Source organism: Pinus tabuliformis, chromosome J (genome assembly GCF_031772625.1).
Source record: "Pinus tabuliformis cultivar Carrire ecotype Pingquan chromosome J, CPIR1, whole genome shotgun sequence".
NCBI lineage: Eukaryota > Viridiplantae > Streptophyta > Pinopsida > Pinales > Pinaceae > Pinus > Pinus tabuliformis.
Window position 1 is genome coordinate 910612897 of NC_142295.1, and position 140953 is coordinate 910753849.

The 140953-nt window shown below is 37.6% G+C and overlaps 1 pseudogene; it reads right to left on the reverse strand.

Moving 5' to 3' along the window:
* Positions 1-11420: 11420 nt before the first annotated feature.
* Positions 11421-53439, reverse strand: LOC149229698 (SUPPRESSOR OF ABI3-5-like; annotated as a pseudogene).
* Between the last annotated feature and the right edge of the window lie 87514 nt (positions 53440-140953).

Here is a 140953-nt window from a genome sequence, read left to right on the forward strand (position 1 = left end):
TCTCGGTGCTCTATTTTTCCACCCTTCTTAACACCTTTGGGGTGAGACTTCTTGGGTGGCGTCAAACGATGTCATCCTACTACAATGCTCGCAGCACTTTCTCTTGTGCCACTTTTAGAAATCGTTGGGTGGGTCTCTCTATGACATGTCATCTCACTAACTTCTATCCTGGCAGTTTCCTATTGTGCTTACCCCTTTTCTTTTGGGCCACTTGGCTAGTGGGTCACCCTTCTGGCCAATGGGGGTTACTGCCTAGCTCACATCAACCTGCCCTTGTCATTCCGTTGCACTAACCTAACTCTCCTTCACCTACATCCTTGCAAATGTTTTGGGGTGAGCCTAAATGAGCCAACCTGTCAAGAGCATCCACCTCTAGCCAATCGCTAGACTTCCAGGCTGGCGTGTCAGCCAACTCATCCTGGATGACATCATCCCAGTTGGTTCCCTTGCTTCCCATAACAACCTTTGAGGGCGAGAATTTCGCCCCATGTCAACCTTCCTCTTTCAAGCATGCTAAGTAGAAATATGGTTGTACCAATGGGGAGCCTCCACATCTAGGGTTACCTTCCAAGGGTAGGATGAGGTTTAGTCGGACTATGCTATAAGTCTATGGTGCTGCTCTTTGCATTGCATTGAACTAGCACTCGACCTTTGCGATGGCTCAACTAAGAAATTTTGACCCTACCTTATGCAATGCATCAGACATGGATCATTAAAATTGTCATAAGAGCAAGTCTCAACCTTGCCATGATTTCCCTGAACTGGTTATTTCAACGATGGCTCTGTCTCAGAGGTCTTGTACACCTATGGATCAACACTAGTACTTAGTGTCGACGTTGATGGTTTATTAAGACACCTTATTGAGTTACCCCTCCTGAGATTTAGAAAATCCAACTTCATGGAGTTCCGAGACCATTTGCATTCCCTATCAGTGGACAAGGAATTCCAAGCATATTGGCGTAGGCGCTCCTGTAGCCCTTACCTACCACGAGCTTGGTGTGAACTCCTAAAAAGTCTCCACCTCACCTACCACATGCCAAGAGTGTCATAATCTATGCAAAGGGTGTAAACAAGTATATGGCGCTTAGAAGAAGAGTCGAGGGTCGAGCAAGCTACACCCTAATGCTAGTGGAAGACATACAGGCTGCTGATAATGAATGGTTGGTGAATCTTTCCTGGAGGGGTTTCAACGATCCCTACACTTGAAGGAAGAATAACCCTTCCAACATTGACACAACACCTTTTCCATAGGTTCAAGGGTTTACAACCCAATGAAGGAACATCCATGTATATGCACAGACCATGCTAAGTGAGCAGTCCCTTATGTAATTATTTCATGTTAATAAAAAGGGTCTATATGCCCAAGGATTCCAAGTATTATTCCAGATCCTCATGGATCATTTCATTGCCTTTGGCATTCATGGTGTCATTAAGTTATTCACATATATGTTATTAGCAACATTGTTATATATTTCATACATAACGAAATTATTGTGTAGAAAAGTGGAAAAATCTTTGTTATTAAGTTCATTCATTTACACTTTGTTGCATATTCTAGGTTATGACGACATTAGAAAGTGCTTCACACAACACCTCTTTACAGTCCAGAGGCATGCACTTGAGAAACTCATTTAACTGCAAAAATACTTTTATAAATGCAACACATACATATATCTATGCATATTTATCATAACCATAAAAGCCATCTCAACACAAAAGAGTAACCATATACTTATTGCATCAACAACACTATTACAATCCAAATTTCCAACACCATTTCAACTAGAAATGCATCATAAATTAATCAATGTGTGAAAAAACACGGATAGTTGCAGTGACACTTACTTGTAGCTATCACCCTCGAGCCATATTCCAAATTCTTAGGGGGTGCTTTCTTAAGGGAATCGATCACCAGTCGCCAACCAAAGATAGGGAATCCCAGAGGACCTCTTCCTCAATCCCACATTTGACTGTTACCATCTTCTTCAGCACAAGGATTCCAAAGGTTCTCTACCTCACCCCAAGTGTGCACACAATGATTCACTCCCTTCTAGGAAGTCCAAAATCCACTGTAATAGTAAGGCAATAACCATAGGTCTTCAATCAAGTATTCCTTTGATGTTGCTTCAGGATTAGCCTCTTCCCAAGATGTCTAAGGCTCCAAAGCCTGTTATCTCAACCCATAGCCTCCAGGGGACCCAATCTATTACAATTATTCAGAGATTACATCCCAACCCATAGCCTCCAGGGACCCAAGTTGTTATAGGTGTAATAGCCCCTGGTTGATTTTCTATGTAACTAAATTATAACCAAGGTCCTAGGACACATATTCCAAGCTAAATGTTTGGAAATACATAGTTATGGGTATCATTGGTGATTAATTTATGGCTATGGAAATTGGCAAAGGCATTGGAAAAGGAAAAGTGGCAATAATTGGCATTTTATTTATGAAATAAAGGAAAATATGAGAAAAGGAAGGTGAAAAGGCACATATTTGCATGAGAGGAAAATTGAAGGAAAATGAAGAAAATAGAGGCCTCAATGATGAAAAGGCTTCTTAGGATCCACTCAGAGCTTTGGTCAATTTAGTTTTGGAGCTCTCTTATATTCTCTCATTCTCTAGTACTCTTGCATACTTAGAACATTCTTGGAGCATGCTTGGAGCACTTTAGCATTCACTTGGATTTGGATAGAGAAGGCAAAGGAAAGTAGGAAACCGCAAAGGAACAGGTTGATCAACAGCTACAGCTAGATTTATTTACAAGTAACAAGTTGCATGTGTGATTTCGTTTGTTGATTTATGTATGCATGGCATATGCATGTGATTATCTAGTTATGTGTTGTCATTGGCATGAAGCTTTTCCTAGATTTATAGTGGTTTTAGCCTTGCCTTTCCATTTCATGGATAGCCATGGTTTTGTGGGTTTTTTCACTTGATTGTTTTATGATTGGTGCTCATAATTCCTTATGGTTGTGGGTTGGAAAAAACACTCTAGGAGCCCTGGAACAGCTTGGGTTGAGTTACTAGTCTTGGAGCCTAAGTTGGGATAAACACTCTGGAGCCCTTGGTGGGTTGAGTTACTAGTCCCTGAAGTCGGGTTGGAAAAATGCTCTAGGGCCCTAGAAGGTTGTGGGTTGACTTACTAGTTCCTAAAGCCCTCGACAGCTTGGGTAGAAACCGATATGGTTGGTGCTAGTGATGTCCAATCATGGAGGTGGAATCACTATGGTTGAGGGTTGAGGTGGTTTGGCCTCTGGAAGCCCCAGTTTGGTTTTGTCATGTTTTATTCCATGATATCTCGAATTCATGCTTAGAATATGACGTGGGGGTGATGGCTAAAAGAGAGATTTGGTTCAGCTCAATCTATGGTCGAGTGATATGTGGAAGTCCCTGACTTGGTTTGTATTTTCCTATGTTAATAAATTTCCTTATTGTGATCTATGAGCATTTGTAGTATATATTGGTGATATTATGATTGGGTTTCCATGGTTTCTATGTTGATTATTTTCTGGCTATATGATGGTTATATGATGTGTACCATCTATGGCTCTTGTCATGAATCATTTATTTATTGATTGATTTATCAATGCATGGACTAAAAAGTGTTGTTGCAACTATGTGGAGAGGGAATAGAACCTTCTTGGTGATTCTTAGATGAATCTCATACTTGTATGAGCATATATGGATTCATGACCTGTAGCTTCAATGTTTTCCATGTGTTTAACGAAATGTCTAGTGTGTTCTAGGCAGTTTAGGTCAAGTTGTTGATTCAAGTTTGAATGTTTAGCTTTGTCCTCATGTCAATAATGTTTCTGGACATTCTAAGATAGTTCTAGGTAGTGTTCTGGAGGTTGGCCTAAAATTGTGGCTCGGATCTTGGGACGACACCTTATGAACTGGAGATTTTGGGCTATAATCACATGGAAGCAATGTCATGCATGCAGTTGGAGCCCTATAACCACACCCTTGCCTTGTTGTGCATTTGGTTGGGACTTAAGATGTGAGAAAAGTAGCTCTAGCTCAGGTTTTGGTCACCTGGGGTGGTCTTTTGGTCAATGAGTGTCCTGTAGCCCTGAGTGATGTTTGTGAGAAGTTAGTTGTTGGCCCCACTTTCATAATTGAAGCTTAGAGTTGGGTCATGTCATATTAACTCTTTATCTCATGTTTACCCTGACAGGATTGAAATTTGGTACATATGGGAGGGGGCGGTTACAACAAGGCTCCAAAGACCTTGTCACAACCCACAACCTCCAGGGATCCAATCTGTTACAAGGCTTTGGGGATCCTATCTCAACCCAAAACCTCCGGGGACGCCAAGTTGTTACAGGGATACAGATACTAGCAGCTCAACCCACAACCTCCAGGTAACCTGAGAGCCAATCCCCTTCTCTTCTCTTCTCTTCTGCACTACCTGTTGATCAAACCAGAGTTCTTTGTTTATCTAATGCTTGAATTGCTGTTTATTCTCCTATTTCCTCTTCTAATTGTTTCTCGCTTCCTCCCTCTTTTGAATACCTTTGTTTCCTTCTTTTACTTGTTCAGCAGGGTTTCTTCATCCTCGTCATTTCTAACTTCTTGATCTCATATTTACTGCCCCATCCTCCCTTTCTTTCCCTGCGCAATTTCCTTCTTAATTTCCTGTCCTCTTTTCTTCTTACCATTTTTCAAGAAACATGAGATTTGTACCTTCTCTTGCAACCCATCTACATTAAGAACTAGTTCGTTAATTCATGCACCAACCAAATTTTAATGGTTGTCCAAGTAATTCAAGTTTTTTTTTTTTTTGCACAAGAAAACCTCAATCATCCCAAGAAAACAATCCTCCTCCCGAGCTCTGGAATCAATGTGTCTTTGACTCAGTCCCCTTATTTTAAATTTAAAATATTTGTAAAATATTTACAATGCCTTTTATGAGAGAACCACAGGTGTGGTTGTCACAGGCCCCTTCCCCTTGAGGGAACACCGCCCTCGATGTTTTCTACCCATATGAAATACTAGAAGTAAAACACAATCACATATTTTTTTTGGAGTTTTATATACACAACTCTATATAGTAATTACAATCATATACACACTTTCTCTAACCAGTAAACAAGAAGGGGTAATTTTCTTTTATGGCATCAATCATTTCCTACGTGGCCTTCTCTGGCCCAAATCGCTTCCACTGCACCTTGACTTGCTCTATGGCTCAATTCTGGAGCAAGAGACTCCTTCGGTCTAGAATGCACATTGGTTATGGTTGGAACTCTCCCTCTGCTTCCACCTGTGGCATAGAACAATCAATCAAATGATTAGAGTCATGCACATATCTTTTAAGCAAAGAAACATGGAAAACATCATGAACTCTAATTGATGGAGGTAAATCTAGCATATAAGTCACTGGTCCAATCCTCTCAAGGATTTCAAAAGGCCCACAATAACATGGTGCCAACTTGGCACATGTCCCAATCCTTAGGTAACTCTTCTTGGGTCTAATTCTCGGATAGACGTGCTTCCCAACTTAGAACTCTTTGTGTACCCTATATTGATTTGTAGAGCTTTCCTTCCTATCATGTGCCACCTTCAAATTCTATTTTATGATCCAAACTTGTTGCTCCATATCCTTCAGCATATCGGGTCCTGCATGGACCTTGTTAACTTGATCACTCCAACTAATGGGATTGTTACAACTTCTGCCATACAATGCCTCAAATGGGCTCATCCATATGGATCCTTGTTATCCATTGTTGTATGAAAATTCCACATGTAGAAGATATTTTCCCCACTTCTTAGGTTGTTGCATCACATACATCCTTAGCATGTCCTCAAGGATTCTATTAATCCTCTCTATTTTCCCATTTTTTTGTGGACGATTAGTTGTACTAAATGCCAATTATGTTCCTAATCCTGCAAATTGTTCCTTCCAAAACCTATAAGTGAACCTAGCATCTCTATATGACATAATCTTCTTGGGAATGCCATGTAACCTCACAATCTCCTTTATGAATATTTGTGCTATGTCATTAGAGGAGTTGGTAGACATGACTGTTACAAAACGAGCTGCCTCGCTCAGCTTATCCACCACCACCATGATTACATCAAGTTGCTTGGTAAATCCATAGAAATTACCTCCCACTTCCATTCTGAAATGGGCATAGGCTGCAACAATCATGTCATATGCTTGCACTCGGCCTTTACTTGCTGGAATTCTATGCATTTTGCAATGAAATATGCCACTTTCTTCTTCAAATTACGCCAGTAATAGTACTTTTTAATGGCCATAAAGGTCCTTTGATACCAAGGATGGCCTGAATAAGGTTTAACATGGAATTATTTCATTAGCAGTCTTTTTATTTCATCAATATTTGGCACATAGATTCTATTTTTAAGCCTTATTATCCTGAATGAGGTGATATTCTTCATCCTCGCCACTTTGCAACAATTTTTATTTCACTTGTTGATATTTCTCATCTTGCTGCCTAGCACTTTTGACTCTTTATATCAGGTTTGTTGCATAAGAACTTACAACTTCCAAGTGATTTACTTGAATTCTTCTGCTCAAAGCATCAACAACCTTGTTTTCTTTACCTTTTATGTACTTGATTTCAAATTCAAATTCGTTGAGCATGGCCAACCATATTTCTTGCCTAGCATTCAACTTGGGTTGTCCAAACAAATACTTGAGCCCACTATGGTCTATCATGAGTGTAAATTTCCTGCCAAGGAGGTAATGCCTCCACATTTTTAAGGCATGAATGATGGAAACCAATTCTAAATCATGGGTTACATAATTCACCTCATGCTCATTTAAATTTCTAGACTCATAGCATACTACTTTCCCTTCCTGCATTAAGACTCTATCGATCCCTTCCTTGCAGGCATCTGTGCACACCACAAAATCCTTATCAGGATCTGCAATTCTCAGCACTAGTGCATTGGTGAGCAATTGCTTTAACAACTCAAAGCTTTTCTGCACATTGTTTATTCCACTCAAATATTTTTCCTTTTCTCTGCAAGGTTGTAATGGGATGACCTATGTTGGAGAAATTCTGAATAAATCTCCTATAATATCCTGCCAATCCCATGAATGATATAATCTCATCCACAGTCTTTGGAGTTGGCCACTTCATTATGTTTTTGACATTTTCAGGTTCAATTGAGATTCCTTCCTTGGAGACTTTATTCCCCAAGTAATGTATCGGTGATTGGAATAAATCACACTTGCTAAGCTTTGCATAGGGCTTGTGCTCCCTCAACAATTGTAACACTGTAGCCAAATGTTTTTTATGCTCTTCTTTTGTCTTTGTATACACCCATATGTCATAAATAAATGCAATGACAAACTTTTCAAAATAAGGACACAACACACTGTTCATAAGGCACATGAACGTGGTGATGAGGCTCATCAATAGGTACATTATAAGGGTCATAATGCCATCCTCCAGCTTTAGAACTATCTCTTTCTCACATTTATTTACAATTTTTTTTATATTATGCTTAGTGAGAGGGGTAAAAGATGTTTTTCTATGTCATGTGGCCTAATATAGTTTAATTGCGGGAAATAAGACACTTTGATAATCTGGCATTTTAGAAGCACACGAAATGTCAGCCTTTGACTTAAGATGTTGAGCATGTGCCTTGACACTTATGTATTATTTTCCACAAAGCGAGCAACAATACAACATTTGGTTGCTTTCCAACCTCTTATGTTTCTCTTGCAGTGTTTCTTGAAACAATAGTTGGAGGCAATGTGGTCCCTTTCGGAAAAATTCAATAGATGGATAATATATAATCCTAAGATAGATAATTATTATTATCCAATTTTAAGGTCACGGCTAATCCATACACCAAATTGGTGTATGAGACCCCCTTTTTTGTGGGACAATAGACTCACCTTCGCACAATGATTTCACTGCTAAGTCTACGAAGGCATACATACTCTACCCCCCTCTAGTTTTGATCTTGTGACCTCTTAGGAGGAAACACATGATCTTAACCATTAGGCCCACTCAAGTTGTATAATCTTGGATAATGCATAAGACGATATTGATGCAGAGCTTCTAGTCTAAAAATAATATCACACCAACATCAATACCAAATATATGCAATCAACTACAAACTTTCTAAAAAAATAGACCATCAAGCCATGGGTTCAATACAGACACCTCTTGCGACATTGTTACATTTTGGCCTGCTAAAAATGTCACATTCCCATTATATTTTCTTATGGTTGTTGCTCCAACAAATGGATTAAAGCGAGCATTTCCATTTCTAGATCTGAGAAATAGAGTGTAACAGCTTGTTGAAGGATCGCGTAAAATTTTTTCAGGATCACAAATGTGATGTACGAAAAGGACAAGACAAAAAATTCACTTTCACCTTAAGGTAGTAATGAAAATCACAAAATTTAGTCATATATTATTTTACAAAAGTTGCATAGGAATAGCAACACAAAGGGTAGTTAAAGAAAAAGCCTAGTTTTCAGTCACCTATTAATTTACAAAAGGTGCATTATAAAAGAAATTGAAAGGTGCAGTATATGTAGAAATGTGTAGAATAAATTTTCAGGACCTAAACCAATTCGATGCAAAAATTATTCGAGCTATATGCTTTTAAACAAAGCAAAGTTTTGTGCAAGAAAGAATGCATTCTCTTTAAAGATTTTTGTTAATAGAATGATTGTTTCATTTATTAGGTTATTTAAGGTAGGGAAAATAAACTTTGCTATGTCCAGTGGGATCAATGCATTGACTACAATCCTATAACATACTAAACCTAACCAATGACTCACTCTTGATGCTACTTAACCAAAGAGATTGGATACCACCACTAAAAGTTTCAAAAGTTATAGGCCTATCAAGGAAGGAAAGTGCAAGCCAGAGAAATGACAGAATAACTTTGTAGAAAGAATTTATGATTACTAATAATATGCATCCTTACTTCTATTATTTGATTATTAGCAGTTATATGTACATGTAGTTTTTTTTTTCATTGACCTGTTTTAAACATTTATTGGAAGCTTTCTCCTTAAAAATTGAGACTTCTAACAATGTGCTTTTATATCAATGCCATATCCATATGCCAGAAACAAGGAAATGTGAGAAATACCACAGGGCCTAGTTGTTGAGAAGCATCAAATGGGCTAGATAAGGCAAGTTCATAAGAATGGTATTGGCAATCCATAATCTGAGGCATTAATGTAACACTTTCAATACTTGGATCAGTTTCAGCAAGTGAATAATTAGGGTCCAACTATACTACTAGATCTTGCTTGGATGGATCAGGTTGAGAAACCCCATTTGTTGTGATTGAATTTGTAATGTCAATACTAGAAGACAAGTTATGATCTTCACTGGGAGATGTTTGTTCATGGTGTTCACTTGGAGACTCTGGACTTGGGTCTGACGTCCTGCAAAAATTCCCCATTATTAACATTTTTAGTTTATTTCAATAAAGATGAAATAAAATGCCTCAATTTAACTTACTCAACATTTTCATAAAAAAAGGTATTAACCTTGAATAAAATTCTTCATTTGAATCCTCTATTTTTTGGATGTCTCAGAAAGTGGAGTGGAACTCTTGTCACTACCACCCTTGCCAAACTTTGTGCTTAAAGTATTTCCAAAGAATGCTCCAAAGCTTCCAAAATTGAGCCCTATAAAAGCAACTTCAGGAACTTGAAGATGATTCAGAATGATTAGATGTTGATCATTTCGAACATTTAGTTGTTCCAGTTCTTCCTGCAACTTGGTAGCTCCATCATCCACATTTACAGCATTGGGTGGTGATAGAGATGATGCACTTATTTCAGCAACACTTGCACTACTTGTGCTACTGTTAATTACGCCAGGGTTCTACTGTTAATTACGTTAAGATTCATAGATGTAGTAATCTGGTTAGGGGGATTTCACTTCCACTCCATGTTAGGCCCAATTGCTAAATAGGAAAGACAAAAATTGTCACCAAAAAATGGTATACCCAAGCAATGCACTTGTTATGATTTAAAACTCCCTTTGTAAGTACTAAATCAATTAATGTACATCACCTTGCACCCTAATTCAAAATATCAACAATTTTTATATCTAAGTTACACTAGCAGGAAAAATTAATGTCTCCTCTAACAAGTCATGAGTGCTCACTATAGGACACAATACAAAGGATTGAAGCAGAATGTGTAGTAGATTTTTCTTGCAAAAATCATTGAATTGAAATTATGTGTGTGTTAGTTGTAGTACATTATGCATAGATAGATGATACATACTATCAATCTAATAAACATAAAGAATTCTTGTATAACTCAGGTTGAAGAATTCAGAGTGAGATTGCTCCAATGCCTTTGTTTTAAGGTATATGGAAAAAGTTTAGATCAAGACCAAATGATAAATCCATAGCACCCAAATGCAATAGAAACATGAAAGAGGTATATATATTTTCCATTTAGAAATTAAAGTAGGGATTTTATGAAAGATTTGAGAGGTTGAATGGATTATCATACCATGAGGCAAAAGTATATGGGAAGATCAAGAAAAAACATGCAAATGATGCATGTTTCATGCTATGATTTTAAGATTTCAAGTTCTTGCGGAGAAACTTCAATGATCATTGTGGAACAAAAGAGAATATACAATATTGATTAGTTAGATTGCCACAATTCATTGATTGGAATGTGGATTATCGTACTCAATCCAAATAAGATGAGATATTCATATTGATAAAGAAGAGGTTTTTTCTGCATCCTTTGATAACAATAAGTAATTTAATTACACAAAAGATCCCTGATTCATCATACTAATGTGTCTCAAATAGAGAATGGAAATGAGAGTTCCCAGGCATCTAGCCAATCTTGTAAATTCTAACTTAATCCCCAAAATGCATAAAATAGAGCCTTGAATGAATTCATTTGACCTGCCCATCCAACACCATAGCATAACCATGTGACCAAACAATGTAGATTTTATAGTTATATATTATTGTGGCATGCCCTACTTACAATTAAACCATGTGACCAAAGTCACCAAACAAGCATGAGATGAAACAACAAGGGAATTAAAAATGAATAAATGGCAATCAGTAGACCCAATTGCATAGTCCATAAATAAAAGTATCACCTAGATACTTGTTAGCATCAAGGCTTTCACTCACATCAAAAAGGGAGAATGTAGGCCCCTGTAGTCACACCATGCATATAACTCCTCCAAAATTGTCAAGACAAAACAATTAGAAAAACTACCATCTTTCTCAGATTGAGACCTATAAGCAACCTAAATAGACCTGGCCAAAGCTTAGTCACTTTATTTATCCCTACTTTATTTATCCCTTGGTTTGAATTGGAATTAGAATTGGGTGGAAACTTCCTCTTAAGGATAAGAAAAATTGGCAGGTAACAGTATGAGTTTCCACAAGCAAAGAAAATATGAGATAGTCATTGGCGAGTATACAACTAGACCATTTCATGAAATCTAGCGAGATGTTTCTTTTGTAAACAACTCCATAATTGTCTCTAGAATGAGTCTCAAACTGAGGATCAACCTTTCGTTGTGTCTGACTACCAAGACCAAATCTATGTTTTGTAACTTGTGCTTGTACAGGCTCTACAATCTCGGTACCATCCTTGCCAAGTCCCTGAACCAATCCATATAATTACAGGATCAAGATTTAGGAGACAACCAACCAGGGTTAAAAAAGAAATTAATGCATGTTGTGCACTCAAAAATCAGTCTCACATACCGAGGCTTCTTTCCAACCCATGTTTCTCAACATGTGATTCCCCACATTACTTCCATCAATAATTTTATCAGAGGTGATGACTTCATAAATTTGAGCTTCACCTCCTGGCAGCACTAAGCCAAATGTCACTCTACCAACACCTGGGGAAAAGGGCATGTCAAAGCATTTTCCTCTACTTTTGAGACCTGAAAATAATGAAATTTCTCGATATGGAAAATTGCAAAAGCCATATCTTACAGTCACATTTCTATGCAACAACCAAAACTCTCACAAGGAATGATATAATGATAAAAGTGTAAATTTCATTTCTGGTGAGTTAAAAGTGAGACTATGGTAATATGACATTTTAGTAAATATACAATCACATTTCTATGTGCTAAAGCGAAAGTAACTCTCAATGGATGATACAATGAAGGAACTGTGGATTACATTTCTGGTGAGATAGACGTGCAAATACGGTAATATAACATGAAAAAAAGTCTTCTATAACTTGTATTATAATAAACCTAAGACAAAACTTAATTTCTAAAATACATACTAACGCTAAGAAACATTGATAAAATATCAAATACAAGCAATTAAATCTTATTTTTCTCTGCATGCTCTAAGTCTAATAGACTGTCTGCAACAGATGATGATCCATAAAGACTATGCGTTTATGTTTCTCTATCTCTATAACCGTATTGAGGAGTTTCAGAAAACATGTGTTTTGTTGGAGTCATTGGTCCATAAGAGCCTAATGCAGATGCATTTGTCTTGAATGGAGTTGATATTGTACTAGCCTCAGGGACCACACTTGGTCCAACCATTGATGCTCTAGATACTATTGCTCCAGTAGATCCTAACAAGTTTACATTTGTTCTCACCACTCCTCTTGTTGATTCTTTAATCACATCCCTTATTATACGACCAACACTATTACTAAAAAAAACAGAGGCTTTGGCTTTACTGCACTATCAGATGGAGCATAATTACCACCAAATGGATTTCCTGCTCCACGTCCTAGATATGACAATCCCTTATTAGCTTCCTTTGCATTTACCGTGTTAGACTTAAATTTTGGAGCACTTACACCTTTACCAAATAGATTTTCATTATTAGTATTATTATGCTTCTCATCTGAAAAGGTAGGTAATGTTGCTAGAGAGGAATCATCATCTAGGGCATATTTGCATTATTAGTACTATTATGCTTCTCATCTAAAGAGGTAGATAATTTTGCTAGAGAGGAATCATCATCTAGGACAATCCGAGAAGTCTTCTCTTCATGAATACATTGCTTCCACATTGTCAAGATAGTGTTCATTTTCTTCTTACTAACCAATATATTTCCTTTAGAGGCCAACTTAATTTGTTTTAATTTTTCCTTCTCTTTCTTTGTATTTGTCTGTGCAACAGCTGTAGCAGCCTGGACAACATCTAGTAAAGAGGATTTTTTATCTAAAACTTCATTATTAACAGTGATTTTTGCAACTAGAGCTTAAATGACCTTTATTCAATGATTAGTTTCCCCCTCTCTAGACTTGCTTGATGTCTTATTTGTGTCACTAGCTTGATCCACATAAGGCATATATTGTTGTGTCTCTTGGTCATAGGAATACCAGGTACCATTATTAGCATCATAATAGAGCCCTACATGATTAGCTAAACAATTAAGGTAAGGAACAAAGGACTAGTGTTTGGTGTTGCAACTTGCAAGTCTCATCTACAATAATCATGTGCCAAACCTCACAACTAGTGCTTAATGATAATATCTAACATATGAAGGGCATGAACTCATGAAAAAATCCTAGCAAAAGAAGGGTAATATGAGACAAAATAAATGGATACCAATATGACCATAAGATTTAAACCCATATGCTTCATCCCAGACAAACCAGATTGAGGAATCATGCCTCCTTTAGAAGGTTAAACATTTGCACCTGTCATTTTGTCTTCAATGTGTTTTTTATCATCAAGGTTGTACTCCTTAGGTGCCCATCCAACAAAGTCATATTGCAAAAAGAAATAAATGAACAATGTAAAAATAATGATACTTTAGATTATGGAGGTATAATTTGGTACAATTTCCTAGCAACCAGTTTCTTATTTAGTAATGTATTGCGTCAAACAGTAGCACCTATCAACTTATGCACATTACAAAGAGAATAAATTTGTTGTCTTGAAATCCAGTGCAATAAAATTCTACAGCAAAGAAAAAAAATCATGAAAGCTTAAATGATGTTCAAAAAACAAGAATATAATAGAAAACGTGATGTGAAAAGGTTGCAGCTTCAATTGCAGCACTGCAAGGCTTCTGGACTGAGAAGTACCAGTAGAGGAGTTTGGTACCATGAATACTATTTTCATATGCAACCCTCAAGACTTGACCATTCCTTTCCAAATTTTTTCCATTAGTTGCCTCCAATGCCTTTGTTGCTTCTTTCACCTAGAAGGATACTCATCCATATAAAAACAAACTATGCATATGAAAAAGGAAAATTAGTAGCAAAGAATGGGAATTAGCTTTGGAGATTTTATAAATAAATGTATGAAAGTCCATACCAAATGAAAAGGTACAAATGAAAATCCCCTTGAAACATGAGTAAATTTTTCATAAACAAGTTGAAGGTCTGTTGTAGCGGCTACAACCACCCTCCAAAATTTTGCCTTAGCTTCGTTTTGGAGCCTCCCTACCAACCTTTCACAGCAGCATGTCTTGTATTGTCAAGTGCACAAGCTTCAGTGATTTTCTTGCAGAATGACAGCTTGTTCATCAAAGCTTGTTGCATCCCCCTCACAGGCTCTTTCACCAGACTTGGTCTAGCTGTAGGCTGAGCAGCTCCCTCAAGAAATTGCGTAATTCTGGAGGGAAACCATTCTTCCCTCCATAAATTGCGCAATTCTGTCTGGCAGCCTGTTGGGCTCCAGAATTGCGCAATTATACTTGTCATTGTTCATTGATAAAATTGCGCAATTCCTCCCAACAGGGCTGCTCAGCGCAAAAAATTGTGCAATCCCTCTAGGCAACCATCCCAGCTCCCTCCCAGAAATGTGCATTTTTTCCTCCTAGCTGAGCAGATTGTTGCATGTGTAGTTGAGTTCATCGGTTCCCTCCAGGACCGAGCAAAATTGATTTGCATGCATGGGCTACTCCTCCAAAGGCAGCATTCAAAGGCATCCTTTTATTCAAGGATCTATTTTTAGCAGCTGGAGGTTACATGCAAGGATCATCTCAGAAACCTCCCTCCAAGTGTTGATTTTCCTAGATTTGTGGCATGTGCGTCACAACCTCGATATTATCAAAACTCATCAGCTAGACGTGGTAGAGCTCATTCCTCACATCGACCTTGCACCGTTGGCATCCCACATTACATCTAGGATTCATCGAGACATTCAACTCAGTTGTCTTGGGGTAAGCCTGTTGCTAATGACTTGCATTGCGTTTCTAGCACTTTTTGTGTTTCGCTTCATATGAATGTTGTCTGCTTGATTTCAGTGAATGCTTGTTGTCATTTGCATGCATACTAGCTTGTACTAGCACCATTTCAGTTTTCCTTTGCATCTCACTATTGTCGCATGCATAACATTTTTTTGCACGGAGGGTCGTCGTTGCGGCAACTCGATTCACACGCATGCATGCTTTCCAGTTTTCTGAATCCTACTCTTGTTGTTTGCATGAACGATCATTCGCTCTTGTTTGCACTCGTCTCATCATGCATTCACACTTCTCATGTTTTCAGTCGCCCGTCAGCCGGACTAGGCTGCCTTGGCCCGAACCGTGCCTTGCCCAACTAGCAATGTGCATTTCTGGAAGCAAAGGCTCTGCTTTCCCTCCAGAAATTAAGCAAGTCTAGCTAGGCATTGACCTCCAAGCTTGCATTGTGCAATTCTTGGAGGCAGTGTTCTCTTGGCCCCAGAAACTGCGCAATGCAGTTTGTTGGTTGCATGTCACTGCTGACTGAAATTGCGTAGTTTTAGTCCTTAGTAGGCTAGATTGGACTGTGTATTACATAATTCCAACAGTCAATCAGCCTCTTGATAGCCTGGACTGTACCTTGCGTAGTTTTGGCAGTCAGTCTCCCGAAATCCCGGTGGAAATTGAGCAACCTTCATGATCAGTCACGCAGATATGTTGCAAGTCAGTTCTCAAGTTCGTTTTGGTTTTCAACTGACATATTGCTTGCCATGAGTGTTGCCATGTCTCTAGGTATCTCAAGTGTTCATCTGCCTCTCATTCACACAGGTACAATGGTTTTAGGAGAGCAGAGTCAAAGACATTATTCAGAGCATGCTTGGGGATGCATTTAATCAAGTGTCTATGAACTTGCCTACCCACGAAGACATCAAGTTGTTTGTAGACAAGGACCTCAAGATATGACAGTAGTAGCATTACAACAAGCAACACATCAAAAGCAACTAAAGGCAGCATATCGGATGCAACGAACGCAAGAGGAAGGTTGTTGACAACACAGAGGCAGAACAAAATTGCAAGCTCAAGCAAATCCACTTGTGATCAAAGCAACTTTGGAGACTCAAGCTATGAGGTGACAACGTGACATGAAGATCGCGCGAAGGCAGAGAACAGAACAAAGAAGGAGTTGCATGTGCTAAAGCATCAAATCAAGGGAGAACTGGAGTTGCATAGACGAGAGAATGAGTTGTAGCAGGAATAGGTACAACAGGGAGCACAACCTGCACTCACGGATGAAACTGCACCCGTACAAGCTATAGATCCATCCTAGTAGCTGACACAGAGCAGACAAGGTGATCAGTGTTGTTGATGGCATGCAAGGGAATTTAGCATCATGCATGTCATTGTGCGCACGCATGCGATCCCACCCATTTGGCACACTCACCGAAGTGAAGACAAGAAGGAAGTCCAAATGGAGCTGAACATGTATTTTGACAAGTCAATGCGCACGGCCACGAGCACATGCTTGGAGATTAGTGCAGACTCTATGTATCAACATGTTGTTGGTCGAGTCGCACCTAGGATGACCATGTGCATGCTACCAGACAAGTGGGACGGAGGATCCATATCAGTGTACCTGGATGCAACGGACGCAAGAGTTTGCTTCAACAAGATGTCACCATTGAGCACACAGACACCATCACGGATGACCAAGCTTGGCATCAATTCGCCACCATCGACCATCACAAGGATGTCAAAGAGTTTGGTCTCACCACAATGGTCTGAGTGTTAGTGATATCTTGCATGGCTTCCTCAAGCCATTTTGTCTCACATGAGTACATGTGCATTGTAACGTAACGTCTTGCCAAGTGTAAGTTCAAGTGTCGATAGTTGGATGTAACAGTCATAGAGTATATGAAGATTCATGAGGGTAAATGAACCATCACAAAGGGGAATGTCAAGGGTCACCCCACCCTTTGCTATAAATAGTCCCTCATAACTCATTGTAAGGGATTTTGGTCAGCCAAGCTTCCGATAGGACTATCTTAGAGAGAGCTTGGATAGTATTGTAACGAGCCTTGGCTTCTCCACTGCGCAGAGCTAGTACATCTCTTTGGAGGAGCAGGAAATTGTGGCTATAACGTTCCGCTGTCGGAACTAGTGGTTGGACATGGATGTATTGTATGATTGGAACTTACACTTCTTAATATAACAAGAGCCAACACATTTCATGCATATGTTGTATTGTATTTCAGCTATCTGTTTACTCTAAATGATATATGTATCTGTTTGCTTATGCATGCATGTATAGCTATTTTTGTGTATGTATGTATGAATCTTTCTTAAATGTGTTGTTGGTTTAACCATCACTTTGGATTGCTAGCTAACTTGCCTTCCATGTTGTGATGCATCCTTGCTCGTGTGTTCCCTTCTTAACTCTATGCTATCACAAGTTTCCAAGGGGCGCACTCATCTCAACCCCCGCATGTTAGAACCTCTCATGCACCCTCCTCGGCTCACTGCATGTGTCACACCCTTGCTACCAACAGAGTTATATTACTTGCCTCTGTGCAAAATCACGGTCAAGGCATTACTGTACGACCCAGTGCTTGGACTCCTACACCAAATGGTCTGAGGTCTAATTGGGACTTCTTACCAGGGAGATCCCCTTACATGTTGGCAGGTCCAGTACTGTCAACATTTTTGGTGCTGGAAGGAGGGCCAGATGACAAGATGAGTCCACACATATGTTTTGAATCTCTACATATCTGTCATGACTAACTATAGAGTTTCTCTTCCAAAGTGTATGTCTTATAGAAACGAATTCATAATCTCGGAAGAGCTCTCGGATAACTTGTCACATAAAACATACGATGGTGGAGGCTACATATCCTTGGTTAGGCATGTGGTCGGCGTTGTAGGCTCATGCGAAAGACATGGAATCTTTGAAGAATACATCACCTACGCGTTTTTGATCTACATGCTTTGAGGGCATCCAATGCACTGGTGTGCCGCGCTGCCCAAAAAATCTATTCATTCTCTTTCTCATCTGGTCACAGAGATAGACAGTGCTTTCAATCACTTTAACCATAAAGCACTCAATCAAGAAATTCTGAAATTACAAAAAGCACCTGATGAATTCGTTGATTAGTTTTACACACGCTTTTGTAATCTTGCATACCGATTTCCCAAAGATGAAATTGATTGGGAATTTCTTTATGGGAGATTTGAGTATCTTCTTCGCATATGTGAACCCCGCTCAGCACACTTCGGTGATGGAGCTGCGCAATCACAGGAAGGCACAGTTGTTGTCACAAGTGATTGTCCGCCTTCACCTCATCAAACAACTCCACCACCGCGTAGTGATGTGGGAGACCATGCACACACATCTGTTGAACTGTCACAACTTCCCACCCCACCTGCTCTTGAGATCTACACAAATTTGGCTTGTAAGCCTGTTGGTTGTCACGTGGATTCATTCCCTCAACTTCCATCCTCGCATCTTGTTGATCCTCTAGATTGTACTGTCTCGTGTTCTTCCATTCTGAACTCCTCACCTGCTGTGAACGAGGATCAAGTTGTCGACAGAGTTGGTGTTAGCCAACCTTCGCCATCATTCATGATGAGTGTGTGCGGGAATCTAAAGAAGAACCCGCTGTGAAGGATGACTCCCTTTCAACCGCACCTCATCTGCTTTATCCTGACATCACTTGTAATTCTACCACTATTGTTTTCCCCTGTGAAAACTCATTTCCAGATGTTTCTACGTCCAACTGTTCACAAGACACTTCGGATGTCAGTCTGTCATTACAATGTGGAGAGGACACATATTCCTCTGGAAATCCATCCAATCTGTCATTTGTAATTTCTAAAAACACAGAGGGTGAAAATATTTGCTTCCCATCTACCCCTCTTCTTGATTCATCAAATCATGAGGATGCCGACAAACATCCTGAATTTTTTGATCTTGGTTGTCGTGACCTCTTTACTTCTTCATTTGATGACGATGTTGATTCAATCATTGTTAATATGTCTAATACACTGGTCTATGATGATCTATCTATCAAAAAAGTCAAAACCCCATAGACTGTGGAGGCACTTCAGCCTGAGCTGATGGTTATGTCAGACCCTTGTTGTCTTGAGGTTGGTTTCACTTTCAGTCAAGAAATTGTTGAAACACTCAAGGCTCCCCATCACTCTCTGAATTGCATTGAAGATCAACCAAACACCGAGATTACGCTTCCTCCACTCGAACTACACGATCCCATCGCTCATGCATTGGAGGAATCTTACACAACAAGCACACATGCACAACGCAAGTGTCTATCTTTCTCACATTTGCTTGCATGTCTCAGTCAAGAGAATGCATATACTCGACATCTGCACATAATGTAGCATAGCACAATGGCAGCTCCATAGAGTGCATGTCATGCGCTTTCACTCATCGTTGTTTTGTGGTCACTTGTAAGATCGGAGTGTGTTTGTCTTCATCGTTATATCTTTCATGATTTGTTTGTTTGCGCAACTGCAATGTTCGCAAATCGTGCCTTCACCAACATGGGTCAACCAATGCACCGGTAGCTGCATTGGAAGTATCACTTCACGTGAGATGACCCATGCACTGTTAGCTTAGGAGTAGGAGTAGTGTTTTCTTTTGGGTTGTTTGATTGCATGCATGTTTGCTTCTTTCTTTGTGTGTTTGTTTTCTTGCTTGCTTGTTTTCTTACTTGATTTTCTTCCGTATTTGCTTCTACTTCTTGCTTTGATTTTTGGTTTGTTTGCTTGTTATTATCCGTAGGTTAGTTTCGCATGGACCGTGTGCTACTCTTGAAATAAGTTGGGTAAAGTACGAGAGGACTTGTACAACTATCAGCATTTGGTTATATGTTGTTCACTCTCTTATGTAAGAACTTGTTGCCTTCAGTCCATGATACATCAATGGAAAATATGTATTGTTCGAAGTGAACCTTGGTGAAAACACAACGCTTGCGCGCTAACTAGTATCCCCTGCTCTAGACGGTTGTTTATGGGTTAATCCTTGTCAGCTTAGTCAAGTAGAGTAAGGTGAGGAGGGAACCTTAACAAGCACATCAGAGGCATACATAAACTACTTCTCTGAAGGAACAACCTCTTCTAATCTCAATAAGTTGGGATCCCTCTTCCTCCTTCGAAATGAATAAGTTCTATTCACAGTTATGAAGATGAAAAATGAAAAAAAATGAAAAAGTGAAAAAGTTTAAAAATCAAAATAAAAATGAAAATGAATAAGGACAAAGAAGAGAAATGGTTCCTGCACAGAGAGGTGATGCAAGTAACTTCGTCGGGGTACTAACTAAGCTCACTAGCAGGGAAGCGATGCTTGTGTTCCTGCGTAACTCCGCCTAGGTACTGTCCAGGCCTACTGGTAGTGAAGCAACACCAGAGATGAAACTAAGGCTCTGACGACCATACTGCTTGTGCACTAATATACCCCTCAACCCCAATCGAAAAAATTGTGTTGACTTGGCTTGGAATGCATGTCAATTGACCAAGAGCTTGGCAGATGCTACATCTTACAATCAAGCAAGTGTGGAAACCAAGACGAACTGAGAACTAAACAATACTTCTGGAGGTGTTAGACTTGCTTTTCACAAACAAGGTCCATTTAAAGCGCTGGAGTTCTACTAGTGTGTCTCCAATTGTTGTAACGGCTACAACCACCCTCTAAAATTATTCCTTAGCTTCATTTTGGAGCCTCCCTACCAACCTTTCATAGCAGCATGTCTTGTCTTGTCAAGTACACAAGCTTCAATGATTTTCATGTAGAATGACAGCCTGTCCATCAAAGCTTGTTGCATCCCCCTCACAGGTTATTTCATCGGACTTGGTCCAACTGCAGGCTTAGCAGCTCCCTCAAGAAATTGCGCAATTCTGGATGGAAACCAGCCTTCCCTCCAGAAATTGCGTAATTCTGTTTGGAAGCCTGCTAGGCTCTAGAATTGCGCAATTCTAACTGTCACTATTCATTGAGAAAATTGCGCAATTCCTCCCAGCAGGGCTGCTAAGCCCAGAAATTGTGCAATTCTAGGTAGCAGTCCGTTGTTCTACCTAGAAATTACGCAATCCCTCTGGGAAGCCAGCCCAGCTCCCTCCCAGAAATGTGCATTTTTTCCTCCTAGTTGAGCGGTTGAGTTGATCGGTTCCCTCTAGGATCGAGCAAAATTGATTTGCATGCATGGGTTGCTCCTCCCAAGGCAGCATGCAAAGGCATCCCTTGATTTAGGGATCTATTTTTAGCAGCTGGAGGTTACATGCAAGGATCATCTCATAAACCTCTCGCCAAGTGTCGCTTTTCCTATATTTGTGGCATGCACGTCACAACCTCGATCTTATCAAAACTCATCAACTGAACGTTGCAGAGCTCATTCCTCACATTGACCTTGCAGCTCTAGCATCCCACATTGCATCTAGGATTCGTCGACACATTCAACTCAGTTTTCTTGGGGTAAGCCTGTTGCTCATGACTTGCATTGTGTTTCTGGCGCTTTTTGTGTTTTTCTTCGTATGAATGTTGTATGGTTGATTTCATTGAGTGCTTGTTGTCGTTGGCATGTATACTAGCTTGTACTAGCATCGTTTCAGTTTTTGTTTGCATCTCACTGTTGTCGCATGCATGACACTGTTTTGCACGGAGGGTCTCTATTGTGGCGACTCACTTCACACACGTGCATGCTTCCTATTTTCCGAATCCTACACTTGTTGTTTGCATGAATGATCATTCACTCTTGTTTGCACTCATCTCATCATGCATTCACACTTATCGTGTTTTCAATCACTCGTCAGCCGAACTAGGCTGCCTTGGCCTGGACCGTGCCTTACCCGACTAGAAATGCGCGTTTCCAGAAGCAAAGGCTCTGTTTTCCCTCCAGAAATTGTGCAAGTCTAGCCAGGAATTGACCTCCAGGCTTGCATTGCACAATTCTTGGAGATAGTATCATGTTGGCCACAAAAACTACGTAATGCAGTTTATTGGTTGCATGTCACTGCTGACTGAAATTACACATTGCAAAATTTCAATCCTCAGCAAGCCAGGCTGGACTGTGCATTACATAGTTCCAGCAGTCAGTCAGACTCTTGACAGGCTGGGTTGTGCCTTGCACAGTTTTGGCAGTCAGTCTCCCAACCTCCAGGTGGAAATTGCGCAACCTTCATGATCAGTCACACATGTATGCTGCAAGTTAGTTCTCATGTTCGTTTTGGTTTTCGACTGAAAAATTGCTTGCCATGAGTGTTTCCATGTCTCTAGGTATCGCAGGTGTTCATCTACCTCTCAGCAGCACAGGTATAATGGTTTCATGAGAGTAGAGTCAAAGACACTATTTAGAGCACGCTTGGGGATGCAGTCGATCAAATGTCTATGAACTTGCCTACCCATGAAGACATTAAGTTGTTCGTAGACAAGGACATCAAGATATGATGGCAGAACCATCAATAGCAGCTGAAGGCAGCATATTGGATGCAACGAATGCAAGAGGAAGGTTGTTGACAACACAGAGGTAAAAAAAAGTTGTAAGCTCAAGCAGATCCATTTGTGATGAAAGCAACTTTGGAGACATGAGCTATGAGGTGATGACGCGACATGAAGATCGCGCAAAGGTAGAGAACGGAACAATGAAGGAGTTGCATGTGCTGAAGCAACAACTCAAGGGAGAAAATGAGTTGCATAGACGAGAGAATGAGTTGCAGCAGGAACAGGTACAACAAGGGGCACAACATGCACTCACAAATGAAACTACACTCGTACAAGTTATAGATCCATCGCAGCAGCTGGAATAGAGCGGACAAGGTAAGCAGTGTTGTTAATCGCATGCAAGGGAATTTAGCAGCATGCATGTCATTATTCCCATGCATGCGATCCCACCCATTTGGCACACTCGCCGAAGTGAAGACAAGAAGTAAGTTCAACTGGAGTTGAACATGTATTTTGACAATTCGAAGCGCACGGACACCAGCACATGCTTGGAGATTAGTGCAAACTCTATGTATCAACATGTTGTTGGTCGAGTCGCACCTAGGATGACCATGTGCATGCTATCAGACAAGTGGGACGGAGGAGCCATATCAGTGTACCCAGATGCAACAGAGGCAAGAGTTTTCTTCAACAAGATGTCACCATTGAGTGCACGGACACCATCATGGACGACCAAGCTTGGCATCAAGTCGCCACCATTGACCATCACAAGGATGTCAAAGAGTTTGGTCTCAGCACAATGGTCAGAGTGTTAGTGATGCCTTGCATGGATTGCTCAAGCCATTTTGTCTCACATGGGTACATGTGCATTGTAATGTAACGTCTTATCAAGTGTAAGTTCAAGTGTTGATAGTTGGATGTAACAGTCATAGAGTAGATGAAGAGTCATGAGGGTAGATGAACTGTCACAAAGGGGAATGTCAAGGGTCACCCCACCCTTTGCTATAAATAGTCCCTCATAACTCATTGTAAGGGCTTTTGGTTAGCCAAGCTTCCGATAGGACTATCTTAGAGAGAGCTTGGACAGTATTGTAATGAGCCTTGGCTTCTACACTGTGCAGAGCTAGTATTGTAATGAGCCTTGGCTGTAATGTTCCGCTGTTGGAACTAGTTGTTGGACATGGATGTATTGTATGACTGGAACTTACACTTCTTAATATAACAAGAGCCAGCATGTTTCATGCATATGTTGTATTGTATTTCAGCTATCTGTTTACTCTAAATGATATATGTATTTGTTTGCTTACGCATGCATGTATAGCTATTTATGTGTATGTATGTATGAATCTTTCTGAAATGTATTGTTGGCTTAACCATCACTTTGGATTACTAGCTAAATTTCCTTCCATGTTGTGATGCATCATTGCTCGTGTGTTCCCTTCTTAACTATGTGCTATCACAGGTTTCCAAGGGACACACTCATCTCAACCCCAGTGTGTTAGAAACTCTCATGCACCTTCCTACCAACAGCGTTATCTTACTTGCCTCTATGCGAAATCGCGGTCATGGCATTACCGTATGACCCACTACTGGGACTCCTACACCAAACGGTCTGAGGTATAATTGGGACTTCTTACCAGGGAGATCCCCTTACATGTTGGTGGGTCCAGCACCGTCAACAAGGTCCTACAAAAAAGTTAGTTTGTGACATAGACACTTATCATTTGGAAAGAGTAACTTATTAGTCGATCACATGAAGCAGAGTAATCAAATCTATCATGGTTACCTTTATAGGAGAAGGCTTGGAAAATTCATATTGTAACATCTCTTCATCAACATTCTCATATAACCCACAAACAACTAGAACATGTGTTGGTCCTGAAAGACAAAAATCTTGTAAGATCTATCAAATAGTTCACAAACACAGTGCTTCAACTTCATACTAGATGCCTCTGAATAAAAAAAATGTGTCTCACTATCTTCTAATGCTTTGTTTCCAGTTGGCGTTGGATTAGAAGAAGCTACATCATCTGCAGGAGAATCTTTAGTTTTCCTTGTTGAAAAGTAACTAGGTTTAGTCTTCATAATGACATGTGTAATTGTGATTTTATGTAACTGATGAAAAGAAGAAACATAAAACTATTATTGTAATGTTTGTCTCATGGGTTTCATGAGCAAGGAATTTTATTTTTAGTGATGTCTCTCATTGTGATCCTTTAGGATTTGTCATCTAGTCATAAAAGTCAATTTCAGTCTATGTCATGTATGAAGGACCCTTATTGGGCATATTACATTTGTGTATGAATCAATGAAACTGTCAAATATCCCTCCATGACCAAGACAAAGTCACCTCCTTCAATTTAGCTTCAAAATAATAATATAATCTCTCAAATGGACACATCGGCTTATCCTCCTATCAAGTCGGATAATTAAGCATGGGAAACAACTATAAATAGGCTAGTTCAGATTTCAATTAGAGACAAAATTTTAGAGAATTTTTGGATGGTCATCAAGTCTGCAATTCGGTCAAGGTTTAAGGCAGAAGAAGAAGTGGAAAAGGGGTCAAGGAAGGCAACCTTATTAAGCAAGTAAAGGGAGAAGAAGATCGAATTATTTCAAGACTACTTTGGGCTCTTTTTTGTCACACATGCATGGTAAAGAAGCAACATCTATTGCAGAGGTAACCGAGAGTATTGCTAGAGGATCCAAAGTTGGCAAAGTCATTTATAGAAGCTAAAGTCATCAAGCCAAAATATGTGAGAGAGTCATCCCTATAAGCAAAGAAGTAACAAGGTGTAGAATTTAGTTATTATACTTCTCACATATTGTAATTAGGGCCAAAATACAGTGTTGATCTGAAGCAGAAAGAAGTCGAGATTGAAGGGTAGCCGAAAAGAAGGAAGAAATAGAAGTTTGACTAGTATTGACTTACGCACGAAGATCAGTGGAAGGGAACTTATGTCTTGGTCTTGGAGAGGCAAATAGGTCAAGGGACTTGGTCTTGGTATTCGTCAATTGGAATATCTATAAGAAGAAGAATTTGTGTAACAAACCTGGTTAAAAACTCATGTAAAAATATATAAGGCCATGATTGATGGGACACGTATTCCAAGCTGAATGTTGGGTAGGACATGCTGGTGTGGGTGTTCATTTGGTTGTTTATGGCTAAGAAAATTGGAAAAGGCAATGGCTAAGGATTTGGAAAGGAAAAATGGCATTTTTGGCACATTTGTTTATGAAAATAATGGAAAATAGGAGAAAAGGAAGGTGAAAGGTCACATATTGCATGTGAGGAGGAAACTGAAGGGAAATAATGGAAAATGAAGAAAATAAAGGCCTCGTTGATAAAAAGGCTTTTGAGGATCAGTTGGCAAGCTCTTAGTTAGTGTAATCTCTTGGCTCAATAGTTATTATGGTTATGCATGGGATCAAGAAAGGAAAAAGAAGACAAGATGAAGCAAAGATCAAGTAGGGAAAGGTAGGATCAAGTAGCTACAGCAGGATTCGCTGCAGGTATCTATTTACTTGTGTATTTTCCTTGCTATATTTGGCATGCATGGTATTGCATGTGGTTCTTTTTTTGTTGTGTCATGGTAATGGTATTTTCAGCCCAACGTTTCCATTTCCAGATAGCCATGGTGTGATGGGGTTCTCATGTTTTGGTTGAGTTGGATTGCCAGATGGATTCGAAGCTGAGTGGGGTGGATCTTCAAATGATAGAGCACATGTCATAGTGGTCCTTGAAATGGATTGTGGATCGTGGTAAAGAAACTGGCTAAGTGACCCCTGAGCCATACTGTGGGTTGCGGTAAAGCTAGGATTATGTTGCATTGGTGGGCTTAGGAATCCTTGTTAGTGAATGGCAGGATATACGGTAAAGCCAAGAGGTGGTTTTCTATCCATTGGGCCTAGTAATCTTGGGTGTGGGATATGCGGTAAATCCTGGAGAGTGGATCTTGGTTTAGGGCCTAGTGATTCGGGTTTGGATTGTGGTAAATCCTTAGAGACTAGGAGGTAGGAAAATTTCTCACGGTGTAGGTGGAGAAATCTGGTGGCATCCATGCTTGTTTGGCCTAGTGATCGGGTGGAGATCATGGTAAAGCTTGTTATGATATGTTTATTATGTTGGCTTAGTGATCCGGGATGGATTACGTAAAGCCTGGATTTTATTGGTGAGGGTGAGGTGGTTTAGCCTCGGTATGCCCTAATTGGTTCTTTTGGTTTGAGTCCCACATTCATGCTTGGAATATGGCATGAGGGTGAATGGATGAAGGGAGATTTGGCTTAGCCATTCTATGGTCGGGTAGAACGTGGAAGTCCCATCTCAGGTTTGGTCTTTGCATCATTAATGAAAGCTTATTTCTCCTTGTATTTCTATGAGCATTGTGATGGATTATATGTGGTCTATATGACTTTACTTTCATGAGTATTTCTATTTTTATTATGTTGGTTATATGTTTGTTTTATGGCAGCAACTATGTATGGTTCCCAGCATGTTTTACTTGTAAATGAATGGACAATGTATCTATGTTCTAATAGATGGTAATGTAGAAAATGACATGAGGGAATAATTGTTCTTAGTGATTCTCATATAAGTATAAGATCCCTATGTTTAATTATGTTGGTTACACCTATAGATTACATGCTTGCAACATGTTTGACGAAATGCATGACATGGCTAGTAGGGGTCTGATTAAGGTCTTGTTAAACTTATTACTTTTGAATCATTATTTCCATGTCCTTTTATTGCTCCTAAGTTATCATTCCATTATGGGAAGTGAACTGAGCTCTGGGCCTAAAAAAGTGGCTCAAATCCTAGGGACGTTCGCACAGAACTAGCAAAATGAGTCTTTGAACGCTGCTAGGCAAGCCTGTGGGAGAGACTATGGGTTTTTGGACACTATCATTCCTATAGCATGAGAGCGACTAAGTCTTAAGTTGGTCAAAACATCAGTAGGACCCAAGGGCAAGTTGTCTGATGTGTTGGATTGTTTCCTTAGGGTCCTCAAGCTGATGTTGAATGTTTTTGTGTTATGTTTCTATTGATTCCACTTCCTTAAGGTCACATAGGAGGTTGAATCCAATCATAGTAGCCTCTCCTCGCATATTTACCATGGTTGGCATGGTTACTTGGTTAGATGTGGGAGGGGGTGTTACAATTTGTTTGGTTTTTCCTCTCAAGGAGTGAGAGGTTTTGGCCATGGCTGATAGCATATATTCTGTGTTTCTTGTCTCTTTATGGTTTATGCATTGGTATTTGTTTGATGAAGAAGAACACTAATAAAATAAGTAAAAGAATATCTTAATCTAAAGAAGTAAAAATCACTCACAAGAAGTTACTAATAGAAGAGAAATCACTTAATATCTATGCCTTATATTTCTCAACATAGTATCAAAGCTAAAGTGACAAAGTCAAGGAAGGGCATCTAATCAAGGGACACTCAAGGATCAAATTTCAAGGAAGGCATCAAAGTGAAGATCATTTTGAAGCCAAAAGAAGCATCATAACCCTAGATCAACGAAGTCTACAAAGAAATATTGGGATCATCGTCAAGATGGAGAAGGCCAAAACCCTACATCTCCCCAAGTTAAAGTGTTTTGAAGACTAATCATCCAAAGGAAGCTAGATCAAAAGGTGGTGTCATCTCACTCTCAGTGGGATCAAGGATCATTCTTGAAGAAATATACCTTCATTAGGAGAAGTTTTCTATCCTCTATATCATCATCAAGGAAGCAGCAAGAAGAAGGAGCATCCTATCAAGTAAACATTTGAATCTATCAAAATTTATTTTTGCAAGGAAAGCAACAAATTGGTTGGGGCTTCAAACTATCTTGCATGGAAGAAAAGGAAATATATGAATCTCATTGAAAATGAGGTTATGGAACATGTCAAAGGTTTTATCACTAAATCAAGAAAGGAAGATGCTCAAGCTCTTGCCAAGTATATGAAAGAGGAGGTTAGGGCTCAAAGGATTCTCATAGAATCCATCAAGGATCCCCTCATCACATATGTATCTAAACTCAAAACCTCAAAAGAAATCTATGGCAAACTAGTAGAGTTGTATTCTATAAGCACTACTAGAGAAGTCATATCATTAAGGCAAGAACTCTACAAGTTGAAGATGTCAAGGGAAGATGGAATAGCCTCATACTTTATGAGGATATCTCAGATCTGGGATCTACTGCAAGATCCGGGAGAAGTGATGTATGATAGAGAAATGACTACATTTGTATTGAATGCACTACCAGAGAAGTGGGGTAACTTTAATTCAAGTATTTATTGGAAGAAAGAAGCTACTCCATTCCAGGACCTATGGTCATTGTGCAAGATTGAATAATCTAGACTAAAGCCCAAATATGATGTGGGAGTAGGTGAGAAAAATCAAGATTATGTTGCCATAACAAAAAGAAATGGACAATTTCGAAAGTTTGGTCCTCAGAAAAAGAAGAAGAACATGGCTAAAATACAATGCTATGGGTGTCAAGAATATGGGCACTATAGGAGAGATTTTCCTAAGCTCAAGAATGACTATAACAAAAGAGGAAGAGAAGAAGCCCACATCACCAAAGAAGTGGAGGAAGTTGAAAAGAAGTAATCCAAGAAGGAGGAAGTAATAGATCTCCATTATTGAGAAAGTCTTCCTCACATAAGTTCTTTTCAAGTTCCTAATTCTTCTAGGATATGGATGTCATGATTCACTAAGTAAAATAATGGGATGCATCAAGGAATCATAGAAGCATTGAAAGCAAGAGCTCGGGACAACATCATTGAGAAGCATGAAAGATGGTTAGAATCTATAGAGGCCAAGGATGTATCTCTTGGGAATCTCATTGAAAACATGAGTGGCAAAGTCATCTAGTATAAGTTTCACCATATATTTGTCAAAAGGAAACATTTGTTGATGGGGATACTTTAGATCCTCAAGATTCTGTGGTGGAGTCTTCATTGAAAGGTTCATCGATCATGAGGGGGAGCAAGTGTTTCATTAAGAATTCCAAACTTGTAGAATTCATGGGATGATGGTATGATGACATAAAAGAGACGCAGATCAATGGATTGAAGCTCTTTCAATCAAGGAAGCTACTGCATGAAGTCTGGATGACCCAAAGGAAAAATTAGGTATGTGTGCTTACATTTGATATTGTGGAAGTCATGTCATATGGTTGCAGGTAACATGGATCAATGCTCTATCTTTAGAGCATAATAAAAAATAAGGATCTCCTCCCTCGAAGGAATGCAAGACTGCATGGGTCACACATTCACTAGATGAAATCAACATAATATGTCCTCATATGAAGTATGAGGAGGTTGACAAAAATTGAGGAAATCTAATCGGAAGCTCCTAGGAATGAAATGTGTGAAGAAAGGAAGGAAGAGATCATGGAATATGCAACCATGGTAAATGAAATCAACATCTGAAAGACCAAGAAGATTTGACTAGGATATCTCCATGAAAGATATGAAGACTCTCATGGAGTCTGAAAAAGAAAGAGGCCCTTGACAATATATATATTTGGGAGATGTGTCGATATGTATGCAGGATGTTGATAAAAACTAGGATATTTCATGATGAAAAGACATCACAAAGGTAATTTTGATTATAATGTTCATCCCTTTATTTTTGAACAAATATATGCATGGGTTTATGTAGGGTTGTCGAGGGAAGATCTATGGATATCTTCCACCACCGATGCACATGTAACAAGATGAAATATCCTTAAGTAAGCATGGCATGAATAAATAAACATGGCATGAAGGAAGGCCAGATATGGACTGATGGATCACTTTCCGATGATGACATGGCTGACTCATGGATAAAAGTGATGGATTGTCAATTCCATATATAGAATTCCCAAACATGAATACTCCTAGATAAAGAAAAGAAGTTCATGGCATCGTGAAGAGGAGTTCTTAAAGCAACTGGTTGTCCCATAATCTCCACCTGAGGAGTTATTGTAGGTCACTAACTAAGAGGGATCCTGGAACAAGTTTCTTACTTGGAAGAAACTTGGGAATTCATGAATCATGAGCCAAGAGGGAGCTTAGGTACATTCCTTTATTGTAATAGATATGTCCTCCCTAATTAAGAGGCAGCGATAGACACATCATTCTTGTCTTCACTTGGGAGGAAAAAATGGAGGATTGGGTAAACATCTGGTATCCATTCTCTTTAAGGATGTATTAGGGCATCCAAGATAAGAGTAGTCATTGGAGAATGATATTCTTTGAGTATTAGGAATCCAAAACAAGAATAGTCCTGGTGGAACACACCCTGAGAACCCAGGTGGGGTATATTCCAGGAGAGACAATGATGAGGGTGTTTATACATCATTTGTCTCACCAGCATTGTGCTCAGATCTTGTGGAGAGATAGAATTGTTAGTCAAGGCCTTACTATGTGACAATGTTGGTTGATATGATGCTAAACAGATGGGTTACCAATCTGACTCTTCTTATGAGAATTTCTTTAGATTGAGAATGACCAAGTACCATTATGAATACCTCCCTATTTAAGAGGGAGTGTTGAAAATTAACTAGGTTCGGTCTTCGTGATGACATGTGTAATTATGATTTTATGTAATTGATGAAAAGAAGAAAAACAAAATTATTATTGTAATGCTTGTCTCATGGATTCCATGAGCAAGGAATTTTATTTTTAGTGACGGCTCCCATTATGAGCCTTTAGGATTTGTCATCTAGTCATAAAAGTCAATTTGAGTCTATGTCATGTATGAAGGACCCTTATTGGGCATATTACATTTGTGTATGAATCAATTAAAGTGTCAAATAGCCCTCCAAGACCAAGACAAAGTCACCTCCTTCAAGTCAGCTTCAAAAGAATAATATAATCTCTCAAATGGACACGTCATCTCATCCTCTTGTCAAGTTGGCTAACTAAGCATGGGCAACAACTATAAATAGGCCAGTTTGGATTTCAGTTAGAGACAAAATTTCAGAGGAGATTTCGGTGGTCATCAATTTTGCAATTCAGTCAAGGATTAAGGCATAAGAAGAAGTGTGAAAGGGGTCAAGGAAGGCAACCTATAATCAACGAGTAAAGAGAGAAGAATATTGAATTATTTTAGGATTTTTTTGGGCTCTTTTTTGTAGCACATGTGCAGTAAGGAAGCAACATCTATTGCAGAGGTAACCGAGAGTATTGTTGGAGGATTCAAAGTTGGCAGTCATTTATAGGATGAAGTCATCAAGCTGATAAATGTGAGAGAGTCTCCCCTCTAAGTGAAGAAGTAACAAGGTGTAGAAGTTAGTTATTATACTCATGTGCTACAATTAGGGCCAAAATACAGTGTAGATCTGAACCAGAAGGAAGACGAGATTGAAGGGTGGCCGAAAAGAAGGAAGAAATAGAAGTTTGACTAGTATTGACTTGGACACGAAGAGAAGTGGAAGGGAACTTGTGTCTTAGTCTTGGAGAGGAAAATAGGTCAAGGGTCTTGGTCTTGGTATTCGTCAATTGGAATCTATATAAGAAGAAGAATTTTTTTCGGGTTTTCCTGTCAAAGAGTGAGAGGTTTTGGCCCTGGTTATTAAACTATATTATGTGTCTCTTTTATCTTTATGGTTTATGCATTGGTAGTTGTTTGATGAAGAATAACGTCAATAAACTTGATCCAGGTGGATGTTGGTGGCCACCCACCTATCCCATTTGGACCCTCACAACTATCTCTTTCAGCCTTTTCAGTTTCCTAAATTGTAGCACAATTTACTATTTTTAGCAGTTTTTCGGGTCCTGAACTTCCGGAGCCGTTTTGAGGCCCTAAACGACGTTTTTTGGGAAATATGGGGCAACATGGGTCCATGGACCGATGTTGCCTCCCAAATTGGTAGTACTCGGATAGATCTTTCTAACGAGCTATCGTACGCGTCAAACGGAGATCGTATGCCAAAGTTACGACCCCAGGAAATTGATGTACCAATTTACCCAAACGGGGCCCACAATTTGGCGTTTCATCTTCTAGGGTTAGGTTTTGGGATGTGAAGGGTTTTCCATTGTTTCTCAACAATAAATAGGCCTTCAAGCCTCATTGTAACACAGTTCAGAGGCATGTAGCCGCCACATCTCTTCTCAGAGATAAGCTACCATCGCCCTAGCTGATTTATTTCTATTTCTGTTTGTAAGCACATTTCAGTATTTTACAGTAATGAAATGAAGTATTATTTCCGCTGCATCTCAGTATTTATGGTTATCTCATCTCTATATTTATGGTTATCTCTATAATTTGTTGCGTTCCTGTTTAAATCCGGATCAAACCTAAGTAAAATAAGATCCTGATCTAAAGTAAAAAAGCACTCACAAGCAGTTACTAATAGAAGAGAAATCACTTAATCTCTATGCCCTATATTTTTCAACACACCCTTCATTGCATTGTACAAAAAAGAAATGAAACCCGAGACATTCATATATAAGCAATATACCATAATCCTTTTCTAAAGACATAAATGATAAATTATACAAAAGTGAAAACTAACCTAAAAACATTATATGTGATGAACAAAGTTGACACAACCACAGACAGTGCACATCCAGTTAGCTGCAACATTCACACCTTTAGCACCTCCTTGAATGGAACCCTTTGTTGTGCTTTCATGTCCCGATTCTGGTGCACCTATACTTCTAGTTCGTTTTCTATTGCAAAGTGAAAATGGTGCACACTAAGAATGTATATAGCAAACACAAGATACAAAATTCGAGATATAATATTCAGTTTTCTTGAGTTGATCACATGCAAAATTTTAAAAGGAAGCAACTCAAAATATATAGATTTTTACCACTTGCTAAAAACATGTCAAAATGACATAAAATAACATGAAAATTTATTGTTTAGCACATATTTTAATATGAGAGACAAATTTCAGTCTCATTTCATGAATACCAATAAGCTTTTGAGATTAACTTACAACATCTTGGAAAAATATTTCATCAAATCTCTAATCAAAATTCCTATTTTGGTGATCAAAGAATACTTAAGTATAGATTGTTAAAACATTTCCATGATCTCTATCATTGAGATTGCAATTGCAGGGTATTGTAGTGGAAGAGGGCATCCTTTTAGTATATTTAAACAGAACTAAAGAGGTCATTGTTGAGTCTTACATCATATCAAAAAGGTGCAGTGCAGAAAAATGGGCCTCTTAGGCCCACACAATAATATTGTAAAAGCCTCAATATATAGTGTTGTAATTTTAAAAAAATGGGGTTGGTACTATTATCTTGTCATCTTGAAGTGCCCAATGCTCATGGTAGCACATGGTGGTATGAGTTACCCACATCATAAAGTTTGTTTGAATAGTTAGAAACACCCACCATGTGACACTGAAGGTGCTATAGAATCTCATCTATCCTCATTTGGGGCACCCCCATGGTGAGGCCTTCTAGGTTCCTTTATACCTCTTATAGCTCATGTATAGACTCATTCCTATGTTTGTTTTGCATTAATAATTCTATAATAGTTTCATCCATTTTTATAATTACTGTGATTAGAAATTTTATTATAATTTATAAAAGTTCCCTTATTTGGTCCAAAATTGGTTGTGATGATTCATCTATGGTCTCAATGGCTTAGATACATTTGGGCATGTTTAATTGGGAGTCCATTGATTCAAGGATTTATTAACCATTCCCAATTCCTATAAGAAAGTAAACCATGACTTTCATGGGATGTATCCCATCTATATGTTGTAGTTTATGGAACAATGCATACATATTTAAGAAAATCCATACAATGCAAGCCTTGGAACCCATGATTCCTCATAAAAACCTATAATATGCTTCTTCCATATGGATTTCTTCACCCAAAGGTCAGGCAAATGTTCACTAATGCCTCGAGATAATTTATTGAATTATTTATATTTCTCCTATCCTTGTTGTAAAACATATTCTAAATATCTCTTTTTAAAAACAGATATTGCATGATCACTTATGGATTAGCATCAAGTTTTGAGGTATCACTTTTGGTGCTCCACATGCTTGGTGAATTTCCCTTATCGTCTTCAATTCCTCTACATGTATCTCCCACTTCTAGTTTGATTTCCTCCTTAAAGTATTGTTGACATGTCGTATGTGTCTCCATTGCCTTTTACCCAATCTAATACCTTTGAAAAGTCAACTTTTCTACTTCAAGGGAGGTTCCAACATAACTTAGGTAAGGGAGCTTTAGGTCACAATACATCACCTAATTTTTATTTTTTATTTTATTGTTAGTATTTGATATGGTATCACCAAGGTGTTTTATTACATTGCATTAGAGATTATGATCATGTATATTCTACAAGAAGATGTAGCAACATATGTAAGGTTGTTATTATTAAGGAAAGATATATTAAAATCCTTCTACATAACTTGTCTTTATCCCAAGTAAATCCAAGATCTACAAAATGAGCTCCCCCATTCCCTCCTTTTTCTTATATACAACCATTAGGTTACTTAACTTATCAAAGGAGACTAGTAAATTAAACCGAGTTAGTTTTCTCTCACATTTTAGTTTCTTATGAACTATAAATTCCTTAATTTAATCTATATCCCTATATTTGATAATAAACCTTAAAACCATAAGTAATCTAGTGTCTTTACTTCTTCTTTCCCTTTTCTCTTCAACTACTACAATTTTTTAGATTTCCACTTAAATTGGGTGGTGATTCCACTCTCTACATCCTTATTACTGTAGTATGGAACTTTAACCTAACCATCACACTACTTTTTTTGCAAATCCATTAGGGAGTTCCTCTCAAGCCTTTCTTCTCATGAGTGATAAGATTTTCTTGTGTTATTCCCCTTTCCTCATTATAAAGAATGTTAGGTTAACAATTATTCTTGAATTGGTTCAAGATGTAAAGCCTAGTGATAGGTAGATTGTATTCTTCATGTTAGTTGGAAGCCTTATTTGTCAAGTAGGGATGTTGCAACATGATGGCTTATCTAATCACACGTTGTGATTCTCTCTCATGCATAGAGAGGATGTTATTTCAATTTGTGGAAAATACTACGATGGTAGGTATGGATGTGGTAAGTTTTACCCATATGCTAATCAAAGTAGATGAATTTTTAATTAAATTGGGAAGAGTATACCAATATCAGAGTTTTTGGGACCAAGTTATAAGGGGAATCCTAACATGTTGATGAACTTTGTAGGTGAAATGATGATCTAAAATGGAGCAGATTAGTAATGTTGTGCTAATTCCCCATTCATAATAAAACCCAAGATGCTTATCATTTGCTTATTCATGTGCTTAAGGATTCACCTGTTTGCTTAATTAATTGATTCCCATGAGATTTTATTATGTAAATGTTATAAACAATTTAACATAAAAACATATGATGAATAGTAGCAAAATAACAGCAAAGAACATCAAAATACAACACACAACACATAGATTTGATGAGGAGTTCACCCCTCCTTGGCTACGTCTCCTTGGTCCAACTTCCAATGCTTGGGCCTCTTTATTATGCTCAAAATTACAACAAAAGTGTGTTTACAATGCTCAAATGCCTCTGAAAATTGTCTCAATGAGTTTAGAATAGTCAAAATTGCTAGATTTGACTCTTTTTTTTACCTAATTTGGATAAGAATAGAAGAAGTTATGACCTCTCCCAGTTCTCCCACAATTTTCTCAACAAAGTCCCCTTTTCCGGTCACTAGCCATCAAATTCGGCCTAAAATCCACCAAATTTGCCACATTTCAGCCACTAGAGCCATACTTCCTAGCGGGTTTAGAAATCGCAATCGGCAAGGACCAAATCCCATACACTGCGGTATCGATGAACTCGATGAGGATATAAACTGCAACATATAAAAATATCACGTCCGAGCAGTCTATCAGAAATCGCAATCAGCAATTATTGCCAGAACCGTATTACAAACACCAACCATTTTCTGTAATTGCGATATGTGATAAATCGCATCGTAACCTGTCTCCATCGAGGTTGATTCTGTAATACTCGTCCACCTCTAATTTGCAATATGTGATATCGCAATCACAAATCAGCGTTGTTGGGGGTCAATTCTTAACCTGCGTCGTCGGTTTTTCCTCGATATGCGATATGTAGGACCCAATGGCAACCTGCCACTTGGCGCTTCCCCATTTGCTGGGACTTTTTCTATGTCATCCAATCCTGCCACGTGTCCAAGTCAAACCTGAACTTTGACTTGCTCTAACTTTTGCATATGAGCTTGGATTTGAGTGTCATTCACACTGTTGGATTCAGAATGAAGATTTCTTCGATCTGAAGCTAAGATTATCAAGATTCTAACACTTTGATTTTTTATCATAATTTTGAGCACCTGATCACTCCTCCCCACTAGAAGTATTTTGGACCCCAAAAGATTATATTCAGTTATTGAACAAATGAGGGTATTGTTCCCTCACCTTCCCCTCTTCAATCCATTTGGCCTTTGATGGATTTGTACCTTTGAGACCCACTCGAAGATAATCAACATTTCCCCTCTTTGATGACCTCATTTTTATGTTAAGTATGGTGTCTTGTTGAAGCTCATCAAGAAATTCTAGAGAAAAATCTTTAATTGATGGAATATGTACACTTTCTCCTTGATCTTCAATCAAAGGAGGCTCATACAATCTCAAATTTTCAACATTAACAACAGAATAAATTTGCATATATGAAGGCAAATCAAGCTTGAAAGCATTATTTCCAATAATTTCTAGAATTTTAAATGGACCATAATGGATTGGTTTCAGCTTTTTACCTTCACCTTGAAGCCTTTCCTTGCTAATGTAAAGCCAAATGTCATCACCTACTTGAAGCTGATGATCCACACGATGCTTATCATGTCTTGCCTTATACTTTCCTTGACTCTTTTCTAGTTGTTCTTGAACTGTTTGGTGAATCAACTGAATTTTCTCAATGAATTTCTTTGCTCTATCTATGTCGATATGTCCATCTACAACTACATATTCCTCAAAGGTAAAATCCAATGGCGATTTAGTCAAATAACCAATACATACCTCAAAAAGGCGAAGTTAGAGTCGAAGAGTGTTTTTCTCGGTTGTAAGCATGTTGAATATAATGCAACTGTTCATCCCACAACTTAGGATGTTTGTTACAATATCCTCTTAGCAAATGAATAATTGTCCTGTTAACCACTTCAGTTTGACCATCTGTTTGTGGATGGAAAGTTGTATTTTTCTTCAACTTGGTGTCCATCAAGTTCCATAAATTTGACCAAAAATTCCCAACAAATCAGGAATCACAATCACTTACAATAAAAGTAGGTAATCCAAAATGAACCCATACATTTCGAAAGAAAAGTTGAGTTGTTTGTTCAGCTGTAATTTGTTTTTTACAAGGCATTAATATGCACATCTTGTTGAACCTATCCACAACTACGTACAAATAATCATTCCCTTTCCTTGATAAAGAAATACCTCCTACAAAATCCATAGAAACACTCTCCCATGGACGTGAAGGCACTGGGAGTGGTGTGTACAATCATAGTTTCCTATTACTAGGCTTACTGACTGAACACAATGAACCTCTGATAAAACGTGACACATTTTCAAGCATACGAGGCCAATAAAAATACCTATGGATATTTTCCACTATTTTACTTACACCGAAATGTTCAACAATAAGAGAAGTGTGTGCTTCCCTTGTGACATTTACTCTCTCTCCCTGTGGAACACAATTTTTTCCCAAATGATACAACAAATTATCATGTACATGGTAGTCTAATTCCTCAAATTGGTGGCCTTGAATCAAGCTTGAATATACCTCTTGAAAGTCAGCATCATGTGCGTATTGTTCAACATAACTTTTAGGAAAAACATAATTATCCTTGAGTAAAATAGCTACATTAACAACCTGTCTAGAAAACATATCAACAACTTTGCTATAAATACCTTTCTTATACCTGATTATCAAGTGGAATTGTTGTAAGAATCTGTTGTGGCCACCAACAACCCCCCTCCTTATTTAGTATTAGCAATAACACTATGTAAGTGGGGACCCTTAGTCAAAAAATTCAAAAAAATCAATTAGTGCTCATATATCTTACTCCTTAAGAAACATCGCATCGCACAAAGAATGATAGGGCATTTTCTTATGAGTAAAAATGATGAAATGTGAGATTGTGATGCGAACTCCATCACATCACATGCATTAATAAAAACTCACATTGGAAAACCTTAAAGAATCGTCGATATGCGATATCGCATATCGCAAAATTGCATAGGAAAGACACATAACGATTATAAAGATACTGTGATCCGTGATCTTGCAATAGTGTGATCCACGATCTTGCGATAGCGCGATCATCCAACCTTGCGATAGCACAGCACGATGAAATTGCGATAATGCGACACTGCGAAATGCGATACTGTGATGCAAATCGCAAAAACATTCCATCGCAGATTTTCCTAGCTCAACATTCAAGAAAAAGTTTTCCATAAAAGTTTTCCATGAGAAGGAAAGCCTCTAACTGCTCAGTCACTTGTAAGCCCGAAAAATGGAAGAAAGCAATGGTAAAGAACAAACTGAAAACGGAAAGCTAAAGAAAAGGCAGAAGCAATCCAAAGGGTTAACCAAGTTGAAATAAGATTATTATTGGGCATACGCGGTAAAGCCACATAGTTAGAGGATGACTCTCGAGTATATCATTGATTTTGTTGAAAAGATGGTACTAGCTCTTGCCATTTCTGTTTGCTTAGCTCAACCATAAGCGAAAGACAGTCAGCCGACTCTACCCAGGCAAATACTGAATGCTTGCAACATTAAGGAGCAAATGCAGAAATAGTTAGATATTAGATTTAATTTTTAGAAATAGTTTTGTTTTATTTTTGCTTAGAAAAAGGGCAGTCATTTAAACCGTATCCTGAATCTGTGTAATTAAGTTATTTAGTTAGTAGTATTTAACCCTTCTCATGCATTTAGAGAAGGGTCTAGAAATTTATCAAAAACTTGTCCTCAGAACATGCACTTTTGCTCCCTCGGAGGAGGTTTTGGTGAATGAATGGATCAAGATTTGTTGATGTTTGCATTTGATGTCTGCTACTGATGTTGCACTTTTGTACTCTTAGTGGATGTTAAAGCAAGGAGAGATAAATCATTGTCGCTTGAAGCTATCTCTCCTTGTCGCTTGAAGCTCATGAGTAGGACTAGTCATAAATGGTACTTTTATCTCTTGACCATATTTGTTTATGTGTTAAAGTGATATACAGTTTTTAGTTATTTATGTATTATTGCATGAATGCTTGAGTTATCATTTGGCACTTTTGTATGGTGATAGCTATTTATTTATGCTTAATGTATGAATAGCTTATTATGCGATATGTTTTTCACAACTGTTTCGTCTAACTTTTTATGCGAAGTGGTTCATCTTTATTGATTTCTTTTCTTATAATAGTTGAATGATCTTTATTACCAGTTGTTATTTGAAATCTCTTTAGATCGCATAATAAAAAAATTACATCCCGAGTTAGTATAGACTTAGATGCGTTGTTTATTAGATTACAATAACATAGAATTAGTTTAAAGTTAGAATTAGAATATCTTAAATAGGAACTGTTAGATCAGCAACATCAAATTCTACACACAAACACACTCATAGATTGGGAAACTGGTCCCACTATCCCCAGTCGGACCTGCTATACCAAACGGATAAGGAGCTGCCAACCAAGGTCCGGACTGGGCGGGTATCCCCCTTGTTGTCGACCCGATTTTCGGGGCTTCAACATATTTGGCACTACAAGGAGGGATTGAACTATGGCAAGTAAATCTAAATCTGAATACCATTCTAAGAGTAAATCGCCCTCACAATCTCCCCTGACTTCTCCATTACACTTAAATCCAGAGTTAGAAGTCGCTCGAGTATCAACTGTTGCTACAAACCCTGACATTTCAGAACAATCTAGAGTTGAACTTCCTGAAGTCGAATCTCTAATTCACAAACTTCAGCGATTTTCCGTTTCTCCTCAAAGGTCTGATAAATCTCAAGGCAGCGTGACTTCGCAATATAACCCTGCTCATCCCCTGACCAGGCTAAAGAGTGAAAATTTTGGCGTTCAGCCAACTGAATTACCTCTTCCCACCAGGAAAAGAGCAAGGAAATCACCTAAAGAGTCCGATAGCGAGACTCTTTCGTCAGCATCGTCCATCTCAACTTCTTCACCGTGAAGTCAACCATCCACTCCACCACTTGAGATCATCATCCATCCATCCACTGGAGCCCCCACAACTCTTCCTCAGTCATCTATAATCATAGTATCCTCATCTTCCCAACCACAGGGATCATCTTCTGCACTTTCCACTGTTAGTAGCACAGCGATGGCCCAGTCTCCATGGAATATCCCTGGGGCAGTCTTAATGCCTGCACCCTTGAGTCAAATATCGGCCCATCCTGAGAAATGATTGCCTAAGTTTAATCCCGAGGCAGGCATGCTAGCAGAAGAGCACATAAACAACTTCATGCTATCCATTAATCTCAATGGGGTTACTAATGAAGATGTTGTTGTTCGGCTTTTTCCTTATACTCTGCAAGGAACAGCCGGATCATGGTATTTTTCATTACCCTCTGAATCCATCACTAGTTGGGATATCTTCCAGGAGCAATTCCTGACCAAGTTTGGTGACGACAGGTCTACAGCAACGTTAATCAACAACCTATCCAACCTTAGGGCCGAATCTAGAAAGCCTATCAAAGATTTCAATTTACGTTTCAATAAAATCCTAAACAAAATTCCTACTGCTTCCCAGCCCAACGAAGAAGTACGATGTGAATGGTATATCACCACTCTACCATCAAACATAGCGATCTTCGTGGACAGGGCTAATAAAACAACCTTAGTCGATAACATGAAAGAAGCAATAGCAGTAGATAAACGTATAATAGCCCTGGAAAAGAAATCGTGATAGAGGAACGTAAATCCAAGAAAGTCACCTTCAAGGAAGACTCCGAGAAGAAACAAGCAAAAGATCCATTCGATTTGGAAGGATTACAGAAAGTTATAAAGACCATGTCCAATGAAATGGTCGATATCAAAAAGCAAGTAGCAGAAACTTCTTCAAAAAATCCCTACAGAGCTTTTAGAAGAGGCCCTTCAACGGATTCAAAGCCACCCAATGTTATTTCAAATGCTGAATCCGAAGAAGAGGAAGAGGAAATTTCCACTGAAGGGCAGACTGTTGAAGAAGAAGTTGTGAAATTACAAGGAATGTGGCATTTCATCCTCCCATAAGAAGAAGATCAAGAAGTATTCCCAGTTAGCACACGAAGTAAAAATCAGCTTGATCCTCCCCAAACTATCCCTAAGCCAAAGAGCGCAAGCTCTGCAATAAAGGATAAAGTCGCAACAAAGAAAACGACATCTAAAGCGACTCAAACTAGCCCAGTCCAAACAGATGAATCAACTCCATCTAAAACATTGATCGTGTCAGATGAAATGGAGTACAATATTATAGAAGACATGAAAAAGACTAGGGCCAACATCACTCTTTACGAACTGAGCAAGTTAAAGCATCAACAGAAGATAATGATGAAAGAATTACATGTTGTGCCAGTTGCACCTTTGCCTGCCGCTGTACTTTCTCAAGCTTCCCATAACATGGGAAGACCTCCAACTAATGCGATCAATAATATTGATCCAAATGACATCGCTCTAATTGGAGGAAGATCAAGATCTCATACTCCCCCGTTTCTCCTTACTTATGAAATTTTCAATAAAAATGTGCACAATTGTTTGGTAGATTCTGGTGCTCTGTATGTTCCAAGTTAAACGTTCAACCACAGAAATCCACTATGCGCATAGTCCAGCTAGATCGATCTCAAGCAACCATAAGGTTGTCATCCAACCCAAAGGTATGTCAAGTTATTGATATTTTAGTTGCTGATATTCCAGATTTCTATGGCCTAATTCTTAGCAGGGATTGGTCAGAAAAACTTCATGGATACTTCGCAACTGACTGGTCGCACATGTGGCTGCCCTACAACAGTAAACCGAATCAAATAAAAGTTGAATGAGAGCTACACCAGAAATACATAGTAACGGAGCTAGAGGGGGAAAATGAACCAGTAGCGTGTAACAGCAGCATTATTGGCAATTACTCGGTAGATTCTTTCCTCGGAAATTTCAATGCTCATGCGTCACCTTATTTAGAACACTCTGTTTTGTCCCAAGTCGAAATTTTTTCTCGAACTGATAGTTCGAAATGTATCAATTTTTTAGATAAACTTGTAAATAAATCTTTGTTTTGGAAATTATTTTTTGATGGTTCTAGATCTAACGAAGGAACAGGAGCAGGATGCGTTTTGATTAGTCCAGAAGGAGATAAAATCATGCTAACATGCAGACTCGAATTTGATTGCACCAACAACACAGTAGAATATGAGGCTTTGGTCCAAGGGTTGTACAAAGCAATCGGATTAGACGTCAAGTACCTTCAAGTTTTTGGAGACTCTGAGATTGTGGTTAGGTAGGTACGTAACACTATACATTGCTTATCAGGTCATTTAAACCATTATCAATCCTTAGTTCAAGATCTGACTAAGCATTTTATAGCATTTAATATCTCTTTAATCCCCAGACTCCAAAACGCAAGTGCAGACCTTCTGGCTAACATAGCTTCTAAGCTTATTCCTTCAGAAGATTTTAGTCCAGATAGATTCTCAATAGAATTAATCTTTAGTCCATCCATTCCTGATAACATCACAAATTGGAGAGTATTCAATGACGATCTTGATATTGTAAATTTCCTCACATCTGAAGGATCCTACTCCAATCAAATAATTGACGAAGACCAACATGATCGACAATTGCAACAAGATAGCACTAACAATGCTATACCTAAGTCAGTGGTCAAGTTAGAAGACTTGTACGATTTGAAAGATCAGTTTAAAAGGTCTACCAATTCGAAACTCCAAAGTTCAACCTTGAACTACGAATTAGTAAACCTAGGAACCGATGCCAAACCACAAAACATTAATCTAGGTCTCGGCCTAGCCCCTAAAGAAAAATCAGCGTATATTCATCTTTTGAGACAATATAAAAATGTTTTTTCCTAGAATTATGATGAACTGAAAACATACGACACTTCCATCATCCAACATACTATTCCCATGATTGATAACGAAAAACCTGTCCAACAAAAGCTGAGAAAGATCCATCCCAATTTAGAAAATCAGATAAAAACTGAGCTTAATAAGTTATTGAAAGCCAGAATAATCTTTCCCGTCAGACATTCCAAATGGGTCTCCAATATGGTACCTATTAGAAAGAAAAACGGAGATATTAGGATCTGCATTGACTTTCGAAACCTTAACAAGGCCTGTCAAAAAGATAATTTTCCTTTACCACCTATGGAACAGATATTGCAGGCAGTGGCGGGCTCAGAATTAATGTCTTTCTTGGATGGATTTTCAGGATACAATCAAGTGTTGGTACATCTTGATGATCAATTGAAAACCACATTTAAAACTAAATGGGGCACATACACATATCGAAAGATGCCGTTTGGTTTGATTAATGCTGGTGCCACATTTCAGAGAGCCATGGACATCACATTCAAAGGTTTAGTTAATAAATCTGTAGTAATTTATTTGGATGATATAACAGTGTATTCCAAGAAACGAAGCGACCATCTTAAAGACTTGAAACAAATCTTCCAACGGTGTTTAAGGTATGGAATTTCACTTAATCCAAAGAAATATTTTTTCCCATTAAGTGAAGGGAAACTTCTAGGATTCATAGTGTCAAAATCCGGTATTCACATCAATTCCGACAGAATCAAAGAGATTTCTGAAATATCCTTACCTCATAACAAAAAAGGCATGCAATCTTTCCTTGGTTAGATCAACTTTGTAAAGAGATTCGTTCCATATTTTTCACGAATCGTCTCTCCTTTGCAAGCCATGATTAAAAAGAACTCTAATTTTAAATGGGGCCAAGATGAACATGAAGCATTCAACCTGATCAAACAAGCTATTATTAGTGCTCCATCGTTAGCAACTCTGAATTTTTCAGAGCCTTTTATTTTATACACATTTTCCTCAGATAAGTCATATGTTGCGATACTCACTCAAGAAAATCAAGAAAAAGCGGAAGCCCCAATTGCGTTTTTCAGTTCAAATTTACGGGGTGCTGAATTAAATTATTCAAACGTGGAGAAACAGGCTTATGCCGTTTTCAAAGTGATCAAATACTTCAGACCTTTCTTACTCAAGACCCATACTAAAATTATAGTACCGTTTCCAGCGGTAAGGAATCTTCTAGTACAGAAGGATGTGGGTGAGAAAAGGGCCAATTGGGTTACTGCCTTACAGGAATATGACATTGAGATTAAACTAGCAAACATTGTAAGAGGCCAACGCTTTTGCAAAATGCTAGCTGGAGCGTCGCAAATTTCTAAAATTCCATCTGCAGAGGTACAAATGTGCAAGGTAAGCCTAAACGAAGCAGAGTCATTATACGCTGATATCATTTATTATCTTAAGAACGGGTATGCTCCTTCACACCTCGATCATACTAAGAAAAGAGCTTTAAGGTTGAAAGCAAAACAATATCAGCTCATAAATGGTATTCTTTTTAGAATAAATTATGATTTTGTTCTTCTTAGGTGTCTTGAGAAATCTGAAGCTGAAAAATTTTTGCAGGAACTCCACGATGGGCCGGCAGGCAGACACTATGCTGGAGATGCTACTGCACATAAAATCTTACGCGCATGATATTACTGGCCCACGTTATTTAAAGACTCGCACAGCTACGTGAGGAAATGTCAAGTCTACCAAACAACTGCTGGAAGACAAAAGAATCCATCCTTGCCACTACAGCCGGTTAACATTGGGCAACCTTTCAGTCAATGGGGATTGGACATAATAGGTGAGATCGTTCCTCACTCTTCTAAGCAGCATAGATACATCCTCACAGCAACAGATTATTTTACTAAGTGGGTAGAAGCAGTTCCACTCAAGACGGCTAATGCTGAAAATATCATTGAGTTCATAGATCAATTTATAATCACCAGGTTTGGGTTGCCTTCCGCCTTAATGTTTGATAATTCATCATACTTTTCTGGAAATGCAATGACTGAATTCGCACTTAAAAGAGGATTCAAACTTAAATATTCGGCCAATTATTACCCGCAAGGCAATGGGTTAGTTGAGTCCACAAATAAAAACCTAATCAAGATTATCAAAATAACAGTTGACCAAAATCATAAGAATTGCATAAAGCTTTGATATATGCTTTATGGGCAGACCGAATAATGCAAAAAGCTTCTATCGGCACTCCTCCCTTTAATTTAGTTTATGGGAAAGAAGTGGTTCTTCCGACTCATTTAGTGATTCCCTCTTTGTCTCTAGTTCAATACATTGATGAAGTACCCACTTCCTCCTTACAGCTAAGACAAATGGAAATAATCAAATTAGAAGAACAACGAGAACAGGCTAGGAAAACACATGCTCATCATCAAGCACTAGTAAAATCCTCTTTTGATTCAAACATAATGACCAAAAAAGATTTTCAGATGGGAGATTTAGTTTTAAAGTGGGACAAAGCTCAGGAAGAGAAAGGCAAACATACAAAATTTCAAAGAATGTGGCTTGGTCCTTTTCAAATTGTAGAAATCATAGGTCCATCAATGTTTGTGTTACAAGATTTAGCAGGTAAGAGGGATCCTTTGCCTGTTAATGGACAAATTCTCAAGAAATATTTTCCATAGAAGATTATTCTTCTATTTTTGTAGAGTAGTTGTTTTTCTTTTTCATAATAAAACCAGTTGTGAGTGGTTACATTAGGCATTTACGAAAAAGACACCAATTCTCTTTCAGATTTTGAACTTTTCGCTTGTATAAATAGCAAATCTTTTGGAAAACTGATCTTTATTATTGATAGATACAGTTAAAAACTCTAGCCTAGATATGATACTAGTTTCAACTTCAAAAAGTTTGATGAAAACAACCTTTAGTGAAGAAATTGTTTTATCTCAGTACAATGAAAGGTATCAATAACAAAATAAAGATTCTCTGTAGAACAGTTGTTTCCAAAAACTCTATTATTGTCGTCCAGAGCTATCTTAAGGAAACAATGACTTCCTCCCTGCTAAGGAAATCACAACTTTCAGAGGAACAACCCAAGGATACACTTTATCTTGAAGAATAAGAGGTCTCATCACGAGCCGGCTTATCATAATCACAGATATTATAACTTGCTGACTTTGCCAATATTGTACACCACAACAGGGAAATGACTCAAGATTGTTGCAATCAAAAGACAAGGGGTCTCATCACGAGCCAGCTTGTTCAGCAAAGTTATAAATCAAGTGAATGGTTGTGTCATAATTTGGCTACCAAACCAAGACATTGTTCTTTAAGAATAAAAAAAAGAAAATCAAAGCAATAAGTGTGGATATGGATTTCTCTTTGAAAGTTGTAGGTTGCTTTAAGTAGGATACAGGATCATTGTTGGGTAACAAGTAAACCTGTTGAGGCTATAAACGCATGCTGGCAGCAGAGGCTCTACCTACGACAAATGAGCATATTTAAAACTGGTTTACAGAGAAGACTTTGTTTTATCTTTAGAAGACCAAGTAATGGCTGATGTAAATACAAGGACTAGCCTGAGGAAGAAAATAATCAAAGTGAAAAATAGTTGAAACAAAATATCATTGACAGGTTAGAGCATAATGTACTTTATCTTTCCATAATAAAGTTTAATTTTCTAAAAAAATTTCTGTTTGGAAGTTTAGAAAATTCAATAGAAAAACAGAGATAACTGGTTCTTCCAAGTGAATCGCCAATTGTTGTGGCCACCAACAACCCCCCTCCTTATTTAGTATTAGCAATAACACTATGTAAGTGGGAACCCTTAGTCAAAAAATTCAAAAAAATCAATTAGTGCTCATATATCTTACTCCTTAAGAAACATCGCATCGCACAAAGAATGATAGGGCATTTTCTTATGAGTAAAAATGATGAAATGCGATATTGTGACGCGAAATCCATCGCATCGCATGCATTAATAAAAACTCACATTGGAAAACCTTAAAGAATCGCCGATATGCGATATCACATATCGCATATCGCAAAATTGCATAGGAAAGACACATAACGATTATAACGATACTGCGATCCGTGATCTTGCGATATTGCGATCCGCGATCTTGCGATAGCACAGCACGATGAAATTGCGATAATCCGATACTGCGATGCAAATCGCAGAAACATTCCATCGCAGATTTTCCCGGCTCAACATTCAAGAAAAAGTTTTCCATAAACCAAGAACTGGATACGTGCTTTAATGATAATTAATGAATTATATGCCAGTTGTTAATAAAATATGGTTTTGTGTTGTTCGAAGAGCCAGTTCACGTCAGGTGGCATGTTTTTGCATATCCGTAGCATTTAAAGCTTTCCTGTCGATTTTTATTATCATTACTCTCTCCTCACTTGTGATATGCAGGAAGCTATGAGGAAAAAGGGTAAAGCTCCAATGTTCAAAAACAGAGAAAAGACGCCCTCATAAACCAATACCGCATGCAACAGAGTCGCAAATTCACAGAATTCTGCTGAGCCATCCATTACAGATATTTCATATACAACCATGGTTGAATGAGTATTGAACGATGCTGATATCAGCAGGCAGTTTAATGCTCAAGGTCAAGAGCTCACAAGGTCATCATTTTTACAAATTTTAAAGCATTACACCCGGTCAAGAAAAGAGGTGGAAAAGGCAAAAAACGCATCAGAGAAGCCCGGATCAAGGAACAGAGGCAGTTTCCGATGCGCGATTAGCGCCTAGCGCTAATCGTGCATTGCTGAGAAAATTGTTCGAGAAGGAAAGCCTCTAACTGCTCAGCCACTTGTAAGCCCGAAAAATGCAAGAAAGCAATGGTAAAGAACAAACTAAAAACAGAAAGCTAAAGAAAAGGCAGAAGCAATCCAAAGGGTTAACCAAGTTGAAATAAGATTATTACTGGGCATACGCGGTAAAGCCACATAGTCAGAGGATGACTCTCAAGTATATCATTGATTTTGCTGAAAAGATGGTGCCAGCTCTTACCATTTCTGTTTTCTTAGCTCAACCATAAGCAGAAGATAGTCAGCTGACTCTACCCAGGCAAATACTGAATGCTTGCAACATTAAGGAGCAAATGCAGAAATAGTTAGATATTAGATTTAATTTTTAGAAATAGTTTTGTTTTATTTTTGCTTAGAAAAAGGGCGGTCATTTAAACTGTATCTGGAATCTATGTAATTAAGTTATTTAGTTAGTAGTATTTAAACCCTTCTCATGCATTTAGAGAAGGGTCCAGAAATTTATCAAAAACTTTTCCTCAGAACATGCACTTTTTCACCCTCAGAGGAGGTTTTGGTGAATGAATGGATCAAGATTTTTTTATGTTTGCATTTGATGTCTGCTACTGATGTTGCACTTATGTACTCTTAGTGGATGTTAAAGCAAGGAGAGATAAATCATTGTCGCTTGAAGCTCATGAGTAGGACTAGTCATAAATGGTACTTTTATCTCTTGATCATTGTTGCTTATGTGTTAAAGTGATATACAGTTTTTAGTTGTTTATGTATTATTGCATTAATGCCTGAGTTATCATTTGGCACTTTTGTACGGTGATATCTATTTATTTATGCTTAATGTATGAATAGCTTATTATGCGATATGTTTTTCACAACTGTTTCGTCTAACTTTTTATGCGAAGTGGTTCATCTTTATTGATTTCTTTTCTTATAATAGCTGAATGATCTTTATTACCAGTTGTTATTTGAAATCTCTTTAGATCGCATAATAAAAGAATTACATCCCGTGTTAGTATAGACTTAGATGTGTTGTTTATTAGATTACAATAGCATAGAATTAGTTTAAAGTTATAATTAGAATATCTTAAATAGGAACTGTTAGATCAACAACATCAAATTCTACACACACACACACTCATAGATTGGGAAATTGGTCCCATTATCCCCAGTCGGACCCGCTATACTAAACGGATAAGGAGCTGCCAACCAAGGTCCGGACCGGGCGGGTATCCTCCTTGTTGTCGACCCGATTTTTGGGGCTTCAACAGAATCCCAGCCAACGAAAGTGCCTTGATCACTGCAATTTTGTTTGAGATTGCAGATATTGCCTTGATCGCTGCATCTGTTTGTATTTCAAATGGTTGTTTCACATCCTGCAATGCTAAAACTAGGGTTGAACTGATCTTTTTTTTTAAATCATCGAATGATTTTTTTTGTTTGCCTCCCCACTATAAGACAACCTTCACGCTGATTAAAGCATGTAGTGGAGCTGCTATGGAAGAGAAATTAGCAATGAACTTCCTCCAGTATTGTGTTGCTCCCCAAAAACTCCTTACTTTTGTGACTAATTTGGGTATTGATCAATTCACAACCGAAACTTTAGAGGGGTCAATCTTCAACTCACCTCATCCAACTATATGACCCAAATACACTAAATAAGTTTTCCCGAATTCACATTTAGACATTTTCAGAAATAATTGTTCTTTTTTAAGACACCCAACACTTTCCTCACATGCTTGACATGCTCTTATCGTGATTTGATGAATATCAAAATATCATCTAAATATACAATTACAAACTCATCAAGAAAGGATCTTAAAACATCATTCATAACTCTCATGAATGTAGCTAGAGCATTGCAAAGACCGAAAGGCATAACCAGCCACTCAAACAATCTCTATTTGGTTTTAAAATCATTCTTCCAAATATCCTCCTTGGCTATTCTAACTTGATGATATCCACTTCTCAATTCTAATTTAGTGAAATATTTTGCATTCTTCAACTGATCTAGTAAATCATTTATTTTGGGTATCGATTCTTTATGGTAATTTTATTCAAAGCTCGATAATCTACACACATGCACCAGGTTCCATCTTTCTTGGGTACCAAAATAATTGGTGAACCACATGGTGAAGTAGAGGGATGAATTACACCTTTATCTAACAATTCTTGGACTTGTTTCTTAATTTCTAAACTTTCCAGAACTGACATTCGATACATACCGATATTTGGGAGTGGACAATCTTGCTGTAGTTGAATTTGTGTGTTGAATTCCCCTTTTTGATGGTAATCCCTTTGGTTCTTGAAACACATCTCCATATTGATTAACCACATCAACCAATTCAGCTTTCAGCTTCATGTCACATCCTGTAAAGGATTCATGCTCTGTGTCATTCTTCTGCTTGATCATAAGGAGCACGAGATTCTTGTTGGAATTGACCAGTCGCTTCATTTGCCCTGCACTTGCTATAGAAAGATTAAGCTTTTTACGATGGGCTCTCACAATATACTCCAATCCATCTTTGAACAAATGACATTTGTTCCCAAATCTATGGAAAACAACTTTCCTGTCATACAGATACGGACTTCCCTACACAATTCCAGAAATATCCAGTGGCACTACATCTAATTCAACTTCATCAATGAAATTGGCAGTAATAGAAAACCTGAAAACATATTTCCTTATGACCTTTAGATTTGCATCCTTGGTTATCCAACCCAACGGATACGGTTTATGATGAGGCACGGTTTCCAGATTCAAATTCTTGACGAAGTCTGTAGAAATTAAATTTGCTTGGGATCCACTGTCAAACATCGTATCAATCTTGGTGTATTTGGAAATAACTCTAATATGGAACAACTCAATTCCATTTTCTTCATTTGAAGCATTGTTGGAGTTATTTGTTACATTGGTGCTTGCCACGGCTTCCTCTTTGCTTGTTTTTGCCACGACTTTTCTTTAAGTGACTATGGCTGCAATCTTTGTTTCATCACCTAAGTCAAAACCCAAGCCTTGTTGTACAACAGTGTTTGTCTTTTGTTTCCCTTTATTGTTGAATTTATTCAGTCTTAATTCAGGATGAAGCTTCCAGCAATGCGCTTCACCATGGCCCTCTTTGGAACAATTCTTGCACACGGGTTTCTCCCCTTCTTTCCTAACAAAAGAATTTTTTTATGCTTTCCTTTAGAATTCTTTCCTTTCTCACCACTCTAAAATGGCTTATTCTTACCTTCTTCTTGTACATTTTTCCCTCTTGCTTCGAGGTGTGTAGCTTGAACATAGACCTCATCAAGATTCGCGGGATTAAACATAATAATGGTGTGTCGAAGATAGCTATGCAAACCTCCTATGTATTTCAACAAAGTATCTTGTGACTGCAAGTCTACTCCTGGCATAAGAGCTCTTCTCCTAAACTCTTTAGTATACTCTTGCACATTTTGACCTTTTAACTGTCTGAAATTTTTCCAATTCATGATCGATTTTTGCATATGAGCTAAAGGGTAGAAATGTCTTTGCATTGGAGCAATGAAATTAGACCAAGTAATAGAGATCTTACCATGTTTTTAATCTCCTCTTGAGTCCTTGCTTCCCACCAAATGAGTGTTGCACCTGTTATACTCATATACCAATAGGTGTCATATTTTATGATTGACTGGTTGAGCTCTGTAGTATGTTCATCCCTTTCCTGGTTGCAAAGGTTTTCCATATTATCAAAAAAATCAAAAAATTTAAAAAATGTAAAGAGGGTATACCCTAAAAGAAAAATCAAAGGGTAAAAAGAAAAAAATGGTCAAAAAAGTGAAAGAAATGAACCCCAAACAAAGAAAGACCAGGAAAGTGTGCAAGTCCAAAATGCCACTATTATTCCATTTTCTGTAAATAAACATTATGTGTCGCTTGTTAACTTTTTCCACAATTGATGAATGGCCAAATAGCTTAATCTTGGCTAGTTCATGTTTGAATTTCCTGTTTTAGAAATAGAGAATAAAATCTGACCAAATTGTTTAATCTTGGCAGATAAGTAGAGAAGCAAAGGAGCTCAACACTTAAATCTGAGCCCTTGGATGTTATAAGTACAAACTTAGGTAGGCTTGTAGTGAAAAGAAAAGAAAAGTTGATGAGGGTTTGCTATTCTAAGTGCACCCAAAGAAAGAAGAAAAAGTGCTAGGCAAAGTCGGCTGGGTAGGTAGATGGTGTTGCAGAATGATACCCGTGATGGATTATGTTTCTAAAAATGTGTTAACTCTCACTTGTATCACAAGTGCATGGGCGGACATTATACTTGGAGCAGCTCAAGCAAGGCAAGGTTTCATAACTAACTCCCCTTCATAATTTTCCCCTAATCATTTACTAATTTCCCCCCTAAAAATATTAAGAATATGTTCTTAATATCACTAAAAACCATTCATTTCATTTCATGAACTCATTTTCCTTAAGTAAATCCCTACTCTACTTGGGAAAATACATAAGGTCATCTCAAAACCCCTTTTTGTCATCCTAACCCTAAGTTTAACTACAAGACTGAACTATTTTTATACTTAGTGCGCATTCATTCATTTTTTCATATTAACTCTAACTTTGTTATATATAACTCCCTTATAAACGTTTTACCCTATCCCGTATTGTATAAATATATTAAAAACCCCGAATAACTACATACCCCACCCTGGTCGAATACAATAGTAAAGCATTGTCTTAAGCAGGGATTAATGGTTTATTTGAAACCTATTAATAACCTTCCCGCCCGCAAATCTAGGATTAATTGACCTTCGGTTGATTAATAACCAAATTCCCTCGCCCAATCAAAATAGTCCTGATACAGTTAAAAACACAGTTTATTTGTTTTGGGCCCACAGCGCTAACCTCCCGCCATCTCCATAGTGCGTCCACCGTTAGATCTGCGCCCGTTCATCCAACGGTTGATGATTGTTTCGCGCCACCCTGCATCGCCACTGTTTAACCCGCGATCGGCTGGTGTTTTTGCTGCTGTACCTATGCCACGCGTCACGCTCCCACCTTGTTCGCTCGCCCTCCGCCCGAAACCACTTGACCCCAAAAGCGGTGCGGGGTAAAACTGTTTACCACCCCCGCTGACGTCATCTGCTGACATCCTCCGTCATATGCTGATGTCACCTGTCACATCATTTGTCCCGTACTCCCGCTGACATCATGCTTACGTCATTCGTCCTTCAAATGAAAAAATTCCCTCCGAGCTTCATTTTGTCAAAAAGGGGATAAAATATCGTTTTTACTATATTTCTCTGCATACAACTCTCCAGGCTAAACAGTGACTGAGTTCGCATTTCCATGTTTTCCGACCAGAAAGCTCCAGCAACGAGCTCGCGGCCTCAACCAACCCGCCATTTTACAGTTTTCTTCCCCTTTAAACATAGTTGAAAGTAAACAGAGGGACTTCCAAGCTTGCAGAAGAAAGAAACAGAGATATACAGGGATATCTACAACCCTAGCCAGTGGACCTTCAGAAACATGAATTTCCAGAGAAAGGCAGTGAGAAGACATGCCAGTAGTTTTGCTTTTCCAGAACACAATGGACAACGATGAGCAGAAGTCAAAACGCGATCAAAGAGTATCAATTCAGCATTAAAGTGTATCAGATCCGCATTAAAGTAAGTGAAAGATTATCAGATCAGAATTAAAATTTATCACATCAAAATTAATGCAGCAATTAAGACAGGCAGTCGGCGCAGAGCTACTACAGAAAACAGTTGCAAGCCGAACCTTAAAGAGCCAGCCTCCAGTACAACATAAGTTAGCCGTTTCTATTTTACTTGTGAAATATTATCAGTGATCCTAGATATTATCTCACAGCTGTTATGAGATATTTGTTGTATAAATACCCCCTCCTTTAGAGTTGGTGGGTGGTGGTAGATTTCTTAGACTTTGCTGTAATACTGAAATTTGGAATAAAGAGCTGTTGGAAATCAAACTATTGCATGCTCTACTGGATGAAGAATTGAAGCAGAGGACTTGTCACAGAATTCTTGAATCAACCACTGGATCAATAAGTCCCCTATATCTTGTGTTTTATAGTTTTCTTGTTTATTATATCATTTGTGTTTCATAATTTGAATGATAAAGAAAAGGGTTAATTTCAGAATTTGCTTGACTGCACTCTGTTTTCAGTCTTTATTATTTTCTGTGTTTTCTTCAGAATTAGCATAAACAGTGAAATCCTAATTGCTCATGTTTCCTGATTCTTTCATGTTGTTTATTTGATAAAGAATTCTTAACTGCTCCTTATCAGTAATCATCCATTTTCTCTCTTTCAATATGTTGAAGGATTCTTAACTGCCCTTCACCCATTTGAGCCCATTCCATCTGTTTCAAGCCTTCATTTGTTCCCTGTTTGACTACCTTGCCCTGTGAAGTCATCCTCTGTTAAGAAACCAAATCCAGAAATCTATCTTCTTGGACTCCATTAGCCCAATGGACTGAACTACTCTGTCTTACCTATCTATTCTATTGAATCTCACCACCCAAACTCAAACAAAACCCTTGAACTTCATAACTAGCCTAATACCTTAAAAAACAAAGCTAAATCATAAAGAGAGAGCCCTCTCTGGATACAGATTGGCTAGATTCTGTATCTAAAATATTGGTCTGTGGTTACCTCAGCATCCTTCACTTTCTTACAACTTTGGGGAAAACCTGAGTGACACCATCATTGGCGACTCCACTGGGGAACCTGAATAATTGTTTGTTACTATTGTTTATTTTATAAGCTACAGATGGAGCCTGAAGTTAGCCAGGTAGCCTTTGAAATGCTTTTGCTTTGTAATTGCAGAAGTAAATAAATGTTGCTTCAGTCTATCTCCGATCTAGCTTATAGATTAGACAGTTGGTTTCAAAAACTTGATTAGTTCCTCTTTTCAAAAAAAAGTCTTTAGGAAAATTCCCACATCTAAAAACCTCCTAGAAGCGACTGTTAAAGTTGTATTGTCAAATCTATTTCAAGAAAAAAAAAAAACCAAAAACATACCTAGAAACTGGCTTCAGAAAGGATTCATTACATCAGATCAAATCCTAATCCTAATCCCCCACCTGTGTTTGAAAATCCTAATCTGATTCCTAGGATTCTTAGAAGACAAGAGAGCCAAGAAAATTCTGCTAGTTCTCGGCCTCTATACAAGTCAAGATCCTGCCCTGTGAGGTGGATCTACCCTGAGGACAAACCTATTGATAAATATTTTGAAAACTCTTCATTTGAGACCTTTTCAGAATCTAGATTAACCCACACAGTTCAAAATCCAATATTCATTGAACACTTGCAGATTGAAGTTGTTACTTCACACCTTGACATACATCTGCAGAATTTCAGTCAATCTGAGCTTATCTCTGAAAGAACACCAAACCTTTTTGTGATTACTATAGCTTCTCCAAGTTCACCATCAGCACCTCAAACTACCCTTTCCACTCCTCCATCCACAACACACATTCCCATTGTTATCCCTACTCCTCCAGTTGTCACATCTATTTTTACAACCATGGCAAACCGATACACTCCCCTAATCTTACCTGCCAATCGAGGGGCTATGCCCCAAGACTATCAAAGTAAAATCCCTTATTTTGACAGTACTGGCACTTACACAGCTCAACAACATACCAATAAAATGACTGACTATTTTGAAAGATATGAGGTTGATGATGATGATGTTAGAATGAAAGTATTTGTTCAAAGTTTAACTGGAGGAGTTAGAACATGGTTTAGAGCCTTCCCTACAAACAATATCAATGACCCACAAGCCCTTTATCAGACCTTCTTGAACAGATGGGAAAAGAAGAAGGATCCTCTCCACATTTTATCAGGATATGAAAACCTAAGAAGAGGGACACAAGAAACTGTCCGATATTATTGTACCAGATTCAATAATGTCTACAATGTTATTCCTCATAATCTCGGACCTCCTCCAGATCTGGCCTTGATTAAATTCCCTGATGCATTTGATTCTGATATGGCATACCAACTTAGGGAAAGAGCTCCTCGAAACTTAGAAGAGATGTAGAGTATAGTTGTCAGTGTTGAGGCCAACTTGATATCTAAAAGATCTAGAGTGAGAGCTGAAAGGAGGACACCTTTCAAAGAAGAACCTTCTGCTTTTGAACAAAAATTAGATGCTATCATTAAAGGAATGGGTAGACTTGGAGATAGGGTAGAAATAATCGAGAGAAAATCCCCTTGGGATGGTCAACCAAGAAATACTGGGAGAAATCCAAATTTCACGAAGAATCAAAATCCTAACATTGGAAAGACAAGGCCTGAACAAAATATTAGGCCTCCATTTCAAGAAAATTATGTTGAAGCCTCAACTTTTGATGAACCAACAGAATACACTCAAATTAATCTGATGGGACTCAACAATAAACAACAAGCTTTCTTGAACCAAGAGGATCAAGAAGCTCACATCCTTAAATAATTCCAAACTCAGTCAGGTGAAACATTTGACTTTAGGGAGGGATATGATACAGCCATTTATGAAGTCCACAAACAATACAATCTGAGGAGCAGAAGAATAGATGTCCCTGAAATCAACAAACAGAAAGATACCAAGCAGCCTAACAAAGGTAAGATCAATAACCCCCCTGTACATATTCTTTCTAAAACAGATCCTAACCCTAATAACCCAATTGTTGAAGATGTATCAGAAAATCAGCCACCTAACAGACAACCTTCCACTTCTATTCCTTCTAAAGGAAACATAGAAGACCCTCTAAAACTTGATTTGGAAGCAATTTCAGCTCATAATCCCGCTCCTGAAGAGGAGAGAAACGCAGAAAATCCAGCGGTCCAAAATACAAGAACTAAGACCGAAAAACCTTTCAATCTTGAGACAGAAGTAGGCAAACTAAAGATAGTTGTTCCCTTATCAGAATTAATTAAACATGATGTCTATAGAATTCAAATCAGCAGATCACTCAAAATTTCTGTGAACGAAGATTCAGTAAATGTTTTTGATGACTAGCCTGAATTGATATTTGGCCCTGGAGTAAATGGAAAAACAGTAGAGGGAGAAATTCCTTCTTTCTATGTAGGTTTAAACATACATGATAAAATACTTCATAATGCCATGTTTGATTCAGGTGCTTCCCATAACTTAATGCCTAAATCTGTAATGGAGAAACTTGACCTTGACCTCACCAGGCCATATAAAGACCTTTTCTCTTTTGATTCGAGTCAGGTAAAATGTTTGGGTTTAATCAAAGACTTATGCGTGTCACTAGTCCAATATCCTACCAAAACCATCTTAATGGACATAGTAGTAGTTGATATTCCACCAAAGTATGGCATGTTATTGTCTAGATCTTGGGGTGAAAAGCTTCAAGGATCTCTACAGTTAGACATGTCTTACGCTACTATTTCAGTGTTTGGTCAACCCAAGAGATTATACAGAGAAACCTTAATGAAGTATGTAGTGAGTAGTCAAGAGAAACCTCAAAATTTCCCTATCTACTCAGTACATTCAGACATGGATTCTTTTATCCTTTACAATGCTGAAATTAATCCCCCACATGGAATAAAAGTTCTAGCTGATGAAACAGAAAAAATTTCAAATGAGAGGTATAGTGTCTGAATCCAAGAAATCTCTAAAAATCATGAAACATCAGATAAACCAGAAGAAACTCAAAAACCAGATCTCCCTATTGAACAGATCCCTGAAACTCCAGATACTAATTATGAACATGAAATCCTTTGGTACTTAGAATTTGATGGTTCTGTGAACAAATTAGGAGCAGGAGCAGGAGTTTGGGTGCACAATCTTGAAAACAATCATGTTGAAGGCCATGCCTACAGGTTAAAATTTAGGTGCACTAATAATATGGTTGAATATGAAGCTCTATTGCTAGGTCTTAAACTGGTCAAGAAATTGGGAGAAACTAGAGTGTCAGTCCTAGGAGATTCTGACTTAATCATCCAACAAATAAAAGGGAAGTTCTTGACAAATGATCCCAGATTGAGAGAGTACAGAGGAACGGCTATGGAAATCCTCAATACATTTTTAGAAACGCAGCTTGCCAAAGTCCCCAGAAAACACAACTTGCAAGCTCATAGCCTAGCAATGTTTGCCAGTACTTGTAAATTACCATTTGAACCAAATCATCAATTCACAGCTGAAGTTAGACACAGGCCAGCCATACATGATAATGTAAAGAACTGGCAAGTGTTTGACAATGATAATCAGATCAACAAGTTTTTAGCCCTAGAAGAAGAATTTTCCAGCACTAACGTAGATGGAGATACAGTTAGTGAGTTTGACCCAACAAATCAGATAGAAATAGACATTTCAGCAGAAAATGCAGCTCAAATGCTCCATCCGACGAAATTCACCAAAAAAGAAATGCAGGATCTTAAAGGAACAGACATTGATGAGATTGTTGAAGGAGAATCTGAAATTATCAATTTGAAAGATAATCATTTACCCAAAGGATTAACTCCTTTAGAAGATCTCTTTGATTTCAACGATATTCCAAAGAAACCCCAGATGGAACCTCCAAAAGCAGACATTGAAGACTACAACATAGGAACTGAAGAGAATCCAAAAATGGTAAAATTGTCCAAATCTTTGCCCCCTGATCAAAAGCTTAAGTATGTTGAACTGATCAAAGAATTCCAGGATGTTTTTGCCTGGAGCTATGAAGACTTGAAATCTTATGAAACCTTTGTATCTCAACATACGATATCCCTCAAGGAAAATAAAAAACCATTCAAACAAAAGCTCAGAAGAATCAACCATGTACTGCTCCCTTTAATTGAAAAAGAAATCAAACGAATGCATGATGCAGGGATAATTGCTCCAATCAGATTTTCAGAGTGGGTGTCTAATTTAGTGCCTACCAGGAAGAAAACAGGAGAAATCAGATTATGTGTTGACTTAAGGAATGTAAACAAAGTTTCTTTGAAAGACAACTACCCTTTACCTAAGATGGATCATATTTTACAAAGAGTAGTAGGTGCTTCTAGAATTTCACTTTTGGATGGGTTTTCAGGTTTTAATCAGATTCTGGTTCATCCGGATGACCAAGAAAAGACTGCATTTACAACACCATGGGGTCTAGTGTCTGAATCCAAGAAATCTCTGAAAATCATGAAACATCAGATAAACCAAAAGAAACTCAAAAACTAGATCTCCCTATTGAACAGATCCCTGAAACTCCAGATACTAATTATGAACATGAAATCCTTTGGTACTTAGAATTTGATGGTTCTGTGAACAAATTAGGAGCAGGAGCAGGAGTCTGGGTGCACAATCTTGAAAACAATCATGCTGAAGGCCATGCCTACAGGTTAAACTTTAGGTGCACTAATAATATGGTTGAATATGAAGCTCTATTGCTAGGTCTTAAACTGGTCAATAAATTGGGAGCAACTAGAGTGTCAGTCCTAGGAGATTCTGACTTAATCATCCAACAGATAAAAGGGAAGTTCTTGACAAATGATCCCAGATTGAGAGAGTACAGAGGAACAGCTATGGAAATCCTCAACACATTTTTAGAAACCTAGCTTGCCAAAGTCCCCAGAAAACACAAATTGCAAGCTCATAGCCTAGCATTGTTTGCCAGCACTTGTAAATTACCATTTGAACCAAATCATCAATTCACAGCTGAAGTTAGACACAGGCCAGCCATACCTGATAATGTAAAGAACTGGTAAGTGTTTGACAGTGATAATCAGATCAACAATTTTTTAGCCCTAGAAGAAGAATTTTCCAGTACTAACGTAGATGGAGATACAGTTAGTGAGTTTGATCCAACAAATCAGATAGAAACAGACATTTCAGCAAAAAATGCAGCTCAAATGCTCCATCCGATGAAATTTACCAAAAAATAAATACAGGGTCTTAAAGGAACAGACATTGATGAGATTGTTGAAGGAGAATCTGAAATTATCAATTTGAAAGAAAATTATTTACCCAAAGGATTAACTCCTTTGGAAGATCTCTTTCATTTCAATGATATTCCAAAGAAACCCCAGATGGAACCTCCAAAAGCAAACATTGAAGACTACAACATAGGAACTGAAGAGAATACAAAAATGGTAAAATTGTCCAAATCTTTGCCCCCTGATCAAAAGCTTAAGTATGTTGAACTGATCAAAGAATTCCAGGATGTTTTTGCCTGGAGCTATGAAGACCTAAAATCTTATGACACCTCTGTAATTCAACATACGATACCCCTTAAGGAAAATCAAAAAGCATTCAAACAAAATCTCAGAAGAATCAACCCTGTACTACTCCCTTTAATTGAAAAAGAAATCAAACGAACGCAAGATGCAGGGATAATTGCTCCAATCATATTTTCAGAGTGGGTGTCTAATTTAGTGCCTACCAGGGAGAAAACAGGAGAAATCAGATTATGTGTTGACTTAAGGAATGTAAACAAGGTTTCTTTGAAAGACAACTACCCTTTACCTAAGATGGATCATATTTTACAAAGAGTAGTAGGTGCTTCTAGGATTTCACTTTTGGATGGGTTTTCAGGTTTTAATCAGATTCTGGTTCATCCGGATGACCAAGAAAATACTGCATTTACAACACCATGGGGTACATTCAAATATGTTAAAATGCCATTTGTACTTAAGAATGCAGGGGCAACCTTTCAATGAGCAATGGAAATAGCTTTTACGAAAGAAATTCACAATTTTCTGGTTATATATCTAGATGACCTCAATGTGTTTTCTAGATCAGATCAGCAACATTTAGATTATTTGAGACAAGTGTTTTTAAAATGCAGAAAGTATGGTATTTCATTAAATCCTAAAAAGTCTTTGTTTGGTCTAGAAGAAGGCAAGCCGTTAGGCCATATCATCTCCAAAGATGCCATCAGAATTGATCCTGCTAGAATAGAAGCTATTCTGCAAATACCCCACCCCAGAAATGTCAAAGAACTTCAAGCTTTCCTAGGAAAGATTAACTTTTTGAGAAGATTCATATCTAATTTGGCTGAATTAATTATATTATTGAATAACATGTTAAAAAAGGATTCAAAGGTTAAATGGACAGAAGAAGCCAAACAAGCATTTGAAGAAATTAAAATGGCTTTGACCAAAACATTAGTCCTTACAAGTCCAAAGTTCGATAGAGACTTCATAATTTTCTCATTTGCATTAGAACACACTATAGCAGCTGTTTTACTGCAAAAAGATGATCAAGGATGTGAAAAACCCATAGTCGTTTTCAGTAAAGCACTTAGAGATGCACCTCTGAATTACAAAATCATGGAAAAACAGGCTTTTGCACTTGTGAAAGCTATTCAAGACTTCAGAGTTTACATACTATACTCCCATGTAATAGCTTATGTACCAAATGTTGTTGTCAAAGACATCCTAACTCAGGATGGAATTGAAAATGAGGTAAATGGATAGCTACCATATTGGAGTATGATATTGAGATAAAACCCACAAAGCTTATAAAAGGACAGGGATTGGGTAAACTCATAACTGAAACAAATTTTCAAGCCCTGGATATTAATGAACAGGAGATGGTGACTCCACAAATCAGCCAGGCCTTCTTAGAATCGCCTTGGTATGCTGATGTAATTCATGTATTATTAAACCTGCAGGCTCTTCCAGGGTTATCCAGAACAAAGAAAAGGTTTTTAAAGATGAAAGCTTCAAAATTCTGTATTTTAGATAATGCTCTTTTTTGGAAAAAAACATGAAGGTATTCTATTGAATTGTTTAATAAAGGAAGAAGCTAACAAAGTTCTCAAATAATTTCATGCAGGGGACAGCGGTGGACACCTTTACTGGAAATCAATTGTAGAAAAAATCCTGAGGGCTGGATTTTACTAGCCAACCTTGTTCGCTGATGTAAAGAAGTTTGTCACTACCTGCCACAAATGCCAAATTTTGAAGGCAAAAGGAAGCTGTTACCCTTACCCTTGAGAACAATTTCCACTGAAAGACCCTTTCAACAATGGGGTTTGGACTTCATTGGAGAAATCCATCCTCCCTCTTCTGGCCAGCATAAATGGATTCTTACTGCCACAGACTATTTCACCAAATGGATAGAAGCCAATCCTTCTAGACAAGCCAATGATACATTGATTATAGGATTCTTAGAAACCAACATATTGTCTAGATTTGGTTGTCCTGAAAATATCATAACTGATAATGTTGCTGCCTTCAAGTCCAAGAAAATCATAAATTTCTGTAACAAATACCATATTACCTTAGACCATTCCACAGCCTATTACCCTCAAGGTAATGGTCTAGCTCAATCTTCCAATAAAAACCTAATTAACATTATTAAGAAATTGTTGGAAGAGAACAAGAAAAATTGGCACAAGAAACTTACAAATGCACTATGGGCAGACAGACTTACTACAAAAAGATCTATTGGAACTAGCCCTTATGAGTTAGTTTATGGAATGGAGGTTGTGTTTCCTTCATCTTTAGGAGTTCCTGTAATGAAATTACTACAAGAAGCTCAGGTGGAACCCAATGACATTCAAAGGAGAATAAATCAAACCATCCATTTGCAGCAAACCAAAGAAGAAGTGCACCAAAGATCCCAAGAGTTACAAGAAAAACTCAAGAAAATATTTGATAAAAGGACCAAAGCAGAATACTTCTACATTGGAGACAAAGTCCTAAGATGGGATTCCAGGAGAGAAGACAAAGGAAAACATGGGAAGTTTGACTTCCTGCGGAGAGGGCCATTTATCATCTGGGCATTGCAAGGGAACAATACTTACTTTCTGAAGAGCCTAGATGGCACAGAAACAGAAGAAGGACCAGTGAATGGTTGAATGCTGAAACATTACTTTGATTCAGTTCTTTGATGTATTCTGACTCTAATATGTACATACTATATCTTTAATAATGTCACCGTTTTGATTGAATAGTAACTTGCTACAGTTGAAGCCAGAAGAGAAGCCTTTTCAAAAAATGGAAGCCTTGCTTGAATTATCTTCCCCTCTGAAAGAAAAAGATGATGTTGTTATATTTGATGAAGATAAAGAGTATTCAGAGCACTTGGATACAGTGGAGAATAAAGAGGAGACACAATTGACTAACCACTTAAATCAGAAGCTAATTTGGGGAATAAGGAAATTCAGGTTCAACAGCTTGAAAGAAGTAATCAGCTGTAGAAATTTGAATAATATAACACTTATTCACAAAGATTATCTTGATTATACACTATTTGCGGAATGCATGCATAATACATAACCTCCTCTACCATTGATCATCAATTTGCGGAATTAAAAAACAATCGCATGCGCCCATTGAAACATCAATCACACATATCAACACAGTATGTAATGGGGAAAGCATACAGCTGAAAACCCCCAACTATCTGTATATTATAATGATAGAGAACATGTAACAATACATAGTACAATACTCCTCACAAGTACTCAGTACTATCTCCACATGCTACACACAAACTAACTCAGATATGAACAAGTCACGGGTTCAAATCTCCTCCATTGTTTGCCTGCCTATACTGCGCAATCCAAGTTGAGAATAGATCAGATCCAAGTTCGAATTCCCTTGGCTTGTACTGCGCAATCCTCATTGGCAATCTCAATCAATGATTGTGCAAATCTCATGCACAGTTATAGTCACAACTGATAGTAGTCTCACCCTTTCACCCACCTCTAACACTTGTCTCCACTGAATTGTCCATGCACTGAGTTAACTGATGTATTCTTTAGTTGATTTATGAGTTAATAATTAGTGAATTAATTAATAATTAATTCACATCACTCATCACTAGTGTATTTGGCAGTTAGACTAAATACAACTAGTTCAACTAAGTCAAACTGAACACAACTCCACCAAACTCAATCACTTGAGTTCTAACTGAAGTCCATCATGCAATAGCTCAACTAACCCATAGGAAAAGTGTATTTCCTTCTGGCAGTTGCATGTGCCACATCCGTAGCTCGAACCAAAGTGCTGCAAGAGGATAAGATAATGTTTATAGTCCAAATATTATTAAGAGCTAATAATATTCGAATGTTCTATTTTTTTACTGGTAGTCTAAAAATAGACTCTGCCCATATGTCTAAAAATAGAGGTCCATCTATTTTTACCAACATGACCAATCATCCATAAATAGCATCTTGCAACTCATAGACCATGATCCATATGTCTAAAAATAGACTTTGTGCCAAAAATAGCCTGCAAGCCTACTTAGTGAAGGCGACTTCTTTTCACTAAGCTCCATCATCTTGTTGCATTTTCAACACTCCCTCTCAACAAGATATGGATTATCTGCAACCCCTATCCTGCCTCTGTGGTAATCAAATTTGCTCCTGGTGAGCGCCTTCATTAAGATATGAGCATCATGATCCTCCGTGGGAATGTATGAAAGTAACATGATTCTCCGTTGCACACAATCTCTGATATGATGGTACCTGATGTCGATGTGCTTGGATCTATCATGAAATACTGGACTAGCCGAGAGTTTAATGCAACTCTGGTTATCACAATAAATCACAGTAGGCTCCAAGTGTGACCCGAACAACCCAACCAGGATCTTCCTCATCCATATAGCCTCGCATGCAGCCAAACTTACTGCCATATACTCGACCTCTGCTGAACTGAGTGCCATGGATATTTGCTTCTTGTTGTACCAAGAAACTGTTGTCGACCTGATACTGAAGATCCCTCTAGATGTGCTCTTTCCGTCCGTTGGGCTCCCTGCCCAATCTGCATCCATGAAGCCACATAGCTTCACCTCATCCTCCTTTCTGTACCACAATCCATATCCCGATGTGCCTCTGAGATAACGCAATACATGCTTGCCTGCCTTCCAGAAGAGCTTGGTTGGCTTAACCATAGCTTGTGAAAGTTGGTTAACAGCATAGCATATATTGGGTCGTGTATTGACCAGATACATAAGCGACCCCACCAACTGTCTATAAACAGTGGCATCCACTACCTCCGCTGAAGTAGCATCCTCCTTCCTCCAACCTCCAGGAAGAGGAGTATCAACAGGTTTGCAGCCATGCATGTTGAACTTCTCCAGTATCTCCCGGGCATACTTACCCTGAGAAACAAATAGTCCATCACTGCGCTGCCAAATTTCCAATCCCATGAAATAATGAAGGAGGCCCAAGTCCTTCATCTCAAACTCTCTAGCAAGATCCTCCTTGCATGAAAGTATCAACAGATCTTCTCCCGTCAAAATCAAATCATCTACATAAAGTACAATGATCAGCAACTTACCCTCCACCACAATCTGGTATAGCTTAGGATCCGCCTCACTCTTGGAGAATCCAAGTCCGATGAAATCACTGTCTATCTGTGTGTACCAAGCACGAGGTGCTTGTTTCAACCCATACAGCGCTCTCTTGAGCCTGCACACATGTGACTCGCTGCTGAAGATCTCGAAACCTTCAGGCTGCTCTATGTACACCTCCTCCTCAATGACTCCGTTGAGGAACGCAGTCTTCACATCCATTTGATGGATGTGCCACCCCATCTGTGCTAAGAGAGCAAGAATCGTCCGTATGGAAGAATACCTTGTGACAGGTGCAAAGGTCTCCTCATAATCGATCCCATCTATTTGTGAGAAGCCTCGAGAAACAAATCTTGCCTTGTACTTCTCCACACTCCCATCAGTTGCCTGCTTCACTTTGTAGATCCATCTCGAACCCACCATTGATTTCTCCTCCAGTCTTGGGACAATCTCCCATGCACTATTTCTGACAATCGAATCATACTCTTCCACCATAGCATCTACCCATGCGGGATCCTCCACAGCTTCCTCAAAAGAGGATGGCTCAGTCACGACACATTTGCTCACAATAGCCATGTATCCATTCTACCGATCAGGTGACTGTCTCTATCTGCGCTGTGCTGTAGGTGGTCCTACAACCTTCTCTGCATCTTGAGCCAGTCGCTCAGCTTCTGTAGTGCGCTTTCACCCTCTGATGGTTGGCGCTGCATGAGTGGTCTCTTCCACTCCATGAACTTCATCTTGTGGCTGATCCACATCCTGAAGCTCATCCTTAGAAACTAATAGCTCCTCATCTGCATGCAAGTGTGGCTCCCTCTCAAGAGAACACTTCATGGCTTTCTCCTCTTGAAATTTGATATCCTGTCGCACAATAGTCTTTCGACTGTCTGGAAAATACACACGATAGTTGTGGGGCGTATTTTGTACCCCACAAATATCCCAACCTTTGCGGTCGGCTCCAGCTTCTTCCTGGCATCCTTCGTCACATGCATGTAAACAGGAGAACCAAAAATCCTCAAATGGGAAATATCAGGCCTCTTACCAGAATAAGCCTCCTCGAGTGTACTCATGCCAAGTATCTTGTGAGGACAACGATTCTGCACATATACTACAGTATTGCATGCCTCCGCCCACAAGTGAAGGGGTAGGCCCTGATCATGCAACATCGCCCGTGCAGCACCCACGATCGTTCTGTTCTTCCGCTTAGCTACCTCGTTCTACTGTGGGTTATGGGGAGCTATGAGCTCTCTTCGAATCCCTTCTGCACTACAGAAGTCCTTGAACTCGCCAGAGATGAATTCACCACCATTTTCGCTCCTAAGAGACTTCACCTTCTTCCCCGATTCCTTCTCGACCAGTGCTTTGAACTCACAGAACTTTGAGTATGTCTCGCTCTTCTTCTGCATGAAGAAGATCCAGCACTTTCGAGAGAAATCATCAACAAATATCACATAGTACTTGTGCTTTGCTGTCAAAGCTACTGAGAAAGGTCCACACACGTCTGTGTGAATTCTCTCAAGGATTGTCATGGCACGACTATCCTTCTCGTGAAAGGTGGCTTTCACAAATTTTCCCAAAGTACACCCCTTGCACTGATCTGACTGTGCAAGAGTGCCTTTACGAAGCCCAGTAGAAATCTCCTGCAGTATCTTCAAGGCTCCATGGTGAAGGTGGCCCAATCTCCGGTGCCACAGCTCGCCATCATCCCGGCTCACCAATCCTTCTACCTTGCATGCCATTGCTGCGTAGCCATCTACATACAATTGATAAAGGTTCTTGACTCGAACCCCTATCTTCCAGGTTTTTCCAGTTGTCTTACTGCAGAGGAAAGCCTTTCCCTTGCTGAAGACAACATCATATCCCTTGTCTTCTAACATCGCCACAGAGATAAGATTCTTCTTCAATCCTGGAATATGCATCACTTCCTTCAATACGAAGGGTTTACCAAACTCTCTCTCAAAGGAAATGGTACCGATACCGGTCACACTGTATCTACCATCATCGCCCATCTCGATGTGCACTCCAAGATATTTCTCATCCAGATCAAAAAACAAATCTCGATCTCCTGTCATGTGAAAAGATGCACCACTGTCAAAAACCATACCGATCCCATCACACTTGATACTAAGCATGCGATCAACGAAAAATCCAGCTCAAACTACGAGGCTAAGGCCTCTCCTACTGCAGATCCAGCAACTTGCTTATTTTTCTTCTTCTGCGGACAATTTGTGGCATAATGTTTGTGCTGGTGACAGTGAAAGCACTTCACCTCGAACATGTCCTTCTTCTTGCCTTTCGCACCGGAATAAGAAGCTTTCTTGTTCTTCCCCTTCTTTTCTTTGGCAGCCAAAGCACAATTTTCTTCATCAGATGCCTTTGATGAAGATCCTTCCCTGGGATTCCGCCTGATCTCCTCTTGCATAAGATCAGACCAAAGTCTCTCCCATCCTGGCAATTTCTCCCGACCATTGACAAAGTCCTGATAGGAATGCCAACTCTTTGGAAGACCAAGGAGAGCCAAGCTCACCAAGTCCTCATGATCGACAGTCACCCCCACACTTCCTAGCTCATCGCGGCATTGGGTGAACTTCGTGAGATACTTGGGCATACTGTCTCCTTTCTCACACTTAATGTTTCTGAGTTTATCCTTGAGTGCCAACTTCCTCTGGTTGCTCTTGCTTTGGAATAAATCTGTCAACGCTTTCCACATCAAGTATGGAGAAGCCTTTCCATGCAGGCTGGATACAATGTGATCCTTCACGCCCTCCAACAGAATCCTTCGACACTTTGTTGTCTTCTTTTGCCAAGCCTCAATTTGAGCAGCATCAGTAGGCTTTGGGACCTCAGCCTCTATGAACTCCTTCAACCCATTGTCATCTAACACCGCCTCCATCCTGTCTTTCCATGCAATATAATTCGAGCTGCCTTCAAGGGCATACTCCAATCGCAATCCGTTGAAAGACATTTCAACTTCGACACCAAGAAAACACTGCTGCAAATTTGAATTCCTCCAGCTCAAAACTCAATCGCTTCTGATCTAAAATTCGTGAGAAAAAATTATTTCTCGTACAGAGATTGAATGTATGGGCATTTACCGAATATCTCAGCTTCCAAAAGAAGGATGAACCTAGAGGCTACCTGGCCTGATTACAGACTCTGCCTGAAGAAATAAAATGTAATCACTTTCTGAATAATAGATTTGATGATCAACTTCGCTCTGATACCATGTAGAAATTTGAATAATATAACACTTATTCACAGAGATTATCCTAATTATACACTATTTGCGGAATGCATGCATAATACATAACCTCCTCTACCATTGAACATCAATTTGCGGAATTAAAAAAAAATCGCATGTGCCCATTGAAACATCAATCGCACATATCAACACAATATGTAATGGGGAAAGCATACAGTTGAAAACCCCCAACTATCTATATATTATAATGATAGAGAACATGTAACAATACATAGTATAATACTCCTCACAAGTACTCAGTACTATCTCCACATACTACACACAAACTAGCTCAGATCTGAACAAATCACGGGTTCAAATCTCCTCCACTGTTTGCCTGCCTCTACTACGCAATCCAATTTGAGAATAGATCAGATCCAAGTTCGAGTTCCCTTGGCTTGTATTGCGCAATCCTCATTGGCAATCTCAATCAATGATTGTGCAAATCTCATGCACATCTATAGTCACAACTGATAGTAGTCTCACCCTTTCACCCACCTCTAACACTTGTCTCCACTGAACTGTCCATGCACTGAGTTAACTGATGTATTCTTTAGTTGATTTATGAGTTAATAATTAGTGAATTAATTAATAATTAATTCACATCACTCATCACTAGTGTATTTGGCAGTTAGACTAAATACAACTAGTTCAACTAAGTCAAACTGAACACAACTCCATCAACTCCTCAATCAACTCCACCAAACTCAATCACTTGAGTTCTAACTGAAGTCCATCATGCAATAGCTCAACTAACCCATAGGAAAAGCGTATTTCCTTCTGGCAGTTGCATGTGCCACATCCGTAGCTCGAACTGAAGTGCTGTAAGAGGATAAGATAATGTTTATAGTCCAAATATTATTAAGAGCTAATAATATTCAACTGTTATATTTTTTGACTGGCAATCTAAAAATAGACTCCACCCATATGCCTAAAAATAGAGGTCCATCTATTTTTACCAACATGACCAATCATCCATAAATAACATCTTGCAACTCATAGACCATGATCCATATGTCTAAAAATAGACATAGTCTAAAAATAGACTTTGCGCCAAAAATAGCCTGCAAGCCCACTTAGTGAAGGCGACTTCTTTTCACTAAGTTCCGTCATCTTGTTGCATTTTCAACATCAGCTTGTTCATTTCAGCAATGAGAATGAGGAGGAAAGTGCAGAAAATTTTGAAATCAGTGAAGGAAACTTTACCATTTTTTTTTCTTCATTTCAGTTTATCAGAGATAGCTGCAATACCATTAGAAAATAAATGTTGACAAGTCTTGGTATTAACTATCTAAGGGCAATCAAATCTTTGTTCAAAACTTATCATATCTATATTTTCAACCCCAAAATGCCATTGAATGTCAGGTTGCAGAAGAAGACTTGGAAGCAGGAACATATGAACAAATAAATCCAAATTATGAGAGTCAAAATCAAGATGATAATGGTTTTACAAGACAGACATTACAGTCAACAAAAATATCATCACCAAGAACAGTTGAAAACATGCAGGGTGATAAAGATAAAAGTGATATTTCAGTTTCATGATGTGAAAGCTATCCAGAACATATGTACAGTTGTTTGAATCAACTCAAGAATAGTGTGTATAATTTACATGATCCTTTTGTACAGTTTCTAGATCCAGCAAAAGGAATTTCATAGCAAAGGCAGAGTTATACAGAAGGCCATCTGACCTGCTGTTCTTGACTTTCCACAAGGGAAAGCCATCCCCAAGTGGAGCCACTGTTATACTCCTATACCAATAGGTGTCATATTTTATGATTGACTGGTTGAGCTCTGTAGTATGTTCATCCCTTTCCTGGTTGCAAAGGTTTTCCATATTATCAAAAAAATAAAAAAATTTAAAAAATGTAAAGAGGGTATACCCTAAAAGAAAAATCAAAGGGTAAAAAGAAAAAAATGGTCAAAAAAGTGAAAGAAATGAACCCCAAACAAAGAAAGACTAGGAAAGTGTGCAAGTCCAAAATGCCACTACTATTCCATTTTCTGTAAATAAACATTGTGTGCCGCTTGTTAACTTTTGCCACAATTGATGAATGGCCAAATAGCTTAATCTTGGCTAGTTCATGTTTGAATTTCCTGTTTTAGAAATAGAGAATAAAATATGACCAAACTGTTTAATCTTGGCAGATAAATAGATAAGTAGAGAAGCAAAGGAGCTCAACAGTTAAATCTGACCCCTTGGATGTTATAAGTATAGATTTAGGTAGGCTTGCTGTGAAAATAAAAGAAAAGTTGATGAGGGTTTGCTAGTCTAAGTGCACCCAAAGAAACAAGAAAAAATGCTAGGCAAAGTAGGCTTGGTAGGTAGATGGTGTTGTAGAATGATACCCGTGATGGATTATGTTTCTAAAAATGTGTTAACCCTCACTTCTATCACAAGTGCATTGGCAGACATAATACTTGGAGCAGCTCAAGCAAGGCAAGGTTCATAACTAACTCCCCTTCATACTTTTCCCCTAATCATTTACTAATTTCCCCCCTAAAAATATTAAGAATTTGTTCTTAATATCACTAAAAACCATTCATTTCATTTCATGAACTCATTTTCCTTAAGTAAATGCCTACTCTACTTGGGAAAATACATAAGGTCATCTCAAAACCCCTTTTTGTCATCCTAAGCCTAAGTTTAACTACAAGACTGAACTGTTTTTATACTTAGCGCACATTCTTCCATTTTTTTCATACTAACTCTAACTTTATTATATATAACTCCCTTACAAACGTTTTACCCTATCCCGTAGTGTATAAATATATTAAGAACCCTGAATAACTACATACCCCGCCCCGGTCGAATACGACAGTAAAGCATTGTCTTAAGCAGGGATTAATGGTTTATTTGAAACCTATTAATAACCTTCCCGCCCACAAATCTGGGATTAATTGACCTCTGGTTGATTAATAACCAAATTCCCCTGCCCAATTAAAATAGTCCTGATACGGTTAAAAACACAGTTTATTTGTTTCGGGCCCGCAGTGCTAACCTCCCGCCATCTCCATAGTGCGTCCACCGTTAGATCTGCGCCCGTTCATCCAATGGTCGACAATCGTTTCGCGCCACCCTTCATCACCGTTGTTTAACCCGCGATCGGCTCGTGGTTTTTCCGCCGTACCTATGTCACCCGTCACGCTCCCCCTCCGCCCGAAACCACTTGACCCCAAAAGCGGTGCGGGGTAAAACCGTTTACCACCCCCCCTCCCCTCGCTGACGTCATCTTCTGACGTCCTTCGTCCTATGTTGATGTCACCTTCCACGTCATATGTCCCATACTCCCACTGACGTCATGCTTACGTCATCCGTCCTTCAAATCAAAAAATTTCCGCCAAGCTTCATTTTGTCAAAAAAGGTATAAAACATCGTTTTTACTACATTTCTCTGCATACAGCGCTCCAGGCTAAACAGCGACCGAGTCTGCATTTCCATGTTTTCCGACCAGAAAGCTTTAGCAACAAGCTCGCGGCCTCAACCAACTCGCCATTTTACAGTTTTCTTTCCCTTTAAACACAGTTGAAAGCAAACAGAGGGACTTCCAAGCTTGCAAAAGAAAGAAACAGAGATATACAGGGATATCAACAACTCTAGCCAGTGGACCTTCAGAAACATGAATTTCCAGAGAAAGGTGGTGAGAAGACATGCCAGCAGTTTTTCTTTTCCAGAACACGATGGACAGCGATGAGCAGAAGTCAAAACGCGATCAAAGAGTATCAATTCAGCATTAAAGTGTATCAGATCCGCATTAAAGTAAGTCAAAGAATATCAGATCAGAATTAAAGTGTATCACATCAAAATTAATGCAGCAATTAAGACAGGAAGTCGGCGCAGAGCTACTACAGAAAACAGCTACAAGCCGAACCTTAAAGAGCCAGCCTCCAGCACAACATAAGTTATCCGTTTCTATTTTACTTGTGAAATATTATTAGTCATCCTAGATATTATCTCACAGCTGTTATGAGATATTTGTTGTATAAATACCCCCTCCTTTAGAGTTGGTGGGTGGTGGTAGATTTCTTAGACTTTGCTGTAATACTGAACTTTTGGAATAAAGATCTGTTGGAAATCATACTATTGCATGCCCCACTGGATGAAGAATTGAAGCAGAGGACTTGTCACAGAATTCTTGAATCAACCACTGGATCAATAAGTCCCCTATATCTTGTGTTTTACAGTTTTCTTGTTTATTATATCATCTGTGTTTCATAATCTGAATGATAAGAAAAGGGTTAATTTCAGAATTTGCTTGATTGCACTCTATTTTCAGTCTTTATTATTCTCTGTGTTTTCTTCAGAATTAGCATAAACAATGAAATCTTAATTGCTCTTGTTTCCTGATTCTTTCTTGTTGATTATTTGATAAAGAATTCTTAACTACTCCTTATCAGTAATCATCCATTTTCCTTCTTTCAATATGTTGAAGGATTCTTAACTGCCCTTCACCCATTTTAGCCCATTCCATCTGTTTCAAGCCTTCATTTGTTCCCTGTTTGACTACCTTGCTCTGTGAAGCCATCCTCTGTTAAGAAACCAAATCCAGAAAGTTGTCTTCTTGGACTCCATTAACCCAATGGACTGAACTACTCTGTCTTACCTATCTATTCTATTGAATCTCACCACCCAAACTCAAACAAAACCCTTGAACTTCATAACTAGCCTAATACCTTAAAAAACAAAGCTAAATCATAAATAGAGAGCCCTCTCTGGATACAGATTGGCTAGATTCTGTATCTAAAAGATTGGTCTGTGCCATGTGGTTACCTCAGCATCCTTCCCTTTCTTACAACTTTGGGGAAAACCTGAGTGATAACAGCACCCTCCATTCTCAATGAAGCCAACTGAATTTCGATATTGTCCTCTTGAAAGTTATAAATTCTACAATACACCTCCAGCTGATGAATCCAGTTATCCAGCTTTTTTGCATTAACTTCACCATTATACATGGGAGAACTCGAATTTAACATCAAGTTTTAGAAAAGGTGATTTACCAACTCCTTTTGAAGAATGATGATGAGTATGAGTAAGGGTTGTATTAGTGGAAGAGTGTGCAGATGCTTGTGAAGAAGAAGATGAAGAAGATGGTGTAGAGGGTGGAGTTTTATCTCCATTCCCGTTACCTCCTCCTAAAGAGCCTTCTCCTTTGGTAGGTTTGGAACTTTCTCCTTGCAATGTGTTATTCCTATCTTCATAGAGGACCTTCACCATCTCTGTCATATCAAAAAAATCCTTTCTGAAGGTCTTCTCATCTTCTATCCTGTTTGTAGGTTCTCCTTCTTGAGACATGATCTCTGGAGTCTCAACTGCAACTTGAGGCTGAACTGGTGTTGGAGATTTTGGCAACCTTTCTCTTATTCCCCTTGACCCAACTTCAAGGCTTCGAACCAGCTTTTCTTCACCTCTTTTAATTTTTAAACTTGTAAGCATGACATAAACTTGAAAACAATTAAATCCTTCTTTCACAAAGCAAATCTATAAGAAAAAACCAGTGCTCTTACACCAACTTGATTTGAAATGGAGCATATTAGTAATGTTGTGCTAACTCCCCATTCAGAATAAAACCCAAGATATTTATCATTTGCTTATTCAAGTGCTTAAGGATTCACCATGTTTTCTTAATTAACTGATTCCCATGAGAGTTTCTTATGTAAATGTTATAAACAATTTAACATAAAAACATATGCTGAACAGTAGCAAAATAACACCAAAGAACATCAAAATACAACGCACAACACAGATATTTGATGAGGAGTTCACCCCTCCTAGGCTACGTCTCCTTGGTCCAGTTTTCAATGCTTGGTCTTCTTTATTATGCTAAAAATTACAACAAAATTCTGTTTACAATGCTCAAATGCCTCTGAAAACTATCTCAATGAGTTCAGAATAGCAAAAACTACTAGCATTGACTCTTTTTTTTACCTAATTTGGATAAGCACTGAAGAAGTTATGACCTCTCCCAGTTCTCACACAATTTTCTCAACAAACTCCCCTTTTCCAGTCACTAACCATTCTTCGTCGGGGCCGATTCTGTAATACTCGTCCACCTCCGATTTTCGATATGTGATATTGCAATCGCAAATGGGTACTGCTGGGGGCTGATTCTTAACCTGTGTCCTCTGTTTTTCCCTGATATGCGATATGTGGGACCCAATGGAAACCTGCCACTTGGTGATTCCCCATTCGCTAGGAATTTTTCCATGTCATCCAATCCTGCCACGTGTCCAATTCAAACCTGAACTTTGACTTTCTCTAACTTCAGCATATGAGCTCAGATTTGAGTGTCGTTCACACCGTTGGATTCAGAATTGTTGGAAAATATTGAGAGGGGGGTTGAATCAGTGTTCCTTAGAAATTATCACTTTTAAATCTTTTCAGAGCATTAGTTAATCTTCAATTATTATTAATGTTCATGCAGTAATAATAGTAAATAATGACAAATATTTTAGGTGGAAAACCCCTCCGAGTCAAAAACCATCGAACGTTTTTCTAATAAATTCTTTAATCCTCAGCCCCAACTGAAATGAAAGCAACAACTTCCTAGAATTCTAGAAAAGTATTCTTCTCCAGCTCCCACTGGATGGACGCTCCAATGCCCGAGATTCTTCAGTAATCAACTAAACAGATGCCCCAACACCCAATGAGCTACAACTCACCCTAGCACCACCCTAGCACCACCCTACCACCCTGAAGTTTTCACAGGCTTGAACCTGTTGGTGACTTCATGCACCAGCCTAGCACCACCCTACAACCTTGAAGTTTTCACAGGCTTGAACCTGTTGGTGACTTCATGCACCAGCCTAGCACCACCCTACCACCCTATAGAAGAATAAAAGAAGAATGAACTCTCGTACCAGGGAAAATGGTCCACTTTACAATGATATAGAATGATGTAGAAGAAGAAGACACACTAGACCATAACCCCAACTATGACATAACCACCTAATGATGATCTTAGACCTCCCAACATTACCTCTTTAACTCTTGATAGATAGACACTTGTACAACTTTTATAATGATGCTTTTACAATGACTCTGTACAATGATACTTTTACAATGATTGTATGCAATGCTTCCCACTTGAAGACTTCATGTGGTGAACTTCTTGTTGTTGTTCTACACCTTGATTGTTGCTCTTGTCATGCTACCCTTTCTCATTCTTTAGAACATTAGATTATGCATTGAGTATTCTCTTGATGAATATATAATACCTGCAAAAGGTCTTCAAGGAAATACCCATGACATGATAATAGCAAAACTTACCTCGTCCTACAGAGCATATGTCAATGCTAAACAAATACAACAAATTAAAATACAAAGAACCTAATGAAATTAAGAGATGAACATATATATATAGAAGATACTTACCTGTAGCTTACCTCTACTGCATCATTTTGTTGCACCTTTCTCTTTGCTGCCCTAGAAAGTCTAGTCCTTTGCACCCCTTGACAACACTTGATCTAGTTTTTCTTGCCTTCTAGGAGCACGATATTTAATTTGATGTATCTCTGTGATTTTAAATCCCCAATATGTGATCTTCAGTTTTGTAGCCCTCTAAGTCTTCTTTCCAATGCCACAGGTCTGACCCAATTTGGATTCTTCAAGGCAAATTTATGCCCAATCTCTCACAATGTCCTAATTATGGACTAGTTCAGTAGAGCAAACTTGTACGACATGTCGCCTGTCACTGTTTCCTCCTTCAGCTCTAAAATTGATACAAAGAAAACTATAGTCCGTGCACTATCCACCACTTTTTACAGAATTCCAATCCTCTTCTCAGAGAGAGCGTTATGACGATTTTCCCAAGGTCACTTCTTTGAGATGAAATTCGGCAGCCTACAAAAACCCTAACTTCCACAGATCATATCTCCGAAAATATTGTTTGGTCAATTTAGTGTGTTCTAAATTGCTATTTAAAATGTCAATCCGGGATTCGTAAACTGACGAAGTGAAGTGTACTATATGTACAAGATAACCATTTCCTTAGTCTTTTGTCGTTTTTGATTTTTTTAGTTTGTTTTTGGATTTATCTTTCCCTAATGTGTGATGGCGAAAATGAAAGTTAAGTATGGATGGTAATGGTGATTTCTACAGTGATTTTCCAAAACTTAAAAGTGTTCAAAAAGAAAGCTTTAAAACAACTGTAATGAAATCAATTCTTAAGAGGAAGTAAATGTATCAAACAGTGAACTAATGACAATGGCCCAGTATCCTTGATGCTGTATGAAAAAGAAAGTAAAAACTGAACTGAAAGCAACTCAAAAACTAAAAGCAAAGCAACTAATTCACACTACTTCAACTCTTCTGATCCTTTACCCTTCAGCTCAATCTACCTTGTGGGAAGCAATCATGAACAAGTTAAGCAATATGATACCTAAATGGCAAGAAATTAAATTGCATAAAGGAAACTAATCACACTACTTCAACTCTTCTGATCCTTTACCCTTCAGTTCAATCTACCTTGTGGGAAGCAATCATGAACAAGTTAAGCAATATGATATCTAAATTGCAAGAAATTAAATTGCATAAAGGAAACTAATCACACTACTTCAACTCTTCTGATCGTTTACCCTTCAGCTCAATCTACCTTATGGGAAGCAATCATAAATAAGTTAAGCAATATGATATCTAAATGGCAAGAAATTAAATTGCATAAAGGAAACTAACCACACTACTTCAACTCTTCTGATCCTTTACCCTTCAGCTCAATCTACCTTATGGGAAGAAATCATGAATAAGTTAAGCAATATGATAACTAAATCACACTAATATAATTAATATTCTAATTCCTTACTAATAGAGTCACTTGACTATAGAAAGAAACCATAAACAAATGAGTAGTATGATGTCTAAGTAGCAGAAAAATAAATAAGCAAAACACAATTTGAAAAAGGACAGTGCTGGAATTAAACTTCAGAAAATGAAAATTAGCAGGAAGGACAAGATGATCTCATATGTCAGTAGTTGTCAAAAAGATGAAAATTTGCCCGGGCTGCCTAAGAAAACCTGTAGAAAAGCATTGATCAGCTGACAGCTATAAGAAAACATAAATGAAAATGTAAACAGTAATGAATTAAAGACATCAAAACAACATGTTATATACAAGCTAATGATTATGAAAACAAAAACATAATAAAATCAAATGAAAACTATACCGGGCTTTAGTGCGCAGGGGCCCTCTGCCACCTCAGCCAGTCAACGAACAGTCACAAAAACGAGCTCAGGAAAGTAGTCTTCTCATGTATTAAAGCAGCAGCAAAATATGTAAAACAGAGTGCAGTGGGGTGATAATAACAACAGTTTAGAAATTACATCTCCAAAAGCTTCTACACAGCATTTATCAACGCGTTATTTATAATGAAAAAGTGTTGTAACTAGCTAACTAAGTCCTATGCTCTTAACTGCGTTGCCAGAGACACGTAGATCTCCTCAGCCCGAGATCTAGCGTAACGGTCATCATTTCCATTAAATCTTCGGAGTGGTAGTTGTTGGATTCAGGTTATGGGGTTGATCTCCAGGTGTGTCGATGTCTCCGTGAGCTGAGGACTGTGCCACGTAACTTTCACGTGCTCAAAACAGAGACGCGCCACCGCTAAATTCCTTGGTTGGCTTTGCCTTTGACCCTTGTTGACCGTGACCTTTTATGGATGATTTGGCTGATCTGAAGGGACACATTCCATGTACCCGTCGCCTGTAGCTTGCCAATGTGGCTCGTTTCTTCATAGGACACCTGTAGCATAGCCTTTAACAAAATGGCTGCGGAATCCTGTGTTGGCTGCGGAATCCTGTGCTGGCTGCGAAAACTAACAAGTTTCCGCAGCTGCCTGAACAAAAATCTAAACCAAACAACAGTCATAAGCATAGTTAGAAAACCATGTCAGAAGCTCTTTTTAGACTAGAATGCAATGATTTAACAGCTTGGTGGATGAAGTAAGTGGAAAAAGAAGGCTGAGAGGGTGTATAGGAAGGTGCAGGTTTGAGGCTCAACAAATATAGCGAACCAAGATCTTAAATTTGGTCACAATGTTCATCAGGATTGCAAATCAAATGGGTTTTAATTTCAGAATCTAAGACTTCGCAGAAATGAAGTTATAGCGAAAATGCCACAATCACTACTTTTGGAGGATATATGAGATTTCTTTTTATAGAGTTGAGAGGGGCTTCTATAGAGAATGTTGGAGGGATTTTAGGAGCTTAAAAAACTATTAATTATTGACTATTCAATGAAAAAAAACAATTATGAGTGGCATGCCACAACCCCGTAGGGTTTTAGCCCACTAATTGGGGTTACTAACTTCAAACATGAATATCTCTCAAACCGTGAAGAATTATTTTGCATGCCATTTATCAACGGAAACATCTCGATGAGTAGAATCCATATAGAATATCCTTGATTCAAAATAGAGTAATTTTTCAAGTCAAAATTCACTTTCAATATTAGGGTATCCCTTGGTGATGCTTGGGTTGACATCAATGACAACCTCATATCATTTTTAGATCAAAAATCTCCCCCTTTGGCATTGATGGCAACACAAGTACTCCTCTTCCTATAGCCTTCTCTCACTCATTGACATCAATGGGAAAGGGTAACTCCCCCTGACACACAATGATCCTGTGGACCTATACACACTTCCACTCCCCTTTATTTTCCAAATAAGGAAAATCTAATGAGAACTTGGGAGAATCCCAAGCTTCTGGCAAAGATATTCAAATGCTTCACGAGGTAAAGGTTTAGTGAAGATATCAACAATTTGTTCTTTTGTACCAACATATTCAAGTTTGATATTCTTTTCAGCGACTTGTTCTCTAACAAAATGATATTTTATCGGAATGTGTTTTGTTTTTTAATGCATGACAGGATTCTTGGAGATGCTGATGGCACTGGTGTTATCACAGAAGATGGGAATAGGCTCACTGAATTGTACTTGAAGATCTTGCAAAGTTTATTTCATCCAAAGGACTTGAGTACAACAAGATGTCGCTGCAATGTATTCTGCTTCCACTATAGATAACGAGATTGAGGTTTGCTTTTTTCTCAACCATGATACGAGACAACCACCTAGATAGAATGTTGCTCCACTAGTACTCTTACAATCATCAATGCTTCCTGCCCAATTTGCATCTATAAAGGCTTGAATAATGAGATTGTTGTCCTTGGGATACCACAAGCCATATTTTTTCGTGCCCTTTAGATATCGAAGAATTCTTTTGATGAAAATAATATGATATTCTTTTGGTGCTACTTGGAATCTTGCTACTTGTCCAACTGTCTGCATCGCATCAAGTCGGGAGGCTATCACATATAGGAGACTACCAATCATGGATCTATACAATCTTTGGTCCACATCCTTTGACGAATCTTCTAAGCTTAACTTGCAACCTATTATCATGGGGGTAAGGACTGGCTTGCAATCTTCCATCTGGATTTTTGAGCATTTCCTTGATGTACTTGGTTTGATATATGAATATTCCTTTATCCTGCTGAGAAATCTAAAGCCCCAAAAAGTATGTCATCTCTCCAAGCATAGACATTTCAAACTCACTTTGCATTTTTGTGGCACGAGAAACATCCTGATAGCTTCCATTCTAGCAATGGGACAAAATGTTTCTTCAAAATCGATTCCTTCAACCTCTGCATATCCTTTTCAGACTAATCTTGCCTTGTTCCTGGTAACCTGTATTCCTTCAATTGTTTTTCTCCCCATGAACATGTAATGAAACTACCATATTGTTCAAACTACATGTTTGTCAATCGTAGACTTGTATCATATACTATTGCATAGACTCCTCATCTTCAAATTTCTAGGAGTCGATAAGCTGAATTGTTCAAAATAATGTGTCATTTAATGAATCGTCTTGACTCGAGTCATTAACCAAAGCAACTGTTGATTCCTCACAATCTGTTACGAATCGTGAAAGCATAATTGTTGGGACCTTATTGCCTTCTTTCTTTTCTTGGTCATCTTGTACTTGTTCATCTTGTACCTGTTTTCCTTTCCAAACCTTCTTATTCTCGTCGTCAAGCTTTTCATTCATGGTTGATTCCATCTTGTACCTATAGTTACGAGCTATGTGTCCATAGTTATGACATTTGTAACATTCGATGTTATTCATAAAAGATTCTATTTGGTGTTTATCTCATGATCCTACAAATTTACTTCTAGGATTTTTTTGATAATATTTGAACTTGTTTGGAACTTCACAATCCCTAGCCATGTGTCCAAAATTGTTACATTTGTAACATTCAAAATCATCTCTCAAATGATAAAATTTGTGGATATTATGTTGAGTTCTGGAATATCCATTTCTGAGAGATCTCTTGGAATTATATTCATTCCAAACATACATGAGACATTCTGAAGCTCTATGTCCAAATTTTCCACATGAATAATAATAGCCAAGAAAAATATGTTGGTACCTGGATGAAAATCTTCGTCAGGGAATTGTCTTCCAAGGTTGTTCTTGTGAATCTTGTCCAATGAAGTCTACATGTCTATCAGATCTCATAGGTTCATTGTATTTTGTTGTAGAAGGTCCTACTTCTTCTTCTTTGTAACCGAGGTTAGTTCTATCGTTGTAAGATCATTGATTGTTGATGAGTTCTTCCAACACCCTTGAGTTGTTGGCATAGTTTTGGACAGTTTTTCCCTTCTTCACTTCCTTATGCAGTGAGACTACTTCAACTTCAAATGCTTCCCTTTCTCAGTTGCTTTCTTCTAATTTCTTTTGAAGTGACTCTTCAATACATTTGTGTTCTTCAACTTCAATTTTGAGACCTTGAACTTGTTCTTCAAGAGTATTGGAACAGATCTTCTCATCCTTGAGCTCTTTTATAAGCTTGATTGCCTCCTTAGAAAAATCTTCTATGGTCAACCCTTCTTCTTCGTTGTTTGATACCTCTTATTTATTGTGCTTGGCCATAAACAGTACTCTCTCATTGGCTTCTTCTTCATTGTCACTATCTTCATCAAATGATGAGCTTCTTTAGAGAGAAAGTTCCTTTTGAATCCTTTCTTCTTGCCTTACTTGTTGAATTTCTTCTGTTCGGACATTTTGCTGCGAAATGCCCAATCTCACCACAACCAAAACATATCAATGGAAGTTTACCTTTGATTTTTCCCTTACCAATTTTTAGTTTTCTCGTAAAGTAAGCATATTCTCCATCTGAAAAACTTCTTCATCATCTTCCTTTTCTTCAGACTTGCAGGTGCAGGTCTTTGCCTTTGAAGGTTGTTTGTCCTTATTGGTTTTCTTAGATGCAGCGAACGCAGTTTCTAGATGCGAAGTACCCTCTTCTTCACCAAGTCTCATTTCATATGCTATGAGAACTCCATGTAATTCCTATTTGCTGAGTTTGTCCAGATTTGCACTATATTCTAAGACCGATCCCTTTGGGTTGAATCTTCCTGGCAAAGTTCTAAGAAGCTTTCGTATAATAGTCTTCTTGTCAACAAGCTCTTCCAATCCTTCTAGAGTGTTGGTTATTTCATCAACGTGTTGGAAGTATGCAACAATGTTGTCATCTTCTTTCATTCTGAGTTGCTCAAATTTTGCTCTGTAGATTTGAAGCTTTGCTTCTTTGACATTTGAGTCACCTACATATATATTCTCAAGCTTGTCCCATACATTTTTGGTGGTTTTACAGCCCAACACCTTATGATAAGTAGATTCAATAAGTCCAATGATAATAATATTCTTTGCTTTTGCATCATTTACCAAATTCTTCTTACCTTGTTCATCCACGATTGGTGTAAAGCCATTTTGAACAGTATCCCATACTTCGTAATCTTGTGCCAAGAGATAGACCTCCATTCTTCCTTTCCAGAGTGCATAACTATTTTCATTGAATAGAGGTACACCATTCTTGGTATGCTCCATGATTTCCTTCCAGTTGTTAAACTGTTATTGAAGGAACCAAGCGCTAATACCAATTGTTGGAAAATACTGAGAGGGTGGGGTGAATCAGTATTCCTTAAAAATTAGCACTTTTAAATCTTTTCATAGCATTAGTTAATCTTCAATTATTATTAACATTTATGCAGTAATAACAATAAATAAAAGAACACATGAGGCACAAAGATTTTAGGTGGAAAACCCCCTCCGGGTCAAAAACCATCGAACGCTTTTCTAATAAATTCTTTAATCTTCAACCCCAACTGAAATGAAAGCAACAACTTCCTAGAATTCTAGAAAAGCATTCTTCTCTAGCTCCCACTGGATGGACGCTCCAATGCCCGAGATTCTTCAGTAGTCAACTGAATGGATGCCCCAACACCCAATGAGCTACAACTCACCCTAGCACCACCCTACCACCCTGAAGTTTTCACAGGCTTGAACCTGTTGGTGACTTTATGCATCAACCTAGCACCACCCTACCACCCTATAGAAGAATAAAAGAAGAATGGACTCTCATACCAGGGAAAATGGTCCACTTTAAAATGATATAGAATGATGTAAAAGAAGAAGACACACCCCAACTATGACACAACCACCTAATGATGATCCTATACCTCCCGACATTGCCTCATCAACTCTTGGCAGATAGACACTTTTACAACTTTTACAATGATGCTTTTACAATGACTCTGTACAATGATAATTTTACAATGATTGTATGTAGTGCTTCCCACTTGAAGACTTCATGTGGTGAACTTCTTGTTGTTGTTCTACACCTTGATTGTTGTTCCTATCATGCTACCCTTTCTCACTCTTCAGAACATTATATTATGCATTGATTCTTCTTTTGATGAATATAATACATGCAAAAGGTCTTCAAGGAAATACCCATGACATGATAATAGAAAAACTTACCTCATCCTACAGAGCATATGTTAGTGCTAAACAAAAACAACAAATTAGAATACAAAGAACCTAATGAAATTAAGAGATGAACATACATATACAGAAGATACTTACTTGTAGCTTACCTCTGTTGCATCATTTTTCTGCACCTTTCTCTTTACTACCCTAGAAAGTCTGGTCCTTTCCACCCCTTGACAACACTTGATCTAATTTTTCTCGCCTTCTAGGAGCACGATATTTAATCTGATCTATCTCTATGATTTCAAATCCCCAATATGTGATCTTTGGTTCTATAGTATCCATCTTAGTCTTCTTTCCAATGCCATAGCTCTAACCCGATTTGGATTCTTCAAGGCAAAGTTATGCCCAATCTCTCACAATGACCTATTTATGGACTAGTTCAGTAGAGCGAACTTGTACGACATGTTGTGCGTCACTGTTTCCTCATTCAGCTCTAAGATTGATATACATAAAACTACAGTCCGTGCACTATCCGCCACTTTTTAAAGAATTCCAATCCTCTTCTCAGAGAGAGAGTTATGACTATTTTCCCAAGGTCACTTATTTGAGATGAAATTCGGTAACCTCCAAAAACCCTGACTTCTACAGATCATATCTCCAAAAATATAGCGAACCAAGATATGAAATTTGGTCACGATGTTCATCAGGATTGCGAATCAAATGGGTTTTAATTTCAAAATATAATACTTTGCATAATGAAGTTATAGCGAAAATTTTGTTGAGTCTTGAAAATGTCATTCATTTCCGTTACACTTTCACTATTATGTCCATTATATCACCTCCATTTCACCTCCATTTCACTACTATGTCACCACATTCATCCCACTTTCATTATCATTGGGCCACATTTATGTTTTTCCAATCTTTATTAATTCTAAGCCTTTTAAGTGAATTTGTGGTTAAAAATTAGAAAATAATGTGCATATGCTTATACCTAACAAATGGGTTGAGATTGTTGACATGTGTAGGTTGAAAGGAGATTTCTAGAAGACCCTTATGTGGCACTCTAAGGCCAAATTCGAATTTGAGTGGAAAGAATCATGGGATCATGAGGATATGTGTCACATCTCCTAATTGTATTGTAACTCTAAGAAGACATGTGTCTTATCAGTTCCTATTTTGATTAGGACTTTAGAGGTAGAGGGAGAGATTCATGGACTCTCATTAATGAGATGGATCTCATATTTTTGTATAAATAGGAGATCTCTCTCCTTCATTTGTTAACTTAGAGTTGGGAGATCTTAAGTCTTTTAGCTTGTGAGTTCTTTAGCTTGGAGTTTGTAGTTCTTCCTTGATGGCTTTTGAAAGCTTTGGAGAACTTTGTTGTACTTTGTAATTTTGAAGAATTTGAATAAAGCTTTGATGTTCTCAACACGGAAGGAGATGTGAAGTAGATGTCATAGAGCATATTAGAATGTAAGGTAGAGTAGATTTCATTTTGTAAATTTTGCTTTGATTTCATTATGTCATTTGATTGCTTTCATGTTTGATAGATTAGATTTTTCATTCATGCAAGTGTGTTCAACCGGTTGATTGTAGGTTAGTAATGCACATAGCTTTTTAATGACTAATGACATGACGGAATCATCTTGTCCTTCTGTTGATTTATTTTTTGAGTTCTAATTCCAGCATTATTATTTCTTTCAGTTTTGTTTTGCTCATTTACTTTCATGAAAATTTAGATATCATATTACTCCATTTGTTTATGATTACCTTCCTATAGCCAAGCGACTCAAATAGTGAGGAATCAGAATATTATTTGATGTAGTATGATTTAGTTTCATTTTATGCAATTTCATTTCATGCAATTTAGATATCATATTACTCCATTTGTTTATGATTACCTTCCTATAGCCAAGCGACTCAAATAGTGAGGAATCAGAATATTATTTGATGTAATATGATTTAGTTTACTTTTCTGCAAGTTAGTGATTAGATTACTCATGTCATTTTCGGTTACCTCCTATAGCCAGAGCGAGTCGAAATGTGAGGGATTGAAGTATGAATGCATAGTTTGATCTTAGTTTCATTTTATGCAATTTAGATATCAGATTACTCAATTTGTTTATGATTGCCTCCTATAGCCAGAGCAAGTCGAAAGGTGAGGGATCAAAATATGGGTTGATGTAATATGATTTAGTTTACTTTGCTTACAGTTTTTGAATTGCTTTAAGTTCAGTTTTCTTTTTATACAGCAGCAAGGATACTGGGTTTCATAGTCACTAGCTCATTGATTGGTTCTTGCATTCTATTTTGATTAAAGTAGTTGTATATTTACACTTTTGTTTAAGTACTAATTCCATCAATAACATGTTTTGAGATCTTTCGAAGTGCTAAGTTTTGGAAGTTACCATTAGGGACATAGGCCTTGTCTTGAAATCTCTATCCATACCTGTCCTTTAAAAGTATTCTTAAGACCTTAGAATACGATTTCCATTTGCATTAGACACTTTAGGAAACCAACAAAAACAAAACCCCAAAACAAAATAAAATTTATAAAACAACGAAGTAAGAAAAAGGTTAACTAAGCACATATGGTGCACCACACTTCATCAGTTTACGATACCCAGATTGATAATTTATGTAGAGCAATTTAAGACATTAAATTGACTAGACAAATTCCACAATCACTACTTTTGGAGGATATATGAGATTTCTTTTTATAGAGTTGAGAGGGGCTTCTATAGAGAATGTTGGAGGGATTTTAGGAGCTTAAAAAATTATTAATTATTGACTATTCAATGACCAAAACCAATTATGAGTGCCATGCCACAACCCCATAGGGTTTTAGCCCACTAAATGGGGTTACTAACTTCAAACATGAATATCTCTCAAACCGTTGAATTTAGGCTTCTCTGATCCATATCAAGTATTATGAGACAAGTGTTTCGGCGTAAATCACATGATAGAGCATTTGTCGACGCATTCTGAAACACTTGTCTCATAATATCTCTCAAACCGTGAAGAATTACTTGGCGTGCCATATATCAACGGAAACATCTCGACGAGTAGAATTCATCTAGAAGATCCTTGAATCAAAATAGAGTAAGTCTTCAAGTCAAAATTCACTTGCAAGATTAGGGCAGCCCCTGGTGCTGCTTGGGTTGACATCAATGACAACCTCAGATCATCTTTAGATCAACAAGAATGACGAGCTCTTCGATCTGAAGCTAAGCTTATCAAGATTATGACACTTTGATTTTTTAGCATAATTTTGAGCACCTGAACAAATTATTTCCTAGAGAAATGGCAGGTACAACGATTGGAAAGCCATGTATCTCGATAGATGAATCTATTTTTATATAAAAATCAACAATCAGTTTTTGCAAGCACCAAAGGAAGGAGTAGAAAGTTCAAGGATGAAGGCCACAATTTGAGTTGTAGTTTTGAGACAAAGCAAAGAGAAACCACCCATGACAAAGGGTGAAAGGAATAATCATAAGAGAAGCCTTGATGGAAAATCAAGAAGAGATTATTGATAATGTTTTTAATATTTTGCTAAGCCTTTGGGAAAGACCAAAATTTTAATTTATAGAGATAGACTAGGTATTGTATGTATTTCTCAATTAAGTTGGCAATGTTAAAAATAATTGAGAAATACATTTGTTTGTGACATAGCTATAGCTCTATTGTAGAGAACTCTATTTATCAATTATTGTGCACATCTTGATGTTTTCCTAGTTTGTCTTTTTTCCAATTTGATATAATAATAGTACCATATTTTATTAAAATTTAATTAAAAAAAAAAAGTCTATGGTACATTCTTGGAGATTTTCTTTTCATCGGTTTCATCTAATAAAAAATCTTTATTATATCACTATCTCTTAGTAAAAATTCATATCAAAAGATTGTATATGATACAATTCCATGCTCATTGAAAAACCAATTTGATTAATATCACAAACCAATTAATAATAAAATAAAACCCTCCTTGAAATCACAACACTAGAAATTAAAAATATTACATACCAAGAAATGAGATCATTGAATGTCACTAACTGTGTCATGCTTGCAAACATAAGAGTTGGTGTAAATATCGTGAATATGACTTGTAGAGAAACAAAAACACAAAAATTCTTGATTATGCAAGTAAAAACTCTCACATGCCACAAAACATATGTGGCCTTGAATGAATTAAATTATTTTGTCCTCAATCCTTCCTCTAGATTGTTATCTCTCATCACCATACCTTATTGGCACAAGTACCTCCCTCTTTTTTTTCCTTCATTTAGTTTTGTTTTCTTTCACAAGTATATTATGCCAAACGACTTAAGCAAATAACTTTATATGGTCTAAAATCCCAACAACACTATATTAGTTAAAGGTGACATTGTGATTCAAACAACACTAAAATATGAAAACATGGTTTATGCCCTAATGTAGGATGTTATGTGGCTTGATAAAGTAGGATTTTGACTTGGGCATGGAAAACAATTTGTTAATTTTGATCAAATTGGCATTTTTTCCACTTAGCTTAAAATTCTATAAGCCATTGAGTGAGTGCTTTGGATAACTAAGCAAAAGATATTGGTAACTAAAGCATCATCAACAACATTAAAGAAGTTACTGTTGATGATGTCACTGCTTATCCATGATGACGACTCCTAGTTGATAAGATATCTCTTCTTAAATGAACCAGATTGATATTTGTACCTAGGGTTTGGAAGTAAGTCTTGAGCCATTCCTAGGGTTGTGAGATTTTAGGGTTTGTAACCCTAGCAAGGACCCGAAGGACTGAGGGGTTGAACCCTGAGACTAAGAAAGCTATGCAATATTGAGCAGTATCAGGGTTTGGAAACCTGGTGCTGAGTGATGTAAGTCTAGGGTTTGGAATCAAAACCATAAACAACCAATTTCAAACCCTAACCAATCTAAAGGTTTGAAGAAAATTCTAGGGTTTATAGTCATTTAGTGAAGAAAGTCAATAGTGAAAATTTCTGATGTCTAGAGTTTATAGTCATTATATGAACTTGAAGATACTGGGTTGAGCTTAATTCTTTATCTTTTAGATAAAAGGATCAAAAAACTATTATTGTTGGTAGAATAATGAAAGAACCACTAGTGTTGAACTCATTGGCAAAGTGATGTTGTTTTTGTAATAATTGTGCAAGAGAGTTTTCCATACGTATGTTCTCATTGGTACAACTTGTTTTGGCATTTGAACTCTTGTTAAAGTACTTCATGTGATAAAGTTACAATATTGATATTGTTGTATAATGTGTATTGTGGTTGGGAGGATCTAGGATTTAAAGATTGCATGTCTTAGCAAAGCCCTAGGGTTTTGGATAATCAAGATTGAATACCTAGGTTGAATATCTAGGGTTTGTAATTTTAGGGTTTATAAACCCTAAGTGTGTCAGAACAAGAAAAATCTAGGGTTTATGGATAAAACCCTAGGACTATGATTCTAGGGTTTGATGGATATAGTATTTGGATATAAAACCCTAGCTGATTAGTGAAAACCCTAAGGATTAGGGTTAGGGCTTATGGGTTAATCCCTAGAGTAAATTGTTTCTAGAAACCCTAGTTCCATGATGTTAATGCAAGAAAGAGCTAACATGTTGTGTACTTTCTTGATTATTACTGTCATTGCTTTTATTTTCAGTCTCTTGTTTTGGTAAATGCATTTGTTCTTCCTTGGCCTCCTAATCTAAATTACAGGAACATATGAAGAATTTTCTGATGGAAGAATAGGATAACAAGAGTACAGGTGTTCTATGAGCATTACTCTCAAAGGGAGCAGGCAGAATCAACAAGACTAAAGCATTAAAGACCATTGTATCTTCTAAATAATGGTGTTGATTCATTTCTATGAGCCTTGTTGAGATTTGACATTATGGATTGTATGTCCATGGATATCTACTTGAAAAATTCTCCACTACTGAATTGATGAGACCTTCTGACTGGCACATTTTATGCATACCTATCAAGGCTCAATAAAACTAATTCCAACCTCCATATGAAGGTTGTGATGGATGAAACTGGGAATTTGCGTCCTTATGTGTTTGACTCCCCAATGAAAGAGGTAGTAGGATGTTGAATTGGATAAGAAGAATCTTGGGTTAATTCCCTATTTGGAATTGGAAGTCTAAATTTTCCCTTGGGAAAGGGAAGAATGATATCAATATTCTATTATAGGCCTATGATCATCATGTGCATGCAGCAAATTGGGTTGCAAGGATTCTCTGATTAACTCAGAAGTACTAATGATAGAAAAAGCACAACCAGTGGTTAGTTTTGGCTCTCCTATGATGAGAAAAAACCAATGTTTTGTGGCACCTAGTTCTACTAAGGCAGGGTGTATGGTAGCATGTGCAAGAAGCAATTGCTCATTGGTTTGTTTTGAGAATCTATATGAGAATCCAGTGCTCTATGACAAGATAAATCATATTGGCATGAAGTATCATTGCTTTCGTGACTTGATGTAGAAAGGAGTGGTGAAGCTCCAATATATCTCCACCATTGAGTCCTTCTAGACCAAATCTTAGAAGAGATATAGAGCTCTGCTACTCTTTCCCAATAATTCTACAATGAGGCCTAGAAAGGATGTGAAGATCTATTTTTTTTTCTACGTAAGACTATGCTATTTATATTACAAAATATCAAAAATTACAGCATTTTTTACATCAGGGCCGTGGCCCTGCATCTCCAGAGAGATTGACAATTTCCCCATATTGGACCTTTCCAGAGCAACACAGTTACAAAAATTGGATCAGCTTAGCACCCTTACTAGCATTGCGACCTTTGACGGTGCATAGTTCCGACATAGACAGCATATAAATCGACACAGTAGACATATAAACCGACATAGTGGACCCATAAACCGACAGAATGACAAACAGACATAGAGAGCAGAAGAGACGAATAGAGAGTTGTGTTCCTTTCCCGGCAGCGAAGATCAGATTGATGGCTGAGCTATTCATCATCAGTTGTGTATGGCTCATCCTTCATTTTACATTTCAGCTTCTGGGATTCGTCCGAGTCCGAGAGCAAAGACCTATGCACTGGCTCACTGGGGCCTGCATCAGCTGCTTGTGTGGCTGGGGGAATGTCTGCTCTGGTTGGCCGCCTCATATCTACCAGAGGAACTTGCATGTCAACCACTGGCACATTCAGGTCTTCCAATTGCCCCCTGAGACTGCTGCAATGTTCCACCGAGACTGAGACAATGAGAGTATTGTTCTCCAGAGTGCAGGGGATCCGGTAGCGAACAGCCGGATGCTCCACATGACCACAATCCATGATTTCTCCCCGCCCACGCACATTGCTGCGACCTGCAAGTCTGCTCGGGTTCCTATTCTGCTCAGAAGTGATTTCCACCGAGGAGGAAGGCAAAGTGACTGGCCGCTGTGTTGAGGCTCGACCCCTAGAACCGCCACGACGACTGCTCATTCTGGGCCTTTCTCTCTGCATCTCCCAATTTATCTCCAGACAAGAATTCCTCTGAGAAATCTTACACTGAACCAGAGAATGTTCCTTCTCTGCCAGCGTTTGCTCGGACAGCTTGAGGGAATGCAGGAAAGCGGCAGGGGGTTCAAGTTTATGGAGCGCCATCATCCTCGCTCTCTGTTGCGCATTGAATGCCGAATAGACAGGCCTTAAAACCCAAATGACTTCACCTTTCGGCGTATTAACTGTGCCAGCGTCCTGGTTATTCGTGGCTCGTCCGGGCTGACACCTACCCATGTGACGAGCCACATGCCTATCGCACAACAAGATCACCCGCATCCGGGAAAGGATGTGAAGATCTATTATCTTGATGCTAGGGTAATCTATATGATTCTAAGTCTAGGTTAAGACCTAGAGATGCTTCAAAATCAGTCTTTACAAATCAAGATGTTATTTGGGAGAAATAACTAGGTCGAGACCTAGTTTGACCTGTGATTCAAGGCATGCTTCTAAAGGTGTCCAAGATCTAAGGTTTTGTCACATGATTGAGGTATATGCTACCATCACAACCCTTCATCTAGTGTAGTCTTATCTTCTACATATGATGAAAAAGGTCATATCTTACTAAACATGATTGAGACATTGGCACATGAAACCTAAGAACTTGTGGGCGCACTCTTGCATTATTATAGTTATTGTATTGATGTATTGTTGAAGATATCTCTAAGAAAGGAATCCTTTTTTTGGTTTTTTTCCCATTGTGTGGTTTTACGTGGTCTCTGACCTAAATATCTGTGTCTCTTATTGTGCTTTGTGATCTATGTTTTCTCCTTATTATTATTGATTGATTTATGAAGTGAATTTAATGTTGGAGATGAATAAATTATACAAGATACTTGTAGAAATTCCTCGTAAATTCAAACTGCTAATTGTAATTTACTAAGACAATAAACTTGAATATACTCTACTCATTTATGAAAACAATTTAACGATCACGAAATTACGAAGCATACAAGAGAAAGAATTCAATCAACACATTACATAATGATTTCCTATGGATAACCATAGCTAAAAACCCCTACTATCTGTATATTGCATTAGTCAAAAAATATGAGAATATTACAATGCTTTTCTCAAACCCGAGCAATCTCTGCACTATCTACATATGTCTCATTGCTTCCTAGACAAGCCCAGGCCAGTACTTAACCAATTTTATGCTTGCCCAAGTCCCTCTTTCCTTGCGTTGTTTCCTTGGGAATTAGCCCCTATTAATTAGGGGAATTCCTCAATCATAATTGTGCAATCCTCATAGGCCTTCCTCTCACTACATGCACCACCTTCACAATTCAAATGATTATACAATTGATAGTACATTGTCCCTGAACTCCAATATCAACTGGGTAACTCTCAGATCTTACATGCATGAGTTATTTATGAGCGAATTATCAGTTTACTAGTTGATCACTACAGGTAGCACCACACTACATTGCAGACAGAGCCATACTACTAGACCTCCCAGAAGTTCCTCCAACAATTGGAACTAGTTTAACTTAATTTAACTCGGTTAAATTGAATTAATTAATTACAACTCAAAATAAACTCAACCAAAGATCCTATAAAGTAGGAGACAATCTACATGACTCAAGTTAGACCCTCAACTCAAATTAACTAAATCAACTAAGTCAAATTAACTTAGTTAACTAATACAAGTTGCCATGAGATCTGGAATTACAATTTTATTCCCAATTTAATTCAAGGACAAAATTAAATTAGGATTTTCTTGTTGCATTTTCAACAATGTTATAACAACCTCACTTGTAATTAACTGAAGCTTAGAAATATTATAAATTCTCTCTGCATCTAGTTTCTCAACAATCTCACTATTTAAGGAGGGCCTTGGTTTGGGTCATGGGATCTAGTTGATCTCAGAGACACAAAACAACAGATACTATGAATGCTTTCTTATTGAGACACAAAACAATAGATATTATGGGTGCTTTCTTATTGAGACACAAAATAATATACTCAAACTCAATGTTGCAATCAATAGCTCATTGTTCTTGTTGTTTAAAACTAGTCCAATTCTTTTGATTTATGAGGAAGAATGAACACAAACACTCAAATTGTACAAAACAGGCAAAACACAAGGATGCAATTTTTCGATAAAATGTTCTGAAAAGTAAAATGAAATATGTCAACACTAGGTGGATGAGATATTGCTTGAACTTGATTATTGGACAAAACAATATTAGTTGGATTTTCTTTTGAGGCAAACTAATTTTTAGGTGAGAATATTCAATTTGTCAATAATGCTCATAATTATGGAGATATTGACAAGTTGCTCCAACCATGCAATAACATTTGACATGGTTGGTTTTTCATTTGGGTTATGCCTAACAGAAAGCTCTACAATATCATCCATTCTAAGAAAAGGTGCTACATTTACATGATAAATCCAAATTATTGTCTAGAATGATTGCCCATTTAACAATGTTAGGTGGATCAAATTCTATATCATATGATTTTCTTCCACTTGAAATTTCCAGCCACACCAAATCTATACATGTCAACCTCCTTAATAAAAGTCGAGGCTTATGGTAATTTAGATCAATATAGACATCCCTTTTTTACATATGAGAAGGTAGACCTCTTTCTCTATATACAATTAACCAAAATCTATAACCTTGGCTCCCTCTTTTACATCCAAAAGGATATTAAAGGCTTTAATATCTTTTTTATGGTTGCACATAATCTTACCGTGTGAGGGTAATCTATGCCCCACTACTTGCATGGAGATTTTCAATCTCAAAGACAAACTGGGAGGAGGAAAACATTCATGAAAATGACCATGAAGAGTTCCATGAGGCATGAACTAATACACAAAAATCCTTTCACATATCTCCTTGCAATAACCCAACAGATTAACCAACTACTATGTTGGAGTTGGCATATAATTTCAAGATCTAAATAAAATATATATTGTTGTTACAAGAGTACAACCTACAAGGGGTATCAAAATACCTGCTTTTGGTTGTATTGATTTCGATTGGCGGGCTATATGATGTAGGAGCATTAGAAATTTCAAGACAATCAACTTTGGAGAACAAAAGTTTCAAGAGGGGGGCTTGATGTTTTAGAATAAATTTTATTCTTCTATGTAAATAAATTATATTTTCCTAAATTGATACATTTGAGTTCTAGATAGGGTGAGTTATTATTCTAGAATCTTGAAGAAGATTAGGATGGAAGATTTCCATCCTAATACACAAAAAGCCTTCCACATATCTCCTTGCAATAACCCAACAGGTTAACCAACTACTATGTTGGAGTTGGCATATAATTTCAAGATCTAAATAAAATATATATTGTTGTTACAAGAGTACAACCTACAAGGGGTATCAAAATACCTGCCTTTGGTTGTATCGATTTCTATTGGCAGGCTATATGATGCAGGAGCATTAGAAATTTCAAGACAATCATCTTTGGAGAACAAAAGCTTCAAGAGGGGGGCTTGATGTTTTAGAATAAATTTTATTCTTCTATGTAAATAAATTATATTTTCCTAAATTGATACATTTGAGTTCTAGATAGGGTGAGTTATTATTCTAGAATCTTGAAGAAGATTAGGATGGAAGATTTGAATGTAACTGAATCTTCTCTAATGGTCAGAATTTAAATAGGACTATGGTTGAGATCTTATAGGACCTTAGGAGTCATATTAGGAGAATGAATAGGATCTAAAACCAATTTAGATATATCTACGTTACCTATATATGCAATGCAAATCTAAGAGAAGCCTAATGGCCAAGTATAAAAAATTATCAATAGAGAAAATGGCCAATTGAGAGAGGAATCAGGCCATAAGAATGTAGATTAGGGTTTGTGTTGATGAATGTACAATTATATTACTGCGTGAAATTGTTTGTCTCTCTATGTATTCTCTGAAGCATTTGAGTTGGTAAATGTTCATGGCAATGAAATTGACTAAAATTGCGCATAATTTGTTCCATTCATCTAGTATATCACAACACGCACATAGAATGATAGTCCCATTAACTAGCATAGGTAATTTCTCGTTCTCCCTCATGTGGAAAACTTCTACTTGCTTGTTGAGCGAACACAAGTTAACAACTCACTAGTCCAACTCAAATGGGTATTGGTACAAAGTACTTTCGACCTCTCGAATGCGATACAACTAGTACTCCCATTAAGAAGGATTAAGAAGGTTTATAAAGGTATCTAAGAAGCCTTTCTTGTACTAATGAAGAAGACAATCCATCTGTGGGTGTCTATAAAGGGAACAACGAGATTGAACTCCTAGAAGGAGAATTCCTGAGTGAGGATTTTGTGCATATGATGATTCACTGTATGTGAATTTGAGGGTTAAGCACATTTGTAGATTTGAGGTAAATGGATCTGCCTAAATTGAATAAGGGAGGCCAAGTGAACTATAATCCATTCTAGGTGAGTAAGCATGTAAGATATAGTAACCTTTTTTTATTAGGGAAAGGGCATAGTCAACTAACAAAAGTAAACAGCCAATGGCAACCTAAAACAATGGCTTTGTGCAAATGTAGGACTATTAGTCCTCTCACATCACAAACCTAAATGAAAACTATTCTTGAACAACCAAAGGGTAATAATGCATCAAATTAGTTAAAATTATCAATTTTTATTAATGCACAAACCCATATAATAAGCATCTCATTGCTTTCACAAAAATAATGACATGTTGTGGTTGATTAAGATCATGGAGGTGTGCAAATTATCATATGCATACAATTGGTTGACAAGTGGAGATAAAGGTTGTCTATAGAGATATAATATAGAGCAACATGCTCCTAGATAAGCATTGGAATTCCACAATTTTGAAATTTGGATCAACAAAGCTCCACTAATCTAAGAAAGATATGTCACAACTTAGGTCATGGAGACTTTAGCCTTTAAGTAAGCATTTGATCCTCATCTTGTTATCAATGTACAAGCAAATTAAATAAATTGATTTTGAAGCCTATTAATTGGGATCAAGCCTCCAAAATACAAGCACTCTTGTAATAAAATTATTAGCGTTGCTACAAGAAAGGGTCATGCTTATGTAGTTTTTTCCTTCTATTATGTCATAATTGGCAAATGTAAAGTCATGAAGAACCCATTTTCATAGTAAATAATGCAAATGTTCATATATTCATTTCTTTGGTATTTTGATACATTTTTTTCTCTTCAAATGAATAGTATGGTTTATTTTAACTTGTCCATATAGAAGGGTAAAAATATGACGACCCTTCAAATTGAAATATGACCTTGCCCTTCAAATTTTATCCCTAGATTATCTTGCCAGTGGTGTTGTCAACTTCCTTTCATATATTCCCCAACAATAGAGAATTTGAATCTATATACCTAATCATCTCCATTAATAAAGATGTAAAATAGACATTACATTTGCATTCAACCTAACAATCACCATTCAAAACCAATTCTTTAACCTTCTTTTCATGCTCTACTTTGGCTTCCACTTGTCTAGAATCTAGACCACTCAACACTATCAATAGTAGATTGTAAGGCCTCTTCCACCTCAAATTGCAATAAGAATGAAATAGGTGGTATGTCTTGTATTTGTTTGTTTAAGGAATTCTTTTTTTGAAAGAATCCTATAAATTGAAAAAAGTTCCAAAAGCACTTATGCACCTCTCCTGCATCCAAAATAGTGCATGTGATACAAGGAATTTTGCAAAACTCTTTGACGATTTATTTAGATCATACACATAAGGAGTCTAAAATATATGTATATATTTACTTCGACTCATCAATCCAAAAAAAAAAAGTCGGTAGTGCGTCTGTAATAACTTGAGCCATAGTAGGAGGACCAACCTCTTTGGTTCTATCCTTTGATACCTCAAAAAAGAATGATGTTCCCATATTTCCAATACAATCAATTGCCCTTAAGAAGTAGGGTCCTTCTATAAAGGTCAACAAGGGCCTTTTTTGAATCATTGTTCAACCATAAATGATAATTGAGCACCCTAACAAAACCCCACCTTACTTAAGGTCTTCCATTAACCCTTTCCACTTTGATACCCCCATATCTAACAAATTCATTCTTAATTTATTACAACCTAGGTGTATAAACCATAGTTTATCTATAGATTTCCTCATGATTTCCTTAATGCAGAAAGGATAACATGTGCCATTAAATGCAATACATTCAATCATTAAAAAAAATAGTAATTTCATCATCTACCTCTTGTCTTTGTTGTGCATCATACATATCTATCAACTTTTGAATTTATTGTAGACCTTCACTCTAAATTACAAAACCACACATCACTCTCAAGAAATTGACAATGTGCATTTACACTGTAATCAGTGGTGTTGGAGTACTCTCCAAGTTTATGTTTCTTAAAATCAAGAGGAAGGTCTAAGTTCATGTCTATAGTTTCACATGTCCCAACCATAGTTTAAAAAACCGGTCGATTTGAACCAAAAACTGGTCAAATTGGTCAGTTCATTGGCCAAACCAACCAAAACACTGAAAAACCCAGTCAAACGGATGATTCGCCCTTTTTTAGACAAATCGGGCACAAATCGACCAATTTATGATGGAACCAACTATATTTCCCATAAACCAACCGGTTCATTGCAGGCTAGTCGTGGACCCACTAGAAGAATCCTTGAAGGCTTGTGAGGTAGTTTGGAGAGAAAATAAGGGTTGTTTCCCTCCAAAAACAACCCCTCCAAGCCAATAAAAGGAGGCCTCCCCTCTCATTTGCCTCATACATCTCATTTGGATTTGTTGTGAGCTTGGAGAGTGTTGAGTTTTTGTTGGAGTAGTGGAACAAAAAATATTCTAGCTAAGTAGTAGCCATCATGCCAAAATCCAAGGATACTACATGGGCTCATTGTGATATGATTGATGGAAAAATGATTTGCAAATATTGCTAAAAAACTATTGAAGGAGGAGGTATTAACAAGTTCAAGCAACACTTGGCTAGGATAGGAGGCCATGTAAATCCATGTGGAGCATCAAATGAAGTAATAGGGCATATTAGTGCAGAATACCTCCAAAAGTTTGAGACTCGAGTCATTAAACCAACATAGAAGTTTGTGGCTCAAGTAGTTGCAAAGTTTAGGAGTCGAGACTCAATCAACCTAGTTTGATCATGATGAGAAGTTTCAAGTAAAATTGTTGATCACTAATATCATATATGTAGACTTGTAGTAGGCTAGTGACCCCATAGTTTGTAGGCTTTGTTTTTGGGCTCTATAGGCCATTTAGAGCCTCATTGATTAAATATTTTGTTGCTTATATGTATGCACTTGGTGCCATTTTGATATATTCACCTTTACATGGTACATATATGAGCAAACTTTGTATATTTTCTGTCTATTGGTTTGGAATCATTGTTTTAAATATTTTAAATATTTTTTTTTCATTAAAAATAATTATTTCAAGTTTTTTTTTTAAACTGGTTCATTAAAGATCTAATCAGTCTTGGTTTGACCAGTTCCGGTTTTTAAAACTATGGTCCCAACCATGTCAATCCTAGCCATTTCAATTCCTTTGTTTGATATTCTACATTTCTACCAAAATTTTAATTTATTTAATAGAAGCTTCTACCGAAAAGTCTAACGACCAAATCGACAAGCTACTTTGTATTGCAATCTATAATGTTCCATCCAATTCATATGTCACTACAAGCAACGACAAACTTACTAGCTTCTAGTCAAGAACTCTAATGATTTTCATGACAAGCTACATTTGTAATGTAATGTAAAATAGGAAGTTGAAGTTCATTATGATAAAAATTTCATCCTTCGAAGGGCACTACAAAATTTGGTGGAATGGAGTTCTAATACTAAGTAAAAATGTATTCATCTTTCCTTAATTGATTTTAAAACAATCTAGATCTATCTCAAATCTGGATCAATTAAGCACCAAGAGGGATCAACTCTACTAAGATGCAAACCATTTTTTTAGAATGAAATACTTGAGAAAAGGTTGGCACCTCAAGGGATTTGATCCCTCTTGGTGCTTGATATATCTAGAGGTAAGATGGACCTAGGTTGGTGATAAATGAACACATCAATGAACTACAAAAACGCAGATGCTGAAGGGTGCAGGGAAAGGAAAACAATTCAAAAAGTGAAATGGTAAAGGGATAAATACATGGGCATGCAGAAATAAGAAATTCAAAAGATAACTAACAATTTATGTCTATGGATAATATTAATGTATGGAGCAACTGCTTTTAGTTTGCCATGTCAATGTTTCAAGATACTAAGTGAGAGTCCATCATCCAAACTCGGAGTGAGAGAGAAGGAAGCCAAGGAAATGGTGTTCTTTGCTTATACACCGTAAATATTTAGATACATAGTGTGATGTAATATCTTATATTTATGGTATTGAACATCGTTTTGCACAAATTAGTATGGCCATGAATATTTGGGTGCATATTGAGATGTAATATTTTGCATTTACAGTATAAAGATGAATCAACGTAGACCACTGGGCATATAAATATTGAAGTCTAGGTAGACAAAATGGACAATATATTTGCTTTTAACATGAATTGTTGCATTGAGAGAAGTCGAAACACCATGACAAAACTTTTAACCCAAGTACTCTCTTAATTTCTTTTATGCTGGATGAATTTATATATTCTCCAATTCGAGCCAGATAAACCATAGTCAAATCGCCCTTGCTTATTCTATATTTCATTATACTATGCATTTGTTAAAAATTTGATTTAAGTTATATTGAGGGTTATAATTTTATTATGTAATGAAAATTTGTTTATGGTTTTTTGTCTTTAAGTTTTCGTCATAATATATGATTTTAAGTTCTTACAAATGAAATAGCATTTTTTTCAATAATTTTAATGGTTTTAAAAAATATCTTTCATTAATATAATATATCAATTATGGTTAATTAATTTTTATAAATTTAATAAATTCTAATTCTAATAATTCTAATTTAATTTATTTGATTGAATGTATAAAAAAATAGTTTATATTAATATAATAATTATTGCAATATAGTTAAGTTTAGCTTGTAATTAATTATTAGTTAAGTTTGGCTTGGATTGTTAGGAGGAATAATTATTATGTCCCACCTAGATTTGATTCCCCCATTTAACATGTAATGAATTCACATTTTTAATATATTAATGATATGGCTAGGTGTAAATTACAAAAAATAATTTAACCATTTATATTGTTCTAACTTGTTATTGAATTATTTCCCTCTGACCTCTTAGCCTTTATCAATAGTTGGAACAATCATTACTCTGGGTCTCTTGTGGGAAAGCCTTGCTTAAAATGGATCTAGTCCTCCCTCCCGAAATATATGTTGGCAAATTTGGTTTTCTAGAAATAGTGTCATTTTTAAGAATGTCTTCTTCTCCTCTAGATCTATGGCCATGAAATCCCTCTCTCTTTGTTTAGAATTCAATAAAGCAAAGCTAAAGGACTAAGACTCATCTTTAGATGCTATAGAAAGGCGTTGGATAGATCTTCTCATTACCCCTTAAGACTTTGTCCCCTTGCCTGTCCAAGGTCGTTGTACAACTAAAATGAATTGGAAACCCAGACTCCGTGATAATGCAATTGAAGAGTGGATTTCTCAGCAAAAGAATTGGATCTTATTTTTTGATGGGGCCTCTAAAAGGAACCCTAGGGTGGCAGTAGGGGGAGAGATTCTTCTAAATCCCAAAGGAATACATGAAATTAAGTATGATTTAGGGCTTGGAAATAAATCAAACAACCTTGCATAGATGTATGGGCTATATTGTAGCCTCAAGTTAGCCAAGTCCCATAATGTCTCCTTAATAGTAATCACTCATGATTCTCTCATTACCATCCAACACCTACTCAAAGAATATAATCTAGTGAACAACCAACTCTCCCTCCTCCTTTGCAGAATCAAATCCATGTTGGAGGCCTTCTCCTCAAGATCTTATTTTCACATCCTCAAAGGACATAATAAGGATGAAGATATACAAGCATCATATATCGACCCCCTGAAAGGGGTCTCTAAATTTTAACATTGTAGATGGATTCAGAGACTCCTTTGTCTCTAAATTTTAACACTGTAGAAATCCATCTACAGTGTTATAATTTAATGAAATGTAATACTTCAGTATCAAAATTGCAATTTTCCATTTTCGGAGTGACACATTTAAAAATGACTAATTCTTGTTGTACTTGTTATTTGGTCATATTTTTTTTTTGCACTATAGTAGTCGTTTACATTAATCATTTTTTATTTTGTCGCTTATTATCTAGTCATATATTTTAGTCTTGGACTAAATTAGTCATTTAAGTTAGTTGCTTTTAGTTGGGTCATTTATTATCTAGTCATATATTTTATCTTAGACTAAATTGGTCATTTAAGTTAGTTGTTTTTAGTTGGGACACTTAAAATTGCTCAAATTTAGTAGTAATTCACTTGAAATAATTGTGGTGACTAAATTTTTTAGTCGCGTAGTCACTAATATCTCATTTTGTACTAGTGCCCATTTTGATTATGAGTCTATTGACCAAATTTGTGAAGAATTTTGTGATAATATTTTGAATAAGATCTTGTATATGCCTGAATTCTATGACATTGACCAAGAATATTAATTGAGCAGGGGTTTCATAGATTGTGCTTTCAGATTTTATATTATATCTGATGTTCTAATATTAATTAGCATAAAAATGAAGGTTCAACGAGACTTTTGGGTTGCAGATATCTATTCCATTTGTAGTATTCATTTTAATCATGATTATGATGATTGACATTTAAATATGGATACAATTCTTGCTATTGTAGTCGTGTTGGTTATTGTCTAAGATTTTTTAAGCAAGAAGACTTATAACAAAGATCTATAGACATCACCAAATGAGGAAGATTGTGATTGTTGACTTTGAGCTTAAATTTCATGTGAATAGTCAAATTTAGTAAATTCTTGCAATTAAATAATTAATGTGAATTTAAACTGAATTTATCTTTTGAGTCTGTGGGTGTTGCATGCATCAATTAGGTGCAAGGCCAAATTTCTTCATGCTTGTGCAATATTGTGGGAGAAAAATGGTAGTTACTCATTTACTTCTACACATGGTTTACTTCGGCATAGACTTTATCTTGTCGTATGCCTTGCTTCCACACATTCTTTGGCTTGGCACAATTTTTTGTGACACAACACTTCCCCTTCGGCACATATCCTCTCTTCTACGTGTCCACATGTATTCTTGCCTCCACACACTTATTCGATGCACCTACATCTCATGCAACATTTGTTCCACAAGTACACAACCTATCAGTTTATGACACTTGTAACAAGACAAATTGAATAGAAATCATGATGAATCAATGAAACAGAACCCAAGGTAAAATATTTTTATCACTAGTTGTTAAGATTCCCATCATAGTCAAGGTTCTGGCTCCAAAAGGTTCTAAATATGTTTGAGTCAATAATCTGATATAACTTTCCATCTTGGTTTTCAAAACTAGATATCGAGCCATTTGCAAGGTGGTTTTGGCAAAGCTCCTTTGCAACCCAATATCAAATAAAGCAATGCCAAGTCAACATAGTGGTAGGAACCAACCCACCCATCGGTTCGCTCTGTGTGGTTAATCACCTTCCTATTTTTCATTAGATATGCATTTTCCATCGTGATTTAGACATCTGACCACACACCAAACCTTTCAGGTAAGATGCATTTTATTGGAGTATAGACCCCACTTTCTATGACATTATGTGCATACCCCTAACACCCTACCCCTCCCTCTCCCTCCTCGCTTACGTAACATAAATTCCACCGTGAATTGTCGGCAATGTCTAAATAGGTAAGTGTCTTTGCCAACATGATTATAAAGTAATTATTTCCATTTTGGTCCTAGATTCATAGAGTGGTAGAATTACCTATTTACCTTCACACATGCAACATGTGTTACTTGCTTATGGAGTTTAGCTCTACACATATCTTGCTTTGATAATGTTTAACTCATACATGCCTTACATTTGCACATGCCATATTCCACACATCCTTTACTTTCACCAATGTTAGTGTTAATAAACTTTTTCTAGTAGGGAGACTTGTAACATAGACCTATAGACATTACCAAATGATCAAGACACCTATGGACATTACCAAATGAGAAAGTGATCCAAGTGGATATTGGTGGCCCACTTGGACCCTCACCATTGTTCTTTCAGTTTTTTTTTTTCATTTTCCTTAATTGTAGCCCAATTTACTATTTTGGCAGTTTTTCAGGTCCTCAACTTCAGGAGTTGTTTTTAGGCCCTAAACGACGTTTTCCTGGCAAAATGAAATCCGGTGATTTTGAAAGAAATCACATCAATAGTTGTAGTCCTCAGACATCTTTCCAACAAGGTATCATACATATCAAACAAAGATAATATGACCAAGTTACAACCCTAGGAAGTTGGCTACCCAACTAACTCCAATGGGGCCCATAGACTCTTCGTGTTACATCTCCTCGAGTTATGGTTTTGGTTATTTAGGGTTTTCTCTCATTGATAAATAATAAAAAGGTCCTTGAGCCTCATTTTAACGTAGTTCAAAGGCATGTAGCTGCCACATCTCTTCTCATAGATAAGCTATCATCGTCCGAGCTAGTCTTATTTCCATTCTATTTGTAAGTATATTTCAGTATTTGATATTAATGAAATGAAGTTTTATTTCTGTTGCATCTCTGTAATTTGTTACGTTCCTATTTAAATCTGGATCAGTGGTATCAGAGCGGTCTGATCTTTCTCATTTTTTCTTTGCATGTCCCCAATGAGGTCGGCATATAAGGAGTTAGGGCTCGATCTAGTTGAAACTTTGCAAGATCAACCTTGCAAACCCTGACAATCACCCATGGGGGAAGAAAATAAAGACGAGGGAGTAGGAGATCCTATCAAAATATTGATCGAGGAGGCCCTCGAGAAACAAAGGAATGCGATGATGGATAACTTTGCCTAGATCCTTCAACGGTTGCCCATCAACAGCGCATCCACATCCAGTGGCCACTCTGGAGTCTCCACACCTTTTAAGGTACAAGTAAACTTTGACATTCCCATATTTGAGGGCCAAATAGATGCAAAAGTTGTAGATAAATGGTTAAATGTGTTAGAAGGATATTTTTTTGTTCATGATTTTTCGAGCAGGGAAAAAATTACTTTTGCTATTCTCAAAACCGCCCCCCATGTCAAGGACTGGTAGGAAACCTACTGTGAGAAGAAGGATGAAATTACGACCTCACTATTTTCAGTCGCTCCCACTTGGAATTCATTTTGAGATGCCACCAAGGAGAAGTATTACCCTGTCGGGAGCTATGAGGACAAATACATAAAGTGGACCACGCTACGGCAGGGAAGGGACCAAGATGTGCAAGAGTTTACCAATGTTTTTCATACCCTTTGCACAAAGTTGGGTATCAAGGATTCTGAGAAACATTTGGTACTCAAGTACTGCAGCGACCTACACAAGTAAATCCAGGACGAGATGGAGTTCCTGGACATCTTCTCGCTCGGCACGACGTACCGATACACCGTTAAGATCGAGCAGAAGTTTAAACAGAAGAAGCAAGACTTTGGATCTGCAAATCCGAAGCAAGGGAAAGGTGCCCCCAAACCACAAAATAAAGGACAAAGCTAATGAGGGACGGCCCAGGACAACCCGCCAAAGGCACAAGCAAAGGATAGCATTGCGAAGCCGAAGAAGGACACAGGAAAGTGGTGTGAGTTCCATAAGAGCTCCACTCACAACCCAAGTGAGTGTCGGGCCAAGCAGTCACTGATGGCTGAGCTAAAGGCTTCAGAGTCAGATGCATGTTCCGACTCTAAGTTAAAACCCAACAAGGGTAATGACAAAAGGAAGCAAATTATCGATGTGGATCCCAATACCATTGTTGCCACCACGAAGATCCAGAAGGAGGAACCTGAAGATCCAGAGGAGGAGGAGCATATCTTCTGCTCCCAGATGTGGGTAAAGGGTTCGTTATAGCTCATTGTCGAAAGCGGGAGCCAAAAGACCCTCATTGCAGTAGAGGTTGTGAAGCAGCTAGGCTTACCGACCACAACATACCCACAACCATACACCATCAGGTGGCTTCACCAAGGACAGGATCTCCATGTGAGCCAACAATGTCGCCTTCCATACAACATCAAGCCCTTCACGAATGAGGTATTATGTGATGTTGCTCCCCTTGATGTTTGTGATGTATTATTAGGATAACCATACTTATGGAAGCGACATACTGTATATGAGTCAAGGCCTCGCGTTGTTAATGTTACCTTGGGAAATAAGTTGTATAGGATACCAAAGGTAGCACCGCCTACCACCATCTCTCTAGTTACTACAAAACAATGCAGTAAGCTCATTTCCAAAACTGGGAAATTCGTTTTCATGATCATACGCCCTCAAGGAAAGAAGAAGACGGTGGCCATGACCTCCAGACATGGCTCCTCTGCATGAAAACAATAGATGGACATGGTCGTGGAGGAGTACAACAACATCTTCACCTCCCCTGCAGGGGTGCCTCTACACTATTAGGTCAAGCACTCCATCGATCTGACCCTAGGTGCGTCGTTGCCCAATGGACCAATCTATCAGTGCTTTGTTCTGGAGAACAATGAAATCAAGATAAAAATTTAGGAGCTGGTGTAGAAAGGTCATATTCAGATGAGTTCATCACCTTGTGGGAGGTCGATCATATTGTTACAGAAGAAGGATGGGACTTGGAAACTCTGTATTGACTATCGGGCACTAAACAAGATCACTATCCGGAATAGGTACCTGACCCCACGGATTGATGACCTTCTGGACCAACTCAAGGGGAAAAATATTTTAGTAAGATGTACTTGAAGTATGGATATCACCAGGTACCAATCAAACCCTCTGATGTGTGGAAGACTGCCTTCAAATCCAAGGAGGGCCTTTTCGAATGGTTGGTTATGCCTTTTATGTTGACGAATGCTCCTGTAACATTCATGAGGTTGATGGATGACATCTTGCAGCCATTCACCAACTCATTTGTAGTGGTATACTTGAATGACATCCTGATCTTTAGGCAAAGTTGGGAAGAGCACCTCCACCACATTCGACAGGTTCTCCAAACATTGCGGCAACACAAGCTGTGTGCCAATTTGGAGAAATGCACTTTTGGCATGACCCAAGATCAGTATCTGGGATACATTATTAATGAACGAGAGGTGCATGTGGATCCAACCAAGATCCAAGTCATTCGGGATTGGCAAACCCCAACCACTCTGACAGAGCTCCACAACTTTCTGGGTCTTGCCAATTTCTACCGCAGGTTCGTGTTAGGGTTCTCTCATATCACTTGGCCCTTAAGTCAAGTAACCAAGGGAGGAGAGAAAGCAAAATTATTTTGGTCTGAATCTCAACAGAAGGCATTCGCAGAGGTGAAACATTGCCTCTGCTCTACACCAATGCTCACATTACTAGACTTGCAACAACCATTTGAGATCAAGATAGATGCCTCTGACTATGCTATTGGGGCAATCCTTACTCAACAGGGGCATCTAGTGGCATATCACAGTGAGACACTTTCAGACGCAGTACGGAAGTATCCCACTTATGACAAAGATATGTATTCCATTATGTAGGCCTGCCGACAATGGAAACATTACATTTTGGGGAAGGAAACTGTCATCCACATAGACCACTGACCCTTGCAGATCATACAGACACAAGAGAAGTTGAAAAATGATCACCATCAAAAGTGGTCCACATACCTGCAACAATTCCATTTGAATATCAAGTACAAGAAGGGCAGCACCAATAATGTTGCAGACTGCCTCAGTTGACCACCGATCATGGCGTTAACCACCGTGCTCAACCCTTGTGGGCATGAGACTTCTAATTGGCCACTTCTCTACAAAAGGGACCCAGAATTCGGCCACACATACCATATGCTCTTGGAGGGTTAGAAATTTCCATATTTTCACCTCTAAGATGCTATGTTATGTTGTTGGACCTCAGAATTACTCTCTCCTTGACAACTTTTCTCACTTCTTTCTCTTGTTTTCCATAAAAGACAGATCCCCATCACTGATAAATGATAGATTTTGTCTCAAGGAGGACATTAAATGATTGACATGTTATACTTTTATGTTTTTGCTATTTGAAATAAGTTTTTGCAAATTAGTTACGGAACGCAACCTATTCTATAGCTAACTGTGTGTTCCATAGCTACTTCCATGGTTGAACAGGTTACAGGTGTCAAACAAAGAAACCGGCCACATGGGCATCTCTGGAATCGTCTCTACATGGATCCTATCCTAGTCACCCAGCCCAGATCGATAAAAAAGCCAGCTCAAGACCACGGTCAAAGGTGGAGTCAAACGTATGAAACCCAGAAGCACTAGAACTCTTTGTCTACTTTTCGTGGTTAATTAATAAATCCAACAGATCTGTTGAAGCATTAACTCGGATCAACCACCTATGTCAACGGTTCTGTGCAACCGCCTTGTTCAAATTCAAGTCACCTATAGCTGATCAAACATTTACACAAACTGGTTGTAATACGTGTAGACCACCTATAGCTAATTCCTTAAAAGATAATTATGAATATTTTCTTTTAAATACCAGTTGAACAGAACTAGAGGGAGTTCGAAGTTTTTGATGTATTAAGTTTAAACTTATCAGCTCTGTAATTTTGGACTTTTGTTCCTGTTTTATAATACAAAGTCGTGTGTTGGTTGATGATCATTTGAAGGAGCATTTTGAATTAAGTTAGCAGCTCAACCTAGTCAGTTGTAGAGGGCCCCTGCGCTGAAGGAGGTTTTCTTTTCATTTGTTTTCTTCTTTCTGTTCAGTTTTAAATTCCTCATTTGCTTTTAGTAGTGTTTATAACTTAGGATTTCTTTTAGTTTTAATCAGTAGCATAATGTTAGAATTTAATTGTGCAATCTTGTCTCCCCAATCCATTTCATAAATAAAATGACTTTGTTTCTAAACGGAGTAAGATGGAAAGTAACGACGATGCACTGTTGATTAGCTTACTCACTATTTTTGTTATTTATTTCTTAGTTCAGGTCGTCAATGCACTATATTAATGAATGTTTCTGGTCACTATTTCAAGTTGATATCAATCCTAAACTAAATGATTGAACATTCACTTTACATAAGGGTTGAAACCAATCAATTACCTTCTACATGTTTTTATTTAGTTTTTTCTCTAGATCATGAAGTACAAAAGTTGCTTGAATTCCATCTCAAGGAGGTTATGTTGGAAATACTAAGAGGGGGGGGAGTGAATCAGTATTTCTTACTATTTATTTTTTTAATTGTTCTAGTGATTGCCAACAGTCTATATAGATATGTATATGTATACACAGAACACAGAAATCAACAGTTGAATTTAAAGCTTTTATTAAAACTCAAGACAGTGCAAATAAATAAATACAATATAAGTATAATTCTGATTGTGAATAGTTGCCAAGCTCCAACTTGGACTTCAGTGAGGCTCCAACCTCCAAAGCACAAACTTTGTTTTGCAGTGGTTCTGCGCTTAGGAGCACCTACCCCAATGACTTTAGTCCTGTTCAGTTCTGAGGCTCCAACCTCTTGGGCTCCAACCCAACCTTGGTATAAATAGGTATGTTGCTGCACTCTATTCAGCTGAGGTTGTCTCACTCCTGCTCTCCTAACTCTGCTGCTTCTGCTTTCTCACCCTCGGGTTCTTCACCACCATTATAGCGCCAACAGTTCTCTGTTTCTACTGTTTTATACATTCCCATGCCTTTGTCCATTCGTTTCCGCTTACACCGTCTCTTAGGCTTCCTCCTCAGTCGCTGTCATTTCCTCTGACTCGCTTGATATTTCAGCTTCCCTCCTTGATCGTTGTGACTTCCTCTGTACTAGCTTTTCATTCAACTTCTTGGCTTTACGATCACTGTGTTAAAAACTGTAATCCAGGCCCGTTTTTCAATGATAACAGGCATCCACAACCTCTTGTGCATATATGTTCTAGTCCGCTTTTCACCTCCGACCGTGTTAAACGCAAGTATGTAAGGCTTTGGCCGCCGATGGATAGTGTTAAAATATATGTGTGTGTGTGTGTCTGTTTCTCCTCCAATCACGTATTCTGCGCATATATATATAGATATATATATATATATATATATATATATATATATATATATATATATATATATCTATATATATATATATATATATATATATATATATATATATATATATATTATATATATATATATAAATTGCCTTTTTTTTCGTTGATCACTGCACCCCAACGTAATATTTCCCTGTCACATCCACCTTGATCTCCACCGTCGATCGCCCATGATCTGACGGTCTCCGCTATGTTTACCGCACGATTAAACCCTGTTTGTATCCCTGTCGTTGATTACATTCACTGCTTGATCTAACGGTGATCGCACCTCCCGCTTGTGTTAAGTGCTCACGCGTTAACACGTGATTGTGGCGGTTTCGTGCCCGTCACTTCAACCACGTCTCGTGCATTAACTGGATCGCACGGCCATATACGGAACCCGCCTTGGGCCCAAAGGCGGTGCGGGGAATACCGCCCGCCCGCTAAACTGCTTGTCCCCCGGCTGTTAACGTCTGCATGAATTCTGCTCCCGATTACTGTTGGATCCACCGCGCCCTGATCCAACGGCCCGCATCCCTCTCGTTAACCTACGTGCATCTTTATCGCCCGCGACTGTTGGATCTGCCCGTCGTGCTCTATCTGTCGTCCATCCTTCGAAATACCCGCTTCAAAACCTTCTCTGGTAGAATCAATAATCAAAACAGCACAATCGGCCTGTGATGTACTCGTAATCATGTTCTTGATAAAGTCATGATGGCCTGGTGCATCAATAATGGTACAGTAATACTTGGTTGTCTCAAACTTCCATAGAGAAATGTTAATAGTAATACCACACTCGCGCTCAGCCTTAAGCTTGTCAAGAACCCAAGCATACTTGAATGACCTTTTGTTCATTTTCACAGCTTCCTTCTCAAAACGCTCGATCACACGCTTGTCAATACCGCCAAGCTTGTAAATAAGATCATCGGTAGTTCGACATGTCCTATGACCACAATATTGATGTGGGTCTTCTCTTTACCCATGGTTTTCTAAAAACCAAGTATTCCTGAATCAAAAACGCGAATAAGCAGCTTCAGCTTCCCACCAAAAAAGAATCGCAGAGCTCCCCTGCTTCGCTCTCCACCTACTCCGATGGCTCTGTGTGCTCCTCTTTTTCGGCTCCGTCTGCTCCTCTCGTCTCTATATGCTCCTCAAATATTGCCATATTGACATCAATGACAATCTGTGTCCAACAATCTCCCCCTTTGTTATTGATGGCAATATTCTTCTGCTTTCTCCCCTTTTGACATCAATGGAAAAGGGATGCATATGGACTCCCCCTGTCAAACTGCTCCCCCTGTCCTGCTACATATTTATGAATGAACTTGAGTCATGATAAAGAAATAACCCCCATCTTTTGACGCAGATGTTCGAATGCTTCTCGAGGAAGAGGTTTTGTGAAAATATCAGCTATCTGCTCCTTAGTACTGATATATTCCAGGATGATGTTTTGTTCAACTACTTGTTCACGGAGGAAATGATACTTGATTGGTATGTGTTTGGTTCTTGAGTGCATCACAGGATTTTTGCTGAGACTGATAGCACTTGTGTTGTCACAATAGACGGAAATTGGTTGATCTGTACATATGTCGAGATCTTCTAAAGCTTCCTTCATCCATAGTATTTGAGAACAACAATCTGCTGCAGTAATATACTCAGCTTCGGCTGTGGATAATGATATGGATGACTATTTTTTGCTGAGCCAGGATACCAAACAGTCTCCTAGGAAGAATGCATTTCCACTAGTGCTTTTCCGATCATCTATACTTCCAGCCCAATCAGCATCGGTGTATGCAGTTACAGTCAGTGTTGAGTCCTTTGGGTACCAAAGACCGAAATCAGAAGTTCCCTTCAGATATCTGAGAATTCTTTTTACAGCTAATAAATGGGATTGTTTGGGAGCATATTGAAATCTTCCCACCATTCCTACTGCATGCATTATGTCTGGTCGTGTAGCTATTAAGTATAGAAGGGCTCCAATAACCTGTAATGAGTTGCATCTACTAGAGGGGAGTCGTCATCTTTGCTCAGTTTGTAGTTTGTGGTCATAGGTGTGCTCATGGGTGCACAATCCTCCATTCCATATTTTTTGAGCATGTCTTTTAGATATTTGGTTTGAGATATACACAATCCTACTCTAGTTTGAGATATTTGAAGTCCAAGGAAGTGGGACAGCTCTCCTATCATTGACATCTCAAACTCTTTTGACATGTTTTGAGAAAATTCATGCCTCATTTCATCATTATTACTATCAAAAATCAAATCATCGACATAAACAAGAGCAACTAGTAACTTACCTTGATCTATCTTTATGTATAGATTGCTTCCAGCCACTCCCTTTTTGAAGCCTTGTTGTTGTAGATAGTGATCCAGTCTTTCATACCAAGCTCTAGGAGCTTGTTTCAACCCATATAAAGCCTTTTTCAGCTTACAAACTAAGTCCTTTCTTACTGTTAGATCAAAACCTTCTGGCTGCTCCATGTAGACTTCCTCCTCGAGTTCCCCATTTAGAAATGTTGATTTCACGTCCATTTGATAGATTTTGAATCCTTTTGAGCAAGTAAATGCCAAGAACATCCTAATAGCTTCCATACGGGCCACTGGTGCAAATGTCTCTTCAAATTCAATTCCTTCAATTTGTGAATAGCCTTTGCAAACAAGTCTTGCCTTGTTTCTGATAACCTTTCCTTCCTCATTCATTTTATTTTTGAACACCCATTTGGTTCCTATTATGTTTTTGTCTTTTGGACGAGGTACTAGCTCCCATGTCTTGTTCTTCTCAATTTGGGTCATTTCTTCTTCCATGGCTTTTACCCAATGAGGATCCTTACTTGCTTCTACAAATGTTTCTGGTTCTATCATAGATAGGAGGGCAATGACTTTTCTCTTGGGTGTAATTGTTATCCTTCTTCAGGTCTGCACACCTTCATTTTTATCACCAATGATCTGCTCTTCTGGATGGTGTCTTTGGACATACTTCGTCTTAGAAGGGGTATTAGGTGGTTCTCTTTCCTCTTATTCTCCTTCTTCTTCCTCATCTATTTCTTTTTCTTTAGGTTCTTCTTCTTCAATGAGAGAGTCATCTTCATGTTCTTCAATTTCCTTTACTGGAAGATCTTCATCAACCTTTACATCAATGTTTTCCACTATTTTCTTCAGTCGATAATTGTAGCACTTGTAAGCCTTGCTCCGTGTAGAGTATCCAAGAAATATCCCTTCATCAACTTGAGAATCAAACTTTCCTGGTGAACCATCATTTATTTTTATGAAGCACTTGCTTCCAAAGATCTTGAAGTACTTCACCGAAGTAGGTCTTCCTTTCCATAGCTTATAAGGAGTTTTATCACAATTTGGTCTTAATTGAGTTCGATTCAGTGTGTAGACAGTTGTCCCTACTACTTCTCTCTAGAATCTAGGCTGTAAGTCTGCTGCTAATAGCATAGTTCTTGCCATTTCTTGGACTGTTCAGTTTCTTCTTTCAACTACCCCATTTTGCTGAGGTGTTCTGGCAGTCGAGAATTCCCTTTTAATTCCATGAATATTACAAAACTCACTAAACTCGTTTGATGTGAATTCTCCTCCTTTGTCTATTCTGAGGCACTTAATTTTTGAATCTTTTTCATTTTCTACAAGGGCTTTTAGATTCTTGAAACACTCAAAAGTTTTAGATTTATACTTTATGAAATATATCCACATCATTCTAGTATAATCATCAACAAATAACACAAAGTACCTTTATCCTTGGAGTGCTTGATTTCTAGTTGGCCCACATACATCAGCATGGATGATCTCTAAGGGCTTCGATGTAGGGTGTTCCTTTGTCTTGTGGCTGATTCTGGTCTGCTTTCCATGTTGACATGTGATCCGGATTTAAACAGGAACGCAACAAAATATAGAGATAACCATATACACAAAGATGTAGCGGAAATAATACGTCATTTCATTAATGGAAAATACTGAAATATGCTTACAACCAAAAATGGAAATAAACCAGCTAGGGCGATGGTAGCTTATCTCTGAGAAGAGATGTGGCGGCTACATGCCTCTGAACTGTCTTACAATGAGGCTCGAAGGCCTATTTATTGTTGAGAAACAATGGAAAACCCTTAACATTCCGAAATCTAACCCTAGAAGATGAAACGCCAAATTGTGGGCCCCGTTTGGGTAAATTGGTACATCAATTTCCTGGGGTCGTAACTTTGGCATACGATCTTCGTTTGATGCGTACAATAGCTCGTTAGAAAGATCTATCTGAGCACTACAACTTTGGGAGGCAACATGGGTCCATGAATGGACCCATGTTGCCCCAGATTTCTCAAAAAACGTCGTTTAGGGCCTCAAAACGGCTCCGGAAGTTCAGGACCCGGAAAACTACTAAAAATAGTAAATTGTGCTACAATTTAGGAAACTGAAAAGATTGAAAGAGACAGTTGTGGGGGTCCAAATGGGATAGGTGGGTGGCCACCGACATCCACCTGGATCAACATGGACCACATACTGCTTGATTTGGTTTAAGAAGCCTTGGTATGTCTCGTACAACTTTGATCTTGCTGATATTGATCATATTTTCGAAGCTTGTATGTCCAAGTCGCTTGTGCCACAACCAACTCTCATCTGTCTGACTCAGGTAGCATTTATTTTCTTGAATCTTGTTCATAATGTAAATTTTGTCTGGTGTCCTCACCCCTTTTGCCGCAATTTTCCCTGAGGCAGAGTTCCTTATTTCACAGTCTTTGGTGCTGAAAACAACCTTATGTCCTTGATCACAGATTTGGCTGACACTCAAGAGGTTGTGTTTGAGTCCATCAACCAGCAGAGCATCTTGAGCTTTTCCTTTTCTATTGATCAACGTAATTGTTCCTTTTCCTGCAATTCTGCCAGATCCGCTTCCAAAGGACACATTCCCTTCCTTTTTGCTCAGTGAGACAAGCTTCCTTTTGTCTCCCGTCATGTGTCTGGAGCACCCACTATCTATAAACCACTGGTTTCCATTATTTTGAGCATATAGAGCCAGGCTACATTTGTTCATGCTGGAGTTCTTGCTACTCGTCTTTCTTCCTTTGAGTGGGCAGTCTTGTTCATAGTGTCCATTATTGTAGCAAAAAGAGCAAATCAGATCAAATTTGGTCAAGGGATCAAATGAATTAAAGGTTTTGATTTGTCCCTGCCTTTTGGGGGCATATGAGTTGATTATTCTATCCTTTAGCTTTGTCTTTTCACTTCTGCGAGCCATACAATGTCTGGCTTGATGACCAAAGTTTTTACAGTGAAAGCAGTGTCCAAGAAAGATGGTTTTGTACTTGTTGAAGCAACCACGGTTTGAGTCGATTTCCTTCCTGGGAATTACTCCTCCCTCGTTCTTTGGATTTGCGATGGGCCCTTGGTGGAGTACAGGTTTGTATTTGTTGTAGTGTCCATGATTCGACTCCACATTCTTCTTTGGAGTAATTCTCTCTTCATTCTTGGGATCTGGGGTGCACTTTTCATCTTTTGGATTGCAGGAAAGTGCATCGACATAGATTTTTGCATTATTCTTAGTGCTTGAGGATTCTCCTTTGAAACCTATTCCAGACTTGTCATGTTGAGGTTTTTGATTTTTCAGAATAGTCTCAAGTATTTGAGAGCTTTTACAACCCTTTTTAATTTGCTCCAACTCCTTTCTCAGAGACACTATTTCGGTCTCACATTCTTCACAAGTCTCTTCCTTTTCTTTAAGCTTTGCTTCCAAGAGATCTTGTCTCCTTCTTATTTCCTCGTTTTCCACTTTGAGAGAAATGATTTTGTTCCGTAGTTTCTCATTTTCTTCAATGGCACTTATTAACAGTTCATCTACATTTCCTTCCAACCCTGAGTCATCATCATCTGCGAGTGCCATGAATAATGCTTCTTGGCTTTCATCATGATCGCTTTCCTCATCTGATTTCCTTTTGATGACCATAAACTCATCCTCATCAAACTCATCTTGCTTGGAGAAGAAGTTTTTCTTATTGAACCCTTTCTTTTTATGTGCCATTCTTTTAGAATTTCCTTCATCATCGCTGTCATGTTTATGAGGACATTTTGGTGCATAATGACCTATTTTACCACATTTAAAATAGATAAGAGGATACTTGCCTTTAATTTTATATCCTTTCTTCAGCTTTCGTACAAATTGAGCCAATTCGGATTCCACATCTAACTCATCACTACAGTGATTCCTTTCTTTCCCCTTCTTTGACCTTGAGGCCTTGAATGTTGCATCTTTGGAGCTTGGGCCACCTTTCCTCATTTCATAGGCAGTGAGGATTCCATGGAGTTCATCCATTTTGAGGGTATCTAGATCCTTTGCTTCTTCTATAGCGCTTATTTTGGAGTCAAACCTGTCTGGAAGAGACCTTAATACCTTTTGAACAATGGTACTTTCTTCAACTTTTTCGTCCAATCCTTTAAGGGAATTTACCACTTTAGCTACTCAGAGGAGGTATGCTGCAATATCTTCTTCATCTTCCATCCTCAAACTTTCAAATTGTCTTTTGTGAGTTTGAAGCTTTGCCTTTGTGACTTTTGAGTCTCCATCGTACAAGCCAGCTAGCTTCTCCCACATTTCTTTGGCCGAGGTATAGTGCATGATTTTTGTAAACTCGGAATCAGTGATTCCACTAGTGATGGAGTTCATGGCCTTTGCATTTGCGATGTAGGCTTTCCTCTCGTCTTGGTTTGTTGGAAGAGTGGAAGTAGTTTTGTATTCATTTTGAACAAAATGCCAGACTTCAGGTCCAAGGGACATTAAGTAGTAAGTCATTATTTTCTTCCAGAAACCAAATTTAGTGCCATCAAAAAAAGGAGGTCTTCCTGATGCTTCGTGGTTTCTCATCATGGCTGCAGATCCTTATTCAAGCTGTTAGGCTAGTATGAAGAAGCCTGCTCTGATACCAATTGTTGAAAATACTGAGGGGGGGGTGAATCAATATTTCTTACTATTTATTTTTTTAATTGTTCTAGTGATTGCCAACAGCCTATATAGATATGTATATGTATACACAGAACACAGAAATCAACAGCTAAATTTAAAGCTTTTATTAAAACTCAAGACAGTGTAAAGAAATAAATACAATATAAGTATAAATCTGATTGTGAATAGTTTCCAAGCTCCAACTTGGACTTCAGTGAGGCTCCAACCTCCAGAGCACCAACTCTGTTTTGCAGTGGTTCTACACTTAGGAGCACCTACCCCAATGACTTCAGTCCTGTTCAGTTCTGAGGCTCCAACCTCTTGGGCTCCAACCCAACCTTGGTATAAACAGGTATGTTGTTGCACTCTATTCATCTGAGGTTGTCTCACTCCTGCTCTCCTACCTCTATTGCTTCTTCTTTCTCACCCTCGGGTTCTTCACCACCATTACAACGCCAACAGTTCTTTGTTTCTACTGTTTTATACATTCCCATGCCTTTGTCCATTCATTTCTGCTTACACCGTCTCTTAGGCTTCCTCCTCAGTCGCTGTCGTTTCTCTGACTCGCTTGATCTTTCAGCTTCCCTCCTTGATCGTTGTGACTTCCTCTGTGCTGGCTTTCCATTCAACTTCTTGGCTTTACGGTCACTGTGTGTTAAAAATTGTAATCCAGGCCCGTTTTTTCAATGATAACAGGCATCCACAGCCTCCTGTGCATATATGTTCCAGTCTGCTTTTCACCTCTGATCGTGTTAAACGCATGTATGTAAGGTTTTGGCCACCGATGGATAATGTTAAAATATATATATATGTGTGTGTGTGTGTGTTTCTCCTCCAATCACGTATTCTTCGCATATATATATATATATATATATATATATATATATATATATATATATATATATATATATATATATATATATATATATATATATATATATATATAAACTGCCTCCTTTTTTTCGTTGATCGCTGCACCCCGATGTAATATTTCCCTGTCACATCCGCCTTGATCTCCACCGTCGATCGCCCACGATCCGACGGTCTCCGCTATGTTTACCGCACGATTAAACTCTGTTCGTATCCCTGCCGTTGATTACATTCACCGCTTGATCTAACGGTGATCGCGCCTCCCGCTTTTGTTAAGTGCTCACGCGTTAATGCGCGATCGCGGCGGTTTCGCGCCCGTCACTTCAGCCACGTGTCATGCATTAACTGGATCGCGCGGCCATATATGGAAACTGCCTTGGGCCCAAAGGCGGTGCGGGGAATACCGCCCGCCCGCGAAACCGCCTGTCCCCCAGCCGTTAACCTCCGCGCGACTTCCGCTCCCGATCACCGTTGGATCCACCGCGCCCTGATCCGACGGCCCGCATCCCTCTCGTTAACCTGCGTGCATCTTTATCACCCGTGACTGTTGGATCTGCCCATCGTGCTGTATCTGCCGTCCATCCTTCGAAATACCCGCTTCAAAACCTTCGGTGGTAGAATCAATAATCAAAATAGCACAATCGGCCTGTGATGTACCCGTAATCATGTTCTTGATAAAGTCACGATGGCCGGTGCATCAATGACGGTACAATAATACTTGGTTGTCTCAAACTTCAAGAGAGCAATGTCAATAGTAATACCACATTCGCGCTCAACCTTAAGCTTGTCAAGAACCCAGGCATACTTGAATGACCTTTTTTTCATTTCTGCAGCTTCCTTCTCAAAACGCTCGATCACACGCTTGTCGATACCGCCAAGCTTGTAAATAAGATGACCGGTAGTGGTGGACTTGTTAGAGTCGACATGTCCTATGACCACAATATTGATGTGTGTCTTCCTTTACCCATGGTTTTCTAAAAACCAAGTATTCCTGAATCAAAAATGCGAATAAGCAGCTTCAGCTTCCCACCAAAAAAGAATCGCAGAGCTCCCCTGCTTCGCTCTCCACCTGCTCCGATGGCTCTGTGTGCTCCTCTTCTTCGGCTCTGTCTGCTCCTCTTCTTCGGCTCTGTCTGCTCCTCTCGTCTCTATCTGCTCCTCGAATATTGCCATATTGACATCAATGACAATTTGTGTCCAACAGGTTATCTTTCAAAATTGAAGGTTAGAGTAACTAGAAGTACTTCAATTAATTTCATTCTCTGTATTTATTCCAACATGACTTACAATTTTACCTTCTAGTTTTAAGAATTATTCATGAACTAGGATTAGATGAAAAGATAGGATAGATGCTCTGTTTTTCCTTCTTTTAACTTAGATTTTGACTAGTTTTAAGCTCTTGGTTCACCTTTAGGAAATTTAGATTTAGTTTCTCATAGTTAAAATTGTACATCATTAGGAATCAAATAATAGAAACCCACAAAACAATATAAAATACAAAACAATGAAGTAAGAAGGGTTAACTAGCACATACAGTGCACTACACTTCATCAGCTTACGAGCCTCGGTTGATCATTTATGCAAAGAAATTTAGGACACTAAATTGACTAAACATTTCGGCGCCATTGCCGGGGAAGTGTAACTAGGAAACCTTATCTCTTACATTCAAAAAGAAAATGATATGCATAGAGAAAGAGACTCTAGGGGTAGATTTATAGCTAGAGGCAGGAGTTCAATTCCTACAACACCACCTACTTCACCAAGAACAAGAAGAGATACACCTCCACCTCAAGCTCATACTCCCAGCCATAGAAACCGTGAAATTCCAAGGGCAGAAACCCAATCAAAAGAATCTCCTACTTCATCTACCAAGGTAGTCCTAGAGGAGAAAAAATTTGGGTCTCCAACAGCAAGAGTAACCTTTTTCACCTCCACAGGGGAGCACATTTTAGTTGAAGAATTAGGAATACCTTGTGAAGAAGAAGAATAAGAACCTCTTTCCCATATCCCATTAATAGAAGAACCAGAGGAAGACAAAGTAACCTTGCAGGTTGAACCTTATACTGACTCTGAAGAAACTATAATGGCAGAAGAAGGAGAGGATGGAGAATTCACACTGTTTGGAGGAGGGGGTAGAGGAAGAGGTAGAGGAAATAATGGAGGAGGCAGAGGAAATAGGGAAATAGATAATTCTTTTGGATTCCCTATAGTGGATGAAGAAACAAATGCCACAATGAAAAATATCTCACCTTCTGTCCTCCCAAATTTCCATGGGTTAAAAAGTGAGGATCCTGAAACATTTTTATTTGAGTTTGAAGTCTTGTGCAGAACCTATGATTATCTAGAAGACTCTCAAAAACTTAATTCGTTCCCTTCAACATTGAAAGGAGTTGCTTTGAAGTGGTTCATGGGGTTAGTCACTCAGTGCATTAGAACATGGAATGACATGAAAAAAGTGTTTTTGGATAGGTATTTGGATTATTGCATGCCTACCAATCACAAATATGAAGTGTTCAAAATGATGCAAAGAGAGGATGAAAATTTAGAGGATTTGATTGAGAGACTCAACTATAATTTGAAAAGAGCAAATATGGACAATTTAGATGAAGATATCTTAAAAGCTCTTTTATTAGAATCCATTAGAGATGAGTCGATAGATATCCTTAACATGATTGGGAAGGGATATACCTCTCAACTCCCATTAAATGTTATAAGAGAATTATGTGTTCATCTCTCAAGAGGGAAATCCAAAACCGAGAAAGGTCCAATAGATCCTTCTCTTGTTAGAGTAAATAAATCTGCAACTGGATCAGTGAGTAGGGCAGAATTTGGTAATATGCTTGATGAATTCAAAACAGATATTCTAGGGAGTCTTAGTGAGCAAGTAGACACCCTTAAGTTGCAAAACAAGTAGAAAACTGAGGCTAATGCTTTAGCTATTTTTTGTCCAAATTGCAAAAAAAAAAAAAAAAAAAAAAAAACATGCTCTAAGAGAATGCCCTTTGCATGCAAAAATTATAGAGACTTGTATGATTTGCTCAGAGAATCATGAGACCAAAGGTTGTCCTTCGATTCCAGGTCTTAAGGTTATTTTTCAAGAAGAAATAGTTCCAAATTCAGCAGAACCTCTTTTCTTTATCTCTAGAAAACCTTGGCAGGGGCCACAAAATCAGGGATTTAACAATCAAATGTATCTTCAACCCCCACCAAATTGGAATTCTTGGCAGCAACCTTGGCCTCAACCTCAATCTCAACCTTGGCCTCAACCTCAATCTCAATCTCAACCTTGGGCACAAGGAGTACAAAATCCTTATGGGATATTTTCTCAATATTATCAATATCCTCCATCATATCAGAATTATCCTCCCTCACACATTCCACAACAAAATCAGCAGCCACAACTTCAAAATCAGAACCCTCAACTTTCATTATCATTTCCACAACAAAACCAAAATCCTCAACTCTTACTGCCATTTCAGCAGAGACCAAATCAGCTACCTGCCCAACCATTACCAAACCCCAACAATAAAAATCCTCATAATACTTACATGGTGGAAGGACAACAATTTCCAACTTATATGATCACTCCTCTAGATCTCAATGATGTTCAACTAAGATCTGGTAGGGTATTATAAAAGGAAAGGCCTTTTGTAGTTATTCAGGAACAAGACAATTATGAGGAAGATTCTCTACAACCCAATAAAAGTTCTGAGGGAACATCTCTCCAAAACCAAAATACTGAAAATGAAAAACAGAAAGAACCAGTGAACTCAACTCCTATCATTGAGCAGCGAGTATCTACTTCTGCACCTCCTTTTCCTGAAAGATTACAAGTCGATGGAGGAGTACAAAAGCAGATCACGTTGCCTAATTATGATTTTCTATATGAATTAAAAAATGTCTGTATCAAAATTCCTTTGTTACAAGCCATTAAGGAGATTCCAATTCTAGCTAAAACAATAAAGGAGTTGAGCATAAAGAAACCAGGAAGAAAAGCAAAAGAAACAAAAAGAATTCACTTGGTAGGAAAAATAGCATATATAATGATGGGAAAAATTGCCATACAAAAATATGTAGATCCAGGAAGTCCAGTTGTGAAAACACATATCAATGGAGTTGAAATTCCAAATACATTCATTGATTTAGGGGCAACAATAAACATCATGAGCAAACAAACCATGGAACAGCTCAAGCTTCCTAATCTTCTTTACACACCTACATTACTGCAATTAGCGGACAAATTTGTAATCAAACCAGATGGAGTGTTAGAAGATATTTCAGTATCCTTAGATTCTTGGGAATATCCTGTTGATTTTGTGATCTTGACCCCTAAGAACAATCTAGGAGGACATCCACTCATATTAGGAAGACCTTGGCTGGCCATAGTTGATGCTTTCGTTAGCCGTAGATCTGGTGATATCTATATTTCTGATGGGAATTCAACAAAGAAATTCACTCTATATCCTCCAGTACGAACAATCACAGAAATAGATGACAAATAATGGATTGATGATGAAAATGACATTCACCCTCTCTTTACTATTTCATATATTAGTGAAGATAGTCAAATCTTAAATACAATGGAAATTTTTGAATCATTTCCATAATATGAACATGATCAATTTCAAGAAAAATCCAATATTGAATATTTGTCATCTAGGCAGATGTCTCTTTATTCTATGGAAGAATTTGGTAGCTCTACAATTGAAATCTTTCCAGGGAGAACATTGAACATAAACAATAACTTGGAAAAATTACAACGGGAAAAGCCAATCAAGACATTACAACAACATTATGTTGCACATGCATGGGAATATATTGACATGAAAGGAATTAGTCCTAAGACTTGTATACATCACATCTACATTGAGGAAAATTGTAGACCTATCAGACAACCCCAGAGAAGGATGAATCCAAATCTTAGGGAAATTGTGAAAGAAGAGCTGCAAAAACTATTGAATGTAAACTTCATTTAGACAATTTCCAACAGCCAATGGGTTTCCCCTTTAGTGATTGTGCCTAAAAATAATGGTAAATGGAGGGTGTGCATTGATTACCGAGAATTGAATAAATCCACCCTTAAAGATCATTTTCCTTTACCCTTTATAGATCAAGTGTTAGATACATTAGCAGGTAAGAAGCATTTCTCATTCTTGGATGGTTTTAGTGGTTATAATCAAATTCAGGTGGCACCTAAAGATCAAGATAAAAGCACATTTACTTGTCCATGGGGAACTTATGCCTACCGAGTACTTCCTTTTGGGTTATGTAATGCACCTGCAACATTCCAAAGAGCAGTACTAGGAATTTTTTCTGATCTAATACATGATTGTGTAGAGGTATATATGGATGACTTTACAGTCTATGGGAATACATTTGAAGAAGCTTTGGAAAATTTGGAAAAAGTTCTTAAAAGATGTAAGGAAGCAAACCTTTCACTAAGCCATGAAAAATGTTTTATGATGTTTACAGAAGGTATTGTTTTAGGGCATCACATTTCAAGAGATGGGATTAAAGTTGATAAATCTAAAGTTGAAGTCATCTCTAAATTATCAATTCCAAATTTCCAAAAGGATGTTCGAATTTTTCTAGGATTTACAGGATACTATAGACGATTTATAGAAAATTTCAATAAAATAGCATTCCCACTCTTCAAATTACTCACTAAGGATTGTGAATTCAATTGGAATCCTGACTGCTAGTTAGCATTTGAGACCTTAAAAACAAAAATTTCTGAGGCACCCATCTTGAGAGGTCCAAATTGGAAACTACCTTTTCACATTTCAACAGATGCTTCAGATACAGCTCTAGGAGCTGTATTGTGGCAAAAAGACTTGATTCCCTATGCCATCTACTATACAAGTGAGAATTTGACTCCCACTGAGTTGAATTATACTGTGACTGAAAAGGAAATTTTAGTTGTTGTTCATGTAATCAACAAGTTCAAACATTATATAACAGGCTATGAAACCTTTGTTCATATAGATCACTATGCAATTAGATACTTAATGAATAAACCTATTACTAATGGCAGAGTTACAAGATGGCTTTTACTGTTGCAAGAATTCAATATTATTGTGCTAGATAGACCTGGTAAACATAACACAATTGCTGATTTCATATCCAGAATTCAAAATATCAAAGATGACACTCCAATTGAAGATAAGTTTCCTGATGAATATCTTTTTGCAGTGACTACTCAAACTCCTTGGTTTGCAAATATTGCTAATTACTTAGTCATAGGGAAATTGTCTTCACATTTGTTTCCTAGAGAAAAAAGAAAAATCATTCAGATAAGAGCAAGATATTCATGGATCACTAATGAATTGTATAAAACAGGCCCATATCTTATGATCAGAAAATGTGTTAGGGAAGATGAAATGCCTGAGATTCTTAAGGCATGTCATGATGAGCCATGTGGTGGACACTTTGCTGACAAGAGGACAACCTATAAAATCCTTTCTTTAGGATATTATTGGCCATCCATCTTCAAAGATGCCAAAGAATATGTCAGGAGGTGTGATAGCTGCCAAAGGGTAGGGAAACCTGCTCCTTCAAATGAAATGCCACTACAAATTCAGGTACTCATTGAACCTTTTGAAAAATGGGCCTTAGATTTTGTTGGGCCAATTAATCCTTCATCTAAGCAAAAGAAGTATATATTGGTATGCATTGATTATGTCACTAAATGGGTAGAGGCCAAAGCATTACCTTTTGCTAATGAAAAATCTGTAGTTAATTTTCTTTTTGAGGACATCTTCACTCGTTTTGGTGTTCCAAGAGAAATTGTGACAGATCAGGGATCTCAATTTACATCTAAAATGGTGAAGGGTCTTGTGGAAGATTACAAGATCAAACATAGGAAATCTACTCCCTATCATCCACAAGCAAATGGTCAAGTTGAATCTACAAATAAGGTGATTGAAGGAATTCTCACTAAGACTATGCATCTACATAGAAGAGATTGGGAAAAAAGGCTTCCTGAAGCCTTATGGGCCTATAGAACTACATGGAGGAACACAACAGGACATACACCCTATGAACTTGTTTATGGGAAACAAGCCCTGTTCCCTATAGAGTTTCAAATCAAAACCTTCAAGATGGCAATCCAATTGGGACTGGATTTATCAGAGGCACAGAAACATAGATTGGAGCAACTCAATGAACTTGATGAAATTAGGCAAGATGCAGTCCACAGAACCAGTATAGTCCAACAACAGAGGGCTAAATGGCATCATAAATATATTAAGGAGAAGAAGTTTCAAGCAAGAGATTGGGCATTTTTGTTCGATTCAAAGTTCAAAGATTTTCAAGGGAAGTTTCAAACTCATTGGCTTGGGCCATATGAGATTGAAGAAGTCTTTAATAACGGAGCAGTTAAGATAAGGACGATAGATGGAAGTAAAACACCTCTTCTTGTGAATGGTCATCGGTTGAAGATATATCAAAAACCAATTTCAAGAGAGGAGTTCATTAAAATTTTCCAGAATAACTCTGAAATGAAGCTAGTGAAGAAAAATTCTTCTTCTCCACTAACTTAGTCTTTATTTTTCCTAAGAAATGGCTGAAAAAAAAAAATAATAATAATAATAATAAATTTTATGAGGTTGAAAACCAATCATTGATTGGCATACTTATACAGAAAATACAGGGTGAAAATCAGAGATTTCTGACATCCTATATTTTCCATTTCCTTTCTGTAATAAGTAGTGACAAAAAGATACATTCATTTATAGTTTAGAGTCTACAAATTCATCATCTCATTCCATCTCATTATGTCTTCATTTTTTTACAAGTTCCACTTCATTTCACTGTCATATTTCATTTACATTTTATATTTTTACACTTTTACCCCATTTCACCCTATTTTTCATTTTATCTTACATCTCATTCCATCTCATTATCATAACTCATTTCCATTTTATTTTTGCATTCATATTCCATAAGCCATATTTCACTTTTCCTTCTTTTCACATTCTACAGTTGATTCCATTCCGCAGCTAATCTGATTCTGCAGCTACAACTTACTTATTAGCTCTGGCACAATTGTACAACTCACAAATAAATCATGAATTCAGGGAAATTGAAGAATCAAGTTTTGGAGATCAACCATGCTCAAAGTACCTATGGATCAACACCAAAATAATTATCAAGCAAAAGGTTAAGTTCTAAAGGTAAAATGCAAAATTTATTTCAAACGGCAAGTAACAAACATAAGTCATGTATAATATGAATGATCATATGTCTCCTTAACAAGTCATCATTTGATTTGATTGCCACTTCATGATACCACATCTCCGCCACATCTTCCACATTCGATACCAAACGGTCTATAATGATTTCATCATACCACACCTTCGCTACGTTCTCCATACTCTGTACTTAAATGGTCTCTAATAACTCCATTTGTTAACGGTCAAAACTACGATGTGACCAATGTATTCACGTCTCTCCAAACCCTCACCGTCTACTTATTCCATGCAAACCCATAGTTCTTTTTCACCATACCCATAGTCAGTCCATTTCATAGACCAGGAGAGTAATTCTGAAGGTTAGAAAATTCTACGAAACAGAGACCATGGGACTCATTGTCAGGGCAGAGCCCGTAGGGGCAAAGTTTATGGAAGGGTACCCATAACTCAAGGAGATGCTGTAGAAGGCTGGATGGCTCAATTTCATTGAAAAAATTGATGGATATCACAAGGAGATCACAAAATCTTTTGCTAGATCATTCGATGGTAGAGAAGTAGAGATTGGAGACATTAAGTTTGCAGTAACAAAATATTACATAGCAGAGGCTACAGAACTACCAAGACTTTGTGAGAGATGGTTCAAAAACAAAGAATTTCATAGTGAATCATGGAAGGTAATCCTCAGGAACCTAGGTATGGATGTCACTGCGTTTAGAAAAGGAATTCCTATTTCAACACTTAAAAATAGATGGAGAAGCATGCTTTTGATATTACAAAAATTTATTACATGTGAGGGAAGATTCGGATGCATGTATGTTTATCATATACGTTTATTGATGAACTTTCTAGAAAATGGAAACATCAACCTCCCTTTCTTCCTTCTAAACAGTTTAAGGAGAATGGCTTCAAATGTACAGAAGAAAAAGAATTCATAGACACAACTATATACTATCATGGGTTGGTGAAAATACTGGTTGAGTTTCATCTGAAAAGAATAGGAGATACTTGGGAAAACTTCTTGATAAGAAACTATTTCCAAGAGGCACCAGAGTCACCTAAAGAGGGTAATGTGAGAAGGAGTAAGAAGAAAAAGACCAGTATGACCATTCAAAGAAAACCTGAGTCCTCCACACAGAAAATGATGAAGAGCCAGTCTCTAAGACAGAGATCAGGGAGCAAATCAAGCAAAAAGGAAAGATAAAAGAAAGCTAGTGGAATTACTGAGAACAAACCTGAATCTTCATTACAACAAGATGATGAACAACTAATCTCTGGAAAATTAACAGAGATTAGGAAACAAATCAAGAGGAAGGAAAAGATAGGAAAGGAGAAAAAGAGTACAAAGGAGGAGAACATAAACTCCATACAACTTAGAAGGAGCTCTAGACTCAGAGGTATGGTAAAGAAGGTATCATCAAAGGGAACAGAGTTCATAAATCTAGAAGAAGAAGCCACAGAACCATCTCCTGATAATGTTCCGTTTACATACAGTCCTCAAAAGTATCCTAAACAGTATTTTGAAGGCAGCCCCAGCAGAGCATCCCCAGGCATAGACCTAGTACAACAACAAATTTATGATTACATAGAATCACTGGAAAAGAAAAGTGTCTCAATGGATCCAGGATCCTCAGCCAATCCAAAACAACCTGTCAATCCACAAGAACCTCTGACTGACTCTCTCAAACAAGAAATCTATGAGTTAGAGATATTGAACAAGCATATCAAGAAAGAAAATGAAACCCTGAAGGAACAAAGCAAATTGGATAAATCCATTCATGATAATACAATACTGCACCTAGGGCTATGGTACAAGAAGAATAGGAAGTTGAAGAGGAAGAATAGAAACTTGAACAAAACAGTCATCAACCTTAAATACAAACTTCTCATGAAGAAACCCAGGATGGCAGTCACTTCAAAGAGGAGCAAGAGAAGAAAGTTAGATGTACTAGCAGAGGTATCTGAGCAGATGCAATAGGAAAGAAGAGTTCACATTTTTGGAAAAATTGCATGGGGACATGCAATGATTTTACAGTGGGGGTATGTTGGACCTCAGAATTACTCTCTCCTTGACAACTTTTCTCACTTCTTTCTCTTGTTTTCCATAAAAGACAAATCCCCATCACTGATAAATGATAGATTTTGTCTCAAGGAGGACATTAAATGATTGACATGTTATACTTTTATGTTTTTTCTATTTGAAATAAGTTTTTGCAAATTAGCTACGGAACGCAACCTATTTTGCAGCTAACTATGTGTTCTGTAGCTACTTCCATGGTTGAACAGGTTACAGGTGTCAAATGAAAAAACCGGCCACATGGGCATCTCTGGGATCGTCTCGACATGGATCCTATCCTAGTCACCCAGCCTAGATCGATAAAAAGTTAGCTCAAGACCACAGTCAAAGGTGGAGTCAAACATATGAAACCCAGAAGCAATAAGACTCTTTGTCTACCCTTTTGTGGTTAATTAATAAATCCAACAGATCTATTGAAGCATTAACTCAGATCAGCCACCTATGTCAACGGTTCTGTGCAACCACCTTGTTCGAATTCAAGTCACCTGTAGCTGATCAAACATTTACGCAAACTGGTTGTAATACGTGTAGACCACCTGTAGCTAATTTTCCTCAAAAGACAGTTATGAATATTTTCTTTTAAATACCAGTTGAATAGAACCGGAGGGAGTTCGAAGTTTTTGATGTATTAAGTTTAAACTTATCAGCTCTGTAATTTTGGACTTTTGTTCATGTTTTATAATACAAAGCTGTGTGTTGACTGATGATCATTTGAAGGAGCATTTTGAATTAAGTTAGCAGCTCAACCTAGTCAGTTGCAGAGGGCCCCTGCGCTGAAGGAGGTTTTCTTTTCATTTGTTTTCTTCTTTCTGTTCAATTTTAAATTCCTCATTTACTTTTAGCAATGTTTATAACTTAGGATTTCTTGTAGTTTTATTTCTTTTAGTTTTAATCAGTAGCATAATGTTAGAATTTAATTGTGCAGTCTTGTTTCCCCAATCCATTTCATAAAGAAAACGACTTTGTTTCTGAACATAGTAAGATTGAAAATAATGAGGATGCTCTGTTGATTAGCTTACTCATTGTTTTTGTTATTTATTTATTAGTTCAGGTTGTCAATGCACTGTATTGATGAATGTTTCTGGTCACCATTTCAAGCTGATATCCATCCTAAACTAAATGGTTGAGCATTCACTTTACATAAGGGTTGAAACCAATTAGTTACCTTCTGCATGTTTTTATTTAGTTTTTTTTTCTACATCATGAAGTACAAAAGTTGCTTGAATTCCATCTCAAGGAGGTTATCTTTCAAAATTGAAGGTTAGAGTAACTAAAAGTACTTTAGTTAATTTCATTCTCTGTATTTATTCCAACATGACTTCCAATTTTACCTTCTAGTTTTAAGAATTATTCATGAACTAGGATTAGATTAGAAGATAGGACAAATGCTCTGTTTTTCCTTCTTTTAACTTAGATTTTTACTAGTTTTAAGCTCTTGGTTCACCTTTAGGAAATTTAGATTTAGTTTCTCATAGTTCAAATTGTACATCATTAATAATCAAAGAACAGAAACCCCCAAAACAATATAAAATACAAAACAACGAAGTAAGAAAGGTTAACTAGCACATACAGTGCACTACACTTCATTAGCTTACGAGCCTTGGTTGATAATTTATGCAAAGCAATTTAGGACACTAAATTGACTAAACATATGCCACCTGGGACACCTTTGTCTTCCTTCAAGCGAGCGTGCCAAGATGATTTGGGAAGCGCACTACAGCCGGGCCGCTAGAAATTTCGATGTTGAGAAAATGGTGGCAGTACTGCAGAAGTATTTCTATTGGTCGAATCTTCGACTGGATGTTGGGAAGTACATCAAATCCTGCATTGGTTGCGCCATTACCAAACTGACCATCAAGAAGTAAGGCCTCTATACTCCACTGCCTACCCCTAGTCAACCTTGTGAATCCATCTCCATGGATTACATGTTGGGCCTTCCTTCTACTAAGCATGGCAACAACTGTGCTTTTGTGTTCGTCGACAGGTTCTCAAAGATAACTATTATGGCAGCCTGTAAGAAGAATATCACAGTAGAAGCCACTGCTAAAGTCTTCTTTGAACGAGTGTGGGTACACTTTGGGATCCCACATACTATCATCTCAGATCAGGACAACAGGTTCCTCAGTACATTTTGGCCCAGTCTCTAGTCGATGTTGGACACCAAGCTCATTAAGTCCACAACTTTCCATCCCCAAACTGATGCCCAGACAGAGGTCGTCAATAGGATGATCATACACATTATGCGCATGTACAACTCAAAGCATCCACGCACATGGGATGAGAGCCTCCCTTATGTCCAGCATAGTTATAACCGGGCTCTCCACAACTCGATTGGCCACAACCTTTTTTAGGTGGGCTTGGGATTCCATCCACTATGTCCCATTGATGTGGCCATACCATTTACAACGACTTAGGCATATTTGGCTCATGTCTAGTCCAAAGTCGACAAGGCAAATAGCTTCATTGAGTACATTCAACACATCCGAAAATAGGTCCATGACATATTGGACAAACCCAATGCTAAGTACAAGCAGCGACATGATCAACATTGGGTGCCACACAAGTTCTAGGTGGGTGACAAAGTTTGGCTACATCTGCAGAAGGATCACCTCGTTGGGCCCCACCACAAGATTCGACCGCTTCGTATGGGACATACACCATCACCAAGACTATGGGAGAGCATTCTTTTGAGCTCAGCATTCCCCCATTCCTTGGCCTGCACGTAGTGTTCAATGTGAATCACCTTCGGCCATACTTTCCACCATTACTGGACACATATGAAATTGTATAACAACTCACACCAATAGAGTTAAATCCAAACTTCATGGAACAAGATGCAACTGATCAGAACATGGACACGCATATCAAGAACACTTGCCAGCAGAAGATCCAGCTGTATCGAGTTGTCAAAGCCGGCCAACTCCTGCACCAAGGCAAATGGCTCACAAGGGACCAAGTTCAGCAAAAGTTTCCTCATCTCATGGAGGAACTCAACGCAATGGAGACCACTACTTCCTAAGGAGGGAGGACTGATGCAAGTGGATATTGGTAGTCACCCGCCTATTCCACTTGGATCCTCACCATTTTTTTTCCAATTTCCTTAATTGTAGCACAATTTACTATTTTTGGCAGTTTTTCAAGTCCTGAACTTTCGAAGTCATTTTCAAGTCCTGAAATCGCGTCAGCAATTGTAGTCCTCAGAGAGATCTTTCCAATGAGGTATCATACCATCAAACGAAGATACTATGACCAAGTTATGACCCCAAGAAGTTGGTTGCCCCACTAACCCCAATAAGGTCCATGAACTCTTGGTGTTACATCTCCTCGGGTTAGGTTTTGGCTGTTTATGGTTTTCTCTTATTGTTCAATAATAAAAAGGCCCTTGAGCCTCATTGTAACTCAGTTCAAAGGCATGTAGCTGCCACATCTCTTCTCAAAGATAAGCTACCATCGCCCGAGCTAGTCTTATTTCCATTCTGTTTGTAAGCATATTTCAGTATTTGATATTAATGAAATGAAGTGTTATTTCTGTTACATCTCTGTATTTATGGCTATATTTGTAATTTTTTGTGTTCCTGTTTAAATCTGGATCAGAAAGGCTATCGTTGTTGACTTTGTTTATATATAAATAACATTGAAAATCTCTTATGAGTGGAAAATTTCAAATCTAATAAGTTGTTTCAATTAAATAATTAGTGTGAATTTAAACCAAATTTGTTTTGTGTTGCATGCATTGAAGTCATAATATGCATTAACTTCTTCCAGTATATAAAATGTTTTGACTTCTTCATGCTTCTACAATATTATGAAAACAATCAAATGATACCCTTTTACTTCCACACATGCTTTACCCCTGTAGATAGTTTATTTTTGCATGGACATTTCCTTCGCATATGCCTTGCTTTCACACAACATTTAACTCTGTACATCTTTGAGTTGCACAACATTTTCCCTTCTGCGCACATTCCCACTTATGCATATCCTTAGGCATTCCCACCTCTAAACACTTGTTCCATACACTCTACCCTGCATACCACTTCTTTCACATATGCACTATTTTGCACGATTACTTTCTTGTATTTGCCATTTCTTGCATGCTTTGGTACTCAATGCTATCAATTATTTTTATGCCACCTATTGTCATTACAAAAAAATTGTGGCATAATATTTATCATTGTTTGATGGTTTTTTACGCTTTATAAATCATGTTTTAAATGCATGGAATCTATAAAAATATTTTGTAGCTAGGTTTTCAAACCATATAATTGGTAAAACAAAATTACAAATCACTTTACCTCCACACATATTTTATTTCTACATGAACTTTAAAACAATATGAAAAAATTTAAAAGCTTATGCATTTGAAAACTTTAACTAAACCTATATATGAAATGTTTTTAAAATTGGAATTTTTTTTAGAAAATATCCAATTTCAGAAGTAATTGTGAGAAACAATAGGTGTATGAAATCGGGGCTGTGCGCAGAATAAAGTTTCTCCTGCACATACCCTTATTCCGCACACTAAAAATATTCCTAATTCGATCTTGAGTTATGGTACACACATGCTACAATTTATAATTAATATGAATTTTAACTGAGTTCATCGCTCTCGGCTCCACATATAGTTTATTTTTTCATAGACTTTTCCCTGACACATGCCTTGATTCTACACATTTTTCAACTTTGTATATCCTTCTACCACACACATTCTTGATTTTGCATGTTCACACACATTTCCACCTCCAAACACTTCTTTCATACATCTCCACCCTCTACAACATTTTTTGTGCACAAGCACTACTTCACATGCTTCTATGCAAGGTGCTATCATTATGAAGATTTCCTCGTATAATATTTGTCATCATTTGATGGTTTTTACACCTTAAAAATTATGTTTAGTACTCTATGCTTTTCATTTGTATGCAATGTTTCTTTTTTTCTTGTGCAATATAATTTAAGTGATGTTATAAAGGCAATGACTACCTACTTTGAACTATTTGCGAAACATAATATTTTTCACATAGTATAAGCTCCCACCCACATCCTCATATAAAGTTATATTTTCCTAATATAATTTTGGACCTTTGTGGTTTCACATCTTGAGCAATGATGGTATTGTTACTTCAATTAGCTTACTCGTTTTCATCAAAATCGAAATATTTCTTCTTTATTGCTTTGATAATGTGGGGAGTTAATATGCAAATCATACATTTCAATTTGAATATATCAAATTGTTTTCATGGGATGCTTGAATAGGGAGAAAACATAAAAATCATATGAACCAAAAACATTTGTAATAACAAAATTGAATATGTTTATCAATTACCTATTTTCAAGGCTAAATATGGATGATAAATCTATGTTGTGCTACTTGCATCTCTTTCAATAATTATTGAAACAATTGCAATGACAAAAGTAAAATTAATTCGTAATTATTATATTTTTATAATTATTGCAAATTTCAATATTGACATTTATTCAGGTAGTGAAAAGAGGAAAAAGTAACTAGATTACATGTAATCATAACCATTACAAGAAATAACAAATAATTTTGTTCCAAAAACCAAAAGACATAATTGATCAAATTTGGACAAATTTTGTTGTTGAACAATATCATGTTAAGATTTCACATTTATACTAGAGTGATCATGATGCAGTGGATGCTTTACTATATTTCATGTGATTATGTGTAAATAGGCTCGCAATGATAGTGTTAATAAGGTTTTTCAAGCAAGGAGACTTGTAACACATGCCTATAAACATTACCAAATGAGTGAGACTATCATTGCTGACTTTGTTTATATATAAATAACATTGGAAATCTTTTATGAGCAATTTTTTTCAAATCTAATAAGTTGTTCCAATTAAATAATTAGAGTGAATTTAAACCGATTTTATTTTGTATTGTATGCATCAAAGTAATAATATGCATTAACTTCTTCCAATATACAAAATGTTTTGACTTCAAGCTTATGCAATATAGCGGAAGCAGTCAAATAATACTTATTGTTTTACTTTCGCACATGCTTTATCCCCGCACATAGTTTTTATGCATAGACTTTTCCTTCACAGATGCCTTGCTTTTGCACAACCTTTAACTCTATACACCCATGTGTCGTGCAATACTTCTCCTTCTACACACATTCCCACTTCCATATATCTGCAAGCATTCCCACCTCCACACACTTGTTCCATACATCTCTACCCCGCATACTGCCTCTTCCACATAAACATTACTTCTCATGATTGCTTTCTCACATTTGTCCTTTCTCACACGCTTTGATACTCAATGTTATCAACTATTTATACACCACTTGTTGTCATTACAAAGCTTTCATGACATAATATTTATCATTGTTTGATGGTTTTTTATGCTTTAAAAATTATGTATAGTACTCCATGTTTTTCACCCATATGCTATGTTTCTTTTTTGAAGTTTTTAAATGCAAGGAGTTTATAAAAAAAATTGTAACTGGATTTTCAAACCCTATAATTGGTATAACAAAAGTATAAATCACGTTAGTTTATTTTTGCACAGACTTTAAAACAATATGATTTTTTTTTAAACCTTATGCATTTGAAACCTTTAACTAAACCTATATACAAAATGTTTTTTAAATTGATAGTTCTTTTAGAAACGATCCAATTGCAATAGTTCTGCAAAACAACAAGTGTATGAAGTAGGGGATGTGTGCTGAATAAAGGTTCTCTCGCACATAACCCTCTTCCACACATACTTTATTCCGCACACTAAAAATATTCCCAATTTGATCTTGAGTTTATGGTACACATGCTGCAATTTAACTAAATTAGATAATTAGTGTGAATTTTAACCAAAATTATTACTTTTGGCTCTACATATAGTTGATTTTTGTAAAGACTTTTCCCTGACACATGCCTTGCTTCTGCACAATTTTTAACATGCAAAGGAATCTTACAACATTATTTATCTGTATAATTCAAGGTCATTCAAAAATCATGACTCAAATCCTCAATTAATATGCACTCAAAAATAAATAAATCAAGTAACATGTTTGAAATGAATTATCAATTCAATGTGGCAAAATGTTAATCACTCATGTGTATCATGACATACCAACGCAAAATTAACAAAACACAAAACATTGAAAGAAACACCATTAATCATAATTGCATTGTAACAGCCTTGGTGAAAATTCCATGAAATAAAAGTTACAAATAATAACCACGGTTGATAGGACACTCATTCCAAGATGAATGTTGAGCAAGACATCCTAGGGGGTGTTCATTTGGTTGTTTATGGCTAAGGAAATTGGCAAAGGCAATGGCTAAGACTTTGGAAAGGAAAATGACATTTTTGGCACATTTATTTATGAAAATAATGGAAATTTGGAGAAAAAGGTGGTGAAAGGTCACAAGTTGCATATGAGGAGGAAAATGAAGGACAATAATGGGAAATGAAGAAAATAGAGGTCTCATTTATAAAAGGGCTTATGAGAATCATATTTAGCCTATTTAATGTTCTTAAATTGTCAGCATAAATTATCGACCAGGGCAGGTATTACTGACTATATTATAGTATTGTTCTTAAAGTTGTTAGCTAGTTATCCTAAAAATTAATCTCAGTTGAATTAAGTTTTGTGGATGGTTGGAGAGTGATCCTAAACTCTACTCTGTTAGACTGTTCTTTTGATTTTATCTTGAATTTTATGTTGCAACCAAACTAGATTACTATGTGCAAGAGAAATCTATTCTATCAAATTGAAAATAAATGATGTCTATGATCTCTGAATTTAATTTCCAAGAAAAAGATTGTCACTCTTTAACTAATGTAACTTTACTCAAACAAGAACTAAAACTGATAAACTAGAAAACAACTAAGTTGTGAAATGAGACAGTTGAATTACACTAGGTAGAAAGAAAATGAGATGATCAAACTATACCAGGTTAAAAGCAAATGAAATAACAAGATTATGCTAGGTAGAAAGCAAAGGAAATTGCTTATGCAGACAACAGTTTAATCGTGAATTCCATTATACTGCATTTCAAAACATAAAACAGAGCATTCATGATTTAACTTTAAGAAATCAAAGAAATTTATTTGCAATTGATCAAAGACATGTACTGGACGTAGGGGCCCTCCACAAGACAATCAACAATCTTCAATCAACACAGCATGAAAAATATGAACCAAGTCTATTACTCACAAACAAGTTCAACAAGATGCTCTTCAAAATTTACATATACCGACGCGCACGAAAACACAAAGCGCCCATTGCTCTTATAACATTTCTCCAAGTAACAGTATGAGAGTTTTAAGCCTACATATCTTTATTATGATCCCTATTAAACAAACTATATTGCTAAATAATCGATTTTCTATTTGGAAAAGCAAATCGATAAGATTTCAGAAAATTCGGACTCTGTCCCGGCACATAATCTTGCAGTTGACTTTGAGGTTGACCGTGTTACAGTGTGATCTTCTTGAAGGATTGGCTCGAGAGAATAGGAAAGAATCCACGAGGGGATCATTCCTCATCCATCCATATCTTCTTTTGCTTAGCTAGTGCACTCGAACCCTGTCAACAATGGAGGTAGCTGCGGAAATACGGATTAGTTGCAGAAACAAGCCAATTCCGTAGCTGAATGCAAACTTTAATAAAACAATAAGGTATATAGACAAAATATGAAAAAGAGAACATGTAAGTGCTTACCTTAACAAAACCTTGTGTTTATTGCATTTATTAGGTGATAGGTATAGGAAAAAGGAAGAAGTATAGGAAAAAAGGGTATCAAGGGCAGTCCTTGGACTCTACATTCCCCACGTTGGAGGTTTTGTATTTCCTCATACAATTCATCATTGTCATTCTCTTGTGCCCTTTGGTTATCACATTCAGGATTCACTTTCTTCTTCTTTCTGGAAACCACTGGCATTCTTGGTTTCTTCATGAGGATCTTATATTTTAGGTTGATGATTTCTCTTTGCATTGCCCTATTTTATTTCTTCAACTTCTTGTTCTTTTTCTACCATAAACACAAGTGAAGAATAAAGTTGTCACTCTTTGCAATTTGAATCCCATTTTGTGCTTTCAATGTCTAATTTTCATTTTTGAGATATCTGTTCAATGTCTCCAGCTCAAAGATCTCTTGCTTTAAAACATTAGATGTTGAAGGTTCTTGTGGCTCATTGAACTAATTGCTTCCTTCTCCTAAACTTTGGATTGATTCTTTAGTTGTTGCTTCCTTCCTTTCTAATGACTCTGTAGTCATAAATCTCTTTTTGAATAGGATCAACACCTGGACTATGCACTCGACTTCTTGGTGGTGAACTGCAGGGTAGTGATGACACCCTTGGTAACAGTTTTGGTGATCCTTTTAGAGATCCTTCGGGGTCTTCAGTTGGCTCCCTCTCCTCAAGATCGATATATTCTGCAGCTCCTGAAACTGCTTGTTGCATCGTATTCAATCTGGTGCTTCTCCTTAGTCCTGAGGTCGATGATCCATGTGCTTTCCTCTTTTTAGTTTTTGGCTTCTTTTCCTGAGGAAGGATCTTGTTTTGTGGTAAATCCTTTGTTCTTTTGCTAGCTTTCTTTCTTCTAAGATTTCCATTTTTCATTTTCTGCAAAATATCCACCATGGGTAGTTCATCTTCTGATAATTCTTGTTAAGACTGGGGTTCTTTTTCTTTTAGTTCCATTGTTCTCTTAAATCCCTTGAAGATTCTACTACTGCTGCGCTGTTTAGGGGCTCTTTCTTCAAAATGGTTTCTTACCAGAAAATTTTCCTAGTTATCCCCTATACTCTAAAGGTGAAACTCAATCAAGATTTTTATCAATCCATGATGGTATATGGTATTGCCTATTAATTGAATTTTCTTTTGAACATTCATGGACATTTTCTTAAGACTATGCAGGAGGAAGTAACGAAGATTTGTTTGGTGCTCCTCAAGAAAAATCGTCATTATGCTAATGTGGTAGAAATACATATATCCAAACCAACCTTCACAAGTAATAAATATCTGAAGTACAAGGAGCAAGTTCCCCCATTTACTCTTAAGGGTTGTGCTAGGAATACCTTTTTTGAAGATGGTGGTATCCATGTTTGGATTTTTCAAGAAAAAATTCCAATCTTCCCCGTTGATTCCTCTGTTTTTGAACCATTTTTCTCCACTTCTGGGTAATTCAATAGCTTCTGCGATTAGGGACTCTGTTATGGTGAATTTGATGTCTCCTATTTCAACCTCTATCCCATCAAAAGAACATGCAAAAGTCTTCGTCACCTCCCTGTGGAAACCGTTGAATTTCTCTATAAATTGTAACCACTGTACTTTCTGCAACAATTCCCTGGTCTGAGGATATCCTTCTAAGAACTTCTTTCCTGTTGGTTCAATTCAGACAATAACACCCATTATGGAAGATGCTTCATCTCAAGGACTGCTCACTTGATAGGAAAAATGGTGTTGGTAGGGTTTTGTTCAGTGGCAGAGAGATGGAGAGGTTATGTGAATTCAGAGAAATGGGAGAACAAGTGAATTATAATGAAGGCCGTGGGAATGAATTGACCGTTAGATCACATTCAAAATAATGATCTGATGATTACTTCAATAGATTCGGAATGGGGACAAGGCAGGAGTTTAAGTGGTGGATTATGATGATTTTGACAAGCGACCATCACCCACAATTTGCAATGATTTCGATTTATTTTGGCAGTACTATGTCCTCTTAGTTCATATATGCAATATATTAATCCTCATTGTAAAATTAAAGTATCACATACCTTTGAATAACTTGCTAACCTTATATGTCCTTTGATATCTCCTGCAAGTACTTTGCATTGTCAATTATTCTTCAATTTGAATCACCAAGTGTCCCTGTCAACCATTGTCAAAGACATTTTCAACTTCATAAGGCCCAAGCTAGTGGGTTTGGAATTTTCCTTGGAAATTCTTGAACTTTGAAACGAAGAGTAAAGCCCAATCTCCTGGATAAAAATTTCTTTCTTTAATGTACTTATCATGCCATCTCGATCTATGTTGTTGAACTAGGCTGGTTTTCTGGAGGGTTCTTGTCTTATTTCATCAAGCTCATTAAGTTGTCTCATCATTTGCTTTTGTGCTTTTGATAGGTCAAGATCTAACTTGACTGTTGTTTTATAAAGCTGGATCTGGAACTCTATTGGAAGTAAGACCCACTTCCCATAAACAAGTTCACAGGGAGTATGTCCTGTAGTACTTCTCCATGTAGTTCTATAAGCCCACAAAGCTTTTGGAATCTTTTCTGCCTAGTTCTTCCTGTGTAAATGTATAGTCTTGGTAAGGATTGCTTCAACCACCTTATTTGTAGACTCAACTTGTCCATTGGCTTGTGGATGGTATGGAGTGGACTTTCGATGTTTGATTTTGTACTGCTCCACAAGCTTATGCACTAATCTGGATGTAAACTGTGTTCCTTAATCTGTTACAATTTCTCTTGGAACACCAATACGAGTGAAAATATCCTCAAAAAGAAATGAAACTACATAATTTTCAATAGCAAGAGGAAGTGCTTTAGCTTCTACCCATTTAGTGACATAATCAATACATACTAGAATATACATTTTTTGCTTTGAAGGTGGGTTGATTGGACCAACAAAATCTAGTGCCCATTTTTCAAATGGTTTAATGAGTACCTGTGGCTATAATGGCATTTCATTTGAAAGAGTGGGTTTGCCCATTCTCTGACAACTATCACATCTTTTAACATATTCCTTGGTATCCCTGAAAATGGAAGGCCAATAATATCCTAAAAGTAAGACTTTATAAGCAGTTCTTTTGTCAGAAAAATGTCCTCCACATGGTTCATCATGGCAGGCTTTGTAGAAATTCTCACTATAGTTTAAATTGATTATGCAATGTACTAAAGCAAAATACTTAATGAAATTCTCACTATAGTTTATCATCTTTCTCTTATCATCTTTCTCTATTCCCTGATGATGGATCCCATTTGGGATTCGAAACGTTGGTGTATAAATTCTTCAACTGTGGATTCTCTGGTCAAAAATACAAAAAGCTCAAACCACAGATCTCTGAAATCCATAAAGCAAAATACTTAATCTACTTCTACACACAAACTTGCAGAAGCTTAATCGATTTTGAGCAAGATCAAATAGAACACATATAACAGAGAAGAAGATTCAATCACAAATGAAACACAAAAGAATACTCTGGAGAAAGCCTCGGCTAAAAACCTCGCTATCTGTATTATCATACAAGTGGAAATATCTCACGATTACACAAAGCTTTAGCTCATAAGCTATCCAACTCTCAGTACAATCCCTCACTGCTGCTCATAGACAGAATAGACAACACATATTCCTTCCTTCAGTCCTCCAAGCCTCCTATTTCTTTGCGCAATTTCTCCTGGGTCCTCCAGCTGCAACCTGTGTGATTCTCACCTCACACACAACACTGACCTTTGAAATAACTATGCAATCCTGAAGGAGTTGATTCCTTCTGCATGGATGAGTTTCCTTTATACAGAAATTCCTCCAACTAATAGTACAATTTTCTTGTCTTTGATCTCAACTAGGTCTCTGTTTGAACTGACATGCATGAGTTATTTATGAGAGAATATTTAGTTATGTGGAGAACACTAGTTGCATGCATGCATGCATTAATTGACTGAACTCACAATTAGTTCCACATACTATTTGGAACTAATCTAACTAGACTTAACTCAGTTAACTGAGCTAACTAATTACAACTCAAATACAACTCATCCTTATCTCCTTAATTAAGGGATAACTTCCTCAATGAAAGGGGTAATTGTTGCATGTCTTCACAAAGACTTCATGTTTGGTTTTCTCCAACTAATTAACTCAAGATGAATTAATTAATTATTTTTCAAACAGCTAGTGAGACTAAATTCAAATTTTAATTCAGGGACTAATTAAAATTGGAATATATCCCAAAATGCTATTTACAGCAATGCTATTTTTAGCATTTCTATTTTTTGTTATTTCCAACAGAGTTGGAGTATATCCTGAAATGCTATTTATAGCAGTAATATTTTTATAATTTCTATTTTTAGCATTTCTTGTTGCTATTTTCAACACTCCCTCTCAACAAGAAATGCATTTTACTCGAACCCGATCCTGAACCTTTGGAATGTTCTGCATGCAACACTTCTCTCAAGTGTTGCTGTTGCAACAACTCTAGAAACAAAACATATACAACTGAATCAGTATAATACATCTGTCATCAAAGTCACTGACTGTTATTGCCTCTGTCGACTGAAAACTCTGCACCTATGTGCTCTTCAGTATCTGACTACTTTAGCTTATGTCACTTTGATCTTTGACTGCATCAATCCCACTAATTCCTCCTGTTGCATCTGTGTTGTTGCTAGTTCTATCTCCCATCACTGCATCCACACTGCACCTCCTCTCATCATGTTGCATCGTGTTGCCCAATGCTACACTACAACTCAGTTACTGAGAAGTAAGTAATTGATCTCCCAACTAACCTCCTTGTTGGGCTAGAAACACCCTCTGATGCTGAAACTCCCTCTGCCGCTCCATCCGCATCTATCTCTACCCACTCAGCCAGTCCTACCATTCCTCATTGGGGATCCCATAGCAAGGTCTAATCAAAGAGGTTGGGTACCTCAAGGATCCTGCCCCTATTTCAGCATTCTTGGGACTATCACTTCACATTGCCCCACCTCACACCTGGAGGTATGGCTGCATGTGATCCCCCTGCCCACTTGGCTCAAAATTTCCCCCTACTGGAGGTCTCTGCATGAATGGAT